The following is a 144,179-nucleotide window of genomic DNA, read 5'->3' as shown; positions in this document are numbered from 1 at the left end:
TTCACTGAGGCCTTCTCATTGTGACTTCCACCTCCCCTGAGTTATAGTAAAACCACTTCCAAATTAGTTGAATGTATGACCTAGTCAGCACATTGAGACCCCATTTATTGTTACGGTTGCTGTGATTTTCTCACAGGCTTTCCAAAAGGGAGACAAATCTTGCAGGCTTTGCAGCTTTGCTATCACTTTTATCTTGGAGTTTCTCAGCGATGCAGGCAAATATTTGCCATTCTGAACTTCCCAGTCACATTAGTACAGTAATAGGCAGTGGAATGGGGGTAGGAGAAAGGGGGTGAACATGCCAATCCAGCAGATGACTGCAGATAGCAGTCATCTGTGAAAATGCATCTGGCAACATTTTATTTGCTTCATTAACCACAGCAGTTACAGTAACAGATGGAGAAAGCTGTGGGCCCACATGTTATTAAAAGCGTGACACTCTCCGTGGCTCCTCCTAGCTGCCCTCTCAAGTATAAAATCCAAGTCAGATTTTCATGCAGGTAAAAATGGTTAATATATGACGATGACGCTGTCCATAGATAAAAGTGTCAAACTTAAAACACAAAGATCTGGTTTGCACACCACAATTACAACAATAACATTAAACCATGGTTCCATAAACCAAAGTTTAATAAACCATAGTTTAGTGTTTGCAAACCCAGCCCAGCACCTTAACTTTGGTTTGTTAGCAAAACTAAATCCATGGTTTATTGTTGCCTTACTGACCTTAGGAATGGTTTCGTGTTACTTGCAAACACAGACAAAGAAAACTACCTTGTGTGAACTTAGCAGCCAGGAAGCATTACTTAGCTTTGGTGGAGGAACAGCTCTGCCATAACACAGCTGACTAAAATGGCCTGCTTCGGGCAGCACCATGAGAAAGGGATAAAGTAAGCAGGAATCGATGCCTGAATGGAACAGCAAGACTTTTTAAAGTGGGGGTGGGGAGCAGGGGCATTTGAATTCTGCATCAGGCAGCAAAAACGCTTTAGGCCAGCCCTGCTTTGGTGTTTGTGTAATTATTTGGGGGTAAAGCCATAGGGATTTTCTCTTATGCAGATTCCCTTAACATAGGCAGGAGGGGGCTTATAACAGGCCACACTGTTTGTTCATTTAGCCCAGGATTGTGTACTCTGACTGGCGGCAGCTCTCCCAGATCTCAGGCAGAGAGAGCTTTTCCCCATCATCTGCTTTCTGAACCTTTTCACTAGAGACACCAGGAACTGAACTTAGGACCTTCTGCAAGCAAAACAGGTGCTCTTCTACCACTGGGCTGCGATCCCCCCCCCAGCTGAATAGGGCTTGGAAATGAACCCAATTGTGCTGTAATCTTCCACTAGTCCCAATTCATTTCAATTAGGCTTGCACAGAATAGAACTGTTATGGAATGCTCATGTTGGGCACAGTCTGAAACAGTGGCCGCTACCGAACAGAGCAGGGAGGCCGCTGCTGCATCTGCAGCACTGCTGTGCACACTGGCCAGGGCAGAAGGGGGGGCAGGCAAACCACTGAGTCTGGTGCAACAATCAGACCCAAACTGGGCCAAATGCTGTCATGTGAGGCTCACTTGGGATCCAATGGGTTGTAAGCCCACTCAACACTTTTTGCTGATTGCCAATGGCGGTGAACCTTCCCGCAGGGCATTTGATGGCACATTGCCTGGTTGCGCTGTGGGGAAATGAAAAATCCACCTGAGGGTCTTTCCCCCTCTCCCCTAGAATCCCTTCCATAGGTCAGTTGACAGCAGATCACTCTGTGGGTGGGCAGGAATTGGGGCAGTCCAGCTGAATCAGCCCCATGGGTGGTGGCCTTTGCCTATCTCCTCCCCACTCCCTCATCTGGAATCAGTCCCATCCACCCTGGTTGCCCCCAACATGCTATGGAAAGCTTTTCCTTGCCATGGGGAATTTCTGCAGTTTCTCTCACCCCTTCCCCACCCAAATCCAACATCCAGATCCTATTAGCAATGCCCATCAGTGTTCCCATCTGCCCTATACATTTAAAGCACTATTATGCTACTTTAGACAGTCATGGCTGTCCCCCCTCCTCCCCAAAGAATCCTGGGAACTGTAGTTTGTTAGGGCCACCGAGAGTTGTTAGGAGATTCCTGTTCCCCTTACAGAGCTACAATTCCCAGAGTTCCCTGGGAAGAAGGACTGACTGATAAACCACTCTGATAACTGTAACTCAGTGAAGGAAACAAGGGTCTCCTAACAAGTTTCAGCACACTTAACAAACTACAGTTCCCAGGATTCTTTGGGGGAGCCATGACTGTTTAAAGTGCTATAATACTGCTTTAAATGTGTGGTGCAGATGGGACCACTTTTCACTGCGCTGTTCTAGAATTCTGTACGTGTAGCAAGTGGTCTTCCCTCATTACCCAACACAACCCCAATAGGAATAAAGAGTGTGTGGCTATCGCATTGCATAGATGCCTGAGAGGCAAACACTTAAATCAAAGAGGCATTCCATCTTGGCCCATTCCCCTTATCTGAAAGCCAATCTAAGGGGAAGGGTATTTTGGAAAGATATTTTGCCCCTCTCTCCAGTTACAGTTTTCCATCTGAGGAATGCCTGATGAGCTTCCTGACAAGGGGTGGGCAATTGTGGCCTCCAACCATTCGCTTCCCTCCCATTCCTTTAGCAGAGGAATGTGATGCTTCATTTGCAAAGCCATCAATAAATGTCTCAGAATGGGAAGGGAATCAGAGATAGGTCCATTTTATTTACACAGTGGATAATAATCAGTGATTTCTTTAAAAAGCTGAAATTGTATAGTTTTTATTTTTTATTTCAAAAATCAAATGTACAGTATTATTATTATTATTACTACTACTACTCCAACATTTATGTCCCACCTTTCCTCCAAGGGCTCAAGGTGGCATACACAGTGCATTTTATCCTCACAAGAACCCTGTGAAGTAAGTTAGGCTGAGAGACAGACACTGGTGCAACATCACCCAGTGAGCTTTGTGGCTGAGTAGGGATTTTAACCCTGGTCTCCCAGGTCATAGTCCAGCGCTCTAACCACTACACCATAAGTCTTCAACCCTGGGTCCCCAGATATCTTTGGACTATATCTCCCATCATCTCTAACCATTGACTAAGCTGACTGGAGCTGATGGGAGTTGTAGTCCAGCAATAGCTGGGGACCCAAGGGTGAAGAACACGGCACTACACCACACTGATATATTTTATTTACATAATTAATATATTGTCCAATAAGAAAGGTTCTCTGGGCAGTTCATGAGTAAACGTTAAAACCTGAAGGCTGCAATCCAAACACCCAATCTGTGTTACTGGAGGCAGTTAGGGATGAATAGACATTCCTCTCCACCGGCCTCCACTCTTGGTGGGACTCCATCCACTATAGAGGCCCCTGGTGCAGCCACAGAAAGTACATCAGAGCTAAGGCCACTGCCAGCTATGTTCCTGCCAGTAGTGATTTGCAGAGGGCCCTGAAATGGGGCATTATAGGATAGAACTGGGCTAGCCATGGATTCACCAGCTCCTAAGCTGGGCCAGCTCTGAGAGAGGGGTTTGGAGCTGGCAGAGCAAAACTTGTGCATAAAACCATCACCTGGCACAAGTAGCAAACCTTCAGTTGCAATGGTGGCTTTGCCATCCATTTCATCCTGCTGTTCCCTGACCAAAGTTAGGATTGCTCCACAAGATATAAAAAATAAAACTTAAGCATGAAATGTAAACGGGAATAAAGCCAGAAACAGAACAAACCAGCAACCAAAAGCATCATCAGTGCAAGGGTTCTGAAAAGCGCAACAAGATTTTAAGACTGAAATGCCTGAGTCAGTATAAAGGTCTTCTCACCTGACACTGAAAAGACCACAACGTATGGCACCTGGCGAGCTTCTCTGAGGTGGGAGTTCCCAAGCAGGGTGACATCACTGAAAATACCCTATTTCTAATAGACACCCAGTGCACCTCATTTGGTGAGGATACCTGGAGAAGGGTCTCAGATCTTAAGATGCGTATAGGTGTATGAAAGAGGAGGTGATAATTCAGTTCACCTGGCCCCAAGCCATTTAGGGCTTTAAAGATTAACATCAGCATTTCAACTGGGCCTGGAAATAGACTGCAAGCCAGTGCAGAATGCAAAGTACTGGAGAAAGATGAACATATTGCCCATTGTCCACTATCTTGCTGCCCTGCTATGGTCTGGCTGAAGTCTCCAGACCATTTTCAAAGGCATCCCCCATATACAATGGGTTGCAGTAATCCAAATTAGAAGTTACCAGAGTGTGAGTAAGGCTATGCTGGTCCGGACAGGGCAACAGTTGGCACATCAGCATAACCTGATAAAAGGCTCACAGAGCCACCAAGGCTACTAGATAGTAAGAACATAAGAAGAGCCCTGCTGGATCAGGCCAAAAGGCCCATCTAGTCCAGCACCCTGTTTTCACAGTGGCCAGTTCCATGTGCATAAACAAAAGCAAAATAAAACCCCAAATCTATTGGTTTTGGGGGATTTCAACGTGCATGCCAAGGCCGCTCTCACTGGAGCCCCTCGGGATTTCATTGAGACCATGACTTCATGGGAACTGCACCTAAGTAATATAGGTCCCACCCATGTAGCCGGCCATACTATTGACCTTGTGTTTGTCTTGGGAGAGAAGGGAAGTGATCTGAAAATGGGGAATGTTTTTTCTAGCCCTGTGTCATGGTCAGATCACTACCTGGTGAATATGGATCTCTCACTGCCGCATACCCTCCGCAGGGGACAAGGACCTACTAGGATGGTCCGCCCCAGACGCCTGATGGAGCCCAAAGGATTCCTGAATGCGCTGGGTGATTTGGAGCTTACTGAAGGACACCCGGTCGAAACCCTGGTGATGGAGTGGAATGAGGAGATCACTAGGGCAATAGACCGGGTGGCACCGAAACGTCCTCTTCCCCTGAACAGAACTCAGACTGCACCCTGGTACACACCACGGTTGCGGGGTCTGAGACAGGAGGTGAGACGACTAGAATGCCGGTGGCGGAAATCTCACGCTGAAGGCGATCGGACACTGGTTAGAGCGGCAATAGCGGCCTACCAGCGGGCAACAAAGGCAGCAAAGAGGCATTTTTTTGCTGCCTCTATTGCGTCAGCAGAGTGCTGTCCCAGGAGGTTGTTCCAAGTGGTCCGAAGCCTGGTTGGTCCAGTTGCGCAGGAACCTATGGAACATTCAAAAGCCTCCTGTGACACATTTGTAAAACACTTTGCCGATAAAGTCGAGCGCCTAAAGGGCAAGATTCCGTACGTCGTGGTTAAAAGTAGTGGTCCAGAGGCGGCCAGTTGCAATCTGGTCTGCTGGGATCGGTTTCAGCTTCTTCTCTCTGATGACGTGGACAAGGTGCTCTCTACTGTGAAACCAACCATTTGCTTGCTTGATCCTTGCCCTTCATGGCTCATTGTAAGCTGTAAAGAGAGACTGGGCAAAGGGATCAGGGCAATGGTAAATGCATCCTTGGAGGAGGGTGCAATGCCATTAGCCCTCAAGGAGGCAGTGATAAGACCTATTTTGAAAAAGCCCTCCTTGGACCCCCAAGATTTAAACAACTTTCGCCCAGTCTCCAATTTACCATTCTTGGGCAAGGTGATTGAGCGTGTGGTGGCTAAACAGTTACAGACACACTTGGAGGAAGCAGATTATTTAGATCCTTTCCAATCGGGCTTCAGGACTGGAGACGGAACTGAAACAGCCTTGGTCGCTCTGGTGGATGATATGAGGAGGGCGTTGGATAGGGGAGAACATACTTTCCTCGTCCTCCTGGATCTCTCAGCGGCTTTCGATACCGTTGACCACGGTATCCTGTTAAATCGCTTGGAGGGATTGGGAATGGGAGGCACTGTTTTACGGTGGTTCCGTTCCTATCTCTCCAACAGATATCAACGAGTAGCGTTGGGGGATGAGGTTTCAGACCCTTGGCCCCTTAATTGTGGTGTGCCACAGGGCTCTATCCTCGCCCCCATGCTATTCAACATTTATATGAAACCGCTGGGAGCTATCATCAGGAGTTTTGGGCTGCAGTGTCACCAGTATGCGGATGACACGCAGCTCTATCTCTCGTTTAAATCCTCACCAGAGTTGGCTGTGGAAACCTTGTCCAATTGCCTGGATTCCGTAAGTGGATGGATGGGAGAGAACAGGCTGAAGCTGAACCCCGACAAGACCGAGGTGTTACTGGTGGGGGATAAGGGAAGGTTGGGAAACTTTGACCTGGTGTTTAATGGGGTGAGATTGCCCCTAAAGGACCAGGTCCGCAGCCTGGGGGTCGTTTTGGACTCTCAATTGTCCATGGAGCCCCAGGTATCTGCAGTAAGTCGGGCAGCCTGGTACCAACTTCATCTGGTACAGAGGCTGCGACCCTACCTTCCTATACATCTGCTTCCACGAGTGATACATGCCCTGGTCTCCTCTCGATTAGACTACTGTAATGCGCTCTACGTGGGGTTACCCTTGAAGACGGTCCGGAAATTGCAGCTGGTACAGAAGGCGGCGGCACGCTTAATAAAGCAAAGCCGTCGCCGGGATCATGTCACCCCAGTGTTGATGGAGCTACACTGGTTGCCAGTTGTATACCGGGCCCAATTCAAGGTGTTGGTATTAACCTTTAAAACCCTAAACGGTTTTGGCCCAGTTTATCTGAAGGAACGCCTCCAGTATCACCAAATATGCCGCCAAACAAGATCGGCCTCACAAGACCTTCTCTCGGTCCCACCGGTGAAAACAGCTAGGCTGGTGCGGACCAGAGAGAGGGCCTTCTCGGTCGTGGCCCCCACCCTCTGGAACTTGCTTTCTTTTGACCTTCGACATGCCTCCTCCCTGATGGCTTTTCGTCGAGCCTTAAAGACCTTGTTATTCAGGCAGGCCGATGGGATTTCTGGGGTGGGTTAGGCTATTATGTTGTATTACTAACGGGTGGTTTAGATGTATTGTTGTTTAATATGGTGACTGTTGTATGAATATGTTTTAAATTGTATTTTATATTGTGTAAGTCGCCCAGAGTGTCTGTTAAGTCAGACAGATGGGCGACTAAGAAATAAAATTTTATTATTATTATTATTATCTTAAAATATTAATCAAACATAAAAGATCAAAAAACTAAAAGCTCATAAAAACACAGGAACCATCAAATAAACAGCCCACAAAGAGCCTGTGCAGCCAAAAGTCTTCCAAAATACATAAGGTACATCGGGCTCAGTAGTTCGTGGTCACCTAGTGGATTCCAAAACCAGATGAATATGTTTTCACCTGCCCATTTTCACCAGAAGGTGAGTCAGAGCATTGTGCATCAGCTATAGCCTCAAAGTAACCTTCAATGGCAGCCCCACATAAAGTGCGTTGTATCAGTCAATCCCAGGGGTGGCAAAAGCATGGGTAATCATGGAAAGATCCATGGGTTGCATTCAACATAGCACTAAGCAGATCTTTGTTAGCGAAAGGATTTGACTTTGCAAAATAGAACATTCTCCCCCTCTCCTCCCCTTGCATGCCCCTAAATATGTTTTGGGTTTTCCGTCAATCCTCCACAGCAGATTTGGAGATGGTGTCAGGGGGAGGAGGGTGGGGGGAAAGTCCCATTGCACTAGTGCTAAATCTTGCGATAGTTCAAGAATTTAGTTGAATACCACAAAAGGGGTTGACCCTGTGCAAAACTGGCTGATAAAAGGCACCTCTGTAGGCCGTCTGTAGAAGTGGCCCCCACATGTTCACTGTGCGCTCTGGCCCCAGCCCAAATATCAGTGTGTACATCAGCTCTGCTGCCCCTGACATCTACACATTTGATGGAAACTTTGAGTGAGAAGCCTATGCGTGTACAACTATGTATGTAAAGAAATCTTCATATTTAAATACCATAATGGGTATTTAATGGGTTAAGAACATAAGAAGGATCCTGCCAAAGGCCCATCCATTCCTGGATCCCTGTTTTCACAGTGGCCAGTCAGATCCCCATGGGAAGCTCGCTTAGCAGGACCCGAGTGCAGGAACACTCATGAAGTCAGCCAAGCTGGTGACCATCTCTTCAGGTGTGTATGCACCATATATTTAAAGGACATTGTTTCCTCCAGAGAATTCTGGGATTTCCTCTAACCCTCTGGAGCAGATTTGGGGATGGTGTGAGGGGGAGGAGGAGAGGGGGGAAAGACCTATTGAATGCTGGGAACAGTAGTTCACCCTTCACAGAGCTACAATTCCCAGCGCTCTTAACAAACTACAGTTCCCAGGATTCTTTGAAGAAAATAATGTGTGTTTAAATGTATGATGTATATGTAGTTGTCTTGTGACAGTGAATTCCATAGTTTAGCTATGTGCTGTTTGTCTGTCCTGAATCTTCCAATATTCAACTTCATTGAACAGTCCTGGCTTCAAGTCTTATGAGGAAAAAAAGGCAGAAAAATGTGACTCTATCAATTTTCTCCACACCATACATCATTTTATACACCTCTACCATTTTCCTTCTTACTTTCTTTTTTATAATAATAATAATAATAAATTAAATTTGTATACTGCCCCATAGCCGAAGCTCTCTGGGTGGTTTACAACAATTAAAAACTTTAAAAACAAATATACAAATATACAAATTTTAAAACACCAGATAGGGGCGTAGCTGGGCCACCAACCGAAGTTCGTAGAAGGCACTCCGTGCCACCGAGGCTACCTGAGCCTCAAGTGACAGAGATGATTCTAGGAGAACCCCCAAACTACGAACCTGCTCCTTCAGGGGGAGTGCAACCCCATCCAGGACAGGTTGAACATCCACCATCCAGTCAGAAGAACCACCCACTAGCAGCATCTCAGTCTTGTCTGGATTGAGCCTCAGTTTATTAGCCCTCATCCAGTCCATTGTCGCAGCCAGGCACTGGTTCAGCACATTGACAGCCTCACCTGAAGAAGATGAAAAGGAGAAATAGACCTGCGTGTCATCAGCATACTGATGGCAATGCACTCCAAAGCTCCGGATGACCACACCCAACGGTTTCATGTAGATGTTGAACAGCATGGGGGACAGAACTGACCCCTGCGGAACCTCATACGGGAGAGTCAAGGGTGCCAAGCAATGCTCCCCAAGCACCACCTTCTGGAGCCAACCCACCAAGTAGGAGCGGAACCACTGCCATGCAGTACCTCCCAGTACCAGTAAAATAAAAGGCCCCTGTGTGTGTGTGACAATGGAAAAATCAAGAATGCCCCCATTATATACCATATTGGTCTGAATAGAAGCTGCCCCCAAATATAGGCTGCATTCCTAAAACGAGATCCCAAATCACAGTTTCTTTACTCTTATAGTGCAATTATAGGCTGCACTTAGGTTTTATACAAGCCAGATTTGGGGAGAAAGTGTTGCCCGTATTCAGACCAATATGGCACATTCCTTAAAAATGCGTCAAAAGAAACAAATACTGACAGGCAAGATTAAAGATTAAAATAAATGCTGACCCCTATGGCACAGAACAGCCTTCTCCATCCTGGTGCCTTCCAGATGTTTTAGACTAAAACTCCCATTAGTCCCAGCCAGCACACCATGGTTTATAACTGTTACAGAATTATTTCTAAAATTATTTCAAAATTGTGATTTATGAGTGCTTTAGCCTAGCCTACCCCAACCTGGTGCCTTCCAGATGTCTGGACTACACTCCTATCAGCCCTAGCCAGGATGGCCAATGGTCAAGCGTCATGGGAATTGTCTACCAACAACATCTGGAGGGCACCTTTTTGGGGAAGGCTGGTCTAAAACGCTTATAAATGCAGTTATATTTAGAAATAATTCTAAAACAATTATGAATCACAATTCACACTGCTGCTATTTCAAGAGATTTCTAAAAGAGGCTGTGTATACATTACTGGCTGAAAATGCAGATAGGTCGATCTTTTTATCAATTCAGATCAAAGCTGGTTTGGGGGAAAACACATCAAAAAGCAGTCTTTCGTAAGAAACAACAGGATAGATATGTATTGTGGCGCTTTCGTTGTGTGTATGCGGCTTCCCAAACCCGTGGTAGCACACTGGAAGCAGAGTAAATGGGAATATACATTCAACCCAAGCCTCCTTGTTCTGTTTTCTCATTTAAAGCAGGAGACTGAAAGAATCCACAGTAGACTTGATCTACAGGCCAGAATATTAAGCATTTAGAAGGTGAAAACTTGCTTAGAAAGCTCTGAGTGCCATTTGAGATATATATTGAAAGGACCTGGCGTTTCTGCGATGGGGGTTTATTTCCTCCCTAGTGAGTGAAGGTCTGACACGCTGGCAACGAAGAGGGCATGAGTGGGAGTGTGGGCCAACTGGCCTTTGTACCTCGAGCTTCAGCATGAAGTGTGCATAAAGGAATTTAATCAACGCTAAGCTTGCTGCTAGTAAATCCTCTGGAGAAAGAATGGGAGAGAGGGCTCTGGCCAGGATTGCTGGGAGCGCCAAAGTTTTCAAGTTAATTATAAGGCTGTGCAGATACCCTCTTTTTCTTTTTAAACAAGCCTGCACCTGATTCTAAACACTAAGACAGCAACTCACATATGCTGTCCATCATATCTGCAAGTTTAGCAAGGTTTTTAAATTGGTTATTGACTGGAGCGATTTGGTTGTTTCTTTAACTGGACTCTCAGGCATTCCCAGGTGAAAATAATAATGGATAAATATTCAGAAATATTACTACAACTACTACTATCACTAAGAATAAGAATAAGAAAAAGAAGAAGGGCAACCAACATTATTGAGGGGATGGATCAATTTTCTTATGAAGAAAGTTTACAACAAATGAGGAAAGGTTACAACATGCATGCTGTGCAGAAACTGGATAGGGAGAAACTTCTCCCTCACAATACTGGGAGAAATCCAGTGAAGCTGAATGTTGGAAGATTCAAATATAGTGCATAGTTTAACTGTGGAATTTGCTCCCACAAGAGGCAGTGATGGCCACCAACTTGGATGGATTTAAAAGAGGATTAGACAAATTCATGGAGGAAAAGGCTATCAATGGCTACTAGCTACGATGGCTATGTTCTAACTTCACTGTTGGAGGCAGTATGCCTTTTAATACCAATTGTTGGGAATCACAAGTGGGGAGAGTGCTGTGGGGTTCAGGTTCTGCCTGTCGGCTTCCTGTGAACATCTGGTGGCCACTGTGAGAACAGAGTGCTGGACCAGATGGGCCGCTGGCAGGGCTCTTCTTGCGTTCTTTTCAGGCCTGGCACCAGCAGACAGCCAGGTTGGGCACTGGCCAAGGACCACTGCAGCTGAGAGGGGCCCCTGCTGCTGGGTCTGGGTGGGTATAGCTCCCTCTCCATGATCTGCCCCACAACCTGATGCTGATGTGGATTGTGGAGCGGAAACCAACCTCTCAGGCAACCCCCCCCCCAGCTGGCTGGTGCAGACCTTTGAACGCAGTGGTAGTGGCAGCAACATACACTGTTAAATGGGCCTGGCTGTGTCGGAGCATTAGTGCACTAACACACTGATGTGGCTGGGCCTATTTAAGTTCTCAGTAGCAGCAGCACCCTGCCACCGCCAAGGCCCTGCAGCAACCCCTAGTTCTTATTCTTTCCCAGTGCATTTGTTATTGGTTAAACAATTTTGCAGCATTCCAGAGCATGTTTTTGACATCAGAAAGGGAGACCTAGTGTTGGATCCTCGGTCTCTGGCACAGCCTCCAATGCCCTGGCTCAACCAACATCAGAACTCAAATGCTGGAAGGGCCTAAAACGAGGCATGTCAGGGGGGATCAGGGGTGTGTTGAGGAAGGACCAGGAAGCTGCTGGGATTCAAAGCATCCAAAGCCTTCCCCATCCCAACACATTATTTCCAATGAAGAAAACACATAATTAAAACACACACACACCAGAAAACAGACAGAGAAACTCAACATTGTTTCTCCACCTGCCCTGCAGGTTTGAGCCTGGAAGGGCTTTGGATATGGTGGTTGAACCACTTTTGGCTTCCACCCCACCTTAGGATTGTGGCCCTTAATTTTATATGTGGCCATTTCTGTTCTAAGGTCACCAGGGTCATACATCCGGGACATCGCTAACAACCTGCTGAGGCTCATTGGGAAACAAGATAGGTACCCCTTTCTCCTCATCCATGTGGGCACGAACGACACGGCCAGAAACACCTTGGAACAGATCAGCTCAGACTATGAGGCTCTGGGTAGGAAGGTCAAGGATTTGGGGGCGCAGGTGGTCTTTTCGTCAATTCTTCCCATGAAGAATAGAGGACTACAAAGGGAAAGGAAGATACTGCAGGTCAACGACTGGTTACACAGATGGTGTCGATGGGAGAGGTTTGGATTCTGGGACCATGGTCTAAGCTTCTTGGAGGGGGGACTGTTGGCAAGAGATGGGCAGCACCTCACGAGGACTGGGAAGAATCTCTTGGGCAGAAGTATGGCAAAACTCGGGTTGTAAACGCAATGATTTGAAGGGTACAGGAGACACTGGGAGAGAGAAAGGGATGCACGGCAAAGCTCACGGTATATTAACGGACGAATCCAATCAGGACAAAAGAGACTTCTGGTGTCTATATACCAATGCGCGGAGCTTGGGAAACAAGCAAGGGGAGCTTGAAGTCTTAGTGCATCAAGGCAAATATGACTTCATAGGGATAACAGAGACTTGGTGGGATGACTCCCATGATTGAAATATAGCCATTCAAGGATATAAACTCTACAGAAAGAATAGAAGCAACAGAAAAGGAGGGGGAGTAGCGTTATACGTCAAAGACAAATACACCTCTATGGAAATCCAACAGAGCAAATAAAGGGGTCCGGTAGAGACCATTTGGGTAGAAATAAATGGAGAAACAAATAAAACCGACATGGTAGTAGGTGTCTACTACAGACCCCCTGGCCAAGAAGAGGTAGTAGACGAGGCCTTTCTCAAACAAATCTCTGAAATCTCAAGGAGGAAAGAAGTAGTAGTGATGGGGGACTTCAACCACCCGGATATCTGCTGGGAGACAAACTCTGCGAAGCACAAAGCCTCCAACAAATTCCTGATGGGCCTTGCTGATAATTTCCTCTTTCAAAAAGTAGAAAGAACAAGGGGATCGGCAATCCTGGACCTGATCTTAACTAACAGGGACGAATTGGTCACGGGAATTAAAGCGGTCGGTACCTTGGGGGAAAGTGACCACGTAATGCTGGAATTTGTGATTCTGGGGAAAGCCAAAGAAGAATATAGTCAAACATGGACCTTGGATTTCAGGAAATCCGATTTTAGCAAGCTCAGGGAAAAGATGGGTAGGATCCCGTGGCTAGATAGACTAAAGAAAAAAGGAGCCCAAGAAGCGTGAGAGTTCATGAAGAACGTATCACAAAAAGCGCAATCGCAAACAATTCCAAAGAGGAAGAAAAACGGAAGACATCAGAAAAAGCCAATGTGGCTACACGGAAGACTGGTGGAGGAGGTAAGAGTACCGACGAGCGGCTCGGGCTTTCAGGAATAGCGTAAGGAAAGCTAAAACCCAGAATGAGCTGAGGCTGGCGAGGGAAGCGAGGAACAACAAAAAGGGGTTTTTCAGATATGGTCGAAGCAAGAGAAAGACCAAGGAAACGGTGGGACTGCTGCTCAATGAAGATGGCAAAATGTTGACAGATAACAAGGAAAAGGCAGAACTGCTCAACACCTATTTTGCCTCCGTTTTCTCCCAAAAAGGGAACAGTGTGCAACCTTGCATCGGTAGCAATCTCAGTAAGGGGTCGGGATTGCAGTTCAAGATTGATAAGGAGATAGTCAGGAAATACCTAGTTAACCTAAATGAGTTCAAATCTCCAGGGCCTGATGAACTGGCCATCATCTTTGAGAAATCCTGGAGAACGGGAGAGGTGCCGGAGGATTGGAGACGGGCAAACGTTGTCCCGCTCTTTAAAAAGGGTAAAAAAGAAGATCCGGGGAATTACAGGCCGTTCAGTCTGACTTCAATACCGGGAAAGATATTAGAACGGATAATAAAAGAGTCCATTGGCAACTATCTAGATGACAATGCTGTGATTAGTAGGAGCCAGCATGGGTTTGTCAAGAAAAAATCCTGTCAAACTAATCTCATCTCTTTTTTTGATCGGGTCACTAGCCTAGTAGATGGTGGAAATGCTGTAGATGTCCTCTATCTAGATTTCAGCAAAGCGTTTGACAAAGTCCCCCACGACCTTTTGATTAGCAAACTGGTCAAATGAGGACCACATGGAAATACTGTCAGGTGGATTCACAACTGGTTGGAAAATTGTACTCAAAGAGTGGTTGTCGGTGGCTCTGCTTTGGACTGGAAGGAGGTTTCGAGTGGAGTGCCACAGGGTTCTGTCCTGGGGCCGATACTCTTCAACATTTTTATCAATGACAGATGATGGGGTGGAGGGAAACCTTATGAAGTTTGCGGATGATACAAAACTGGGAGGGATAGCTAACACAATGGAAGACAGGAATAAAATCCAAAGGGACCTGGATAGACTAGAAAATTGGGCTGAAATTAATAAAATGACATTCAATAAAGACAAATGCAGGATTCTGCATTTAGGCCACAAAAACAAAATGCACGGGTACAGGATGGGAAATACCCGGCTTAGCAGTAGTGCGTGTGAGAAGGACCTTGGAATTGTAGTGGATCGCAAGTTGAACATGACCCAGCAGTGTGATGCTGCGGCAAAAAAGGCAAATGCGGTTTTGGGCTGCATAAACAGAGCTATAGTTTCCAGGTCGAGGGAAGTAATAGTCCCACTATAGTCTGCATTAGTCAGGCCTCATCTGGAATACTGCGTTCAGTTCTGGGTGCCTCATTTTAAGAAAGATATAGACAAGTTGGAGCGGGTTCAGAAGAGGGCGACGAGGATGATAGCCGGTATGGAGAACAAGTCTTATGAGGAAAGGTTGAAGGAACTTGGCATGTTCAGTCTGGTGAAGAGAAGGCTGAGGGGCGACATGATTACACTCTTTAAGTACCTGAAGGGCTGTCACATAGAGGAGGGTACAGATTTGTTCCCTGCTGCCCCAGAGGGTAGGACTAGGTCTAATGGTTTTAAGTTGCAGGAGCGTAGATTCAGATTGGACATTAGAAGGAACTTCTTGACAGTAAGGGCAGTTCGGCAATGGAACCGACTGCCTAGGGAGGTGGTGGGATCCCCTTCGCTGGATGTCTTCAAGCAGAGGCTGGACAGCTATCTGCGGGAGATGCTCTAGCTGTGGATTCCTGCTGTGAGCAGGGGGTTGGACTCGATGGCCTACAAGGCCCCTTCCAACTCTATGATTCTTTGATTCTATACTTAGCAATATCTCTCCAACTTCCAACTCATCAAAGATTTTGTACCTGTGAGTGTGGTCAATTTGAGGACATTGTGCATTATTTATTACGTCGCAAGAGTCCCCAAGGTATAAGCTTCTCACCTATATCCTCCGCAAACAGACCTCCCCTGGAGCAGATATGTACGTTGCTTGCAGGCAGTGATGTACTGATTACCATCCAAGTGGCAAAAATTGTTTTAGCTGCTAGAAAATTAAGAGCCAGGATCAAAAAACCCAAGTGGGCTGAGTGGGATATGTTGTTGCTCTATCATGGCTGTCGCACTGATTCACAGGGAAGGTCAGTGTGTGCCTTTTGGCCCGGAGAGGAAGCCTTATTTTAATTTTGTTGCTGTTGTTCCCTTCTATAGGCTCTTTGATGAAACATGTTAAATTGAGTTGTATTTTATATGTATTATGTATTTTTATATGTACTGAATTATAGCAGCCTATGGCTCTGGGTAATAAAGATTCTCTCTCTTACACACACACATATTTTCAACTGTTGCATTTGTTGAGTTTCATCACATTCTTTGAAGCAGCCAAGAAAAATATTAAAAACAATAACTGGTCTAACAACAAACTAGAGTGTGTTATACTCTTACGGCTTACGCTTAAGCCATATTGTGTCATTTGAGAACAAAACCACCAAATGTGCAAAACACAACAGTCTGCTTGTAAGGGCTGAGCTGAACAGACACTGTCAATATGACTGGTATGACCCAATGATGTAGCATTTGGCTCCTTGTGCCAAGGGCTAAAACCAGGAGTCAACTCAGAACACACCAGAGCCAGGAAGATTGGTGCTACCCCTTGCAGCTAAATCCTACTCAGAGCAGACCCAGTGAATCAGGTCTAGTAATTTCATTGGGTCTACTCTGAGTAGGACTAGCATTGAATACATCCCAGCTTAAACAGGAAGCCTTGTATAGTCCTTTCTGCCTAGGTGTGGCTAACAGCAGCTTTTGTCATCCCCCCACTAAAGGAATCCGCTTCAGAAGATGACCTGGAGCTTCCCAAGGGAAATTTATTATTGTTTGTTGTTGTTGTTATTATTTCCATTTACAGACCGCTTACTATCAAAAAGATCTCAAAGCGGTTTACAATAGAACACACAAGGTACAATAAAAAATATCAAATTAATTTACATAGCAAAATACATAAACATCCACATACATAAACACGTTAAAAAATAATTTCAATTTAACGTAGAATTCCTTGCTTTAACCATATTTTCTTCTTAGGCTGCAATTCAATGGTTCTATATCACAGATGTGTAGATATATAATAATATACACAATATTTACAACGTAAAATTTATTTATTTTCAAAATGTGTTGGCTGATATTTACAAAGTACATTACACTGGGTTGTATTCATTGTAGTGCTAAGTTAAAGTCACTGAGCAGTACACTTGTCCCACCGGTAAAATGTTTTGTAGAATGTTGTTGCGCAGCAGAATGTAGAAGCAAGTTGCTGGTCACTGTATTGCACGATGGACTGCACAATGTGGCGCATGACGAGTTTCCAGTAGCGGAACTGTTGTGCTGGACTCCTCCATTCTGCAACATTAAGACTCACGGTGGCCTATAGGCCAGAGGTTTTCCACTCCTTCCCTAGCGCAACAAATCCACTTAAAAAAAGAGGACTTCCTAACTGTTAGAGCAGCATGACAATGGAACCAATGACCTAGGGAAGTGGTGGGCTCTCCAACACTGCATGCCTTCAAGAGGCAGCTGGACAGCCACCCATTGGGTATGCCTTAAGTCAGCCTTTCCCAACCAGTGTGCCTCCAGATGGTGTTGGACCACAACTCCCATCTTTCCTGACCATTGGCAATGCTGGCTGAGGCTGATGGGAGTTGTGGTCCAACACCATCTGGAGGCACACTGGTTGGGAAAGGCTGCCTTAAGTTGCATTCCTGCATTGAGCAGGGGTTGATGGCCTTATAGGTGCCTTCCGACTCTACTATTTTATGATTCTGACTTTTTGTGATTTGGAAAGCCATAGGCAAATGCATTGAAAAGTGTGGAATGAACAAATGACAAATGGGAAGACATTTAGACTCCCCATTGTTACATAACTGGCCTGTACACAAATCGGAATGAATGCTCAACAATGGCTCGACATAGTCGAACCTCTGCATAAGCTTTGTGCAAACAAATCAGGATGAATGCTCAATAAGCAGGTCATCTGGAGGAGCTGTGTAATGGGATGCTGCCACAGTCATGTTCTCCCAGGCTTTTGGAGAAAATTAGTACTCCACTAATTTTCCAAATTAGTACTCCAAATTAGTATCTCTCTTTGGTTTTATTGTTCTTATGCTGTTGCTCTACTATGGCTTATTTTTATTAATCGAGTTGTTTTAATAATTTTTATATTTTATATATTATTGCCGTTTGTGCACTGTTGGACACTGCCCTGGGATCATGTTGACATCATGAAATTTGGAGCAATGGCAAATTGGAGAAATGGGAATAACTAACCAAACAAATAGAAACTTCCATGCAGATCAAAAGGGATAGAGCTGATCTTTTAGCCTTCTCTTGTTAGTCCCATCACAGGCGTATTATCCTGTTTATCGGTGGCCAAGTGGGACAATCTGCAGAAGTTGTAGTCAGCTGCTCCACTGACTCCCCCCACCCACCACATAAGGCCTCAGATCAGGATTTGCACCCTGATTGCATGTGAAACAGTAGTGATAAGAAAGTTATTTGGATCCGGCAGATGAGCTGTTCCATTAGTTGAGATAAGCAGAGCCTTTGTGTGAATAATGTACAGGACCCCTGATTCTAATCCCTTGTTCTGAAGCCTGGTTATAAATATGATGGATGGAATGTAAACTCTGTAAAGATTAGCAAGAGCCAGAGAGAATGGAAAAATCTGGGTCCAAACTGGGTGGCTTTTCTGCATTCCTGAGGAACATTGCATCAGCTCTGCTTCCCTCAGTATCCCTAGCTGGTTTCTGGTCCCAATTTAACATGATGGTTTCAAACTCTGAAAGGGCTTCTAGCTCAGTGGTAGAACACATCCTTTGCATACATAAGGTACCAAGTCTTAAGGTCCCTCTCCTTCTTCTATATTAGGGACAGGGGACTTGTAGCCCTCCAGATACTGTTAGACTCTAACTCCTGTAACCCCTGACCATTGGGCATGCTGGCTGGGTCTGGCAGGAGCTGGAGTCCAACAACATCTATATGAAAGTATTTTTTCCTGCCCACTGCCTAGAATTGTGGAGGCCACAGATATTCACACAAGACTCTTGATTTTTAAAGCTGTCCTTTCCTGTATCTGGATGTTTCCATTTCTTGGTGTTATCTTGAGGAGGGACATTTATTTATTTGTTTGTTTGTTTGTTTATTATTTGATTTATATCCTGCCCTTCCTCCCAGCAGGAGCCCAGGGCTGCAAACAAAAGCACTAAAAACACTTTAAAACATCATAAAAACAGACATTAAAATACATTAAAACATTAAAATTTAATACATTAAATACATTCTCCCATTCTGTCCACCCACCCACAGTGTCTTTTTCACCAGTGGCTGCCTTGGCCACTAAGTGTCAGAGGGCCAGATTTTGCCCTCTTTGTAAAAGCGGGTTGCATCCAGTGATACCTTTCTACTTGTGGAAGGGCCAGGAACAGTTTTAGCCTCCATTATGATTGTGTCCCCATTAGGGTGCAGGCTTCAACATCTCCAGGTAGAGCTACAAAAAAATCCCTGTCTGAAACCTTGGAGAGCCATTGCCCATTAGACAACAGTTAGCTAAATAGGACAAATATCTGATTTAGTATACGGCAGCTTTCTGTGTTCCACGCTGTAGGCATCTGTGGAAAAATCTGACCACGCGGACCCATAAAAAAACCTCTAGACTGGGTATTTGAAATAATATGGAATGGGAGATATCCTAAGAAATCACTACAACTAATTCAAGTCATTTCCACCACATATATTGCCACTGCCGTAGTACTGGGAACAAAAGACACTGCTGCCACATAACCTACTCCTTTTTGGTGCAGTTTATTTCCTTCCTTATTGTCTCTGCCTTCCAGGCATGTTTTTGCGATAAAAGTCTGTAAAGAGACTTTGCTTTTCCCACTTAATTTATGCCAGGGAAGACTATTGGATCTGCAAGCAATGCATCATGTACAGGTTATAGGCGTTAGGAGTGGAAGAATCTGTAAATTTAGAGTTTCTCATTTTTTCAGTCCTAAATTCAGATCTCCATATTTCTGCAACAATTAGCTATATCTATCTATCTATCTATCTATCTGTCTGTCTGTCTATCTATCTATCTATCTATCTATCTATCTATCTATCTATCTATCTATCTATCTATCTATCTATCTATCTATTATATATATAATTCTTCACCATTTTAGTGTGAATGTCTCCCAATAAATACATTTTGTATGCAGTTTTGACTAATGTGCAAGCATTTTCTCCAACTATAATACATTTTGCATGTTATTTTCCTGAACACATTCATATATGCATTTTTGTAAACATTGGTTGGAGAACTGCATCACAAAATTCAAATAAGTGTGAATTTCGAAGGACGGCTGCATTTCAGTTTTAATATTTTTTCGGAAAGTGTGAATTTGATAAATCCAGCTTTACATGCGAACCAAATCAAATTTCTTCCCCATCCCTACGAGGCATCCTGGGAACAGTAGTTTACCCCTCACAGAACTACAATTCCCAGCACCCTTAACACACTACAGTTCCCAGGATTCTTGGGGGGGGGATGTACTTTAAGTACATGCTGTGTATGCAGCCTTGATTCCTCAGGAGACAGGAGGATGTACTGATAAATGGAATGCCTCTTTAGGGATGGCAAATTCTTTGCCTTGGAGGCAAACAGGGAGGGTTCCGGCACATATTTCTGCTCTGAAATCACTTTCTTCTGCCTGCCGGCATATCATTTCTGCCTCTCCTTGTTCAGGGTTTCCCCCTCTGTGCAACATATGAAATATCCCAGATAAGAGGAAACTCAGAATGCTGTGAATTAAAAAAAAATCTGTGTCTAGGCTGAGCCTGGCACTTGTCCTAGATCTTTTATAAAAGGTGAAGGTGACAGGTGAAGAGCAGACTGGCATTTCTCTGTGGGATGAAGTTCCTCAGGAATTCATCGCTGCTGGGCCTGTTGCGTGGAAAGCTTTTCTAAGCACGGGGCGGTGGTGAGCAGGCAGGTTTTGCTCCTTAATTTTTTTTTAAAGCCTTACACACAGAAAGGAACAATCTAGCTTGTTGACAATGGGCAGGTATTTTTTTTCTCCTTTGAGGCCTCCCCTGCACTTCATAACCTCAGGGCTGTGGTTTTTGTCAAGGGTTTTCAGGAGACCTCGATGTAAAACATTAGAATATTCCTACTGTATCCCACTTTTACCCTGACAAAAGCACCTTATTCAGACATTTAAAATAAGAATATAAGAACAGCCTTGCTAGAGCATCTCATCCAGCATCCTTTTCTCACAGTGGCCAACCAGATGTCACAGTGGGAAGCCTGCAAGCAGGACCTGAGCGCAAGAGCACTCTCCCCACCTGCAGCTCGGAAAAACTGGTATTCCAAGGTATACTGCCTCTGACTATGGAGGTAGAATACAGCCATTGTGCCTAATAGCCATGAATAGCCTTATCCTCCATAAATTTGTTCACTGTTCTTTTCAAACCATCCAAATCTGTGTATAGTCAATACATGGAGAGAGAAGTATGATATTCTGTTTTAATATATTTTTAAAGATGTTTTGTTTTAATATATTTTAAAGGCTTTTGTTTTTAGGATTTTTTAGAGTGTTTTTGGCGTTTTTGTTTGCCACCCAGGGCTCCTTCTGAGAGGAAGGGTGGGATATAAATTTAAACAACAACAACAACAACAACACAGAGAAGGTGATGAGCTTTTCCAAATTAGAGGGCACCGTTCACCTTCTCCACCTCCCCTGAATCATCACCATTAACCAGTCACTAAGCTGCATGTCCTTTGAAGCAAGGTCTGAACTTTTGAGGAGGGGGATGTGCTGTGCCTTGATAGCAAGTTGTCAACTGCAGCTATCAATGTACAGCATATTCCCCTTCTCAAAATTCAGGAACTTGCCTCAAAGGACTTGCAGGTCTTCCAAACTGGAGGCTCACTACTCTGGGACAGTCCAATTAACTAGTTATAATCCCTCTTCTTCATACTCCTTTCGACATCTTTTTTTCTCATTTATTCTGCTACGCTCCACTCCCTCCTTCACTCCTCCTTCCCAGGGGAGTTGTTGATATACAGGGAGGCCAAACCCTGGATCCTTTGCTCCAGACCCCAGATCTACAGCTCCTTTCCCTCCTTTATTTTTTTGAAGCCCCCCCTTTTACATTCAGGGTGGCTGGGTAAACTGCAACACAGCTTTAAGGCCACAGCAATCCATAATCTTAATTTGCCTGGAGGCATCTGTACATTAAATTGGCATATGCAAACTTTGCATAAATTTGCACCATGGGCTGGTGTCCTCTAAGTCCTTTAACTACCTAGCAATGCCTCTGTCCATTCCCCCCTGCCCTGTCCCCCCCATCTCCCACTTCTCTGGACCTGCTGCCTATTCTTTTGCTAAGACCACTTGCTTCTTCAGCTCATCCTTCCTTAAATCTTTATACCCTAATGCACCTTTTCCCTTAGGCTTCATCCTCCACATTCCACCTACCCTTTTCATTAGAGTTCCCTGTTTCCTGGGCCACTCCTTCCTCCCACAGCTTTGCTTCCTGGCTTTCTGTCCCTAAACTCCATCTGTTGCTCCCTTTGTCTGTGACATCATGAATGCACAGTCTGGGTGACACCATCAGGTTCAGAGGAAGGCAACAAGGATGATCAGTCCTATGAGGAGAGACTGAAAGAACTGAGCATATTTAGCCTTGAGAAGAGAAGACGGAGGGGAGATATGATAGCACTCTTCAAGTTCTTGACAGGTTGTCACACAGAGGAGGGACAGGATCTCTTTTTGATCGTTCCACAGTGCAGGACATGGAATAATGGGCTCAATTTACAGGAAGCCAGATGTCAACTGAACAAGGTGGCTTCTGCCACCAAACATACCTGAAGTGGGGCTCCCTGTAGCCTAAGCTGGGGGCGGGGGTGTTCTTGGCTACGATGGCTAACTAGTAGGTTCTGAGTTTTTGGGACAGGAGGGGGGGTAGCAGAAAATCTATATTTGAGTTGTATTGTGTGTTGCGATTTTTATCGTATTAGATTGAGTTTTGCTTGGTATGCTTTTGTACTGTTATCTTTATTCTGTATATGTTTTTGGGGTATTTCTTTTCTTTTTTGTAAGTCGCTTTGGGTTTCATTTTTGGGGAAAAGCAACTAATAAGTAAATAAATAAAAAAATAAATAAGGAAAAACTTCCTAACTGTTAGAGCCACATGACAATGGGACCAATGACCTAGGAAGGCGGTGGGCTCTCCAACACTGGAGACATTCAAGAGGCAGCTGGTCAGCCACCTGTCGGGTATGCTTTAATTTGAATTCCTGCATTGAGCAGGACTCGATGGCCTTATAGGCCCCTTCAGACTCTAGTATTCTATGATTCTATAATAACTATTCAGTGCCCGTGAAATCACTACTGCTCAGCCTCAAAATCCCCCAGTGCATTAAAACTGAAGATCAAAACTTACATTAGTGTTTTTGGAGATGGAAAAACATGCAGAGCATAACAACAAAATGGGCCTGCCTAGGGAAGGACAGGGGAGGGAGTCTCCTTCCAGGCTTGTGAAGGAAATGTTTTGGGCTCCCCTCTCAGCAGACTGCTTTGATCCATTTAACCAGCAGTTGCTTTGCAGGTATGTTTGAAGATTAGGTTCTGTGTGTTTTTAAGACTGGGTGACGATTAGGCAGGACGCTGTTAGAATTACTTAACTCAGATGACTGACTCGTCTGGGCAAAACCAGAAGCTGATCACTGAAGAAGTTCAGATGAGCTGTCTGTTGTGCACAATGGTATATTTCACACACAAAAAGTTCAGCACTAGAGTTCCCATCATATTGCTACAATTCTTGCTACTGATTTTCTGAGGTCTCTTGAAGACTTTTTTATGTTGACAGGCCTATGTTTATTGTTTAAAGTTGGTTTTCAAGATAAGTCATTCATTTTTATGATTATTCTGTATTGCTTTGATGGAGTTTTGTTTTATTGTACTTGCACATTTTCTTGTAATCCCTTGATATTTTATATGAGGGAGCAGTCTAGAAATATTTTTTTATAAATACACAGATAAATCCAGGCACATTGACCCCTGTGATCAAAGCTTCTCTCTAGAACCCTAAAACTTTTTACCTCTAATTTTTCTCTAAGGCATCTATCTGACACATCCCCTCTCCCCAACTAGAAAGTTCCCTACATCTAAGGATGGGCAAATCTGTCAATTTCAGTTTCTCTCCATTTCGCATCTTTCCAGTCTTAAATTCAGTCCTCCAGATTTCCACACCAGGGTGCAATGGGGGGGGGGGGAACTCATCATAAACATTCAGCATTTTAGTATGAATTTCTCCTAATATACACATTTTTGTATAAAATTTCTCCGAATGTACACATTTTTGCAAAGCAATTTCCCCTAGTATAATGCATTCATTTATTTATTACTAGTATTTATTAGTCGCTTTTTTTCGACAATAGAACTCAAAGCGACTTACAAAAAGGAAGAACACAATAACTGAAATAGCTTGCAACAAAAGCAAACAATTACAAAGCTATTTCAAGCAAAATAATACAACCATAATAGAAAAAATAACAAATAGCAAATATTACATGTCTAATCAATATTACAAGAGTAAAAGAAAATTAAAGCAGTTTCAATTTAGCTACTAGAGCACTCCAACCATGATGTTATACACAGCCTCATTCTTTCTAACAACAGAAAGTCCCTTTAGTCTCTGCCAGTCTCCATCAGCCGCCACTCTAGCTCTTCCTGGCATTTATGTATGTTATTTTCACTAATATAAACATTTTATGCACACTTAACCATAGTATATGCATTTTTGCACATATTACATGGCTGGAGAACAGCATTACAACATTTGGAGAAGTGCAAATTTGGACTGATGGCTGTGATTCAGTTCTTGTACTGTTTGGAAAAGTACAAACTAGGTAGGTTTGCCTTTTAAGTGCTAACAGAATCAAATCTCTCCCCCATCCCTACCTACAGCCTTTCTGAATTGTCTGAACATGCCCCCCCAAGCCCAAAAGATCAACTTGTCAAATAGTTTTATCATTTTGTAGTTGGAAAAAAATCACATATTTTAGTCTGTTCTTGTTCCTGCAATGAGCAACATAGAAATGCATCCCTACTTGCTTCCAGACACAACTAGAATTCATGTTCTTTTTCATTACTGAATCGAGTTTTATGATGTGAAAGAAGTCACCAGCTGAAAAGAAGAAACATGAAATGAATTCATGTTCTTTTTCATTACTGAATAGAGTTTTATGATGTGAAAGAAGTCACCAGCTGCTTGAAGATGTGAATGAATAAATGACTGGCTGAATGAATGAAAATATCAACTGAAGGTATGGATGTCTCAGATGCAGAAGAAACAACAAAGAATGAATGTGCTGCATTCAAGAAGTTCATTCATAGCAACAAGAAAACGTTGTAAATATAGCTAGCTTTAATTAAAACTTAAATCTGATGTTTTATTGTGGTGCTGTAGAGCCTGAGCCTACATTTCCCAAGGGCGCAAGGTCTCACTCCATTCCCTTGTCTGAAAATTCACACACTCATCTCATTTTAATTCCTGGGGACAGCACTTTCACAACCACTGATGTGGCCTTTCGCACATTATAAGGAACCCTGTTTTTCAGACTCAGATTTTATCTGAAGATGTTAACAGCCTTCAGGCTTGCTGGATGCTGGGTTGGTCAGGAAAAAAGTCTCATGCTTGAAGCATTCAGGCATTTTATTTCCATCATAATCTGGACATTCGGAACATTTGCAAAAAACAGCCCTGGAAACTGTAATGGGTGAGTTGGACTTAGACATGGAACTTTACAGCAAAGGGATGGAATCCAGAGAACTAAACAGTAGTTCATGCCTACCCTCATGCCGCTCTTTTTATCTGCATCTTTCCCAAGGGACAACTGAGATGGCTGGAGATAATGGTTAAAAATGATATTATTGGCGGCCTTAGAGTTATTTCTGTGAATGTGCGCCAGTTCAGTGACATGTGCAGAGGCCATCTGAATGGGAACAAAGTGGGTGGATTTATGATTTTATCTGACACCAGGATGAGTAAACAACTCCTTCCGTTTAAAGCACAAGGGCTCTGGCCCAATTTGTTCTCAGTATTGGCTGCAACATAAGAGTTGCTGTAGGAGACATTTTAAAAGTTGTTCTTAACTCATTGTTACACTTACCCCAGAATGCAGATTTAGGAAATATCCCAAGACTTGAATGGGACAATTTAACTATCGCTTTCCATATTAAGTTTCCCCGCCCCTTATTGGCAAGTGGAAGCTACTGATCAAACTGAAGATGAGAATTATAGATTTGCAGAAAGAAGACTAGCAACTGCTAAAGAGATTAATAGGGTAGGGATCAAAGCCTCATCAAAATTCACAATTCACCCTTGGGTACAAAATAATAATAATAGAAATAATAATAATAATACCCAAATAGCATAGACATCTTGCATTACACACAGCAGTAGCCAGAGCTTGGAAAAGTTACTTTTTTGAACTACATCTCCCATCAGCCCAATCCAGTGGCCATGCTGGCTGGGGCTGATGGGAGTTGTAGTTCAAAAAAGTAACTTTTCCAAGCTCTGGCAGTAGCAATCAGGGAAGGATCAGGCCCCTTCTCTGTTTATTACAGGGAAAGGTGATCATACACCATTTACAACTGACATGAAGCAAAATTTAGGTTGCTAGGTAGGATGCTGAAAGCCAGGACCTCCAAGGTGGCTTTCTCTGAAATGCTACCAGTTCCACGCGCAGGACCAGCCAGACAGGCCCAGCTTTGCAGTCTCAATGCGTGGATGAGACGATGGTGTCGGGTGGAAGGGTTCGGATTTGTTAGGCACTGGGGAACATTCTGGGACAAGCCAGGCCTGTACAAAAGGGACGGGCTCCACTTGAACCAGAATGGAACCAGACTGCTGGCACTTAAAATTAAAAAGGTGGCAGAGCAGCTTTTAAACTGACTGAGGGGGGAAACCCGACAGGAGCTGAGGAAGGTCCGGTTCGGAATAAACCTCCCCCCTGGGATAAAGACCAAAGAAATGATTAAATTTTAAAAGGAGTAGGCCTAGAAGTAGGCATTGTGAGAGCAGGGGCACAGGATATCAATTCAGAAGGGCAAAATTACCACAGGCCAAACCAAAAGTGCCAAAGACACTTGAAGAGAGACACTGCTTACAAGTGTCTGTACACTTGTAATGCTAGGAGCCTCCAAACCAAGATGGGAGAACTGGAGTGCTTGGTCTAAGAGGAGAGCATTGATATAGTGAGCATAATGGAGACCTGGTGGAATGGAGAAAACCAGTGAGATACGGTTATCCCTGGATATAAACTATATTGGAAGGATAGGGAAGGACGTATTGGTGGCGGAGTCGCTCTATACGTGAAAGAAGGCATTGAATCCAGCAAGCTCGAAACCCCAAAAGAGGCAGACTCCTCCACAGAATCGTTGTGGGTGGTGACACCATGCCCCAGGAGTGCTTTAATACTGGAAACGATCTATCGTCCCCCTGATCAAAATGCTCAGGGAGACCTTGAGATAAGATATGAAATTGAGGAAGCATCCAAACTAGGAAATGTGGTAGTAATGGGTGACTTCAACTACCCAGACATAGACTGGCCGCATATGTGTTCCAGTCATGACAAAGAAGCAAAATTTCTAGATATTCTAAATGACTATGCCCTAGACCAGTTGGTCATGGAACCGACCAGAGGGACGGCAACCCTGGACTTAATCCTCAGTGGGGACCGGGACCTGGTGCGAGATGTAAGTGTTGTCAGACCGATTGGGAGCAGTGACCATAGTGCTATTAAATTAAACATACATGTAACTGGCCAATTGCCAAGAAAATCCAACACGGTCACATTTGACTTCAAAAGAGGAAACTTCACAAAAATGAGGGGATTGGTAAAAAGAAAGCTGAAAAACAAAGTCCAGAGGGTCACATCACTCGAAAATGCTTGAAAGTTGTTTAAAAACACTATATTAGAAGCTCAACTGGAGAGCATACCGCAGATCAGAAAAGGTACCGCCAGGGCCAAGAAGATGCCAGCATGGTTAACGAGCAAAGTCAAGGAAGCTCTTAGAGGCAAAAAGTCTTCGTTCAGAAAATGGAAGTCTTGTCCGAATGAAGAAAATAAAAAGGAACACAAACTCTGGCAAAAGAAATGCAAGAAGACAATAAGGGATGCTAAAAAAGAATTTGAGGAGCACATTGCTAAGAACATAAAAACCAACAACAAAAAATTCTATAAATACATTCAAAGCAGGAGACCATCTAGGGAGGCGATTGGACCCTTGGATGATAAGGGGGTCAAAGGTGTACTAAAGAACGATAAGGAGATTGCAGAGAGGCTAAATGAATTTTTTGCATCTGTCTTCACAGTGGAAGATATAGGGCAGATCCCTGAACCTGAACTAACATTTGCAGGAAGGGATTTTGAGGAACTGAGACAAATAGTAGTAACAAGAGAGGAAGTTCTAGGCTTAATAGACAATATAAAAACTGACAAATTACCGGTCCCGGATGGCATCCACCCGAGAGTTCTCAAAGAATTCAAATGTGAAATTGCTGATCTGCTAACTAAAATATGTAACTTGTCCCTCAGGTCCTCCTCTGTGCCTGAGGACTGGAAAGTGGCAAATGTAAAGCCAATCTTCAAAAAGGGATCCGGGGGGAACCCGGAAATTACAGGTCAGTTAGCTTAACTTCTGTCCCTGGAAAACTGGTAGAAAGTATTATTAAAGCTAGATTAACTAAGCACATAGAAGAACAAGCCTTGCTGAAGCAGAGCCAGCATGGCTTCTGCAAGGGAAAGTCCTGTCTCAGTAACCTATTAGAATTCTTTGAGAGTGTCAACAAGCATATAGATAGAGGTGATCCAGTGGACATAGTGTACTTAGACTTTCAAAAAGCGTTTGACAAGGTACCTCACCAAAGACTTCTGAGGAAGCTCAGCAGTCATGGAATAAGAGGAGAGGTCCTCTTGTGGATAAGGAATTGGTTAAGAAGCAGAAAGCAGAGAGTAGGAATCAACGGACAGTTCTCCCAATGGAGGGCTGTAGAAAGTGGAGTCCCTCAAGGATCGGTATTGGGACCTGTACTTTTCAACTTGTTCATTAATGACCTAGAATTAGGAGTGAGCAGTGAAGTGGCCAAGTTTGCTGACGACACTAAATTGTTCAGGGTTGTTAAAACAAAAAGGGATTGCGAAGAGCTCCAAAAAGACCTCTCCAAACTGAGTGAATGGGCAGAAAAATGGCAAATGCAATTCAATATAAACAAGTGTAAAATTATGCATATTGGAGCAAAAAATCTTAATTTCACATATACGCTCATGGGGTCTGAACTGGCGGTGACCAACCAGGAGAGAGACCTCGGGGTTGTAGTGGACAGCACGATGAAAATGTCGACCCAGTGTGCGGCAGCTGTGAAAAAGGCAAATTCCATGCTAGCAATAATTAGGAAAGGTATTGAAAATAAAACAGCCGATATCATCATGCCTTGTATAAATCTATGGTGCGGCCGCATTTGGAATACTGTGTACAGTTCTGGTCACCTCATCTCAAAAAGGATATTATAGAGTTGGAAAAGGTTCAGAAGAGGGCAACCAGAATGATCAAGGGGATGGAGCGACTCCCTTACGAGGAAAGGTTGCAGCATTTGGGGCTTTTTAGTTTAGAGAAAAGGCGGGTCAGAGGAGACATGATAGAAGTGTATAAAATTATGCACAGCATTGAGAAAGTGGATAGAGAAAAGTTTTTCTCCCTCTCTCATAATATTAGAACTCGTGGACGTTCAAAGAAGCTGGATGTTGGAAGATTCAGGACAGACAAAAGGAAGTACTTCTTTACTCAGTGCATAGTTAAACTATGGAATTTGCTCCCACAAGATGCAGTAATGGCCACCAGCTTGGATGGCTTTAAAAGAAGATTAGACAAATTCATGGAGGACAGGGCTATCAATGGCTACTAGCTGTGATGGCTGTGCTCTGCCACCCTAGTCAGAGGCAGCATGCTTCTGAAAACCAGTTGCCGGAAGCCTCAGGAGGGGAGAGTGTTCTTGCACTCAGGTCCTGCTTGCGGGCTTCCCCCAGGCACCTGATTGGCCACTGTGAGAACAGGATGCTGGACTAGATGGGCCACTGGCCTGATCCAGCAGGCTGTTCTTATGTTCTTATGAAAGCAGACATATAGGCACAGGTCACAAGCAATGCTAAGCGAAACCATGGCTTAGCGCAAATACACAAATATGTGGACTCCTGGAGAGATCATAGCATTTGTTCCTCGTCCGGTCCTCCTGTTACTCTGAGCTAAGCCATGGTTTGGCTTAAGATGTCTTCCAAACCAAGGCTGTGGTTTGTCTCCTCCAGACAACCTATGAACTACACAGAGAATAAACCTTGGTTACAAGAACAGCTCATAGTTCATCTGGAGCAAGACAAACCATGATCCTGTGTCTAAATTTATTTATTTATTTATTACATTTATATACCGCCCCATAGCCAAAGCTCTCTGGGCGGTTTACAGCAATTAAATATATATATATATATACAAATTTTAAAAACACAAAAAACAATTTAAAAAAATTAAAAACAATTTAAAAACACATGCTAAAATGCCTGGCAGAAGAGGAAAGTCTTGACCTGGCACCGAAAAGATAACAGTGTTGGCATCAGGCGCACCTCATCAGAAATATCATTCCATAATTTGGGGGCCACCACTGAGAAGACCCTCTTCCTTGTTGCCAGCTTCCCAGCTTCCCTTGGAGTAGCCATCCGGAGGAGGGCCTTTGATGTTGAGCATAGTGCACGTGTGGGTTCGTCTCAGGAGAGGCATTCCATCAGGTATTGTGGTCCTAAGCCGTGTAAGGTTTTATAGGTCAAAACCAGCACCTTGAATCGAGCTCGGAAACATACAGGCAGCCAATGCAAGCGGGCCAGAATCAGTTTTATATGTTCAAACTGTCTGGTCCCTGTTACCAATCTGGCCGCTGCATTTTGCACAAGCTGCAGCTTCCGAACCATCTTCAAAGGCAGCCCCACGTAGACCGCATTGCAGTAATCTAACTTGGAGGTTACCAGACCATGGACAACTGAAGCCAGGTTTTCACTGTCCAGATAGGGGCATAGCTGGGCCACCAACCGGAGTTGGTAGAAGGCACCCTGTGCCACCGAGGCTACCTGAGCCTCAAGTGACAGAGATGGTTCTAGAAGAACCCCCAAGCTACAAACCTGCTCGTTAAGGGGGAGTGCAACTCCATCCAGGACAGGTTGGACATCCACCATCCAGTCAGAAGAATCACCCACTAGCAGCATCTCAGTCTTGTCTGGATTGAGCCTCAGTTTATTAGCCCTCATCCAGTCCATTGTCGCAGCCAGGCACTGGTTCAGCACATCGACAGCCTCACCTGAAGAAGATGAAAAGGAGAAATAGAGCTGCGTGTCATCAGCATACTGATGGCAGCGCACTCCAAAGCTCTGGATGACCGCACCCAACGGTTTCATGTAGATGTTGAACAGCATGGGGGACAGAACTGTATGCGGAACCCCATACTGGAGAGTCCAGGGTGCCAAGCAATGTTCCCCAAGCACCACCTTCTGGAGCCGACCCGCCAAGTAGGAGCAGAACGACCGCCATGCAGTCCCTCCCACTCCCAATTCAGCCAGTCTTCCCAGGATACCATGGTCAATGGTATCGAAAGCCGCTGAGGGATCAAGGAGAATCAACAGAGTCACACTCCCCCTGTCTGTCTCCCAACAGAGGTCATCATACAGGGTGACCAAGGCTGTTTCCATGCCAAAACCAGGCCTGAAACCTGACTGAAATGGATCCAGATAATCGGTCTCATCCAAGAGTGTCTGGAGCTGGCCTGCCACCACTCGTTTAAGGACCTTGCCCAGGAATGGAACATTTGCTACTGGCCTATAGATTTTCTGGGTCCAGGGAGGGCCTCTTCAGGAGTGTTTTCACTACTGCCTCTTTCAGACAGCTAGGGACCACTCCCTCTCGCAGAGAGGCATTAATCACTTCCCTGGCCCAGCCAGCTGTTCCATCCCTGCTAGCTTTTATTAGCCAAGAAGGGCAAGGATCCAGCACAGAAGTGGTTGCATGAACCTGTCCAAGCACCTTGTCAATGTCCTCAGGCTGTACCAACTGAAACTCATCCAAGAAATCAGGACAAGGCTGTGCTCTGGATACCTGCAAGACGTGAAAATGATCATTAGTTTAGATGGCATTAAAAGGGGATAAGACCATGCCCTACTTGTGGCCTTTCTGAAACCATCTAGCTTAAAATAGATGGATTTTTGCTCTGATCCAGCAGATATTTTGTTGTTATGGTCTTATGATCCCAGAAACAAGGCAATTAAAAAATCTGGCGTATATTTAATGCGTGCCTTTATTTGATTTACTTTGCCCTTCTTCAAAGCTCAGGGTCAGATTCCTTCTGAACACAAACATGCCATAAAAATACATTAAAATCCTTAAGTCTTTTAAAAACATAAGATTAAATTCTTCAAAACACAAAATGCAAAACTGAGACATTTAGAAGAAGCATCTGCAGTTGAAATCAGCATGACATACGTACAAGTAACTTGGATTAGGAGAACTGAGATGTATGGAAACAACTTGGGCTCCTAAAAAAAAAAAACTTTCCTGTTAGATCGAATGAGTTGTACCCTCACTCAATGTGCAGCAGGGATGAGCTACATTGGCTCTTGGCAAACCCACTTTTAAGGTCCAAAATTAACAGTAAGGTCATGGTGGGAGCGACAGATTGGCTCCATGTTCCACCAGTACATTTGCACCATGTCACTTCACTCCACCCCCTCTCCCTCCCTGTAAACTGCAGCGACAACTAATGGTGGGAGGTCAAGTAAGTGCTGCTGCCCCATCCCGCTGGCTGCTGCTGCTCGTTGAACGTAAGATGTGAACATCCCTCTTGATATTTCAGTTTGCACAGGGTTTTTTTCTGGCTTCTCATGAAGCCTCCACAACAGTTTGGTGCAGGATTCACAGGGCTTCTGAGCAATTCCTTATGAATAACTTTTTGTTCATTTTTGTAGCAGATGCCTCCCCTCCCCTCCAAAAAATAAATTCAGATTCATTTAGATTTAACTGGAGGCTTCTTGGCTGCTGTTCAGCATACAGTGAGCAATTTTGCCACCACCTATATATCCCCTGCCCGGTTTTCTTTTCCCTCAGGGCTATGACAATTTTCTAATCCCAGACTGATTAAAAGGGTGGGGGATTCTTTCAAGTTGATACATTTGTTCTGTGTGTGCTTTAAGGGTCCGGAAGGAAGTTTAAAAATTGTTGCAGATTTTCAGCAGGGGTTGCAAAGTGACGTAGCATTACTGAAAATCATTTGCATGGTGAGGTGTGCAGATCAAGAGTTGCCCAAATGGCAATCCAGAAAGGAAACACTTTTTGCTGCAAGTGGGTGATTTTCCTGTTGAAGAATTAGGTGAATGACCTGTTCTGGGAGGGGCTGCATTTCTCCTAAAGGAGCAGGTATGTAGTCTGGATTTAAATCTAATGCTGGAGGCACAAGCATTTTTATTAGCAAGAAGCGCTTATGCCAAGCTCTGGCTCGTTTGCCAGCTACTACTATTCCTGGACTGGCATAGTCTGGCCTAATCCATGCTCTAGTGACTATTGCAGTGTGCTTTAATTGGGACTTCTCTTGAAGGTGTTCTGGCAGCTGCAACGAGTGCAGGATGTGGCCATCAGCTTGCTGAGTGGGGAAGCATGGTGGGATCATGTGTCACCTGTCTTAAATACTGTGGTACTAGTGTAAAAATCCCCAAATAGCTGAGGTCCCAAATACTTAGGAAAGTGCCTCCCCAAATATGGACCATCCCAGGCCATGCTGCTGGAGCCGCTAATGGGTGTTACTTCAGTGGGGGACAGTGTCTCACAGCAGGATTTTCTCTGTGGCGATGCCCCAATTATGGAACTGTCCCTGCTGAGATTCATTTCTTCCTGTCTTTATCAATGTTCAGATGGAATTTGAAGATGCTGCTCTTCATGCAAACATTCGGTATTGAATAATAATCGGTTCTAGCAGCTTAGAGGTTTGTGCTTTGATATATTGTGTTCAACTGTATTTTTAAGTGTCTTAAAATTCTATGTTTTAATTATATGATTATATGGCCACCCTGAGTTAGACATCTAATGCATCATCATCATCATCATCATCATCAATTTGGCCAGTGTATGAGGGGCAGAAAATCTCAGTTTCCATTTTGAATTTGAGGGTGACAATGCATGTTTTAGTAAGAATAAAACCAGAATTAGCTAAAACTGGGATGTAGGCATTGGGACTGGGAAGGCTCCGGGATTTGATACAAGATTAGCTGTTGTGTTGCCTGCTTTTGGAGTCTGCTTACATCCAATTATGCTCTGCTTGTATATGGAGTTGGGTGTCATTCTTGAATCATCTTCACTGTGTCTGTCCTTAGCAGGGGAAACAGTATAAACAACTGCAATCCTATGTACATATTCATAGGAGTAAATCCCACTGAGAACAATGGGACATTTCCAACCCTGCATAGGGTTATGCTGTAAGCTACTGGTGATCACATACAATCCTTACTCTTAACGAGGCACATCCAGTCACATTTCTAGCCGCTAATCAGTGATAAATTCCATGTAAATGAAGCCTAGAATATGTCATGGTGATCATGGTAAGCGTTGATCTCCCACCTTTCCGCCCAATTTTTGCATCACAAGGCCATTACCAACCAGTATCTTGATGGTCACCTATCATGTAGCAGTGGATTTCCTGCATTGGTAGGGGGCTGACTAGATTATATTTGAGGTACCTTCCAACTCTATGATTCTATGAAGATATCACACCACCATCAATAACAACCATCACTAACACCAAACAAACCTATTTTTAAATATACAGACAAAAACCCTGAAAATGACATATCATGCCTTCCCCCAAAGATTCCTGGGAACTGTAGCTTGTTAAGGGTGCTGAGAGTTGCTGGGAGACCCCTGTTCCCCTCACAGTTCTCAGAGTTCCCTGGGAAGCGGTATTGGCTTTTAAAACACTCTGAGCATTGTAGCTCTGTGAGGGGAATAGGGTGTTTCCTAACAACTCTCAGCATTCTTCACAAAGTACAGTTCCCAGGATTAATTGTGGGGAGTCATGGCTGCTTAAAGTGGTATAAAAGTACTTTAAGTCAGAGCTTGGAAAAGTTACTTTTTTTGAACTACAACTCCCATCAGCCCAATCCAGTGGCCATGCTGGCTGGGGCTGATGGGAGTTGTAGTTCAAAAAAGTAACTTTCCCAAGCTCTGCTTTTAAGTATATGGTATCTGGGTAGCCAGCCAGATGAGCGACTAAGAAATCGAATAAATAAATAAATAAATAAATAAATAAATCTGATGACACAATAGAGCCTCTCTCTCCTTTCTGGTCAGAAGGGAGCCAACAGTATATAGACTTCCTGTCAGAGCATTGTGCAAGATGTCCTCATAAAATGACTCCGGCCTTTGTGGATGCCAGCCTCATTTCAGCCAAAGAAGTCACCTACCCAATAATCTAAGTGTCAAAAGGCAATTCATATGGGAGAGGACATTCTCCAAGATAAGTTAGTCCCAAAGTGTGAAATACTTTAGCAGCTTTATAACTCTTGTAATGTCGGAGAGTCGCGATGCTGGGAACGGAGAGTACTGAGCAAGCCTATGTGTGTGTTTGAATCCTTGCTAAAGATTATACCTTCCCTGCAAATTAGTCAGACAGACACTTTAAGCTTCAAAATAAGAAATAACTACTTTATTCTGGAAGTACATACTTGATAGGAAAGAGTCCTATTTCTAGCTAAATAGCTAAGTTGGAGAAGCAAACACAGAGCCCAGTGCTTGCTCTCATGCTTGGAGGAGAGGGAGAGACAAAGGAATATGTCTGCTCCCCTCTCAAGAGAAAGAAGAAGACTGGGAAGGAGGGAAGGAACTGGGATCAACATCCTCTGCATATCAATGTAGCAGGACAGAAGAGACAGCAGGAGATCAAAGGACAGGTATAGCCTAGCAACCAAGAGGTCTCCTCTCTAGCTACCCTTTTTAACCCCATGCTCTACTGTCCATCCTTTGAGGATGAATTCCATACGTTAGTTACGTGTTCTTTTTATTTTAAAAGTGCTTCTTTTGTTGTTTGCCCTGAAGCTGACTGGCAGTAAGGGTCAGAACAGGAAATACCTCTTCACACATAACTCAGTTAGGGCATTCACTACCCCAAGATGTGTCCAAGGCTATTAATCTAGAGGATTTACAAGGGTCTATCAATGGTAATTAGTCTTGATAGGTAACTAGTAGAACATCCATGCAGGTGGTGTATCTCTGAATTGCAAGGGATTCTGAATGCATGGAAATGGACTGCCTTCAAGTCGATTCCGACTTATGGCAACCCTATGAATAGGGTTTTCATGGTAAGCGGTATTCGGGGGGGGGGTTACCATTGCCTTCCTCTGAGAGGCAGTGACTGGCAAAAACTTCCCAGGAACTTCTGGTTGGGCTACATGGATCTTGGTCTTATCTAGCAAGGAAACTGTCACCATCATGATAGTAAACAGTTCCAATAGTACACATCAACATTGGGGTCATGCCACCAATGTTAAAAGCGATACCAAAAATGACTGCATATGTGAAACTCATCAAGCCATGACTTCACAGCAGAATGCAGGAAATGCTATCTTCAAGGATGCAGCTGCGGTTCTCTGATGGATTGAGCAGCTAAATCAGACACAGATCCGGATGGATGCTGCTGAAGCCTGACATTTTGTTTAAAACGTGTGCAGATTTATGGGGATCTCGGATCAACATTTTATCTCCAATCAGTTACCACCCTCTGGGTTGGATGGAATTTCCCTTGCTTTATTCATGACTGTTCCCAGGACATTTGCTTCTGGATAGCTTAACTGGAAAGCTTTTGTTATGGTGTTTTTTTGCAAAGTTGGATGAAGACAGAGATCTTAAAGAGTTTAGCTGTTATCTTCTTTGTTTGCACTTCAGAGGCCATTGAACTGGGGAGAGAGAATCGGCAAACCTTAGTCCCCTTTCACAAGAGATGTTCAGTTGGAGTCTGCATTTTCCACTTTCTGTAATTCACATATAATAAATCAGGTTCAATTCCCAGCATCTCCACGCAGGCCTGGGGAGACTCCCTGCCTGAAATCCTGGAGAGCCGCTTCCAGTCAGTGACAATACTGAGCTAGATGGATCAAATTGTCTGACTTAGTACATGGCAGCTTTGTATGAATCCTATGAATCAATGATCTTATGAAAACATACAGAGGGCCACAGGATCCACATCCCTGGACCATGGTGCCAGGTCAGGGTTTCACTATAGCCAAAAGCAAAAGGATGCCATGCTGTTTTCTGCAGGCAGAGCCTTTTAACTGTGATGGTCAAGTATCCATAATGTGCATACGAAAGGGCCCTACACCCCTCTGTGTCATCATTTTGTTTTGTCAGTCTCTGCCACACAGGTACCACCTGCTTATTTTAAAAGGAAGGATGGAAAGATACAAACAGTCCCACAGCACAGCCCTCCCTTACTATAATTTCATTCCGTTAAGGGATTCCTAAAATAGCACAATCATTATTTCCTCTCTCTGTGCATCATTGCACCAGAATACCAGAGCAGGAGCTGGTAGACCAGGGTTCAAATCTCTGCTTGGCTACGAAGCTTACTTTATGACCTTAGCGCCTAACCTTCCTTGCAGGGTTGTTGTGAGGATACCGTAGAAAGGAGGAGAGTTATGAATGTGGCCTTCAGTTCCTCGAAGGAAAGGTGGGATATAAATGCAATAATAAATAATTAAAAACTGGGGGAGGCTTTTTGGTGGTAAACACACTCACAGCTCAGTCCTAACCAAGTTTGCTTGGAAGTCCCGTTCATCTGAAAAACGAAAAAAGTACTTAAGGACGGTTACCTTGACTTTGTAATGTTGACTGTGTTTTTATCTATTTGTTGAAAACTGATTTTTTAAAAAAGACACACTATATAAGTCATGCTTTTGCTACCTGCTTTGAAGAAAACATAGCAAAACACTGAAAAAATGAATGCAAATATTCAGAAAGTCGGGGTGGGGGGGAACAGCTGATGACATTCATTTTCAATTGGAGTGGAAAAAGGAAACCGAGGTTTGGCATAACCTACCGCAAGATCTATATAGGCCTGGCCACGGTTGCAGTCTTGTTACGTATGGACTTTTGTAAGCTTTTGGGAAGAACCAAAACACAGGTATGCCCATTGCCCACACAGACCTCACCTGTTTTACAGGTGGAATGATGCAGACAGCTCTCTGGAGCCACACAGTGGCCAAGAGGAGTAATGCAAAGCTGAGAAAGGGAAGCCAAGCTAGCACTGTAGGCTGACTTGTTTCTCTTCAGCACAGGGACACTTCTCATTGCTTAAGGAGTGATAGACAACCATTGGCCCATCTGGCTCAGTGTTGCCTACACTGGCTGGCAGCAGCTCTCCAGGGTTTCAGCCCTACCTGGGAATGCTGGGGATTGAACCTGGGACCTTCTGCATGCAAAGTAGATGCTGTACCACTGAGCTAGGGCCCTTGCCCCACACAGTGAAGTGAAAACCTCTCTATTTACAAAAGCTTCACAGGGGACATTCTCAGCCCTACCTTGAGATGTCAAGAATTAAACCTGAGATCTTCTGGATCTAAAGAAGATGCTCTGCAGTGGAGCTACGGTCAAGTGAGCCTGGAAAGGAACAGGGAGCCAATGCAGTTAGCGAAGCAGAGTTGCAATGTTGTTGTTAGCTGCTTTTTAGGGAACTACCCCAGTATAACTATTAAGTTCCCATAAAATACAATAATTTTAAACACACAGTTTAAAAACCTCTCAGAGTCCAGACTACACGAAATAAAGCATGAGAAAAATAAGAGGAAAACCCTGGCACTGTGAACCCAAGATCTTAGCTAACACACCTCAGGTAAAAAAGTAGTTTAACGCAAATGGATCTTTTAAGTCCATTTAAAACCTAGAATTGATGGGTCCAGCCATTCGTATCCCATGGGAGTGAGTTCAGCCAATAAGGGGCCATCACTGAGAAGGTCCTGTTCCCTAGTGCCCACAATATGATTGCAGCATCCAGCCCCGATCATATCTAGTAGGGGGGGAAAGCTTACAGGCAGGAATGTAGTTGCCCAGGGTCTGAGGGGGTCTTAGACCCCTTACTTTTTTCGAAGCAGGGTCCCAGCAGAGTCCCTAATTCTCCAGCATCCTGCAAGTCAATCAACATGAAAGGGGAGTGAGAAGAATATTCTAACATGCTTCCTTATCCTTTCCTGCTGATTGGAGCTAATCAGAGTGAAAGGAGGTGAGTCAGACACTGAGAAGACACTTTTTAGTAGCTCTCCCATTTCATAATTATTGGCTCCTAAGAACATAAGAACATAAGAACATAAGAAGAGCCTGCTGGATCAGGCCAGTGGCCCATCTAGTCCAGCATCCTGTTCTCACAGTGGCCAACCAGGTGCCTGGGGGAAGCCCGCAAGCAGGACCCAAGTGCAAGAACACTCTCCCCTCCTGAGGCTTCCGGCAACTGGTTTTCAGAAGCATGCTGCCTCTGACTAGGGTGGCAGAGCACAGCCATCATGGCTAGTAGCCATTGATAGCCCTGTCCTCCATGAATTTGTCTAATCTTCTTTTAAAGCCGTCCAAGCTGGTGGCCATTACTGCATCTTGTGGGAGCAAATTCCATAGTTTAACTATGCGCTGAGTAAAGAAGTACTTCCTTTTGTCTGTCCTGAATCTTCCAACATTCAGCTTCTTTGAATGTCCACGAGTTCTAGTATTATGAGAGAGGGAGAAAAACTTTTCTCTATCCACTTTCTCAATGCCATGCATAATTTTATACACTTCTATCATGTCTCCTCTGACCCGCCTTTTCTCTAAACTAAAAAGCCCCAAATGCTGCAACCTTTCGTCGTAAGGGAGTCGCTCCATCCGCTTGATCATTCTGGTTGCCCTCTTCTGAACCTTTTCCAACTCTATAATATCCTTTTTGAGATGAGGTGACCAGAACTGTACACAGTATTCCAAATGCGGCCGCACCATAGATTTATACAATGGCATGATGATATCGGCTGTTTTATTTTCAATACCTTTCCTAATTATCGCTAGCATGGAATTTGCCTTTTTCACAGCTGCCGCACACTGGGTCGACATTTTCATCGTGCTGTCCACTACAACCCCGAGGTCTCTCTCCTGGTCGGTCACCGCCAGTTCAGACCCCATGAGCGTATATGTGAAATTCAGATTTTTTGCTCCAATATGCATAATTTTACACTTGTTTATATTGAATTGCATTTGCCATTTTTCTGCCCATTCACTCAGTTTGGAGAGGTCTTTTTGGAGCTCTTCGCAACCCCTTTTTGTTTTAACAACCCTGAACAATTTAGTGTCATCAGCAAACTTGGCCACTTCACTGCTCACTCCTAATTCTAGGTCATTAATGAACAAGTTGAAAAGTACAGGTCCCAATACCGATCCTTGAGGGACTCCACTTTCTACAGCCCTCCATTGGGAGAACTGTCCGTTTATTCCTATTCTCTGCTTTCTGCTTCTTAACCAATTTCTTATCCACAAGAGGACCTCTCCTCTTATTCCATGACTGCTAAGCTTCCTCAGAAGCCTTTGGTGAGGTACCTTGTCAAACGCTTTTTGAAAGTCTAAGTACACTATGTCCACTGGATCACCTCTATCTGTATGCTTGTTGACACTCTCAAAGAATTCTAATAGGTTACTGAGACAGGACTTTCCCTTGCAGAAGCCATGCTGGCTCTGCTTCAGCAAGGCTTGTTCTTCTATGTGCTTAGTTAATCTAGCTTTAATAATACTTTCTACCAGTTTTCCAGGGACAGAAGTTAAGCTAACTGGCCTGTAATTTCCGGGATCCCCTCTGGATCCCTTTTTGAAGATTGGCGTTACATTTGCCACTTTCCAGTCCTCAGGCACGGAGGAGGACCCAAGGGACAAGTTACATATTTTAGTTAGCAGATCAGCAATTTCACCTTTGAGTTCTTTGAGAACTCTCGGGTGGATGCCATCCGGGCCCGGTGATTTGTCAGTTTTTATATTGTCCATTAAGCTTAGTACTTCCTCTCTCGTTACCACTATTTGTCTCAGTTCCTCAGAATCCCTTCCTGCAAATGTTAGTTCAGGTTCAGGGATCTGCCCTATATCTTCCACTGTGAAGACAGATGCAAAGAATTCATTTAGCTTCTCTGCAATCTCCTTATCGTTCTTTAGTACACCTTTGACTCCCTTATCATCCAAGCGTCCAATTGTCTCCCTAGATGGTCTCCTGCTTTGAATGTATTTATAGAATTTTTTGTTGTTGGTTTTTATGTTCTTAGCAATGTGCTCCTCAAATTCTTTTTTAGCATCCCTTATTGTCTTCTTGCATTTCTTTTGCCAGAGTTTATGTTCTTTTTTATTTTCTTCATTTGGACAAGACTTCCATTTTCTGAAGGAAGACTTTTTGCCTCTAAGAGCTTCCTTGACTTTGCTCGTTAACCATGCTGGCATCTTTTTGGCCCTGGCGGTACCTTTTCTGATCTGCGGTATGCACTCCAGTTGAGCTTCTAATATAGTGTTTTTAAACAACTTCCAAGCATTTTCGAGTGATGTGACCCTCTGGACTTTGTTTTTCAGCTTTCTTTTTACCAATCCCCTCATTTTTGTGAAGTTTCCTCTTTTGAAGTCAAATGTGACCGTGTTGGATTTTCTTGGCAATTGGCCAGTTACATGTATGTTTAATTTAATAGCACTGTGGTCACTGCTCCCAATTGGTTCAACAACACTTACATCTTGCACCAGGTCCCGGTCCCCACTGAGGATTAAGTCCAGGGTTGCCGTCCCTCTGGTCGGTTCCATGACCAACTGGTCTAGGGAATAGTCATTTAGAATATCTAGAAACTTTGCTTCTTTGTCATGACTGGAACACATATGCAGCCAGTCTATGTCCGGGTAGTTGAAGTCACCCATTACTACCACATTTCCTAGTTTGGATGCTTCCTCAATTTCATATCTCATCTCAAGGTCTCCCTGAGCATTTTGATCAGGGGGACGATAGATCGTTCCCAGTATTAAGTCCCTCCTGGGGCATGGTATCACCACCCACAACGATTCTGTGGAGGAGTCTGCCTCTTTTGGGGTTTCGAGCTTGCTGGATTCAATGCCTTCTTTCACGTATAGAGCGACTCCGCCACCAATACGTCCTTCCCTGTCCTTCCGATATAGTTTATATCCAGGGATAACCGTATCCCACTGGTTTTCTCCATTCCACCAGGTCTCCGTTATGCTCACTATATCAATGCTCTCCTCTAAGACCAAGCACTCCAGTTCTCCCATCTTGGTTCGCAGGCTCCTAGCATTAGCGTACAGGCACTTGTAAGCAGTGTCTCTCTTCAAGTGTCTTTGGCACTTGTGGTTAGGCCTGTGGTAATTTTGCTCTTCTGAATTTATATCCTATATTTATATTTATATCCTAGGGGCATCTGTTGTTGGAGAACGCATTAACAAGGATCGCATTCTCAACCCAGCCGTAAAAATGGTGTGTGTGGGGTGCGGCTGTGACTATCATGAAGGGACCCTCATAGAATCATAGAATAGTAGAGTTGGAAGAGGCCTACAAGGCCATCGAGTCCAACCCCCTGCTCAATGCAGGAATCCAAATCACAGCATTCCCAACAGATGGCTGTCCAGCTGCCTCTTGAATGCCTCCAGTGTCGGAGAGCCCACTACCTCTCTAGGTAATTGATTCCATTGTCGTATGGCACTAACAGTTAGGAAGATTTTCCTGATGTCGAGTCGAAATCTGGCTTCCTGTAACTTGAGCCCATTATTCTGTGTCCTGCACTCTGGGACGATCGAGAAGAGATTCCAGCCCTCCTCTGTGTGACAACCTGTCATGTACTTGAAGAGTGCTATCATATCTCCCCTCCATCTTCTCTTCTCCAGGCTAGACATACCCAGTTCTTTCAGTCTCTCCTCATAGGGCTTTGTTTCCAGTCCCCTGATCATCCTTGTTGCCCTTCTCTGAACCTGTTCCAGTTTGTCTGCATCCTTCTTGAAGTGCAGAGACCAGACCTATTCAAGATGAGGCCAACTGTGGATCCACTTGATAGTTGTTCCATTCAGCCTATATTTAGCTGGCTTGCTAATCAGAATATCACGGGGCACTTTGTCAAGAGCTTTGCTGAAGTCGAGATGTATTATGTCTACAGCATTCCCACAGTCAACATGGGAGGTTACCCAATCAAAAAATTAGATAAGATTAGTTTGGCAGGATTTGTTCTTCATAAATCCATGTTGGCTGCTAGTAATCACCTCATTGTTTTCCAGGTGCTTATAGATTGACTGCTTTATAATCTCCTCCAGAGTTTTTCCAGGGATTGATGTTTGGCTGACCAGTCTGTAGTTCTCCGGTTCCTCCTTTTTGAAGATAGGGACAACATTAGCTCTCCTCCAGCATTCGGCACTTCACCAGTCCTCCACGAATTTGCAAAGATAATAGACTGCACTTCTGAATTTTCCACTACACTCCTGCTTACAGGACTTCAGATTGTGTAGAAAGAAAATTGGATGAATATCTGGTTGTACAGATTTAGTCATGAAAAGGGGAAAAGGATAATATGTTACCTGGCTATGGACAGGCAGTGTGTGTGTCTGTGTATGCATTCCCAGTGAGGTTTAAAGATCCACACTTGGATACATTGTGCAAAATCAGTGATTAAAATAATATTGTGATTAACCTGTTTCAACCATTATCAACAGAAAGCAGCCACCTTTTTCTTTTACAGCAAAGGGATTTGTGTCTTTGGCATACATGAAAATGGAAATGGACTGCCTTCAAGTCGATCCTGACTGATGGTGACCCTCTGAATAGGGTGTTCATGGTAAGCAGTATTCAGAGGGGGTTTACCATTGCCTCCCTCTGAGGCTAGTCCTCCCCAGCTGGCTAGGGCCTGCTCAGCTTGCCACAGCTGCACAAGCCAGCCCCTTCCTTGTCTGCAACTGCCAGCTGGGGGCAACTGGGCTCCTTGGGACTATGCAGCTTGCCCACAGCTGCACAGGTGGCAGGGCATGTAACCCCTGAGTGGGGGTGGTCTTTAGCCAGCCCTTGACACCCAGGAGACACAAGCTGGGATTTGAACTCACAGACTCTGGACTCCCAGCCAGGCTTTCCTCTCCACTGTGCTATACCACTGTGCATACATAGGCTCACATACTTAGTAACAGTTATTTAGCGTGTATAACAGGGGTGCCCAACCTTTTTTGGCTCAAGAGTACATTTGGAAATCTAAGACACTGCTGTGGGAACCACAAAATATCAATTTCACAGAAGAAAAACTGATAATGCTCAGAATCTCCTACCCCAAGGAGACAAAACACCAACAATCACCCGAAAACAAACAGGAAAAAGGCAGACAACCCTCCAAACAGTAAAAATCATAGTCGGAGGCAGCTTGCTTCCGAAAACCAGTTGCTGGAAACCACAGGAGGGGAGAGTGCTGTTGCGCTCAGGTCCTGCTTGCAGGCTTCTCATGGGCATCTGGATGACTACTGTGGGAAGAGGATGCTGGACTAGATTGGCCACTGGCTTGATCCAGTAGCCTGCTCATATGTTCTTGTGTTAAAATAACTCTCAATTAAAAAAAAACATTAAGAGTGGCAAGGGGCCTTGTGGGTGTCTGAGGGCACCACGGTGCCCATGGACAACAGTTAGGGACCCCAGGTGTAGAACAAGGAAATTGCTAAGACGTACTGTCTGGGTAAAAATTTAATTCTGCTGGTCAGTTTTTTTTGTTTTGCTGTTATTGGGATTATGCTTCTGTATTTTATTGTTGGATCTGATTAGGAATTATAAGTGTGTATCAATTTATTGTTTGTTTCCTAAGATGTTTTTGTTAACTTATTGACTATTTGAATTTACTTTCTAACAGTGAATTGTGTAACTTTTTTTCCATGTTGTGAGCCGCCTTGAGCATAGATTGCTGTGGAAAGGCGGCATACAAATAAACAGTGGTGGTGGTGGTGGTACTACTGACGGCTAGATACTGAGGAATAACTGCGTGCAGTCTGGCACATAGTGGTGATGTGGAAAATAGGTTCCCCTCCCTGAATAATGTCTCCATAGATTTGTGAAAGGAATTTGAAATTTCCAGAACATTTCTGTACCCTCCGAAAATGAGATTCTGTCCTCAACCTGCCTGGCCTTTGAACTCTCCCTATTGGTCACTGATTTAAAATAGAAAAGCAGACCTTTTTTATAATCAAATAGGAATCTGTCCAGAGCTTACACCAGCAAGTTAACCCAGTTGTGTGGATTTAGTTCCAATTTGAGGGTTGCATCAAGTGGAACTCCTGCCAGCTGTTGAACAATAGTACACTTCCTGGTTGGAAAAAGTTTTTAATTGGCTTTCTGTTGTTTACTTCAGGCTGATTAATCCCACAGATTATAGTAGAAGTGGGAAATTGTTAAAGACACGGCCGTTTCCATCACAAGTTCCAGATTCCGCAACCCAACTTAAATTATGAAGGATGCATATTACAGATTAAAAAGAAACATTCTGCTAGGCTGTGGACAAGATAGAAACTGAAACACATGCAACTAGAAATGATTGCTGTATTTTGCAGCTCACTTAAACCACGTTTGCCTGTAGTGAGTCCCCACCTTTTGAAGGCCAACTCCTGTTGAGTGGTATGGCATATTTGGGTATTGTGCAGTTAGTGGTTTTGTCCAAGCGTTTTCACCCAAGAGGCCCTTGGGGGAACTGTACTCCCCCAAGATTAAGAGGGCTCACCTGGTTTCCTAGCTACCAAAAGAACCCAAACTTCTGTCACCATCAGCCACATAAGAATGTAACTTTATTCTGGAATGACATGGGAACACCAGTAACTCAGGCACCTCCTAGAGCTGCACACAAAAGGAAAATTGTACACCAAGATGGCTGAACCCAGCTCTCAGTAATGTTAGTTTTCTGTGGGCAGATTTTTTTCACATCGGAGGAGCGTTCAGACATGTAGTTCCCCAATATGCAGCCTGAAGCCCTAGAGATCAGGAAAGAGATGTACCATGGTAGGGTATAGACTTGGCTAGACTTACTTTGTGTCCATTTTTACATCCACCTGTCTCGACCTTACTCCATCCACACTACTGATTCTCCATTCCTGATCACTTACCCCCTCCAACATCCACCTTGTTTTGTAACATAGATTTGAAACCTTCAAGCCATCTGGAACCCAAATATCTGTGAGAACACCTCATTCTGTACAGTCAGCAAATGAGGCCCTTTTGGTGGTCCCTAGACAGGATGAAGTAGGTCAATTGCCTATTCTGGACAGGGTTGCACACACCCTGAAGGAGCAGGTATGCAGTCTGGGAGTCTTCTTTGATCCATCTCTGTCACTAGAGGCCCAAGTGACCTCTGTAGCTAGGAGTGCTGCTTTTTACTAGTTCTGGCTGGTGTGGCAGCTGTGACTGTTCCTGGACTGTGATAGTCTAAACCCCAATGGTCCATGCATTGGTAACCTCAAGTCTTGATTACTGTAGCACACTTTATGAGGGGCTGCCCTTGTATATGCTTGTAAAAGCTGCAACTAGTGCAGAATGCGGTGGCCAGAGTGTTCACAGGAGCAGATTACTGGCAACATGTTACTCCACTGCTGAGAGAATTTAACAGGTTGCCAATTTGCTACCAGGCCAAGTTCAAGATACTTGTGTTAATTCACAAAGCCCTAAACAACTTGGGCCCAAAGAAGGGTTGATATGGGGTGGTATACAAATACAATAACTAAATAAATAAATAAAAAACCAGGGTTTTTAAAAATTTAAATCAGATTTCAAAATGTTCTTAAAACAATTAGTAAGAAAGGAACCTAGATCAAAGATATCATCATGAATATTGATTATACAACTTCTAATTATATTATATGAATATGTTAACAACAGTTTATGGAGGTGGGAGATAACGTGATCAGTCCTGTGTTCTGCAGGTGGTGTACATGAAGTGCTCGCTCGCTTTCTCTAGGTGCAAAGATAGAGAAGGTCAATGAATAGAGAATTTGGGGAGATGGAGTAGATCTGAACAAGGAGGAGACCACTGAAGTGGTAATCCAGCTTTTAACAACAGTAGCCTCATCTGCAGGTGTACAGAGAATATTTTTTTCCGTTGGACTAATTTATTATAAATTGAGAGATAAGTTGGGAACTGAAAAAGGAAGGGCTTTTTCAGTGACAGCTCCTCCCATGTGGCAGCCTCTGCCTACTGATGAAAACCTGGCCACAACTCTGTATTGTTCACACTTATAAATGGATTAGTTGCTAGTGCAACTGTTAGTAAATTGCTCTTTAGTGACTTGTTACGTTTTTTAAATAATGTGTTGTTGAATGAACTTTATGTATTTTATCTTAATTTGAAGTTGTTGTAAGCTACCTTGTTTTTGCAAATGGAGGCATCTAAATAATCAGATAGGGACAGCACCTAGCCATAGCTGGGATGAGGCAGGGGACTCCTAACTGTGGTCCACAGACCACTTCGTTCAGGTGGTCCACAGTATGTATACATTAAATATTCATTGGTTTTACTTGCATTTTTATTATTTATTTATTTATTAAATTTATATTCCACCCTTCCTCCCAGAAGGAGCCCAAGGTAGCAAACAAAACACTAAAAACACTCCAAAACATCTTAAAAACAGACTTTAAAATATATTAAACCAAAACATCTTTTAAAAAAAGCTTCAATAACATCTTCAGAAGTAATTCCAACCCAGATGCAGACTGGGATAAAGTCTCACTCTCTACTTAAAAGGCTTGTTGAAAGAGGAAGGTCTTCAGTAGGCACCAAAAAGATAACAGAGATGGTCCCTGTCCAATATTGAAGGGGAGGGAATTCCAAAGGGTAGCTGCCACTACACTAAAGGTCCGCTTCCTATGTTGTGCGGAACAGATCTCCCGATAAGATGCATCTACAGCACGCCCTCACCTGCAGAGCTCAGTGATCCACTAGGTATATAAGGGATAAGATGATCTTTCAGGTATCCTGGTCCCAAGCTGTATAGGGCTTTGTACACCAAAACCAGAACCTTGAACTTGGCCCGGTAGCTAATGAGCAGCCAATGCAATTGTTTCAGCAACAGGGTGACATGTTGGCAATACCCTGCCCCAGTGAGAAGTCACACCACCACATTTTGCACCACCTGCAGCTTCTGGACCAACCTCACACAGAGCGCATTACAGCAATCCAGCCTGGAAGTTACCAGTGCATGGACAACTGTGGTCAGGGTATCCCAGTCCAGAAATGGCTGCAGCTGTCTGAAGCTGGTAAAAGGCACTCCTAACCACTGAGGTCACTACAGCCTCTAGTGACAAAGATGGATCCAGGAACACCCCCAGGCTACGGACCTGCTCTTTCAGAGGGAGCATGACCCCATCCGAAGCAGGCAACTGACCAATTATCTGAACTCGGGAACCACCAACCCACAGTGTCTCCATCTTGATAGGATTCAGACTCAGTTTATTGGCTCTCATCCAGCCCACCACTGAATCCAGGCAGTGGTCCAGGGCTTGCACGGCCTCTCTCAATTCAGATGTTACAGGGAAATAGAGCTGGGTATTGTCAGTGTACTGCTGACAGCTTGCCCCAAATCTCCTGATAAGCACTCCCAAATGCCTCATATAGATGTTAAACAGCATGGGGGACAAAACGATACCCTGCGGCACCCCACAGCACAACTGCCAGGGGGATAAAAGACAATTACCCAATGCTATTCTCTGAACATAAACTTGGAGATAGGATCGGAACCACTGTAAAACAGTGCCTCCAATACACATCTCACCAAGTCCAGCTCAGAAGGATACAATGGTCAATGGTATCAAAACCTGCTGAGAGATCAAGTAAGAGTAACAGGGTCGCACTCCTACTGTCCTTCTCCCGATAAAGGTCATCCACCAGGGTGACCAAGGCAGATTCAGTCCCATAACCAGGCATGAACCCAGACTGGAATGGGTCAAGATAATCTGTTATCCAAGAGTACTTGCAATTGCTGCACCACAACGCTCTCAATCATCTTCCCTAAGAAGGGGGAATTTGCAACTGGGTGGTAATTGTCACAGACCAGTGAGTCCAGGATGGGCTTTTTCAGGAGCGGTCAGATCACTGCCTCTTTCAGGGCAGCTGGAACAACTCTGTCCCACAAAGACACATTGACTATACCCTGGATCCGCTCTGTCAAACCCCCTCAGCAAGCTTTAATAATCCAAGAAGGGCAAGGGTCGAGAAGAGACGTTGCTGGCCGCGTCATCACAAGCACCTTGTCTATGTCATCAGGCTACATCAACTGAAACCGTTCCCAAAAAGTTGCAGCAGACATTGCACTGGACACCTCATTGGGGACCACAGTAGATGTGGATGGGGCATTTAGATTGCTATGGAGGCGAGCAACTTTACCCTCAAAGTGCCTTGCAAATAATTCACAGTAGGCCTTTGAAGGGTCTAAAACTCCATTTCCTGGAGTTGATGTCAACAGACTCCTGATAATATAGAAAAGCTCCATTGGACGGCTACTTGAGGATGCGATGGAGGCAGAGAAGCAGGCCTTTTTTGCCATCCTTAGCGCCACACAGTAGGCATGGTTATGATCGCCTGATCACCCTCACAGCATGTCTTTACCACTTGTGCTCTAGCCGTTGTCCAGCCTGTTTCATTGTCCTTAGCTCACTGGTGTATCAAGGGGCAAACCGGGCTCCACAATGCCAGAGAGGGTGCTCAGGGGCAACTGTGTCAAGAGCCCGATGCGCCTTGCTGTTCCACAAGCGTGATAAGGGCTTCAACAGGGTCACCTGCTCTATCTACTGGGAACTCCAGGGCATTCAGGAATCCAGTGGATTCCATTAGTCTCCAGGGGTGGACCATCTTAATATGTCCACCACCCTGTGGGGGAGGATTGGAGCCGTAAGTCTAAACTTCACCAGGAAGTGGTCTGACTATGATAATGGGGTGACATCCACACCCCATCTCCAGATCACCCCTTCCTCCATCTGAAGCAAAAGCCAAGTCGAGGGTGTGCACTGCCCTATGCGTCGGGCCGGTGACAACTTGAGACAGCCCCATGGTTAGCGTGGAGGCCATGAAGTCCAGAGCTGGAACACTAGAGGCAGCCTCAGCATAGACATTGAAATCACCCAGGACTATTGTTCTGGGCTCCTCCAATATCACAGCTGAGATGGCCTCTGCCAGCTCAGTCAGAGAAGCTGCTGGGCAGCAGAGTGGACAGTACACCAGCAGCAACCCTAGTTTACTATCTCTTTGGCATGACACCATGTGCAGGCTCTCACAGCCAGCTCCAAGACAAAGTGGTTTCCTGGTGACAGAGATGGAAGTTCTGTAGACCACAGCAACTCCTCCCCCCCCCATCCCTGCAGCCTGTGCTGGTGTTGCACCGAGTATCCAGGTGGGCAAAGCTGGGTCAGATCAACTCCTCCCAGCTCAGTATTGCAATTTGCATTCCACAGAATTCAAATTGTAATACAATATAAAAAACAAAAGGTGAAAGAAATACAGTTTAAAAATCATACAGCATCTAGCGCGGCACATTACACTGGCTACAACAGGCAAAACAATAATTAAGTGGTCCATTGAGACCATCAGCAATTTTCAGAAAAAAGTTTGGGAATCACTGATATAAGGTAAATAGCAAAAGGGGCTGCAAAACAACAAACAGGCACTTATGCCAACACTAGCTCATTCTGAAACAGGAAGTTTGTACTCATATGCAATCTTCATGAAGGATTGTCTCCCCACTTCTTTAAGGTGCCCTTTGCCCACAACGAAAGAGAAGCACAAAAGGCTCCATTAAGCAACAGGATTCTGTTCCAAAAGAGTAATTCCTAGCCTGCTATAAACTCAGCCAGGCAATGTGAAGTTTTCACTGAAATAGGCCAAACCAATACAGACATCCTGCCAATGGCCAGTGTGTGTAAGCAGCAGATGAGAATTTCACAAGCTGGTGTAATGTAACCATATAAGGGCAATGGGGCACCACTTGTACAGTCAAACTCTAGTTCATTCCCTTTCATGGCTCTTTTGAGAGCTGAACTATTCTTGTCTGAGAACCACACTGGGTATTATACTGGACACTGGAAAGAGTATAAAAAAATACATCTAGAAAAGTTCTGTAGGCTGGTCATACTGTTTTAGCTGGGTAAGCAAACAGGAGTTTAGAGACCCTGATGAAAGCACAAATATTATTGCTAGAAGAAGAAGAAAAAGGCAAATATAATCATATCCAGGTTGGAATGCATTTTCAATAATCAGATGTAGATGGAAATCCAGGAAGCTGTTACACTAATATAGATAATGACGTGAATAGATAACAGGCTCTTGGGAACAGATTAAACAGCCACGAGAGTGGCTGTATACTATAGCCAGCATGGATTTTTTGCATTCCGCAATGTTAAATTGAAAACACCCCCATGCCATTCTGATGCTTCCATTAGCTCACTTCAAAACAAAACCTTACAAAACGTATAGTCCTCAACTCAGAAACGCTTGCTTAACAACCCTCTAAATTTTCATGGCGATACACAAAACAGTCAGAGAGAATCGACAGTTCAAAGTGTCACAAGAGAGGAACAGCTGCAGTACTAAAGGGACTGAAGAAGACCTGCCCTGGGAATGAGTATCTGAGCATCTAGGTGCTTGCTGCTTGCTCCTTTGGGTTGCTGCCTCTCGAGGCAGCTGCAGTCCTTGGTAAGTGCTGCAAGGACTGGGACCCCCTGTCTGACCCTTGCTCCAGAGAGAGGCTGCAGTTAATCTTGCAGCCTCTTGTATCAGCTCCTGGCTGGGTCAGGAGGAATAAAAGCCCAGCTGCCCTTGGGGAGTCCTGTGAGCGTTACCCTCATCTATTTCTTTGTTTTTAACCAATCTAGAGGAGATTGGTAGTGGGGAGGGTGTGTGGTGCATGTGCAGTTCCTGCGCAGTTCCTGCGCAGGGTGAGAGCCTGTGCAGTGAACTGCATGATAGGAGGAAGTCGCCAGATGCCTTCAGAGTGAGAGTCTGCAACTGGCAGAAGGCTGGCCCTCCCTGGGTGTGAAACAGAGGGGGAGTAGAAGTGCCCTGTGTGAAAGATATTGAGTGGGTCTGACTGTTCCCAATTCTCTCAGAGGCCTACTAGGATAACTGGTTCAGGTAGGTTTTGTTGGTGGGCTCTTGTTGGGTCCATATCAGATGTTTAGGAGGAGTCTTAGTAAGGAGGAACATGGGTGATGCCACCCCAATTTCAGTGATCACAGGTAGAGGGAAATATAGCTATGGGGATGTGGTGAATTACCATAGAAGATGAGGGCAAGGCTATCTACATGTTGTTCCTCGTTCCCACTCTTTTAATGGATGGGTCCTCGTTGCTTATCTGCTGTGCCCACTGGCCTGTGTGTGTTGTTGTTTGACGCCGGATTGGTACACAATAAGACCACACTTATCCATGATTTGATTGTGGATGAAGGTACTGATTTGGTGTGCATTACTGAGACCTGGGTAGATGAGCTGGGAGACAGCTGCAGCCATTTCTGAACCGGCATAGCCTGACCATGGTTGTCCATGGATTGGTAACCTCCAGGCTGGATTACTGTAATGTGCTGAATGTGGGGCTGCCCTTGAGGTTGGTCCAGAAGCTGCAGCTGGTGCAAAATGTGGCAGCGAGACTGCTCACTGGGACAGGGTATCGCCAACATGTCACCCCGCTGCTGAAAGAATTGCACTGGCTACCCATTTGCTACCAGGCCAAGTTCAAGGTTCTGGTTTTGGTGTACAAAGCCCTATACAGCTTGGGACCAGGATACCTGAAAGACCGCCTTATTCCTTATATACCCAGTGGATCTGTAGATACCATCTTATCAGAGGGTCCGTTCCGCACAACATAGGAATGGACCTTTAGTGTGGCAGCACCTACCCTTTGGAATTCCCTCCCCTTCAATATTAGACGAGGTGTGCCTGGCGCCAACCCTGTTATCTTTTCGGCGCCAGATCAAGACTTTCCTCTTCTCCCAGGCATTTTAGCATGTGTTTTAAATTGTTTTTATTTTGTTTTAAATTTTAAAATTGTGTTTTAAATTGTTTTTAAAATATGTGTTTTAAATTGTATATTTGTTTTAATGTTTTTGATTGCTGTAAACCGCCCAGACAGCTTCAGCTATGGGGCGGTATACAAGTGCAATAAATAAATAAATAAACAGACAGGCTCCATTTCTGTCATCTTTTTGGCGCCTACTGAAGACTTTCAACAAGCCTTTTAAGTAGAGACATTATCCCAGTCTGCACCTGGGTTGAAATTCCTTTTTAATATGTTTTTAAACCTTTTTTTTAAAAAAAGGCGTTTTTAAAGACGTGGTTGTAATATGTTTTAAAGTTTGGTTTTATGATGTTTTAAAGTGTTTTAATTGCTTTTGTTTGCTGCTCTGGGCTCCTACGGGGGGGAAGGGAGGGATATAAACCAAATAATAAATACATAAATAAATAAATAAGATAAAAAACCAGACCTGTTGGACTTTTTCTGTTAGTGTTCTCATAATTTGTTGAAATTAATTAAAAATCAGCCATGTTCACAGAGGACCTATAATCCTATTACTGACCTTGCCCCATACTCTGACCTTCATCTTCTCAAGATTAAAAGTTAAAATAATGCTGATTTTTAATTAATTTAAGAAATTTAACATTAAAGTCAATGATAGGCCTGGGCATACTCAGTAAGAACCAACTGTCAGTGTTCTAAAAGCCAAACTCACAGCTGCTGGGCATGGCTAATCAAGGGCCACGCCCAGGCCAGACCTTGATTTCACTTTAGACAGTCATGGCTTCCCCCAAAGAATCCTGGGAAGTGTAGTTTGTGAAGGATGCTGAGAGGAGAGTCCTATTCCCCAGACAGAGTGGCCAGAGTAGTTTAAGAGATAGCCACTCTGATTAAAGCTCTGAGAGGGGAACAGGGCGTCTCCTAGCAACTCTCAGCACCCTTCACTAACTACACTTCCCAGGATTCTTTGGGAGAAGCCATGACTGCCTAAAGTGAAATAACAGTCTGGTGTGGGGACAGCTTTGGTTTAAATTTGGGTGGGATACTACATGTGCCTGCTGTAGAATAAAAAGGTGGCGAAAACACTGAAAAAGAATGATACTGTTGACAATGTTTTCCTTTTGGGAAGGAAAGGGCTTCCCCTCTGCCCAGTGCCCACCTAATCTCTTTCCCTGCCCCTCCCCTCCCTGCCCCTGCCCCAGGTCAGTTTCACCTATCCTAAGCATGCTTGCACAGGAGTAAATCCTACTGAACTCAATAAGCATGCAAATGATCAAACCTGCCCTCCCCTCCTCCTCCCTCCTATCCACTCTCTCTTGCCCCTTCCCTCTCCCTTCCTTTGCCCCTCCCCCTACCCTTCCAATCCCCTTCTTTCCCCTCCTCAACCTTCCCCTGCCCTCTCCCCTCTCCTTCCCTTTCCCCCATGGTCATTTACCTATCTTAAGCATGATTGTATGAGGGTAAATTCCATTGAACTCAATATTTTATTTATTTATTTGATTTATATCCCACCCTTCCTCCCAGTAGGAGCCCAGGGCAGCAAACAAAAGCACTAAAAACACTTTAAAACATCATAAAAACAGACTTTAAAATATATTAAAATCTTTAAAAACATATTTAAAAAGGTTTAAAAACATCTTTAAAAAAAGGTTTAAAAACATATTAAAAAGCAATTCCAACAGAGGCAGACTTATTTGCAATAAGCATGCAAATGATCAGTCCTACCTTTCCCCTCCTTCCCTTCTCCTCTTCCTTCCTTCTCCCCTCCCCCTTTCCTTCTTCCTCCTCCTCCACCCACTCCAGCCCTCCCTCTTCTCCTCCCCCCCCTGGTCAGTTTTACCTATCGTAAGCATGATTGCAGGGGAGTAAATCCCACTGAACTCAATAAGCATGCAAATGATCAATACATTCTCAGCAAACTTGCACAGGATCCCATTTCTTACCTCCTAGATTAAAAATCAGAGAAATTCACTAACAGGCAAAAAACCTTGCAGTTTAAGAACATACCTATAGCCAACAGATATTTCTATCAAACTTTAAAAAGCAGGGAAAATAGGCAGCTATAGTGAATACACGAGGGGAGCAGAAGACTTGACCTCCTCTCTGAGATATAGTACTGCCCTACAAATTTGCCAAAATGCAAACACAATTTGGGTTGGTCTTTCACAGTCCAATCCATTTCCTGTGTAGCTTGGAAAAATTTGGTAACGTGCCTCTGAGCATATGGTGAGTGGTGGCAACACCTGCAATCAGCCCAAATAACAGAAACGAGATGTGCTGTGCTGATCTTGTTTTAGCAGGGAGAAGGCAACAATATTAAAACAGTTGATATAGTTCAGATAGTAACTTTAAATATGATTGAGTTACTTTGCAATTTTAGTGAAGTTTCCTATAGTAAATCATTTTCTTTTGCTTGTTTCTGTGAATATGTGAAGTACAACACTTTGCAACACTAAAAAAACCTCCAAAAACAATTGTGGAATAATGGCACTGACTATTCTGTAGAACAGTTTCCGATGGACATGAGGAGTGTCTCAGTTTGCACAAGATAAAACAGTGGGGGGTGAAATATATTCTAGCAAATATCTAGGTGTGCTCTATGGTTTTAATTGATCATGCTCACCTTTCCTTAAGTTGAGTGGTTTAAGCATAGTAGGCTGAAAACATGCATCTTGGGCAGGCCAAGTTTGTTTTTCCAACAGCTAGTCATTGCTTAAGTAGCAACATATTGTAATCAGTCTAATTTTATATCAAACTGCAGTTTCAGATTCAACTGTTAATGCACCCACATTAGAGCTAGAACATAATTTCCAGTTTGAAATACAAAAGGCTGTCTTCACCATCATATGACATTGACCAATGAAAAGGCTTTGAAATTAATAAAAATAAATTTGACATAGGTTTCTAGGATGAATAATGAGAGAAATATAATTTTCTAGGTTACATTCTCTGTAGAAACAGTAGTAAGACAGGAAAGAGCAAAGTACGAACACCAACATACACAAATGTAATTCTCCATCTTTGGAGATGGCAGTGTTACCAACACTCACCATATGCTCAGAGGCACATGTTACCAAATTCTTCCAAGCTACACAGGAAATGGATTGGACTGTGAAAGACCAACCCAAATTGTGTTCGCATTTTGACAAATTTGTAGGGCAGTCCGGTATCTCAGAGAGGTCAGGTCTCCTGCTCCCGTCTCATTCATTATAGCTGCCCAATTTCCCTGCTTTTTAAAGTTTGATAGAAATATATGTGGGCTATAAGTACATTCTTAAACTGCAAGGGTTTTCTTTGCCTATTATTGAATATACATTATTGGAAGCTCTTGGGCTGAGTCTTGGATTATGTAATGGCTTGAATTGCTGCAGATAAAGCTGCCTTGGAAGGGCTTTACCCTGAAACGCAGCAGAGAAGTATTTGAAATAATAAATCACATTTTAAAAAATCTTATCAGCCTTATTAGGACTGTTTCCAAAGAGCGAATTTAAGGTGCTATAGATTACTTCTTTACCTTCTCCCGAATGAGATTATTCAGATAGTGAATTGAATACATAGAGTATACATAAGATTTCATGGAAACACTTGTAAGGATAGTTCCAGAATGCCTCTCTATGGGCCCTGATATTCAAGGTGGTGCCTTTTTAGGAGGCAGTGATGTAGTGTTAAATTCTATACTGAGGGCTTCCATAGCCATCTGCTGTCCCAGAGAGCCCCAATTGATTAGGACTAGCTGCCATAGAATAGTAAACTGGCCAGAGGCTGGTGCATTGACTAGCATGTTGGACTTTGGCTAGGGAGACCTGGGTTCACATCCCTGCTCAGCCATGAAGTTCACTGGGTGATCTTGGGCCTGTGAATCAAAGGGCTTATGCACAAGGCCAGACCTGCACTCTAATCTCCACAAGCTAACAACGCTAGGAAATATCACTCCAGCAGGTGCTCTTGCTGTAAATGTACCGGAGCTGCTGTGCTCCCTTGCATTTGTCCTCTACTCCTCGTCACTGAACTTGGCACACAGATGAATTCTCAAGCTGATTGCTGATATTGTAAAAAAATACAGGCTGCACCCCCATGTCCCCCAGTAGCTTTCAAAAAATTTGTTAAATTCAGCAGCTAATGCAAATTACGATGGAATTCAATCACAGGTCAAGTAAAAACATTAGCTCAAATAAATGTTTTGGTGTAGCAGAATTATGTACATCTATATACACTTTCTGCCTAATGTTATGGTCAGCTTGATAGACAGCAATTTTGAACAAATGACGTGACAGTTCAGTATTCGAGATCCCACAAGACTTTGGCCTAAATGAAGCATTTCGTATTTTATATAGAACTATCTATGGACATTGACCCTTAGGGTTTGTGCAAAAGATGTTTTGCATTTAATATCTATTGCTAGATACAGTAACAAAATGCTGTTGATTTTTGCTATCTGAATTAATTTTTCTAAATATTTAACATTCGTTTATGGCTTGAATGCCTAGGAATTGTTCAAAATGTCTCTTAATATAATTCTTAACCAGCTGCTTGGAGCACCAAAAGCCAAGCAGTAGCTTGGAAAGCTATTTTCAAAGTTTTTTTTTTTTTAAATCTAGTTTAAAAGTATGCAGTTCTTACCTGTGATTTAGTAGTCATGCGGGGAGAGATGCTATTTCAGCTGTACTTTACATATGATGGAAAGCTTAAAAAAGCCAGTTGTGCCTTTCAGAACATTTCCCCCCTTGCTCCTTCAGGTGGTTGTTTTCCCTACTGATACAGCTATATCAAACCAGATGCCTTCTGTTCAGCTCCTCCGTGTCAAATGAGTCACTGATCTGAGAAGCCACTGCTGTGTACATAACCAACTAAATATAAGAACATAAGAACATAAGAAGAGCCTGCTGGATCAGGCCAGTGGCCCATCTAGTCCAGCATCCTGTTCTCACAGTGGCCAACCAGGTGCCTGGGGGAAGCCCGCAAGCAGGACCCGAGTGCAAGAACACTCTCTCCTCCTGAGGCTTCCGGCAACTGGTTTTCAGAAGCATGCTGCCTCTGACTAGGGTGGCAGAGCACAGCCATCATGGCTAGTAGCCATTGATAGCCCTGTCCTCCATGAATTTGTCTAATCTTCTTTTAAAGCCATCCAAGCTGGTGGCCATTACTGCATCTTGTGGGAGCAAATTCCATAGTTTAACTATGCGCTGAGTAAAGAAGTACTTTCTTTTGTCTGTCCTGAATCTTCCAACATTCAGCTTCTTTGAATGTCCACGAGTTCTAGTATTATGAGAGAGGGAGAAGACCTTTTCTCTATCCACTTTCTCAATGCCATGCATAATTTTATACACTTCTATCATGTCTCCTCTGACCCGCCTTTTCTCTAAACTAAAAAGCCCCAAATGCTGCAACCTTTCCTCGTAAGGGAGTCGCTCCATCCCCTTGATCATTCTGGTTGCCCTCTTCTGAACCTTTTCCAACTCTAGAATATCCTTTCTGAGATGAGGCGACCAGAACTGTACACAGTATTCCAAATGTGGCCACACCACAGATTTCTACGATGGCATGATGATATCGGCTGTTTTATTTTCAATACCTTTCCTAATTATTGCTAATATGGAATTTGCCTTTTTCACAGCTGCCGCACACTGGGTCGACATTTTCATCGTGCTGTCTACCACAACCCTGAGGTCTCTCTCCTGGTCGGTCACCGCCAGTTCAGACCCCATGAGCGTATATGTGAAATTCAGATTTTTTGCTCCAATATGCATAATTTTACACTTGTTTATATTGAATTGCATTTGCCATTTTTCCGCCCATTCACTCAGTTTGGAGAGATCTTTTTGGAGCTCTTCGCAATCCCTTTTTGTTTTAACAACCCTGAACAATTTAGTGTCATCAGCAAACTTGGCCACTTCACTGCTCACTCCTAATTCTAGGTCATTAATGAACAAGTTGAAAAGTACAGGTCCCAATACCGATCCTTGAGGGACTCCACTTTCTACAGCCCTCCATTGGGAGAACTGTCTGTTTATTCCTACTCACTGCTTTCTGCTTCTTAACCAATTCCTTATCCACAAGAGGACCTCTCCTCTTATTCCATGACTGCTAAGCTTCCTCAGAAGCCTAAACTTCCTTCCTATTGCAGCAAAATATGCAGTTAAATAAGACTGCCATGTACTTCTACCAGTGTGGTGTAATGGTCAGGGTGTTGGGTTATGACCTGGGAGGCCAGGGTTTGAATCCCCACTTAGCCATGAAGCTTACTGAGTGACCTTGGGCCAGTCACTACCTCTCAGCCTAACCTATTTCACAGGGTTGTTGTGTGTGAGGATAAAATGGAGAGGGAAGGACCAAGCTCTTTGGAAGAAAGGTGGGGTATAAATGTAATAAGTAAATAAAATAAATATTATTCAGAGATTCAACCAAAACCTTGTTACTCCACCATAAGCCTCCAGAATACAGCTGGATATAAAATGAATTTTCATCCTGTATGAAAATGTTACTGATGCTTTAGGTTTGTTAATGTACCCTGGTTACCGCTATCTAAGTTTTAAAATAAGCTTTTGCAAACTAAAAGCAAGAACAGCCGCACACAGGTCAAAAGTGCAGCATAGTGGATGTTCGCTAGAATAAGGAGTGACAGATAACAAACGCAGTGTCAGCATATGCCTGTCTTCTCAATCTGTTCACGCTATGGTTCTCCCAGGGCTGATAGGCAGATAGTAGAAGATAAACCTTTTTACCTGCTGCAAAGTTAATAGGCCATTACAATTAGTTTGCTCAGCTGCTGGATGAAACAGGTTTATATACTATGGAATAATGATATGTATCAGAGGATATCAACATCCTGCATTTCCCCCTATTTCAGATCTTAACAAGCAAAGGGAAATTCTTAACTGATTTCTTACAGTTAATATAGTGAAAACCTGCTAAAAATACACAATTTTTTTCTTTGACATGGGAGAATATTAAGAATGAGAACATTAGAGACAAACTAATTAGATTAAGCCACATATAAAATACACCTGCATCTTTATAGTCCGTTAGTTGTGACCTCTGCACACCACATAAGAATAAAGAAGGCATGTCAAAAGATGTCTTTTTTTAATGGGCTGGACCTGAACTGGATCTTTTTTTGTCAGGTTGGGAGAGGAAATACTTGGCAAACTGTCCCAAGAATGGACTAGACTGGACCTTTTTTATTTATTTAATGTGTCTGAAAATTTGATATGGGTTTGTTCAAGATAATTAATCCCCATAGGAATAAGAGCAAGAACTTACTATAATTATTTTAATTAAAACAAAAAGCTAGGACTACTTTGAAGAAGACCAATGTTTATTTTCTTTCTGAACCCAGGATTGTGTTTTTCATGATGAGGGCTGGGGGAGAAGAGAGCAGGAGAGTTGTTGATTACAGATATCCTGGGATTGGTAATCAAATTAGCAGGGCATGTGTGGGGTTGTGGCACACTTTCAGCCCCAATTTCACTTTGAGTGGAGAGGTGGAACTGTGTAAATGTGGTTGATCGAAAGGAGAAGGAATTTCAAGTTAAGCAAATATTTGATTCTATAAAAACCAAGAGACTTAAATATACTTTGTGTGAATGTCTGACTCCCCACACCAGTGGAATACTGGAGGAATCTGTGGAACATCCTGCTACAGTATTCAGAACTAATTATACGGTGTGAAAGACTCCTTTCGCCCCACATTTTGGCTCCTTATCGTTCCCCACCTTCCATATCTTTTTCTCTGAGTGATAGGAACTTACAGTTTACAGGATTGGTTTTATTTTATTTTATTTACAAAGAAACTCTGGAGATCTTTAGGCTGTAACTATTATCCATTAATACTGCTGTGACAGCAGCCAGAATCCCTTCTGAACCAAAGCAAGACACTTTAGTTATTTAGGTGTTATATGCAAAACTGGAATGCTTAAGTATCCACAGGATGTTTGCAAGAGAGGAGGATGAGGGAGAAAACCAAAATTTGGCCACTTCCCCATGACCTCATTGGTGCAATCCCATAGCAGCCCTATCAGGTCTACCAGCCACCAACAACTCCCATCAGCTCTAGCTAGAATGACAAAGGTTAGTTATAATGAGAATTGTAGTCCAAGAATATGTGAAGGGCCACAGGTCCCCATCTCTGTTCTTAAATGGTTTTGAGCTGAGGTACAAACACTATCTTATATAAAAGTTTGTCAGTACCTAAATACATTTAACTTGTTATATATGATCCATATTAACAATGGTGCAATCTTCACAATTAGCTGCTTTAACACATTTGCCTGTTATAAGCTGAAATGACACACTGTGCTTCAGATGTTTTCCAACACTTTTTATTTTATAACAAATTTTGTATCATGGCGCCTCTTCACTTAGAAGTTCCTAGAAAAAGAAAAGAAACACAGTTACAAATGTATACTCTTCTGTCAGTTTAAGGAGCAAATCATCACAAGAAGCAGGCAAACCTAGAATGCACCGCTGCATTACGCCTTAAAAAGAGATGAGATTCCACTGCAAGGAGGAAGGTACCTCCCCCACAGCTTCCTAGTCTTGTGTACACAACTTACTTGGAAACAATACCATCATTCTTTGCAAGGCGCAGAATAGAGTCATCAGATTCCCCCTGAAATACAGATAATAAGTTTCGTTAAATTATCTAAACATTATCTAAAAATGCATGGAATTTCACTCTCAAAAAGCCTTTGAATTTGTTATGTGCAAACAGCTGGTACAGCACAGTGGGGAGGACAGCCTGTCTGAGAGTCCAGAGTCTGTGAGTTCAAATCCCTGCTCGTGTCTCCTGGGTGTCAAGGGCCAGCTAAAGATCACCACCACAGAGAGTGGCTCAGGGGTGACGTGCCCTGCCACCTGTGCAGCCGTGGGCAAGCTGCATAGTCCCAAGGTGCCCAGTTGCCTCCCAGCTGGCAGTTGCGGACAAGGAAGGGGCTGGCTTGTGCAGCTGTGGCAAGCTGAGCAGACCCTAGCCAGCTGGGGAGGACTAGCCTCAGAGAGAGGCAATGGAAAACCCCTCTGAATACTGCTTACCAAGTCAGGATCGACTTGAAGGCAGTCCATTTCCATTTCCATGTTTACAAAAGTATCCTGGTTAACAAAATGTTAATGGCTCTTCACATCAGATTCTTGTGTTGCTTTCTAATGTGGTTTAGTCACCAAGGTTTACCCTAAGATAGCAACGATCAGTTCTCAAGCCCATTGTTCACCTCCTGGTGAATTTATCACACCATAGAGTGATGTGAAAATTGGACCTTCTTACTGATATTGAAATGTTGCTACTGTTTGCGATGATTTCAAATTAAGGTTCATTCTACTTGTTCCAGAATGACTGTCTGTAATATATAGGGATGATTACTTCTTTCAGAACTATTTATGGTTTGTTGTTGTTATTACGTGCCTCCAAGTCGACTACGATGTATGGCGACCCTATGAATCAGTGACCTCCAAAAGCATCTGTCATGAACCACCCTGTTCAGATCTTGTAACTTCAGGGCCTTGGCTTCCTTTATGGAATCAATCCATCTCTTGTTTGGCCTTCCTCTTTTTCTACTCTCTTCTGTTTTTCCTAGCATTATTGTCTTTTCTAGTGAATCATGTCTTCCCATTATGTGTCCAAAGTATGATAACCTCAGTTTCATCATTTTAGCTTCTAGTGATAGTTCTGGTTTAATTTGTTCTAGCACCCAATTATTTGTCTTTTTCGCAGTCCATGGTATCCGCAAAGCTCTCCTCCAACACCACATTTCAAATGAGTTGATTTTTCTCTTATCTGCTTTTTTCACTGTCCAACTTTCACATCCATAGAGATTGGAGATACCATGGTCTGAGTGATCCGGACTTTAGTGTTCAGTGGTACATCTTTGCATTTGAGGACCTTTTCTAGTTCTCTCATAGCAGCCCTCCCCAGTCCTAGCCTTCTTCTGATTTCTTGACTATTGTCTCCATTTTGGTTAATGGCTGTGCCAAGGTATTGATAATCCTTGACAAGTTCAATGTCCTCATTGTCAACTTTAAAGTTACATAAATCCTGTTGTCATTACTTTAGTCTTTTTGACGTTCAGCTGTAGCCCTGCTTTTGTGCTTTTCTCTTTAACTTTCATCAGCATTCGTTTTAAATCATTACTGGTTTCTGCTAGTAGTATGGTATCGTCTGCATATCTTAATTATTGATATTTCTCCCTCCAATTTTCACACCTCCTTCATCTTGATCCAATCCTGCTTTCCATGTGATATGTTCTGTTTATAGATTATATAAATAGGGTGATAAAATACACCCCTATCTCACACCCTTTTCGATTAGGAACCAATCGGTTTCTCCATATTCTGTTCTTACAGTAGCCTCTTGTGCAGAGTATAGGTTGCACATCAGGACAATCAGATCACCCCCATTTCTTTTAAAGCATGCCAGTTTTTCATCATCTACACAGTCAAAGGCTTTGCTGTAATCTATAAAGCACAGGGTGATTTTCTTCTGAAATTCCTTGCTCCGTTCCATTATCCAACGTATGCTTGCGATACGATCTCTGGTGCCTCTTCCCTTTCTAAATCCAGCTTGGACGTCTGGCATTTCTCGCTCCATATATGGTAAGCGCCTTTGTTGTAGAATCTTGAGCATTACTTTATTTATGGTAGATTAAATGACATGAGTGCAATCACAGGGGACTTGCAATAGTGCACGCACACAGCAGAGAACTCTTGAAGGCCACTCTAATTCATCAGCAATCTTTGGAGAAAGTTGAAGAACTTCAGAACAGTCCACAGAGAACGTACCTCGTAATCTCTGCAATGGTATCCAATTCTGTTCATCTTTATTTATATTAATGCAGCAGAAGTTAATAGACAAAGTTGATACCTCTTTCAAATCTGTTTTCCATACATGCCTCGTACAAGGCTCACGAGTTAAAGATGAAAGACTTAAAGTCCAATCATAAAGACATTTACTGATTTCTATGAGTTACTTCCCAGTAAACGTGCCTAGGATTGCAGACCAAGTGAGCTAGCAATGGAAAATCTTCAGGAAGAGGATATGTTTAAATGCTACTAGTTTAGAGTTCCCTCTACATTCATTTCACAACCCAGAGAATGGCAAGAATTTCCTTGTCAAAACAGGATCCTAGTCTCTTAACTTTAAAGGAGTTGCTAGTAAGAAGTTATTTGTCACTTTATATTGCAAACTGGAATTTATATAAATGTAGAAACCCTAACATGTAGCTTGACTGCCTTCCATGACTGCTGAGCACCCAGAAGTGGGAAGGCAACAAATGTTATATCCCTAGAAAAAACGTTTTAAGTAAATACTTACCATCCTACGAATTGCTCCACAAATTGCGTATGTTTTGAATTGGCCATTGACTCTGCCTGTGACTTTATCAACCTAAAATTGGAATTAAGATTGCATTTTCAAAATGTAAACTATTGTGCAATCACACCTGGAAAAACATACACTGCATAGAAGTTATCAGTTATCTTTGGGACGCCTTTACAAATCCAACCAGATAGCTTATTGACAGTAAATCAATAGTTTAACTGCTTGGATGGAAAATGCATTGGCCCAGATTTACAGGAGTACTCAAGTCTACGGCAAAAGTCAGTTGTGTCTCATGTATAGAAAAGGATTTCTTTTTCATTTCTACTAATCCACAAAACATCCAAACAAAAGTAGGAATTTGTTTAAGTACCAAAGGGAAGCAGCAGAACAGACTATATTAACCATAAGAATAAAAACAAAAAGCATGCAGGAAAATTAAAGTCAGCCCTGTCTCGATTACAAAGGGATTGGTTTCCCTTCCTTAATAATAAAATTATAATAATAATAATAATGTAATTTATGTGTCGCCTATCTGGCCAACGGCCACTCTAGGCGACGTACAAATCAGTTGCAGTAAATGCAGCACAATAAAATACACATAAAATACAATATAACAAGGAAACTATAAATAGGAATGATAACAGTTCAGAGTAATAGGCAGTTAGTCCTGAAAATTAACCCTCCCCGGAAGTGCCGAAGGCCTGTCTGAAAAGCCAGGTCTTCAAGGCTTTGCGGAATACATTCAGGGAAGGGGCATGCTGAAGATCGTACGGGAGGGAGTTCCAGAGAGTGGGGGCCGCCACTGAAAATGCCCTCTCTCTAGTCCCCACCAACCTAGCTGTTTTCGTTGGTGGGACTGAGAGAAGGCCCTGAGTGGCTGATCTAGTCGGGCGGCATAATTGGTGACGCTGGAGGCGCTCCATCAGGTAAACTGGTCCGAAACCGTGTAGGGATTTAAAGGTTAGTACCAACACCTTGAATTGAGCCCGGAAAATAACTGGAAGCCAGTGTAGATCGAATAACACTGGAGTGATGTGTTCCCGGCGGCGACAATTTGTAAGCAGTCGAGCCGCAGCATTTTGTATAAGTTGTAATTTCCGGACCGTTTTCAAGGGTAACCCCACGTAGAGCGCATTGCAGTAGTCTAAACGAGAGGTGACCAGGGCATGTACTACCAGTGGGAGCTGATGAACAGGGAGGTAGGGTTGCAGCCTACGAATGAGGTGTAATTGATACCAGGCTGCCCGGCTCACTGCCGAAATCTGAGCCTCCATGGACAGCCTTTGCTTTCATTACATTCAGTCCCCCTTGTTCCCTGCCATGTGCTTGCTTTGAACCCTGGATGCTGTTGGGCCAACAGCGCTTGCTGCAGCAATTAAGTCCCTGTACTTGATTTTTCCTTAGAGCAGGAAGCCTAGCACAGGGAATCAATCTGCATCCCCACATGCTCTGGACCCAGGAGTCCAAGAGAAGCAACAGCGATTACTGTCATGCTGCTGCTGTAAGTAGCAATACTCAGGGCTCTACAGGTTTTGCCTTAAAAGGCCAGTGACCTGAAAGGTAGAAAGGAGTTAGAGACAACTGCACACTATGCAAGGCACAGCATACTGTAACCAGCAATAGTTCTCCTTGTGACTGCAGTCAACTTGGTGCTACCTTGTGTTAGATCACTGCTTAGCCAACGATTTATACTTTGGCTTCTCCCTATTGTATCCACAGGGAGTGCATTCTGTGAATCAGTCTTCCCAACAGTTGGGTCCCCAGATGCTGTTGGACTGCACTTCCCATCATTCCTGACCATTGGTCATGTTGGCTGGGGCCAATGGGAGCTGTAGTCCAACATCACCTGGGGACCCAAAGGCTGGGAAAGGTTGCTGTATATGAAGTCGCCACAGCACTGTACAGTCTGCCATTTGGGTGTAACTGCTGGTCAACTCAGGCAAGTAGCAAATTACACGTCTCATTAAAATGAGATTCAGTACTCAAAACACTTTTCTGGTAATATTTACTCCTTCGAGGAGGAAGGGTGAGTTATACATTTAATAAATACTAAACAATAATAAACTAAAATATTATAATTTATTATATTTTACTCACCTCAGAAATATTTATTTGGATGGAAGCATGGTCTTTAGCACCAATTATCCGGTTACTAGCAGAGCTGAAGGGAAGAAGAGAACCGCAAGGATATATAAAACAAAGCACAGAGCAAAATAAAGGTCTCTTGCACAGAAGATGACCACCACTGTCTTATAGCTCCACCCACACATGACATGCCTGGGAAACCTCCCTGCACTCTTGGGAGACGTGGAACTAAAGCTTTAGGCATAACTCTTTCCAGACACCTCAGTTTCTGTATCTTAAATGCTGCTTGTAACTACATTACCTTTTCTATCTATACACCCATCCTGTTTTCTGCTGTAGCTGTCAGATGGCTTAATTTAACAAAAACAAAACAACCCAATGCTAATCTAGCAACTCATAGAAATCTAATGCCCAATTATAAAATTACATCATATTTTGAATATTGTAAAGCTACTTTCCAAAGAAAGGAACCAATTAACTGCATTGCTACTTCTAATGAGGGGGAGAAATGAGAATTTCACCACACTGTTTGCTGTTGGCTTTTGTAGACTGTGGACATTAAATGGTTTCAGTATCTGACATGGGCTAGAAGAAACTCAATCACCTGTTTCTGTAGAAATTTGACCTTGGTGTCACCTAATTTTGAAGCTGTTTTTTGAACAGTCTGTGCAGGATTAACACCTGATGTGGCCTCCTAAATTCTGGAACTGTCTCCACCAATGCATGGAACTTAACTTACAACAGTTAAGTCCTAGTTTGGCATTATAACAATGAACCGCAGTGAGTCTTGGGCTCATGCACTCCTTCCTGCTGCATGGATGCAAGACGTTTGGAAGCTTTAGCTTCTGTTTTAAATTAACTGCAGCTTGCTATGTTATCCAAATTTGGACAAGCTATGGATAGACATCTTCAAGCTACAGTTTCTCAAGTTAGCTTGCTTCAAACATCCATACTTAAGATTAACTAGTTTGTCTGGGGTTGGAAGCTTCTGCTCTCCTCCTCTGGTCATGCCAATGGGAAGTGAGGTGGAGAGCACTGGAGCCTGAGGCTTGTGCTCATAATGGCGAATCATGCTTTAGCATTATGTCCTAGTGCACCCATGGTGTTCTTCAAACTACTCAAAACAGGCTGGCAATTTCCATGGAGAAATTAATACTCACCATTTACGAGGAACGTACAGATCCACAAATTCCCCAGCATCGTTCTGCATCGTGTTTTTCTAGGATCTTGCCACAAATGCCGTGCAACAGGAAATTCCTGCCAAGATATGTTAAGGGATCAGTGCCTAGCAGATGCTGAATTGAATGCAAAGTACGTTAAGTATCCCATCCCCAGCAGTCTCTGAGAGCTATCAGCCTCCTTATGGAAATCTTCCAGCTTCATCCCATATTGTTATGTGCATATTTAAAATGACATCTTAGATATTAATTTAACCAAGCAGGAAGATTGATCTTCAAGCATTTATATTTGTATAAAGCAACAGTTATAAGCAAAAATACTTCACAATAGTGAGATTAAGCGATAACAAAATCTTTCAACTTCTAAAGTTGTCTGATATCCATATGACATTCCTGAGGCTGTAATGATTGATGTCCTAATGTTATAATTTTAATTAGAGTTTTTTCAGCAGCAATTCTATTAAATCTGATAATTTAGTCTACTTTCCAACCAGTCTGGAAAATGCACAGATCTGACACAAATCCAAGCAGCAGATAGAAGGTACAATGATAATTTTTACAACTCTTTTAATCTTCAATGTTTATTTATTTTGAAGATTAAAAGATTTATTTGCCAACCTGGGCTCCTGCTTGGGAGGAAGGGCGGGATATAAATCAAATAATAAATAAATAATAAAATATATAAACAATAATTGTGCCCTTCACCTCCTGTTCGGGATTCTATCAGATCTGTGCATTTTTCCAGGTTAGCTGGGATGTAGAAGTGAACATTTCCAGGTCTACAGTCTGCCTCCAGTCAATTACAAAAAATGTTTGGTAAAAGGTGCAACATTGGAAGTACTTGTAATACAACATATGGCAAGAGACAAGAAATTTGTAGCTGCCTATTAGCGGAACTCAAATGCACATATTTTACACAAAGCAGTTCACACCCTCTCAGACTTTGTTAAACTATTATTATAATTAAATTATATACGGTAAATGATACTATATAAAATTTCTTAAAGTGTTTTCAACTCTCTGCCAGGTTTACCAGATAGAGAATCATAGCACAAAATTCATTGTAGCCAAGACTATTTTTAAGGAAGCATCATCAAATACATTTTACAGTATCACATTTTTATATGCAAGAGGTAGAATACCAAGGATCTTCCAGCAATCTTAGCCTCCACATCTCTGAGGACTATAAGGGCTTATCAATGGTTCCTTCTCAAAGTGTGGGGAGAGAATGAGTAGGGAACTGCAGGGCTCAGTCCTGGGCCAAATGGTCCTCAACATATTTATTAATGACTTGGATGAGAAGGTGTGGGGAATGCTTATCAAATTTGCAGATGATACAAAATTAGGAGGGATACCTAATACGCTGGAGGACAGAAACAAAATTCACTGATATTGATAGGCTGGCTGGAGCATTGGGGTGAAAACAACAGAATGAAATTTAACAGAAAAAGAAACCAACTACACGGTTATAAGATGGGGGATGCTTGGCTCAGCAATATTATATGAGAAGGATCTTGGAATTGTTGTTGATCAAAAGCTGAGTATGAGCCAATAGTGCAACGTGGTTGCAAAAAAGGCAAATGCTATTTTAGGCTGCATTACCAGAAGCATAGATTCCAAACTGCCTGGAGTACTAGTTCCCCTCCACCTCATCTTGAGTACTGTGTGCAATTCTGGATGCTGCACTTTAAGGAGGATGCAAACAAACTGGAACAGGTTCGGAGGAGTGCAACAAGGATGATCAGGGGACTGGAAACAAAGCCCTATGAGGACAGACTGAAAGAACTGGGCATGTTTAACCTTAAGAAGGGAAGACTGAGGGGAGATATGATAGTGCTCTTCAAGTGCTTGAAAGGTTGTGACGCACAGGAGGGCCAGGATCTCTTCTTGATCATCCCAGAGTGCAGGGCCCAGAATAATGGGCTCAAGTTACAAGGCGGCAGATTTTGACTGAACATCAGGAAAAATGTCCTAACAGTACAGTACAACAATGGAACAAATTACCTAGAGAGGTGGTGGGCTGTCCAACACTGGAAGCATTCAGGAGGCAGCTGTACAGTATGCTTTAAGTTGTATTCCTGCACTGAGCAGCAGGTTGGACTTGATGGTCTTATAGGCCCCCTCCAACTCTACCATTCTATGACTCTTGATGGTACATGACTGCACAGAACATTTTGTGTAAGGGAAGAAGCTACACTATGTGCAGAATTTAGTGCATATATAATAATCTTGAAGAATGGACTGGCAAGTAAAAGCTAGAGTCCTTGAACTATAAAAAAGGGAGGAAAAACGCTATATGGGGTGTTTTTATTGAACAGACTTGAATAAATCCATACAAGCTTTTGAATTCTGTCATGTTCCAATGAACCACTGAGTGGGTTTCAACAGCGTAACCTTTTATTTTTAGAATTTGTTTGTAGGCTGCCCTCAACTATTCAGAGACAAGATAAAACACCTGCTCACCACCTTTACAGCCAGAGAATTGTATCTAACATTAATCAAGAATTGACCCTTAGAAATTAATGGGCATAACTAAGTTAGGTTCATCAATTTCAACGGGTCTACTCTGAGTTAAACTTAGTTAGATATAAACCAGAGTACTCAAGGTGACATACACAATATGTAAGTGGGCAGTCCATGAATAATAAAATGCACATCCACTCCATACTGTACAACAGCCCAGACCAAAGTTTCTTGTGGTTTGGTGTCCATGAGGTTTGTTCAAGTGGTCTGTGGATTTGTGGTTGAAGATGGGAGATGACCCATCCATCCCATTACGTATTTGTATTGATTTTAAATGTATTTTAATTGCTTCTTTGTTTCTTATATTGGATTTTATTGTATTACTATTTGAGTTCCATTAAATACAATAAAACACAACATAAAAGAGATAAAAGCAGCAATAAAAATACAATTAAAAATCATACAGCACCTAGTACAGAACATCCCAATTGCTACAACAGGCAGAAAAATCATTAAGTGGTCCGCCAAGACTCTCAGCAATTTTCAAGTGGTCTGTGTGGGAAAAAGTTTGGAAACCACTGACCTAGACTCATCTAAACACATCCTCCCCCCTGGATTCCAGTATAATCTCATTCTTCTCAATTTGAGGGCTGGAATGAGGCACCAATCCATTCTTCACACTGAAAAAGTAATCCGTAACCTCCAACAATTCACATATAAGCAGATACATTTCTATATGTATTACACTTCCATTACATAGAAGGTCAATGCATGAGGAGCCCATCCATACGGCAAAACGAGAAGCTACCTTATACAGTACTAATTCTGGAACAGGGTGTTCGCAAATTGACCATGACAGGCTTTTAGGCGGCAATCCTATACGTCTACTCAGAAGTAAGCTCCATTGGGTTCAATAGGACTTACTCCGAAGTAAGTTTGTGTTGGATAGCAACCTTAATTGCTCTTTAAACAAAAATGCTCCATTTCAAAATGGACCAGGCTGTGCTCCTTAGGGGAGAGCTACAATTCTCCAACCACTCCCTTACTTTCTGGATAGGTAATGTTATGAGGGTGAAGTTAGAAAGGGGTGAAGAAAAGCACTGTACATGTATGCTGAGAAATATTTTTTAAAATACTCTCCCCTCTGCCCCCCCCCGGACAAAAGGGTGCCCAAACACGAGGAAACAGGCGCTGCCCGGTGGAGAGCTGGAGCGTGTGGCGGAATTAGCTTAACCAACTACGCCGCCACCCGAATTTCAATCAGCCTCACGGTGGGGGACAAGGGGTAAGAGACGCCACCGCAACCCAGAGCAGGCCTCGCCTCACCTCCTCACACGCCGCGAGCCCAGGCCGGAAAGGAAAGGCCACGTCACTCACCAGCGACGAGAAAGCCCGCAGCGGCAACCGAAGGAGGAAGACGAAAGAACAGGGCGCAGACGAGATGAGATATGCGCTGTGACGTCAAACGGAAAGGCTGAAGGTGGGGCGGAGGGTGGGGCGTCGACTTAAAGAAGGCGGGGCGGGAGGAGAGGGGAAAGAGCCCGACTGTTAGCCACGCCTATTTACTATCTCGGCGTCAGAGCGAGACTGGCGGTCTTGCATGTTTCGTTGCTCGGCACAAAAGGCGGGAATTTAGAGAGGCAGCGCACGCTTTGCTGTTGGAGGAGGGAAAAGATAAGCTGAAGGGAAGGAAGGAAGGAGAGTGCAAATTATCTCTGTCAGTGGGCTGTTCATTGTAAATACATCATACCACGCACCAGTGGGAAAACGTTGACACAAGAGTTCAACTGAAAGTGTTCACGTGTGGATGAAGATGCACAAAAGAGCTCATGAAAAAATCAAATCTCTACGACCTACCAGCATATTGTCATTGTTGGGGTTAAATTGAAATCCCCAGTGCTTGTAAAACTATAGTTCACTTGTCCTATCTAAACCAGCTTGGGCTTTATGGGAAATAGAACCAAAGTGGCCTTTATTTGACTTTTGATATAAAATGTCGGTTTATTTCCTGGTGACCTGACCCTTACCTACATTCCAGTGGCTCGCATAATAAAAGCCGGTTTAAGCTGGACACGTCCCTACTATGCATTTCTGTATCACATTTATGCTTATAACCTTGCTTATTGTTACTAATGTGCCTTGCATAGGAATGTCAAACGCTGTTCCAATGTCCCACAAACCTTGACTTGTAAAACTCCTTTGATATGTAAGCAAAGTAATATCATGTCTGTCTCCAGTTTAGGGGGCGCCCGGTTGCAGCTGGGCCTCCCCTCAATAGTTGCCTTTGTCTGCTCCTGCATAGTGCTTATCTCAAGGACATGTGAAATATGCACACATAGAGTCTAAGAGATAGTCTTGATGTTTCCACTTTGTCCTTCCCCCTGTACCCCTTTACCTCCTTACATATGCCCCAAAGCTATGACAGTTAGCAATTGCTTCTTTTGTATTTTATGACGTGAACCCGATATTGTAAACTTCGGGGTAAGCCTATATAAACCCTTGAACACCAATAAACGAGGTTCCCATGCTGGCCTGCTTCGGCTTGTAAGTATTGGGTCCCCTTTGCAAAGGTTTTTGTCTCGTGTTACTTGATCTCTGATAGTGGGTTCATTTGCACTCAACTCTGCACTCTTCCCGGGTGTAATAAGCGAGTTGGGGTTGACAGGGCGACTTGCGTGTTGGGTTTGGACCTAACATCATTCTATGGCCCTATTTACACTATACTGCTTAAAGCGCTCTTGCACAAATTTAAAGTCATGGCTTCCCCCAAAGAATCATGGGAAGTGCAGTTTGTTGAGGGTCCTGAGAGTTGTTAGGAGATCCCCGTTCCCCTCACAGAGCTACAGTTCTCAAGATTTCCCTGCAAAGAGAGATTGTTAAACCACTCAGAGAATTGCTGCTCTGTGAGGGGAATAGGGAGTCTCCTAATAATTCTTATCAAACTACAGCTCCCAGGATTCTTTGGGGGGTCAGACATGACGGTCTAAAATGGTCTAATACTGCTTTAGATGCATAGCCCAGAAGGACCCTTGGCCACTGGCCTCAACTGCCATTACCATGTACTCGTGGCAGAAGGCTGTCATGTGACTACAGCATGACACCTTACAAAAATATAGGAAGAATTTGAAAACCCACACACACCTTCAGTATGTCCAGTTGGGTAATGTGATTTTATGTTGAGGATTCGCACCTCCTCTACCCTCCACCCTCATTACATTATCAGTGGATCAGGGAAATCCACATTAAATGGAGGGGGAGTGCGGACTGCCACTTGTGTGTGGATGATGTGAGAAACATGCATCAATCTACTTTGAATTGCTGTGCGCTCACATACATAGTACGGAACAGCCTTCCCCAACCTGAAGCCCTCAGATATTTGGGGCTACAACTACCAGCTGGCTAGAGCGGATGGGAGTTGTAGCTCAAGCTGCTCTGGAGATTATGGCCTTTTTGACACCACCTTTCCCATTCCTGTCTGAGGGAGAAACCAAGCTGAAAAATTTCCCTCAGGCATAAAGTTCTTTGACTGACAATGAACCTGTCACACTTTTTCTAGTCCAGGGTAGAGATGTAAAACTTCTGGCAATTTTAAAGGCATGGGAAAGAACTGTACACCTCCCCTCCCCATTTGAAAAAACTAACAAATTAATTTTGGGACAACTGAAAAAAATATGCAGATCAAAAGTCACTTTGTTATTTTAGGAACAGAAAATGTGTTATGTATAACTTGGTCTGCCATTCAATTATCATGTTTGGTATATTAAAAGTTGTTTATTTAGAGAATAATTACAAATTACATTTACTCTTTTAAATTTTTGTTACAAATAGAGCTATGAACTGCTGAACTGTAAAGAACGTAGCATCTCTTGTTTGCCAGTACATGAGGAGCAGGCAACAACAATAAAAAGAGGAGAAACTGTCAACGTTACAGTAAAAAAATGTATTATACATTCTGAAAATTATGTCTTCTCCAGTCCTCCACAGTGTCAAGCAGACATAAGCACTCATTTCCATAAAAACAGCTAAGAAAAAGGGGGTGGGGGAATCAAGACTCAGTGAATGCTACATGAAATTTAATCAGTCTCATTTTCTGAGCTGTCACTATCAGTTTCTGCTTCTTCTGATCTGTCCTCATATCTATCATGGACTTCTAGAAACTGGTTTGCCTAGATTGAAACAAGGTTCTATACCCTATCACATTATAGTCCAATTTTTTCCCCAATTTTTCAGAAAAGAAACAAAGAAAAGACTGAGGGGAGACTTGATAGCACTCTTCAAGTACTTGAGAGATTGTCACACAGAGGAGGACCAGGATCTCTTCTTGATCATCCCAGAATGCAGGACACGGAACAACGGGCTCAAGTTACAGGAAGCCAGATTTTGACTGAACATCAGGAAAAACTTCGTAATTGTTAGAGCAGTACAACAGTGGAAGCAATTTCCTAGGGAGGTGGTGGGCTCTCCAGTACTGGAGGCTTTCAAGAGGAAGCTGGACAGCCACCTGTCAAGTACGCTGGATTCATGCATCAAGCAGGGGGTTGGACTCGACGGCCATATAGGCCCCTTCCATCTGTACTATTTTATGATTCTATGAACAGAAGGCTTTTTTGGGGGGGGAAGTGTTTCTGGTTTTTCCCTGGACCTTCACATCTCTAGTCTAGGGGCCCCACAGATGTTGCTAGACTCCATCAACCCCAGCTAGCTTGATCCATGAAAGTTGCACGGAAGTCTGGAGTCGCAGGTTCTCTACCCCTGCTTTCTTCCATTGTTACATGCAAATTAGTAAGAAAAGCCACCAAGAGACCAACTTCTACCATTGTTTTCGTGAAGTCACCACCTTCCCTTTAATCTCTAATTAGGTTTGTCTGACTATGAATATTATCATTATTGGTTCAGGTCAAATGCCCTATTTAGCTCTGAGAAAGTCAGTTCCCTGGCTATGAAGCGATGTGAGGATCATATGACAGTGTAATGAAAATTGTCCCCATCTGCCTAGTGAATTCAATTCATATTAAAGTTTGCACAACAATAGCGTTATCTGAATGCCTCAAACAGTATTCCACCCACAATGAAGGTATGCAAGGGAAGGAAATTAACTACCTACTGAAAATTATTCGGCTTGTGTAATGGTACTCTCAGGCCTACTTCACAGACAACTACAAACAGATTTGCTATTTTATATATATATAATTAGTATGATATGCCCCACACAGTTAGTTGCAATGCACATGGAATCCTATGCAGCTACATAGGGTCAATTATCTTTTTTTTTTCTTTTGGAACAAAAAAATTATGAACATAATCTTGCCTCTTGAATGGAATGGCAACATCTAGCATATAGCATTCTTGGACAGTTACTGGGAGTTATTGGCTCCCTGTCCGAGTAAGGCCCACTAGAGCTGACACTTGTCCTGGAACCTCCATACTGGGTGGCTACACTTTAAATTTGTCAGAGTGCATGAACTAGATGCTTTGTTGGAGGTGTTGTGGCTTGCAGGAATCCATCGCTGGTGAATATTAAACTGAAAGGTTTTTTGTCAATTGATTAAAAATAATGGATGTAGTGCTTCACGGCATAACCCTGGATCCCGACACTATATCCTTAATTTTTCATGTGAACCCCAACATTATTTACTTATTACTCCAGAAAAAAGCAATAGTACAAGAACCCCACTCAGGATTACTACAGGCAAATCCCAGTAATCCACCTTCTACTTGCATGCAAAATTCAGGATTACTGAAAAGGCAAGCACTTCAAGGAAGGCATGTAATAAGGGTTGAATTTTTGATGCTTGAGGAAAGCATACACTGGTTGCCAGTTGTATACCGGGCCCAATTCAAGGTGTTGGTTTTAACCTTTGAAACTCTATACGGTTCCGGCCCAGTTTATCTGAAGGAGCGCCTCCAGTATCACCAAATATGCCGCCAAACAAGATCAGCCTCACAGGACCTTCTCTCGGTCCCACCGACTAAGACAGCTAGGTTGGTGCAGACCAGGGAGAGGGCTTTTTCGATCGTGGCCCCCACCCTCTGGAACTTACTTCCCTTTGATCTTCGGCATGCCCCCTCCCTGTTGACTTTTCGCCAAGCCTTGAAGACCTGGCTCTTCAGGCAGGCCTATGGGATCTCTGGGGTGGGTTAGGTTTTACACTGTATTAATGTAAGATGGTCTTCAGATGAGATGTTATGATATTAATAATGTGATGATTATGTATATGAGCAGATTGTATTTTATATTGTACGTCGCCCAGAGTGTCCGTTCAGTCGGACAGATGGGCGTCTGCTAAATAAAATTTTATTATTATTTTATTATTAAAGCATTAACTACCAGCCTACTAAAGGGCAACATTCACACCATGAATTTTTTCCACTTTAAACAGCCATGGCTTCCTCCAAAGAATCCTGGGAAGGGTAGTTTTGAAGGGTGCTCAGAGTTGTTACAAGACTCCTTTTCTCCTCACAGGGCTACTATTTCCAGAGTGGTTTCTCAGTCTGTCTTCTCAAGGAACTCTGGGAATTGTAGCTCTGAGGGGCATGGAGCGTCTCCTAATCACCGTTAATGTCCTTAAACTACAGTTGGTAGTTTGACTATTTAAAGTGGAATAATAGTGAAATAAATGTATGGTGTGAATGTGGTCAAGATTATACTGAAGCTGGTTGATTCTGCAGCCTTATTTTGATTTGGGCAACTCAGCTCTGGCCACTTTAATATCTAAATATATTGTTGATCAACTGGCATAAAAAAGACAGGCACTGAAAGAGATGCCCTGCTTGTATTTATAATTGGAACAGTCATAACAAGCTATTTGTAGATTTTTTTTCCATTTATGCACTGTGGAAAAAAAGTCAACTTGCCATCCTCTGAGGACAGAAAGATGGAACTAATTCATCATTCATACATACATGAGCTAAGTAGTGGCCTGTTTTCTTCCTGCTCATCAGAATTGAACTTTAGGAATCTGTTTCAAACAGCTGTTGCAAAATCATTGCTGTTATATAGATTAGTTTTACATCTACATCACACTGCTAAAAAAATCAAGTAATAAGGGCAGGATTGAATGGCATTTTGCTTCGGGGAAATAGGTTTGTCTCAAAATCAGTAGAACATTGTCAGTATCATACTTAATTAACTTCTGGGTTTTTTTAGCTAAGTAATGGCACAGATCTTGGCAATGGTGGCACTTACTGACCATTAAAGTGTCACAGAGCACAATGGTATTCTATTCCAGACATACGCAGGGGTAGCCAATGTGAACTACAACTCCCATCACACCCAGTAGAGTGGCCAATAGCCAGGGATGAGGTGGTGTAGTCCAAAACATCTGGAGGGAACGACGGTGGGTAATCTTATGCTACAGTCTAGTTTACGACTAGGGTGTCAACTTCCATCATTGTTAAATCTAGAATAGCGGAAGGTATATTTTATAGTGGTGGATTTTTAAGTGTAAAAATATTTATTTCACAAAATTATGGAAAATGCTTAAAAATACAATTTTGAAAACTTCTATCCTCAAGGTAGGGTATAATTCTAGTTTCACAAAAAAAACCCCACATATTAAAATGGAAGAAAAAAATGTGAATGTTTCCTACAGCCTTATTTTGCTTACTTATTTCAATGTTTTAACCACAAATTATATTAATCAAAATCTTTTCAATCCCTGTAAAAAACTGAGAAGTGTATGGTATTTGACAGCTCTGTCCTCAGTTGGATATTTAGAATTCTGGGGGTTGTATCCAAAGTAGCACTAAGTCATGGTCCTGTCAACACAAGGATCACTGTTAGCACAGTGGGACTCTCTTCCCCCCATAGACCCCCTAAATCTGTTCTAGGTGATCTCCCAACTTTTCAGAGCAGATTTGGGGATGGCATGAGATAAGGAGAGGGGGATGTCCTGCTGTGCTAGTTGTAATCCTTGCAGTGGTGGGACAAGTTACCCAAGGTACTCCACCCCAATGCCACAAATCTGCGCATCTGGTATTTGTTCTAAAATCTAGCCATTTTTTCCAGAAAAGCCTTTGCATGGGGAGGGGGATAGAAGGGAAAAAAAGCATCTAACTTTTTTTTTAAAGGAGTATTTATGACACCAAACTGAAGCATCTTCAGATGTGCTTGGTTATAAAATGGGTATCAAAACATTCAATTACACAGCATCTTATTAACATATTCATTCATTTCATTGGAAGAACAGAATAAGACATTTTACAAAGCAGGAACTTAAAATTTACGATAGCACAAAAATATTATTTACATAAATATACAAACTTCAATCCAGAGTGTTTTCTTGGACTGAAGGTAGACAAGCACCATTATTTACATAAGATTACATAATTTAAACCTCAAGTGTTAAAGAGAATAGTATCTCCCTCTAACAAATGCAATCTGGGATTTTACAGGGGATCTAGGTTTGGTTGTAATAATAATGTTTACCACACAGTGGCAACTTTTGCATAAAAAAGGAATACAATGAGGCTTAGCCGATTGAAAATAGGAACCAAAAATATAAGGTAAGAAAATGCAAATAGTGCCACCCCCCCAATATTCACAACAGTAATCAAGAGCTGAATGTTTCTATACCAGTTAGTCACAGGAATAATATATTCAACATACAAGTCAAATTGCAGAGTTAAAAAGTGGAAACTGCAGAGTTAAAAAATGTCAAATTTGATACTCAATTTCTCATCTTCAGGACTCCTGAAGCAACATTTCTCTTCATTATGTTATGCAGGACCTAGAACATCTTTGAAGAGTTAATACAAAACACACCCTACATATAATAAAAAAAGCTGAAGTCCTTTGCCCTACACGAGGACCAACTCTAGATCTGCAGGAGTCCAAATTCTTGACTGGAGGCTAGATTCTTCATCTTAAAACTCATTTTTACCCTACTATGAAGAATTATAAATCCAATTCACTAACTGAAGATACATCCATTCAATTGCCCTTGTGCATTCAAAACAATGAACATGTTGAGTGAGGTCAAGTCTTAAAAACATTTTAAGTAATCTATTTTTGCTCCATGGTCTGAATATTGTGAAATTTAAAATTTAAAATAATACATTATCCAAAAGACAAAACTGATGTACTTCATATTGAAAATTTACAGCTCCACCAGCTCAAATAGTCCTAAGCAGGAATCAATTCACTCGTCAACCCATCACTCCCATTTTTGCTTGGACAAAGTAATGACTACTTCAGCTGGAAAGTTTTAAGTTGGCAACTATTTCAACTTGAACACAGTGCATGAATACAAGCCAACTGTGTTTATGATACAAGACTGACAGGTAGGTAAAAAAGCAGCCTCTCTTGGTTTTGGGTGAAGGATTGTTTCAACACCTTATGAAACGGTTTCTAAATTTTATCTTGGGAAAAGTTAGGATGTTGTCCTGCATTGTCAAAGTTTACTTGGAAATAAGCATACTACATTTAACATTTTGAACAGCACTAGTTAGTAAGATACATATCTCCCTGTACTACGTTATATAAAAAGGTGCTATAATTATGACTTGACTGGTATTATTATAGCTAGATGTCTAACGTTCAAGCCTTGGTTAGATAGGCATTCTTAACTATGTTTGCTGCAATTTCAGTGACGTCAAATTGACCTTATCTGAACCATTTATCCAAATGGTTTTATATTCATGCATAGGTGCTAGAGACATAGCAACCAAAAAGCCAAGGCCTCCTCATGTAATCGTATCTGGAATAGGGCACTGAACATTGCACTGTCTTTCAAATGTTTCTAGCGCCACTTTGCAATTCTCCTCTCTCCACCTCTCCCATCTATTTAGTGGCTACTCAACTTATACACCCAAGTTAAAATGTATGGCATTCTGGGTACCAGAAGTCATATAGCCACATTTAGTTTACTATTTCTAAGAGTTGATCTACAGGCTGAGATGTAGAATTCTGGACTGTACCACTTCAGACTGCAGCTGTGTGTGGAAAAATTCCCTGCATGTACTAAAATAGTGTATCAGGGAGAATGGGTTACATAAGCCTTTTCACCAGTATGCTGGTTTACTACAAGTTGGGGTTGGATGTGTGCTTGAAAATATAATCCCACTCCTGCATTGGTACAGTCCACAGTTCTGCCACCTCATTCTGCATGATGTATAGAAGTGACCAAAGTCACAGTTAATGAAAACAATCAAATGAGTTATGAACATACCAAGTCACAACACCCAAGAATACTAATTTTGTTCCCTGGCAAGTATCAGATCCACCCACACACACACCTTGACTTGTATCACAATATTGCTTAGAAAAGAAACTCAACAGCCACCAACTTTTCTGCTACAGGCTCAAGAAGTTATACTGCTCATCTTCAACATCTGGATGATTAAGCCAAAAATATCTGGCTAGCAGTGGTAGAAACTGTATCATTTGTTTCACCACCACCATGCTGGACATTAACCTCTATGAGTTTGGCTGTCTGAATGTGCAATGGAAAGTCAGGTTCATGAGGATCATCACAGTGGCAAAAAGCTTGGAAGAACCCATTTTCTTTTTTCTAAAAAAAGGATTATTGAAGTCAGACATGCTTAGTTTCATTGGCTTAATTTAGAAAACGACAGCTGTACTGGCTGAGACGGACGCGTGTCAAGATCACACAAGAAAGACAATACATGAAATACATTGTTTATAAATAAAACAGTTCATCATTCCAGCTTTCAGTGACAAAATAAGATGTCAGCTCTGGGAGCTACAAGACCAAATTACCACCATAAAAATCAAACGGCCTTCAGTCATTGTCTGAAGGACAAGTGAAAATGGGAATTGTTTTGCTATAGCTGCCTTGATCAACAAGTGCAATTTTTGAGAAATGTTTCAATTTAAAAAAGAAAAGTTTTTATTTGTGAACCAAGTAGAATATTGTTTTTAAATATACATCTCTTCTGGAAATAATAGTGCACATAAAATGGAATTGTTTCCCTTATAGCACAAGGTAAACAAAGGCAAAAGGATAAATTGCTATTTAAGTTCAAAAATTGCCAAAAAGCAACAAAAAAGAAAAAAGAAAACAAAAAAGAGAGACCAATTGGTACCAGCCCAGTTCAGTCTTAGGCACATCTTTTTTTCCACACACCTGAACCTGCAAAGTAATACACGTTTCCACAGTTTAAGATGTAAAAATTCTCAATAATACTATTTGAAGCATATGATATTTCGGAATGGAACTGATGCACTTTTAGATTCAAGGAAGAGAGAGAGAAAAAAAAAGAATGATAAAAGTGTAAGGAAATGAAAAAGTAGCAATACTTGGTGGGAAGAACAGATTATTTCCAAGAAAAAAACTGGGAGGAAAAAAGGTAAATAAGGTATGACCAGCAGCATTGGTGGCAACTGGTTGCAAACCTTTTGTGCTTTAGTGTCCAAAGCTCAACACATCACTTCTGAGACTTCTCACACATAGAATCTGTGTTGTTCACACCATCTTGCTAACTCCATAAAATCCCACTACAGTCTTCACATCAGGTATATTCAAAACATTGTTCATTATTGTGGCACAGGAAAGGACCAGAGGCCAACAACAAATTTCAGCATCTGAGTACTGGCATTTTTGCTAAAATGTAGCTTTGGCTAGGATTGCTGTGTAAGACGCCGGAAGTGAGGTAACACTTGGTTGTCAGGAAGGTAAAGGGCTAGTTCCAAAGCCACAAGTACAGTAAATTCAAACCCAATGAGATCTCTTCTGTTGAATCTGAATCTTTCTTCTAGCTTCTGTAAGGACAGAAAACAAAAAGGAAAAGAGAACATGACTAAGTTGCTAAATTGTTTTTTAAAAATGCGTTTTTAAATTTGTATTTTTGTTTTTAATGTTTTAATTGTTGTAAACCACCCAGAGAGCTTTGGCTATGGGGCGGCATACAAATGTAGTTAGTTAGTTAGTAAATAAATAAATAAACAAATAACTCAGAGACATTATCAGGGAAGAATGCAAAAAGACAGTACCTCTAATTAAAAAGAGAGGAAGACCTCAATGAATGACTGAAGAAACTCTTAAAATGGTTAACGAGAGAAGGAAAGCAAGCAAAAGCAAAAGGAGAAAGAAATACGGTCACAACCCTAAATGCAACAATACAGTGACTAGTACGTAGGGACAAAGAGAACTATTACTATAGTTATTGTATAGAAATAGAAGAGGGAAAGGGAAGAAGAGGAGCCCTATTCCGAAAGATTAGAGAAATGAAAGGGACATTTAAACCAAGGGTAGGGATGTTGAATAATCAACAGGGGAACACACTGACTGACCGAGATGAAATAAAAGGAAGATGGAAGCAATACACTGAAGAACTCTATAAAAGGAGATTGCAGAGAAGCTAAATGAATTCTTTGCATCTGTCTTCACAGTGGAAGATATAGGGCAGATCCCTGAACCTGAACTAACATTTGCAGGAAGGGATTCTGAGGAACTAAGACAAATAGTGGTAACGAGAGAGGAAGTTCTAAGCTTAATGGACAATATAAAAACTGACAAATCACCGGGCCCGGATGGCATCCACCCGAGAGTTCTCAAAGAACTCAAAGGTGAAATTGCTGATCTGCTAACTAAAATATGTAACTTGTCCGTCAGGTCCTCCTCCGTGCCTGAGGACTGGAAAGTGGCAAATGTAACGCCAATCTTCAAAAAGGGATCCAGAGGGGATCCCGGAAATTACAGGCCAGTTAGCTTAACTTCTGTCCCTGGAAAACTGGTAGAAAGTATGATTAAAGCTAGATTAACTAAGCACATAGAAGAACAAGCCTTGCTGAAGCAGAGCCAGCATGGCTTCTGCAAAGGAAAGTCCTGTCTCAGTAACCTATTAGAATTCTTTGAGAGTGTCAACAAGCATATAGATAGAGGTGATCCAGTGGACATAGTGTACTTAGACTTTCAAAAAGCGTTTGACAAGGTACCTCACCAAAGGCTTCTGAGGAAGCTTAGCAGTCATGGAATAAGAGGAGAGGTCCTCTTGTGGATAAGGAATTGGTTAAGAAGCAGAAAGCAGAGAGTAGGAATAAACAGACAGTTCTCCCAGTGGAGGGCTGTAGAAAGTGGAGTCCCTCAAGGATCGGTATTGGGACCTGTACTTTTCAACTTGTTCATTAATGACCTAGAATTAGGAGTGAGCAGTGAAGTGGCCAAGTTTGCTGATGACACTAAATTGTTCAGGGTTGTTAAAACAAAAAGGGATTGCGAAGAGCTCCAAAAAGATCTCTCCAAACTGAGTGAATGGGCAGAAAAATGGCAAATGCAATTCAATATAAACAAGTGTAAAATTATGCATATTGGAGCAAAAAATCTTAATTTCACATATACGCTCATGGGGTCTGAACTGGCGGTGACCGACCAGGAGAGAGACCTCGGGGTTGTAGTGGACAGCACGATGAAAATGTCGACCCAGTGTGCGGCAGCTGTGAAAAAGGCAAATTCCATGCTAGCGATAATTAGGAAAGGTATTGAAAATAAAACAGCCGATATCATAATGCCGTTGTATAAATCTATGGTGTGGCCGCATTTGGAATACTGTGTACAGTTCTGGTCGCCTCATCTCAAAAAGGATATTATAGAGTTGGAAAAGGTTCAGAAGAGGGCAACCAGAATGATCAAGGGGATGGAGCGACTCCCTTACGAGGAAAGGTTGCAGCATTTGGGGCTTTTTAGTTTAGAGAAAAGGCGGGTCAGAGGAGACATGATAGAAGTGTATAAAATTATGTATGGCATTGAGAAAGTGGATAGAGAAAAGTTCTTCTCCCTCTCTCATAATACTAGAACTCGTGGACATTCAAAGAAGCTGAATGTTGGAAGATTCAGGACAGACAAAAGGAAGTACTTCTTTACTCAGCGCATAGTTAAACTATGGAATTTGCTCCCACAAGATGCAGTAATGGCCACCAGCTTGGACGGCTTTAAAAGAAGATTAGACAAATTCATGGAGGACAGGGCTATCAATGGCTACTAGCCATGATGGCTGTGCTCTGCCACCCTAGTCAGAGGCAGCATGCTTCTGAAAACCAGTTGCCGGAAGCCTCAGGAGGGGAGAGTGTTCTTGCACTCGGGTCCTGCTTGTGGGCTTCCCCCAGGCACCTGGTTGACCACTGTGAGAACAGGATGCTGGACTAGATGGGCCACTGGCCTGATCCAGCAGGCTCTTCTTATGTTCTTATGTTCTTATTAAGAGATGCCAGGATGACAGATTCATTCATGGAGGAACTGTATGATGAAGAACCAGAAATTTTAGAATGTGAGGTGAAAGCTGCTCTTAAAATTCTTGGAAGAAACAAATCACCAGGAACAGATGGCATACCAATACAAACTTTTAGAAAAGAAAAAAGGCACATTTTCCCTTTGTGTGTGTGGTCAAATACAGTAACCCATCTATAGTTCCTAAGGACACAGCATATTATTTTTTTAGCTCTGCAGCCTTGAGGTTCTTGCCACTCACAGCATTGCTGTCCCTGGGTGAAGTGGGGACTGAAGCAAGCAAGCATGCATCACATAACATGGATTGTTGGCTTCTCTGGAAAAGACCATGTAGGCAAGAATGGGAAAGGTAATGAGCACGTTGCACTCTTGGCAGAAAGGCAACATTTATTTCTTTACTTTATTTCTTTCCCATTTATACAGGGCTGGCCCTGCCATTAAGCAACATGAGGTGACCTCCTCAGGCAGCAGAAGCTGGGAGGCAGTAGTGGCAGCCTCTCAGATCTGTTGCTCCTGGGATCCCTGACCATACCATGTGGCTCGCCCTACACCTCTTAACTATCCTGCTGCCCTTAGGCATGGTGAAGAACTTAAGGAGGTAAGAAGAGCCTGCTGGATCAGGCCATCTAGTCCAGCATCCTGTTCTCACACTGGCCAACTGGCCGCCTATGGGAAGCTTGCAAGCAGGACCTGGGTGCAAGAGCACTCTCCTTTCCTGCTGTTCACAGCAACTGGTATCCAGAAGCATACTGCTTCTGACTGTGGAGGCAGAGCATAGCCATCTTGGCTAGTAGCCACTGATAGCCTTATCCTCCATGTATTTGTCTGATCCTCTTTTAAAGCCATCCAAATTGGTAACCATCACTGCTACCTGTGGGAGTGAATGCTTCTGACAGTGGAGGTAGACAATGTTTTGTTGCTATTTATTTATTTTTTATGTAACAACATTTATATCCTGCCTACTCAGAGCTCGTCCATATGACTTTACACATACCATGGACAGCGAAAAAGACAAATAATTGGGTGTTAGAACAAATTAAACCAGAACTATCACTAGAAGCTAAAATGATGAAACTGAGGTTATTATACTTTGGACACATCATGAGAAGACATGATTCACTAGAAAAGACAATAATGCTGGAGAAAACAGAACAGAGTAGAAAAAGCAAACAGGAGATGGATTGATTCCATAAAGGAAGCCACAGACCTGAACTTACAAGATCTGAACAGGGTGGTTCATGACAGATGCTATTGGAGGTTGCTGATTCATAGGGTTGCCCTAAGTCATAATCGACTTGAAGGCACATAACAACAAAAGTTATAAAAAATAAATTTGAAAAAGACCGAAAACCTTTGTTTTAAAAACAGTCAGAACAATTTACAGTCAAGAGGATAGGCATTTCTAGGGGTCTGGGTGCTCTTGGAAGTTATTCTGGCTATACTTACATCAATAAGGTGTTTGACTTCGTGTTTCCTGAGATCACTACTAATCTTGGCTGCAAGCAGCACGCAAGCACCGGCGCACAGTTTTCGGTTCTGTTTGTTGAGCTTGCCTTGGAGGACAAGCTTTTCAAAGTAAACATAAGCCATGGACACAGTTACCGGCTCCAGGTTGCATTCCATACTCAGGTTCCGCATCTCTCTCTTTAAACTGCCCAGTGGGGGTGGGAGGTAGAGGAGGAAAGGGAGAGAGAGAGAGAGGAAGAAAGCTTATTTTGTTTTATTTAAGAGGAGATTGCCAGAACTCAGGAAACACACTGTTAATTCCTGAATTCTCATTTCTGTTTTTTGTCAGATGGCCTCCGTGCTGTAGAAGCTGGTTGCTGTCAGTATACTTACAAGGAGGAAGAAGAGGACATGTTTTTAAACTTTAAACTTTTACACACATCCATTATGATGGGGACCCAGTAACGTAATAGGAGTTTGGGTGCGAGTGATATGTAAACACATGACTCTGTTCTTTTCAATGGCTGCTCTTACTTTATTTGTCTAATGTCAGGAGAAAGCAGAACTCTAATCTAGGGTAGGGAATGGGGGAGGACATGGGTAAATAGCTAGTGCAGTGAGAGGTTGCTTGGGACTGTGGTGTCTGTTCTTAGAAGAGTGGTTGACCTTTTGGAGTCTTCAGGGGTGGGGAAAGAGCCTGCAGGGCTCTATATGATCAGTGAGAAGGGATGTGGCTAAGCAGCAATCCTCAGGTGCTCAAATGAGCGCAGCCCAAGTGGGAAGAGGAAGGAAACCAAAAAACCCCCCACTTCCTTCCAGCGCAGGGGTGAGAAATCTTTTACAGCCTGCAGGCCACATTCCCTTCTGAGCAAACTTCCGAGGTCCACATGCCAGTGGTGGGTGGGGCTGGAGGCAAAAGTGGATGAAGTAACGAATGTAAATGTTACCTTTGTATAGTAGGCGAGTTTCTATACACACCCTCACACACACCTCTAAAACATTCTCAGTTCAGCCAAGCAAGAGACATTATCAGATGTAGAATCATAGAATAGTAGAGTTGGAATGGGCCTATAAGGCCACCAAGTCCAACCCCCTGCTCAATGCACGAATCTAAATCAAAGCATTCCCGACAGATGGCTGTCCAGCTGCCTCTTGAATGCCTCCAGTGTCAGAGAGCCCACTACCTCTCTAGGTAATTGGTTCCATTGTCGTATAGCTCTAACAGTTAGAAAGTTTTTCCTGATGTCGAGTCGAAATCTGGCTTCCTGCAACTTGAGCCCATTATTCCATGTCCTGCACTCTGGGATGATTGAGAAGAGATCCCGGCCCTCCTCTGTGTGACAACCTTTCATGTACTTGAAGAGTGCTACCATAGACTTCAAGGATGTGAGATTCCAGTCAGGCAAAACAAACAAACCTTAAAGAGACTCTGAAGCAGAGCAGGTAAGGGGCACGGGAGAGAGTTTCAAGGGTCAGACAGAGGCCTGGCAGGCCACATTTGTCCCCCACACCTGAGGTTTCCCACCCCAATTTAAATGGTTACTTGGCTATGAGCTGCTATCGACTATGGAACCAGTAATGCACATCCCTGCATCTTGCATTGCTTTCTAATAAGGTCATGAGAAGTTCTGGTGCAAGACATCAAGCCAAGTTTATAAGAAGTCAAGGTTGTAATCCTATGCATGCTTACCTGGGAGTAAGTCCCACTGAACTTATTAGGATATACCCAAGTAAACCTGAATAAAATTAGGCTTCAAGTATCTGATTTGGATTTGCTTTGATGCTTTGATTTGGATTCCTGCATTGAGCAGGGGGTTGGACTTGATGGTCTTATAGGCCCCTTCCAACTCTACTATTCTATGATTTTATTTAATCATGTACTATTCTATCTACATAATTACTGTTTGGGAGGAAAAAGGCATGTTCCAAGGTGGTTTACAATCACAGTGATGTTTTATCTTTACCATCTGTTTCCTTACCTTCTGATTTTGCTCAGTGTCAGCTTGATGTGAGGAAACTTCTCTTTAAATGTTTCATTCATATCCTTCTTAAGGTCTGAGGGTTTTACGTATTCTATTACTGTGGTCTAAGATAAAAAAAAAAGGAACAGAGTTTGTTTGTTTACAGATCTTTACACTGCCTTTACTGAAAAAGAGTATGATGGAAGCTCCAAAATGTCTCCACAAGAAACTAATCCACATTAAGAGGCAAAATAGATGTTATGAGGCCCTGTTGGTGATGGTGTCACCTGGTTGGCACTGGCCCAAGGCGACAGGACCTTCTTGCTGATGGTTCCCTGTTTGTGAAATGCTGCTCCTAGTCTTCTTCATTAACAACATTCGGGAGGAATTTAAAAACATTCCTGTTTCCCCAGGCATTGGAAATTATTTTTCAGTCACTTTATACAATTAAAAAGACCCAAAGCGACAAAGTAAAAACACACACATAAGAACAATTTAAATCCAGAAAAGAATTTAAAACAATGAGCATACAAAATTCATGAAATGCTCATCCAGCAATATATTAATAAAGACCAGGTCCTTATTATTACCTGTCAGGATATGTGAGAATATTTTTAAAATGTTCTAAATGTTTTTACTTATTCTATTTATGACTTTGTTGTTTGCCACCCTGGGCTCCTTTGGGAGGAAAGGCAGGATAGAAATGTAATGCTACTACTACTGGATGAATGATAACAAAGCTGCTGATATCATAATGTCATTATACAAATCAATGGTGCAACCATGACTGCGCTGTGTACAGTTCTGGTTGCCTCACTTCAAAAAGGATATTGCAGAGTTGGATGAGATATAGAAAAGGACAACCAAAATGAGAAGGTCATGAAGGCCAACCTCCTGCTCGATGCAGGAATCTAGATTAAAGCATATCCCTATGGGGAAAGGTTACATTTTGGGCTTTTTCGTTTAGAGAAAAGGTAAAAGAGAGGAGACATGATAGAGGTGTATAAAATTATGCATGGCATGGAGAAAGTGGATACAGAAAATTTTCTCTCTCATATAATATAATTATATATGTCAGGAAGGCTAAAGCTGAGAATCAGCTGTGGTTAGCAAGGGATGCTAAAAGCAACAAAAAAGCTTTTTTCAGGTACGTCCATAGTAAAAGACAGAAAGGAAATGGTGGCACAGCTACTCAGTGAGGATGGCAAAATGACCGAACCCTGTGGTACCCCACTCATTACTTCCGCCCAGTTTGAGAAGGATCCATTGATAAGCACTCTTTGAGTACGATTCTGGAGCCAACTGTGGATCCCCCTGATAGTTGTTCCATCCAGCCCACATTTAGCTTGCTTGCTAATCAGAATATCATGGGGCACTTTGTCAAAAGCTTTGCTGAAGCTGAGATATATTATGTCCACAGCATTCCCACAGTCTACAAGGGAGGTTACCCGATCAAAAAATGAGATGAGATTAGTTTGGCAGGATTTGTTCTTCATAAATCCATGTTGGCTTCTAGTAATCACTCCATTGCTTTCAAGGTGCTTACAGACTGACTGCTTTATAATCTGCTCCAGAGTTTTTCCAGGGATTGATGTTAGGCTGACTGGTCTGTAGTTACCTGGTTCCTCCTTCTTGCTCTTTTTGAAGATAGGGACAACATTAGCTCTCCTCCAGTCATCCGGCACTTCACTGGTCCTCCATGATTTTGCAAAGATAATAGACAGCAGTTCTGAGAGTTCTTCAGCCAGTTCCTTCAATACTCTAGGATGCAGTTTATCGGGCCTGCCGATTTGAACTCATTCAAAGTGATTAGGTATTCCTTGACCATTTATCTATCAATCTCAAGGTCCAATCCTGCCCCTTCTACTTCATGTTTCCCGGGAGGGTCATAGGCCCTTTTTTGGGAGAAGACTGAGCCAAAGTAGGAATTGAGCACTTCTGCCTTTTCTTTGTCATCTGTTATCATTTTGCAATCCTCATTGAGTAGCTGTGTCACCATTTCTGTTCTCTGTCTTCTACTATGGACATACCTGAAGAAAGCTTTTTTGTTGCTTTTAGCATCTCTCGCTAGCCTCAGCTCATACTCAGCTTTAGCCTTCCTGACACCATCCCGGCAATTCCGTGATACCTGCCTGTACTCTTCCTTTGTGGCCTGGCCTTCTTTCCACTTCCTGTATGTGTCCTTTTTTTGTTTTCAGGTCATCTCTAAGCTTTTTGTGAAGCCACATTGGCTTCTTCTGCTGTTTCCCCCCTTTTTTCCTTGTTGGAATTGCTTGCCATTGCGCTTTTAGAATTTCCTTTTTTAGAAACTCCCACCCATCTTCGACTCCCTTTCTCATTAGGGTGGCTTGCCATGGAACTGTACTTACAATTGTTCTGAGTTTATTAAAATCAGCTTTCCTGAAGTCCAGGGTGCACATATGGCTACTCTCAGCTTTCGCTTCTGTTAAAATCAAGAATTCAAGTATGGTGTGGTCACTTTCCCCCAGGGTTCCCTTAACTGCCACTTCATCCACCAAATCGTCTCTATTGGTTAGAATCAAATCCAGGATAGCTGATCCTCTGGTTGCTTCCTCCACTTTCTGTAGGAGGAAGTTTTTTCCAACACAAGTCAGAAATTTCTTGGAGGGGCCGTGTTTGGCAGAATTTGTCTCCCAACAGATATCGGGATAATTGAAATCCCCCATTACTACTACATCATGCCTCCTCGAAATATTGGGAATTTGGTTTTCAAAAGTTATATTCTCATCTTCTCCTTGATTGGTGGTCGGTAGTAGACTCCAAGCACCACATTCCTTTTGTTACTTGCCCCATTAATTTTAATCCAGATACTCTCAGTGGAACCACCAAGCTCATCTTCCTGTATTTCTGTGCAGGGATATATTTTTTTAACATATAGCACAACTCCACCTCCCCGAGTGGAGAAGGACAGAGCACAATGTCATCACGTTGCATGCCACCACACAGTCTCCCTAAAAGTCTATTTTGGTCCAACTCCTACTTGAAACATGCAACATGGCGCATTTCCCAACCCTTCTCATTTGTTCTCCTCTCATGTTTTTAACTTTTTATCTAATTCTATGGTGGTTTGTCAGGTTCTTCCACTAGGTTCCACTAATCTTTTACTTGCTCTCAAGAAACAGAAGTACACATTGCTTCTTGGGTGGACAAAGCAAGCTGCAAGTCTGAGGTATTCATAGGACATACATATCAAATTCCATCTTCTAAAGTCAGTACCAATGGACACTAAGAGTCAAAGTTTCATTATGACTTGTTTGGAGAACTTCTGATTTTCCAACCACACATGAATGTCCAAACAGTACAGAGATTATTCTGTACACATTTTTCACTTCTGATTTTAGTAATTAGTAATATTATTAGTGATAGACCATCAGCTAACTACAGATCATCCAAGAGGAAATCACTCTTTTGTTTTTAAACAGTCAGTTTAGTTTACCATGCACATATCAACAGTAAGTAGAGAGTAACAAGGAAAGTTCTATCACCTAGATCAGTTCCCAAATTCCATGCCCCTCCCAGACCACTTGAAAATTGCTGAGGGTCTTGATGGACCATTATTTTTCTGCCTGTTTAGCAATTGTAATGCACCGTGCTGCTGTTGTTGTTATGTGCCTCCAAGTCGATTACGACTTATGGCGACCCTATGAATCAGCGACCTCCAAGAGCACCTGTCATGAACCACCCTGTTCAGGTCGTAAGTTCAGGTCTGTGGCTTCCTTTATGGAATCAATCCATCTCTTGTTTGGCCTTCCTCTTTTTCTACTCCCTGCTGTTTTTCCCAGCATTATTTGCTAGATGCTTAAAATTATATGGAATACAATTGTTAATACAATAAAATTAGAAATCTTTTCTTTGTTTCCATGTATTGACTGTCCACTTGTCAGCCTTTTCTCCCCACTTGGGATCTTCTCCTGCCTTCCCACCAGCTGTGGCTTTACTCCTCTCTCCATCACTTCTGGTCCATCCTGCACACCTTCTGGGCAGACCACTGGGTTTTAATGACAACAGAGCAGCCACTGCGTCTGCTGTTCTTCATACATACATAGCTAAACCACTTTACAGAACTGCCACCGCAGACCACCTGAATAAAGCCCATGGATCACTGGTGGTCCACAGAGCACCCTTTCAGAATCCTTGACCTAGGTATCCTGGTTAGTGTGACAATGCTTTGTACCCTTTCCCAATATTTCCAAGGTGTCTCTCTCTCACACAGCTGTTTAACACTGGAGGTATTCAACTCATACAGTAGCTTCTGTTTGCATATTTGAGCTTCCTGAGATTTTGCCCATCCATTACAGCTGGTAATGTTGATCAGAACGAAGAAGAGGAATTGTTGCCTAAAATATTTTGCTGAACAGCTGATGGGAAGCAGTATGGGAGAGACTGGGTAGAGGTCATATCTTTCACAGCCACAATGTTCTGCCCTTACTAAATTCCTACTAGGGTTTCCTATCTTTGCTTTATGGGTAATCCAAAGATACTTCTCCATGAGCCTTCAAATCCACCTCAGAATGGTGCTGCATAACAAGGCAACCTACCATCAGGCATCCTGGACCGTGCACATTATCATCCTTCTTCAGTCAGGCCCACCCACAGATTGCTGTTGGAACAGACAGTATCAGCCACCTCTATGGAGGAATAGAAGGTTGAATTCAGGGTCTCCTCCCACCTCTCTTGTCTCCAACTAGCTCTATTACAGCCCACAGTGCTGACCATCTTTCCAGCAAGAATTTCAAATGGGCAGTCTTCGTCTGTGAGCAAGAGCTGATCAGTCTGGATTTTGGCTGTTAGCATCAGTCTTGTCAATCACAGTGCAAGTATGTTTTCATACATTTCTTGGCTGAACTACAAATTCTCTCAGCAGAGTCCAAAGCTTAGTTTCAGCCACACCATTGTTAAGGCATCTTCACAGCATGATGGCCTTAGAAGGTATCATGCTATACTAAGTTTCTGCGATTAACTATCATTTGCCCTTGTACAGGATTACAGTCAATTCCTCCTGTATCTAGGCCATCACTGTAGATTCCTATATGAAAAAAGTTTAATCTCCAAGGACAGAAGGTTTTCAAAGCTCTTTGGTAATCTCTTAATCCTGTAATACTTGGCATTTCAAGTACAGTACAGAACTGGGAACGTGCATAGATTTGCTTCATGGCAACATATCCTAGACTATCAGCAAATTCCCCAAGAAGTGTAGAAGGTGTAATGTTAAAGGTAGATGGAGAGTGAAGGAAGGTGGCAAGACATTTCTTGACCTTTGGATGCAGTGAAGCAACAGTTTGCTTGGGGCCAGTATAATTGGCAAGTTGAAATGTGGGACTTTAACCGTAGTTCATTAGGATTTCCTTGCTAGATTAGACCAGAGCTCCTTCTAGTCCATCACCTGATTTCCAATAGTGGACAGTAGGTGCCTCTGGAAAGATCGTAAGTCATGTATGACTAGTCATCCTCCAGTGTTTGTTTCTAGAAGCTGGAAATACTTAGTTTTGTTTACTTTCTATACTCAAAGCACTTCATGTACATACTCAGTACTCTGTACAACCACCCTATGAAGTAGGCCACTATTATCCCTATATTGCAGGCTGGGGTTGGAGAGGAAGGCTGAGAAATGGTGGCTTACCCAAAGCACTTAGTGAATTCATGACCAAGGTGGCATTTGAACCAAGACTTCATGGTTCATGTTTCAAGTCAGTGGCTGAGACTTGCTTTCAGTAGCATACAAAAAGTATACTGTTTCTGCATATGGAAGCTCCATTCTTAAGCTACATACAGATATACAGAGCCTGAGCAGTGAGCCTGGCGCCCATCCATATTCATCACTTTTGGTACAAGTTTGTAAATGGAACAGAGCTCAGGAGCAACTGGTTCATCCTGTTTCCAGGAGCAGCTGCCTGTGCAGAGCCTCTGCTGACAGTGAGAGAGCCACTCTCACACTTCCCCATTCGGATGTGCAGAGTGCAGACTGGCTGGCTCTTGTGGCAGTCGCCTTACCTCTATGCTTAGAGCAGTGTTTTTAAGTCTGAAAAGCTTTTAAAATGGTGCTGGATAAACAGTTACATGGAATGGATAAGCATGTCAAGCACCTGATAGGGAACAAGGGGCTAAATGCTGCCAAAAGCCTTTCCAAAGAATAGTGGGGGCCCAAAAATCTGCACTGGAATTGGAAGTCAGGTTCATGGAAGGAGACCTAGAAGCAGTACTCAGCCTGAAGCAGAAAAACCAAAAACCCGCCGAAAGGCCTCAGCTATTATAGCTAATAGCCACAGGTAGATCTACCCTCCATCTAATCCTTTGAAAAAACATCTAATTTAGTGACCCTCGCCAAATCTTGTGGTAATTCATTCTGCAGAATACTTATGCATTGCACAAAGTCTCATCTCAGGGTGAAATTACACTTCTTTGGTAAAATGCAATCATCAGTCATGGGGCAGTGACCCCAATTGTTATCGGGGCAGGATAAGGATTAGAAAGCAGAAATTTGGATCAGGCCTGCAACACCCAGGGAGGTGGGATTTAACCCCCCTTTTCCATGCACAAGCTCCCAGACTGAAAATTGCCTCCACCAAGCTTCTGCTGGGGGAGTGGGGAATTTTAAGTTGGGAAAAATGGAATGGGGAGAGGTTAACAGCCCCCTTCTTCCTCTATTACTGCAGTTCCAATCAAAATGAAGGAAGGATTCTTGAGGGGGGGAAAGCTATCACAGGAGACTCCCTGTTGTATGTCGAGTTTGACAGCTAAAACTAGCCATTCAATTAGGGGGTGGGGAGAGATAGATCGATGATAGATTGTACTTTTAACCTTGTTTGCAAGCTGTGCAAGGAATATTTATTGATGGATGACTATAAATTCAAATAGTAATAGCAGCAGCTATACAATCAAATAATAATAATGGTTATATTGAAGGTAGGACTAACAAGATCATTCTGTCAGTGCAACCATTTCTGCTTGCCTGACAGAACAATCTCTCCTCTCCTCCCTCTGCACACTGTCCTGGGGGTTCTCCCAATCCTCTGGAACAGATGTGGGATGGGGCACATGGGGAGAAGAGGAGGGGAAGTCCTATGGAACTAGCAGGAATCCTTGCGCTGCCTTCTGCTACTGCAACAAGTTAGTTGAATATGGCCCAACATATATATAAAAAACAACTTTTGAGAATTGTGGCCTATTTTGTTCTGGAATTATGATGATGATACGGAACGAAATAGGACACTATCCTCCAAAGATAAGATTTAAATGAAACATGGAATTTAGAAAGAAAGAGAGACATGTTTTTCTTTGCATAGGGAAATGTAAAGCCAGAACTAAAGGTTTGTACTACACTAGAGCTACAGTGTGTAATTTGCTTAGGAGTAGCATACAGTAGGGCCCCACACATATGGCAGGTTACGTTCCAGGCCCCCGCTGAAAAGCAAAAACCGCCAGAAAGTGGGGCCCTACTGCATTCTAGCTGCTGCACTCCAGCTGACAGCTATCAGCTGTAGCGCGCAAGCTCCCTGCACTACAGCTCATTGTGCACCTGACAGCGATCAGCTGTAGCGCGGCGGCTGGAGCTCCCCGTGCTACAGCTGATCGCCTCACTGGTGCTGCCGTATTAGCGGAATGCTGAAAAGTGGGGCCCTGCTGTATACGAACAACTTACCATGTATGATGCAAAGATGAGAACACGCTTGTGCTTCCCACATGGCCACTGAGGATCATCAAGGAGATTGGGATTATACTCTGCTAACTCACCAACTTCATTTCCTGGAAGTAAAAAAAAAAGCAACAAGGTGTTCTAGGAGCTCATTAGCAGAGTAAAGGTTTTTAAGAAAAAGCACCTCAGAAAACCCTTTTAAGGGGTCTTTACTACATCTTGTGGGGGCAAACTCCATAGTTTAATTTTTCATTGTACAAAGAAGTATTTTCTGTGACGAAGTGGTTCTGGGAGGATTCAGATTAAAAGTTTTTTTTTATGTAGCATAATATTCACAGATAAAAAGTTTTAAAGAATCAATACATTAGCATTCGAGAAGACCTCATCCACGCAGATATATGAAACCATTTATATGAGTAGATCACATTCAGCTAGATGGAGCAATCACCAGCTGTACAAGTAGGATTCTTACAAGTCCAGCTGGTTACTGCACCATAATAATAAGCTCTCTATATTTAGAAGCTCTGATGCAAAGAACAAACATAAAAAATGCATAGTTGCATGGCAGCATTACTGCTGATTCCACACAGCCCAGGAAAATAGGTATTTGTTTTGTGATGCAAACCTCAAGCCAGCAGGTCTACCAAGTTCATTGGCATCATCATATTATATACTAATAATAGACTCATTCTCTGAGCATGTAGATCTTTACATAGCCAAAACAGCACCACCCATCACAAGAGGGAGGTGTATCAGCAGTCTTGGAGGAGTCTCAAGGTTTGCAGAAGTATAAAAACACCTTTAGAAAAAATCCAGGGTGGTTGTGGTGAACTGTCCAATGAAGACTGAGCACACTTAATAGGACACAGAATGCTGATTGACTACTGGGGGGAGGGGAAACAGCACACCAGGGGGAACGGAATGGAGTATCCTGAAAGAGGGCATGGTTGCTTAGAACTCTGACCAGAAACACCACACTACATCATTTTCTTGCAGGTCCCATTCATTTTTTACGTAATTGTCTTTATAGCATAAGGAGAACTTGGCTTCTTGGTTTCAAATTCAAAAGGTTGCATTTAGAAATTAAGACCCTTGACAGAGCTTGCCAAGCTCAAACTTTGGCTAGATATGATATTTATTAAATACCAGCTCAGTGCTATTACTGTGAAGTTGTTGGCATGTTGCCCAGATTCTTACAAGAACTTCCTTACATGTTTTAGGTGTTGACCTAATTTTAAAAAAATGCCGTCTGTATCCTTTGCCTACTTATGGTTACAAGGCCCAAACAAAGAGTTCTTTTTTTAGATGCTCCTGATCAGTGCTGAAATTAAGCAATATTTAGGACAGAAACCTTCCACTCAATTGCAAGGAAATATGGTTCAACTGGCTGCATTTAAAGAGATGCTTGTGTATAATTCTGCATGTCTGACATTTTGCTGCAGGAGTGTGGAAGCTGGTATCTTTTATCTGGGCAGAGTTTTTCTTCTGAAAGTCTTACCTTTTGATTATAAAAAAGCAAGTCTGTAGCTCTTACAGATGGACAAAAAAGCTTACCACCCTGGGGACTCCTCGGAGATAAAGATGCTGGATATACATTTATTAAATGAATAGTTAAAAATTAAACAAGATGTGTTTAGTACCTTGTCTAAGTCTGAAAAGGTGGAGGAAAGAGCATAAATTGTAGTTGAAAGGGAAGTAATTGTCTGGCTTCAATGCATTGTAATTCCCTATTCCAAAGCCAGAAGGCTAGAAAGTGGAATATTTCAGAATATGTTCCGCCTGTACTGGGTTCAGAGAGAACAATTCCTGCCCTGAAGAACAAGGAAGGAAGGAAGGATCCAGGGCCAGGAGAGCCGCAGAGGAAGACCTGCTGCAGAGCTGGCATGAAGTGAATCTGGGAAAGGTTGTCCAGCTCACTCAGTTGACCCTTTCAAACTCTGACCTCCTGCCAGTAGAGTGAGTAGGTGAAGACAATCCACACTACTTCTCTACTTCCTACAGGAAACAAAGTAGGTATATGTAGATGTGCACATATATGCTATCAACTTTAGAGGAATTTAGATACATTTAGCCAAGACGACACATTTTTCAGTCTTACTTGGAGCAAAACTGTAGCTGTCTGTTCTTCCTTAACAGCAACACAATGTGCATGAACCTGGCAAGTGAGATGGGCAGAAAACTAGCCCGGATAGGCAAACTGCAAGTGTGGACTGGAAAATTAGACACTTATTCTTCAGTGCAGGCACCTGCATTTTTTTGTGCTTGTTATTCTAAAGTATTATGTACACCACAGGTGTTCTATTACTGCTACTGCTACTGCTAATAATAATGAAGGGCCTCAAACCCTTGGAAATTACTATAAATGGAATGTAAATTCTGATTCTTAATCCCATATCTTCGAGCAAAATCTGTTGCTGGAAATATTTCATCATCTCAACAGCATTTGCTTTTGACTTTTTAAAACCAATATTAAGACAGAAGGACAATGCAAGGGCAGATAGCAGTTATATGGAGCTTACCAATATCTGTTGTGGAAGATATTGTTTTGGCTGTTGCAGTTTTGTATCTTGATCCACCAGCACTCCTCAGAGCAGAGGCTCGACACACAGGAACAGCACCATGAGCATCATTTTTGCGGCCAACAAGAGCATTAGTTGGATATAAGAACTTTGCATAAGACACCACCTGCAAGACAGCCAGTTCCCATTAACATTAGCATAACTGCATGTTTAAAACTTCTTTTCTTGGGATATGAAGCACATTAGCAACAACTCTGAAGGCACAGAGTCCATTTCTCAGATTAACTGCTATGCCTTAAAAGCTACCAGTAGTTTTGGGAGAACTGGAAAGCTGTTTTGAAAAGAAATAATTCCACAGCTGCCATTTCCCTAGATATCAGCCGGATCTCACCTTTCTGGGTTTATAGCTTGAATAAATCAGATGAATTGTTCTGTAAAAAATGTGAATTTGCTATAAAAAAGCTAATAGCTTTTATACAAAATTTTAAAAGCAAGGGGGGAAAGGGAGGCATAAAAAGGGTTTACGTTAAAGTACAGTTTTAGTTTTAGGTTGATCTGGTGCTAGTATATTTCAGGCATGAATATCAAAATGATCTACTCAGAATCTAATGCAAGAAAGTGTAATAACTGCACTGGACAAATATCATGTTCACTTTGTTCTGGTGGTCAAAAGAGACTACCCTGTAAGCTTGGCTTCTGTTTTAACTACTAGCCAGAGGTGCTTCCTCAGTGGGCTCCAGTTAAATGAACATTAATGGATGCTATCTATTAGGCACTGAATACTGCTGTGCTGGCTAGGGCTGATGAAAGTTGTCGTTCAAAACATCTGGAGTACACCAGGTTGGCAGTTTTGTGATATTTAGACTTCTTCACTGGCTACATTCAGTAAACTCGCAAGGAGGAGCCTTGTGAGTTTTAAGCCACATGCTATTTGCTTTGTGAAAAAGTGATGTTGCTTTGAAAGAACAGGATTCCTGCCTGCTTCCTCATGCTCAAGCTGCATATTGTACTTGTTCCTCACATGTAGACTGATAATACAAAAGACTTCCAATCACAGAAAAGTGGAGAGCATAAGACCATCTTGTCCATACCAAATATGACCAAAAGAACATCTAGACCAGAGGTAGTCAACCTAATGCCTTCCAGATGTTGCTGGACCATCACCGTGAACCACTGGGTGTGCTGGCTGGGGCTGATGGGAGTTGGATTCCAACACCCCCTGCAGGGCACCACAGTGGCTACCACTGGTCTAAACAATATTAGAAGAAGTGAAAAGCATACATATGAATTGTCTCGAAGGAGAATACCAGAAAGAACTGAACAGTCCATGGCAGGATATACAGCCAACAATGAATTGCAGAAATGTATTTAAATAACCAGGCTTGCTTTCAGTTTGTACTGAAAATGAGCAGGCTCCACAACTTCCAAGAATAAGCATAGAGAACCGAAGTTCAAACGATGGGCTCCTTACCTTGCCATCAGCTCCCAGCTCGACTCCTTCCATTCCTAGCACCATCTCCGAAGAGACTGAAACTCCACCAGAAGGATGCCTCTGTTTCTGCCCCTCTATTCTCAGCTCACTGTTAAGGGCAGAATGGGCAAGACAAGAATTAAAGCTGTTTCTTCTCATCCTAGCCGAAACCATCTCCGTGGTAAAAAAAAAAAAAACCAACAAAAACAAACCCCTCACACAGCTAGAGATTAAAAGGGCAATTCCCATGTCTTCTCTGCTTCCAAACGCATTTGTTTTTTAAAAACTCAAGAAATAAAAACTCAGTGGACCAGCAAAGAGGAGGTAACCAACCGGCCAGAGTTCTTCCTATTTTTAAATCAATGTAACTTGAGGATAATTCATACTTTATTTACATACACAAAGCTCAGCTCTGCAAGCAATTTTCATGATTAGATGCAAAATTCTGAGCATGTTATTGCTGGTTTCTGATGCAATCCTTGAACTACAATTGGGGGGGGCATGGGATTCTTAGAGTGTATTCAATGCTAATCCTACTCAGAGTAGTCCCACTGAAGTTAACAGACATGACTAACTTAAGTTCATTAATTTCAGCGGATCTACTCTGAGTAGGATTTAGTTGAATACAACTCTTCAGAAGACGACTGTGAACTCCAACTATTGGAGAACACACACGGATGTATATCCAGCTAGAACCCATTTGCAAGAACATGTCTACTCTGTCCTTGATCTTTTTCCTCTAAACCACATAAAGGAAGTTTTTGTTGTGCTTGTTGATCCGTAGAGGTTCTCTAAATCCAAATTTCAGGGCTAAGATCCATTCAAGCCCAGGATTTGAAGAGATACCAAAATACATTGCTTATATAATCTTAATCCACACATGTAAACATATAGAGCCAAAGTGTGTGTGTGCATGTGTATAAGTCTTACTAGCCTGATATATACAATATACAGAACAATGCATCCCTCCCCCAAATGATTCATCAGTAGCTGGCTGAGCACACATTTTACACAAGTCATCTGGATTCTAGCAGAGGTCATTGTTCATATCAACACTATCTAGTACCTCTCCCTGTTTCAAATCCATGCCCCCCAAAACGCAATGCTCTTTTGAGTGACCTTGCTGCTTTCCCATCGAGCTAGAAAGTTTCCCATAGTCTATTTATAGAAGGCACATCTGTATGTGGAGTTCTGTCATAAAAATATCCGTTTCCTTCTTCAGTGTGCTACGCAGAAGAGCTTGAGTGACACCAGAAATCATGTTCTGTTGGGCTTGTATCCAATGCTAGTCCTACTCAGAGTAGACCCATTGAAATTAATGAACATGACTAACTTAGTTTCATTAATTTTAATGTGTCTACTGAGTAAAACCTACTTGGATACAACAAGCCTTTGTTTTGATTTTGGCCAAGGCGGATTAAGTGCTATATGTGTGCAGAGGGGAACTGGAATGTCTTCACTGGTTTAAGTAGGAGATATCATAAGGAGCTAGAAAATGAATGTCTGTTTATCCATCTCCCTTTAATTTTTTTTTTTAAAAAACACAAGTGTAACCACATGTACAATTTTTGATTTGTTTTTAATAATGTATTTTGTATTGTTGTGACCGGCCCGGCAACCTAGTGCAGGGTAGTAGTAGCAGCAGCAGCAGCAGCAGCACCAGTAGTAACAACAACAACATTTAAAGCAGTGGTTCCCAAACTTTTCCCCCCATGGACCACTTGAAAATTGTTGGAGGTCTTGGTGGACCGCTTAATGATTTTTCTGCCTGTTGCGGCAATTATAAGATGCTGTGTCAGATGTGGTATGATTTTCAGTTGTATCTATATTGCTTCTTTTATTTCTTATATTGTATTACAATTTCCACAGAGTTCTACAAAATTCAAATCATGTTCTTCATAGATATGCTACGGACCACCTGAATGAAGCCCACAGACAACCGGTGGTCCATAGACCACAGGCTGGGAATTTAAGGTATTTATACACCAGTTTTTAGGCAGACCTCAGAAAATAGTTTACATGAAATAAATAGAAAAAATAAATGGGACTCATGAAATAAATGGTGATGTTTATTCTGTTTATGTGTTGGTATTTTATTTTGTTTAATTTCAGTTATTTAATTAGGCTAGCTTATTCATATTATTTTATATAATGTTGCATGGACATCTCTTGTTTTTGAATTGCTTTACTTATTGTTCATTTGATATGCTGCGAACCACTTTGGGCACAATTTTGTGGACAAATGGCATACAGATAAATAAATAATGTTGATAAAGCATCAATAAAAATGATAACAAAACAGAAAAGACAAAAGGGAGACCAGGGCTCTGATGTCCACTCAGCCATGAAGCTTGCTGGTTGATCTTGGGCCAGCCACTCTCAGTCTTCTTTACTTCAGTCTGCTCTAAGTAGTGACAGCTGGTGGCTCCATGTCAGTGGGGCAGTGAAATCTGCTCTGTTCAGACTAAAGCCCGGAGTGGACTCCACTGCCCCACTGACACGGAGCAACCAGCTGCCACTGGCTTGGAGTAGAACTAATGTTGGATGTATCACCCTAAGAACCCTGCGGCACAGGCTTCTGTAGGAAAGTTAAAATTACTCCATAGACTAGCATAAATATCAGGGTCAGACTGAGTCCAATCATTTGACAGTTTCCTACGTTCAGGTGATCTTCTTTGACACTTGATCTTTTTTTTTTATTAAAAAAGAATTGTTACTGAGTGGAAATGAGGAAGGGGAATAACCATTTCCCAAGAGTTTCCTCAATTCACCCTCCAGATGGAACAGTTGAGTAAGAGGTCTGGTGCACAATTATGTTTCACTAAATTGCATCTGAAAAATGCCTTGGGCACTAGAACTCCCCATCCAAAACAGGCCCTGTCTTTGGATTGTACGATAGAAACACTATGGAGAGTATAATGTGAATAGCTTTTATTTTCTTTTTTAAAGGCAACATTAAAGACATCCAATCTCCCACTAGGGGTGGACAGATTACTTCTGGTCCGTGTCAGTTTTACATGTGTTTATTCATAAATCTGTTCAGTTTCTGCACTTTTTTTAAAAAAAAATACACATTAGACAGCCACTGACCATACTGGTCTTTCAGTGCATGTTGAAAACGTTTTTATTTAGACAAGTCTTCCAAATCTCAGCCATACTTCTTGATACTTCTAGATATATAATTTATACTGTTTTTATTGTTGTTGACTGAAAGACTTTTTGCCTATCATTTCAAGTGTTTGGATATAAAGTGAAATTATATAAAAACACATACATATATATATGAGTGTTTTATCTCAATGTATTGCTAAATATATTTTATCTTATAATTTGCATCTATGCACATATTTTGGTCCTTTTTTTAGCTGACAACTTTATTGCAAAATTCGGAGAAGTATAACCTCAGAAAGATAATTATCTTCCAAATAATTTAGGTCAGTTTGTTTTAAAATGTGAGCCAAATAAAAATTCTCCTCCATCCCTATCTCCCACTTAGATAAGGCAACAATGTGAACCCCCCCTCCAACTACTAAATATTGTATTCCCTTCCAAGTATCATGGGAACCTAGTATTTATAGCTATACTTACGTAAATTAGTTAAATCTGCATATTTTAGTGACTTTACTTAGCCAAGTTTTTCAGCAAGGTAAGCATTTTTTTGTGCATGCAAAGGTTAGGATGGCAAAGGAACACAGAACAGAGTGGCAAGGAGTGGAGTGGAAAGACAGACACACACAGAGACGCATGAATCTTGCATGTCAGTGCACTGGAGTCCCACCCCACCGGTAAGACTCACTGGTAACTGAAGCACTGCTGAGCCCCCTTTTCTAAGTCAATCACACACTACCCCACATTTCCTTCCTGCACAATCAGTCAGACTAGAAATTTAATGTTTACATGATGACAAGAAAAATTGAGGCTTAAGTGTTGGCAAGTAAAAAGTTCCTAAGAGTATTTTTCCATGGCAGAGTTACAAGGCCAAGTAGCTCACAAGGCTGGAGTGGACATGCACTCCTCAAGGACACGTTGCCAGGACAACCAGCTGTCTTATCAGTATATAGCTGGAAACTGAAACTGGCAGAGTGTGGGGGTCAAGGAGTTTGGTTGTACAGAGAGAGAGCTTGTAATGTATTCTATACCTCTATTGTCAGTAAAGTGACTCTTAAAACTTATTACTTGTCTGGCTCATTGCTTCAACTGGGATCTAGCCTGTCACTATTCTGTTCTACATCCTGGGCATCTGCTTGTGCCCGAACCAACATCCAACAAGTGGTAGCAGAGAATGGTTTCGATGCGCAGACGGATGTCCGAAGAAAAGCCAAAAGAGGAGTAAAGAGGACAAGCGTGTGAAAAGACGGCGAAACCGAAAGCTGAGCTGAAAGCTGTGAGAGAGCCGTGGGAATAACTGACTGAAGGACGGAGGTGAGAAGCTCTAATTACAAAGGCGGTGAACTGTGAAAAGTGAAAGTATGTCTGTTACGTTATCAGCCGGGATTCCCTTGGAAAGGCTGACACGGAAAAATTATGGCAGTTGGAAACAGAGAATGCAGGCTTTTCTAGTGAAAGAAGGAGTTTGGAATGTAATCGCAGAAGACCCACCCGCCGTAGTGCCAATTCCAGCAGATTGGAGAAGGCTGGATGAGAGGGCAAAGGTGTTAATTGTTCTTGCTATTGATGATTCTCAATTACTGTACGTGCGTGACGCAGTAACAGCAAAGGAAACCTGGGAAACTTTGAAAAATATTCATGTGAAAAAGACTGCTAGTTCTAAAATATATCTTGCCAGAAGATTATATCAGATGCGCTTATCTGGAGATACAACAATGTCAGAGCACTTATTGGAGATGAATAGACTATTTGTTGACTTAACAGAATGTGACGTGGAACATTCTCAAATGCAAAAAGTTTATATTGTGTTATCAAGTCTGGATTCAAGTTATGATGCTCTGGTGAGTTCTATGGAAGCGATGAATGACGCAAACCTAACCATGGATTATATTGAAGGAAAACTATTACAAGAATTTCAAACAAGGCAAGAAATGGCAAAGCAGGAAAGGACTGAGTCTAAACACAACTTGGGAAAGCTGAACAACAAAGCAGCGGAGGAGAGACTGTATGGACAAAAGGTGTGTTATTTTTGTGGTTCCAGGCAACATCTTCAAAGGAATTGTGAAGCAAGAAGAAGAGAAAGAGGAAGAAAACCACGTGTACAGGTGATATGTGCTAGCCGAAACATGCAAAGTAAAGCTAATAACAATAAATGTGATGATGTATGGGCTCTTGACAGTGGGGCTACAAATAGCATAATCAAAGATAAATCAATGTTTCATACATATTGTGACGTAGAGGATTATGTGATAATGGCTGATGGATCTAAGAAACTGATCAAAAGTAGGGGTACAGTGAAATTAGCAGGTTTTAATACGATTATGACAGATGTGCTGTTTATTCCAGACACTGAAAATAACATAATGTCAGTTTCTAAACTTAATGGAATGGGGTTCAATGTGTTGTTTCAAAGGGGCTCATGTCAAGTCATGAAAGGGAACAAAATATTCATGAAAGGAATAGTAAGGAACTCATTGTTCTTCTTACACTTGAAACAAACAAATCATGTACTCATGTGTGCTAATGAGAAACCCCACAATGATTGTGTACATTGATGGCACAGAAAATTGGGACATATAGGATATGAAAATGTGGTGAAAACAACTGAGAACAGTAATGATATTACATTGAGAAACTGTGGTAAATATGTAGACTGCAATGCTTGTCATCGAACCAAGGCAATTGTAGCAGCAAGGAACACTAAAGCCAAGCCTAGTACAAATGCACCCACAGTACATGACAGAGAAACAGGGGTAAAAGAATACCTTGGTAAAAGTGACAAGCAAATGTTGAGACGTTCTGGAAGGGCAAATGTGAGTGTGCTAACTGACAGATTTAGGATTGCCACAATAAAGGGGAATGAAGCACAAACACACAGGGAAATGGATGCTGACACATTATACTTGGAGTGTGTAAAACCCAAAGAGATAAACTGATGTTTGTAAAACCTCTGTAAAATAAAGGAACAAAGAAATGTAGATGTACACTGAACTGAACATGTAAACTGAAAAATGTATCATGTGGAGAAATGTGATTTAAGTGAATACAAGAAATGTAAATGTAAATGTAATGACAAATGGAAGCAAAAATGTAAACAAATGTAAAAGGTGCTGCTTATGGAAAAATAGGTGGGGGGTGTTGGCAAGTAAAAAGTTCCTAAGAGTATTTTTCCATGGCAGAGTTACAAGGCCAAGTAGCTCACAAGGCTGGAGTGGACGTGCACTCCTCAAGGACACGTTGCCAGGACAACCAGCTGTCTTATCAGTATATAGCTGGAAACTGAAACTGGCAGAGTGTGGGGGTCAAGGAGTTTGGTTGTACAGAGAGAGAGCTTGTAATGTATTCTATACCTCTATTGTCAGTAAAGTGACTCTTAAAACTTATTACTTGTCTGGCTCATTGCTTCAACTGGGATCTAGCCTGTCACTATTCTGTTCTACATCCTGGGCATCTGCTTGTGTCCGAACCAACATCCAACATTAAGACCCTCAGGATACAATTCTGCTCAAGTTATCAGATCAAGCGCTTATACAGTACACCTACCCAGTCCTGAAATTAGGTCCTCTAAGAAAAGTCTGCCATTTTGAGAATGCTGCTGTGTACCCTGGAACTGATCTAAAGTTATCAGTCTAACCAAGACAGGAACTACTCACCTGATCCGCAAATTCTCCCCATATGGCATGATAGAAAAAGCCACACACAAAGTTCGCTTAGCACAAATTAATACAATCCTAAAAAGAGATACAGAAAGTACATGGTGAATCATCAGAAGTATCTTGTATTCACATCCAACCTCCCTAATAAATATTCTCCAATACATTTTTCTATAAACTTAGAAGGGCTCTCTGTGAGCAGTGGGCATCTATCTTTGGACACACATACACATGGAACTCAGCCATTTGTGCTTCTTTTGGATGCAAGACTTGGGCCGGTCCTCCCACAACCTGGATGTTTTCCATACACCAACCACCTAGGCTGAATTGCTTTCACTGAGGAAGGCCAATAGCTCAGGGCAAGGTTGGGGAACCTTTTTCGGTCACATTCCCTTCTGGACAACCTTCCCAGAGCCACATGCCAGAGGTGGGAGGGGCCAGAAGCAAAAGCGAGCAGAACAACCAATGCAAGGTTTATCCTTTGTACAGTAGTGTAGCTTCTACACAGATTCACACACCTCTCTCTATCCTCCATCCAAGCAAGGCTAGGAGCATGATCAGAGTTCAAGCACATATTCCAGCCAGGCAAACACACTTGAGATTCAAAGCAGGACCAGTGAGGGATATGGTCTTGGGAAAGTTCCAAGGGCCAGACAGAGAGGCCTGGAGGGCTGCATTTGGCTCCTGGGCCTGATGTTCCTGACCCCTGCCTTATGATTTGTAGACAGAAAGCCCCACATTCAGTTCCAGGCATCCCCAATTATAAAAGGCTTCTCAGGAACAAGAGCTAGGCAAGATCTTTGCCCAAGACCTTGGACAGCCATTGAGTCGAGAGTACACCACAGTAGGCTGAACGGACCAATGTTTTGGCTTAGTACCATGCAACTTCGTATGTTCGATGACCACTGCAAGCACTCTAATAAAGAGGCTCAAAAACACTGGCCCATTCCAATTTATTTAGGAATAGTTGCCTTTGGGAGTTTTGTAGCCAGCACAGTCATGTCATTAATCTGCTTTAAACTGTTCTTAATAATTTATTTTATATTGTTGTGACCCACCCTGAGACCTACCAATGAAGGGCAGGCAATAAATTTAGTAGTAGTAGTAGTAATCATCATCATGTCAAACACATGCACTTCAGAACAGCCTTCCCCAGTGTAGTGCTTTCCAGATGTTTTGGACTACAACTCTGGAGTTTGTCCAAAACACCTTGAAGGCACCAGGTTGGGGAGGGCTCATTTGAAGTAAGAGTGTGTCCCTTCTGCATATCGATTATCCCTGTAAAATAATAAAATCATCTTGGAAACTATCCTGAGAACTGGGAGGATGCCAAGTGTATTTTAAGCTGACTTTCCTATTAGTCATGGGTAATATTTTCCCTTTCTCTCCTGCAGTCCCTAGAGTATGTGCTCCGATAGTGCATAACAATATTTATCAGAGATGAGAAAGAAGTGAGGGCACCAAATTTAGCATCAGTGAGTCACTAACTAGCCAAACCCCATTGGCAATGTGGTGTTGTCATCACACTGCCTACACAACCTCCAGTTAGCAAAGTTTCCCCCTCAAGATATTTTGAGCCAAAACAATGGTCACTCATGAATATACAGAATCGGAGTGAGGAACCTTTGGCCCTTCAGATGTTACTGAACTAAACCTCCCATCAACCCTAGCAAGCATGGCCAATGGCCAGTGATGATGGGAGTTGTAGTTCAGCAACATCTGGAGGGCCAAAAGTTCCCCATACACGATACAGACCATTGCTAGTGTAGAGTCGGTTTGCCATAATGAATTGCAAGGCTGATAGGAAATCTTTCAGTTAAAAGGAACGTTTACCTGCTGTTCCTTGTGTCATATTGCCGCATGTTCTTGATGAAGTGCATCTTCTTCAAGCCTTTGTGCCTTGGAGATCCAGAAACGTGCTTGGTTCTACAATGCAAGAGAAAAATGCCAGTAAGACCTGGGCAAAATATAAACAAACAGATAATATAAAGGATGCAGATGTTACAGTCGGAATGAGTACACATGCAGGACCTCAGGTGTTTGGCTTGGAAGAGGGTGCAGGGAAAAAGGATTTGCAAAGCATGCAACGAGAGAAGGTTAATGCTGCTTTTGAACAAGTACCTTCGAACACTGGCACATTCCACTATGTCTTCTAAAAACTCTAGAGAGCAGCGCTGGGAGATAAAACGCCTTCTGCAAAAATGCACAACACCACGAAGAGCGAACAATATTAGTTCATGGCCTTCGAGATCAGCAAGCCGTCTTAAGCCCTACATGCTTAAGATCTGCTTCCCCCACAAGCTTTCTAGAGCTGTAGTTTTCAACTTTCAGGGAACACCTTTCATACAGGTTTGCCTCTACTGAGGAATTTCTAAGTGTCTGTCATAGACGCGCCAATTATTTTAGAACATTACGAGTTTTTTTTTAAATAAGGCATAAAACCAAGAAAGCGTTCAGCTTGCACATTCCTACACCAATCAGATATTGATTCAATATATCCCTTTGCATGGCCTTGCAGGGCAACTATTTTCAGCAGAAAACTCAGCGTTCCATTTGCTATCTGCTCTTTGCCATTCTACCCCTCTTCACTCCTTTAAGACAGTTATGATAAGGCTACAGTCAGGACCGGCTCTACCATTAGGCAGAGGTGAAGGGGCTGCTTCAGGAAGCAACAGCTGCATCTGCCACATGGCAGAGCATACTGACTCAGCCCAGTTGCTGAAGTGAGATTCAACCGCTAGTGTGGTCAGCTTCTGTGTGGCAGCAGCGGCGGGTGTGAGTGTGCGTACACAATCTTCTCGTTCACCTCAGGCAGCAAAATGCCTTGACTGGGTCCTGGCCTCAATGCTCTTTCTGCCAGGGTCTGCTCTGGGAAGCTACTGACCCCCTCTTCGCACACAAGCAAGAGTGGCTTATAGGACCCCCAACTTTAGCTATACTAATATGGTTTATTCTGAGGCCACATGTGCACTATATCTTTAAAGTGGCATGCTGCTGCTTTAAACAGGCATGGCTTCCCCCAAACAGTCCTGGGAAATGTAGTGTGTTAAGGGTGCCGAAAGTGGTTAGGAGGCCCCTGTTCTCCTCACAGAGCTACAATTCCCAGAATTCCCTGGGATGAAAGACCGACTGTTAAACCACTCTGGGAATTGTAGCTCTGTGAGGGGAACGGGGTAACTCCTCAGCACCCATAACAAACTCTAGTTCCCAGGATTCTTTGGAGGAAGTTATGTCTGTTTAAAGTAACATAATACTACTTTAAATATATAGTGCAGATACAGGCCTGGGTCTGCATTAGCCTGTATGTGTGGGTTGGCGGCTCATATGCACAAGCAATTCTGGTCTAAAGACAAGAATGAGATGGGTGTTCAAATGTTCTATTCCTTTTTTAAAGTCTTGCCTGCAAGTAAAGCCTGATACAGAGGCTGAAACATATCTCCCTTATATGCTAGGTTTTTTAAAAAAAAACTCTCTCCATGTTAAAAAAAAATCCCTGCATATAATAAACTAGCAAATTATGGGGAGCGCTATTCTAAGCCTCTCTCTGTTAATTGGCTTATTAAAAGTTTGAGCATTCAACGGGGGGGGGGGGGGCTCCCACCTGCAGCCTAAAATGCAGCTGCATTTTTCTACCACCTGATGCTGTGTAATGTGAAGATCGCCTCTACTATGACATCCTGATATACAAGAGGTTTAAATAAAAAGGGCAGGCACTTTGTATGTTCTGGGAACTCCCAGATAACTAAACCCATTGCAAAACATCTCAGTTAGCTGGGACCATCTCCTCTGTGGCTCATTCAAGATGTCAGTTAATTCAGCCTTTCCATTATCAGTTAATCTCAAGAAGATCAGGTTTTCACCATCATGTGGTGGACTGGTCTTATGATAACAATCTTGGGAAACAGGTGTCAAGAGAGTATATTTAAGGATAGTCATTTTAAAACAGTGAATTGCAATATAGTGGCAAATCCAAATTGCAAACCCTCTGCCTCACATGCCCAGGACAATTGTTTCCCAAACGAAGGTATAATTCATGCCCATTTTCTCCTCTATAGAATTCACAGCACTAAATAACGGTTGTAAACAACCATCCACATCCATCTATCCAGGAAATGTTTCATTATAAATCCAATCCTGTCTCGTATTGGGAGTGACAGCCTCTGAATTAGCATGTGAAATTACATAAAAACTGCTCTCTGGAACAAAAGCTGTAAAAGAGCTATTTCCACAATCAGTGCCACACATCCATTTGCTGTGTTCAAGCTATTAAAATCCCATGTAACGATACTTGAAAACCATCTCTTTTGGAAAAACCACAATTATACTCCTTTCTAACATTGTCCTCTTAAGAACAAGCCACACAACCCAAGACTAGCTAACCTGCGGTGGATCATTCTGTTCTTTAGCAGTAAAATGGCAAAGAGAAGACACGAGCTTAACAAGGTTTCCGGGAATTTGCAAAGGGATCTTCCTCTGGTGTGGATCTTGTTGGATTTTATTTTCTGGCGAAAATGTCTACTTCTAATCTCATTCCAGTAGGACAGGGATAGAAAACCTTAGGCCTGGGGACTGAATGCAGCCCTCCAGGTCTCTCTATGCGGTCCTCGGGATGTTGCCTGAGTTTCAGTCTCTGAACCATCTTCAAGGGTAGATCCACACAAAACAAGTTGCAGCAGTCCAAGCGGGAGGTTACTAGAGCATGGGTGATTGTGGCCTGGCTATCCCTGTTTAGCTGGTGAATTGGCTGGAGCTGGAACACACTCCATGTGACTGAGGCTACTTGCGCCTCAAGTGACAGTAAAATCCAGGAGTGTTCCTAGGTTACAGGCCTAGTGTTTTAGTGGGAGTGCCACCCCATCTAGCACATGCCACTTTCCTAATTCCCTGTCCTGGGAACCACTGAGCCACAACATCTTCTCAGGATTCCACTTCCGCGTGTTGACCCTCATTTAATCTATTATCACCTCCAGACACTGATCTAGCACCTGCACAGCATCACCTGATGCAGATGGCAAGGAAAAACAGAGTTTCAGCCGGGAAGCTGCAGCTAGTGCAGAATCCAGCTGCATGATGGGACCATGCATTACACTGCACTGCCTGCCAATGAAGTGCTAGAGCAAATTCAAGTTTTGTTACTAGAGTATAAAGTTCTAAATGGCTCAGGACCTAAGCACTTAAAGGACTGCCTTCCCCAATACCTGCCAACCTGTGTGTTGAGGCCTGCAGGGAAAGCCACACTGGTGGTGCTACCAATGGTTATGGTCCATAGGTTAGGGACCCATGACCGGGCCTTGTCCGTAGTGCTGCCTCATTTATGGAGCTTCCTCCTTGGGGAGGTGCATGTCCCCTCTGTGTGATGGCTTTTAGGCACCAATGAAACATAAATGTTCATCTGGGCCTTTGAGATGTTGAAAGTTGACTGATATTTCAGCAGAGTGAAGTTTAAATATATTTTTGGATTCCTTTATTGCATTGATTCAATTTTTATGCTGTTCACTGACCTGGGCTCCCACTGGAGGAAGGGGGGCATGGAAATGAAATAATAAAATAATAATCTGCACATTGATGACATCTCACCCCACATCTCCTGCTCCCTAATGGCTTCATATAGATGTTAATCAGCATGGGCTCCAAGATAGTACCTGTGGGATCCAACAGCTCAACTGTCATGGGGCTGAATAAGAGCCCCTGCCCCGTCCTAGGTCTGCCTTTTTCCTCCCTACACATGGAGAAGTATGCAGGGCAATGAGGACACTCAGGCTTCAGCCCCCTCACCAGGTTGTTGTTATGTGCCTCCAAGTCGATTACGACTTATGGTGACCCTATGAATCAGCGACCTCCAAGAGCATCTGTCATGAACCACCCTGTTCAGATCTTGTAAGTTCAGGTCTGTGGCTTTGTTTCATTTTGGATACTCAGTTCATAGGGTTTTAATGGTAAGAGGCATTCAGAGGTGGTTTACAATTGCCTTCCTCTGAGTTTGGATGCATCTTAGTCTGCTGTCTCAGCTTTGACCATTCTGCCTTGGGTGCTCCTGCTAGTAGCCTCTTGGTCTAGACTCCTGACGGCATTGCTCTCAGCTTCTTCAGCACTCTCAACCACGTTAAGGTGTGCATCCTAGAGGGGGGGGGGTATTGCCAAGTATTGCCCAAATATTTTGGATTCTGAAAGAAAGCAAGAAAGCTGCTAGTCTTAGAATGCTCAGATCTCGCCCAACGTCAGTTTCTTCTTGTAATACACAGAGCCCTGAATACAACCATCAAGCATGGTCAACACCAGAACAAGAATGAAAAATGCCGGGGTGGGTGGTGATCTGGCATCCCGTTTGAAGGCTAGAACAGCTCGTGGGAATTTGATACATTTGCTATGCAACAACAGCAATGAGCTCATTCAAAGATCAGAATTCTGCATGGCTGCCCATCAATCCGCTCTAGGCAGACGGGTAAAACGTACAGATTAGCTTCCACAGGGAAGGTTTTTGAGCTCACTTTGACTACAGAGAACGGATGCCACTGTACTCACACCCACACAGACCCTGGCATACACAGTTGGCTAAAATTAGGTTTCAGTGCTCTGTGAAAAATATATAAAACATTAGTTTTAAGCACTACTTGTGAGAGATTTTTTTAAAAAAAGGCAAAAGAAGCAGTTTTTGAATAGAGACTGTATGTAATCTAGAACAATACCAAATGCCACAGGCCCAGCTTTATACAGGAATTTGCCAAGGTCAACACTTCAGGAATAGACCCAGGAATTCCACAGGACTGCTGCGATATGAAATGCAACCCAGCTACCATTGTCTGTCAGGCTGTATTATTATTAATTAAAGGCCTGTCAACAGGAACAGGGCAGAGTCAAAGAAACAGGATTGCAGCCAATGTTAGTCCTGCATAAAGTAGACCCACTGAAATTAATGAGCATGATTAACTTAGGTTTATTAATTTCAGTGAGTCTACTCTGAGCAAAACTTAGCTGGATGCAACTAGTGGTCGCTGTTTGCATATTGTAGAGAGAGGGGGAGGGAGAGGGGGGGAGGGAGAGGGAGGGAGGGAGGGAGGGAGAGGGAGGGAGAGGGAGGGAGAGGGAGGGAGAGGGCTGGTTCATTAGGGCAAGTGGAGCAGTGCCCCATCAACTTCAATCTGCCTCCACATAGCCCCTCCTGTCTGCCTTATTTCTCACAACCACATCGGGGGTGGTAGCGCCACCTGTCAGCTTCCTCTTCCTTAGTCTTAGTGTTGCCCTGGTAGAATGCAGCAGAGAGGAGGAGGGGGACAAAACTAGAATGAGTTGGCAGCACCCATCATTGGCTCTGGCTCCACCTACTGTTCGGGCTCCCTGCATTCCCCTCCACCAGTGTGGCAGTAGCACTAGCTACTGTAGGATGCAACCCTTATTCAGGAATCTGACAAACAGGAGTAAGGCGACTGGGGAAATGGGGAACTGCAACACGGAAAGAGGCGTGAACTGGGGAAGGCAAAAATGGAAGTCCTACAAGGAAGCTTTGCAAGCTTAAGATGGGAACCAAGGGCACAGGAAACAAAATACTCAGGTAGATACAAATAAGGGGGTTGTATATCCAACGCTACCATTCCACTTGGGCAACAGAACTTTGCCTTCCTCTCCTAATTAAAATTACCAGTAAAATCAGATGTGAAAGATTAGTTTGCTTAATTGCCCCCCCCCAAAATAAAATCAGCAGGTTGAAAAGTATGCATGATAAAATAAAATTGCATATTGAAATGCATGCCAAATTTACATGTCTGCATTTACATGTCTACAATTTACATTACTGCATGTTGCCTTAGTTTCAGTCTCTGAACCATCTTCAAGGGTAGATCCACACAGAGCAAGTTGCAGCAGTCCAAGCAATTGGCTTAAACAAAAAAGTTTTGAGCAGGTGCCAAAAACAATACAATGAAGGTGTCTGCCTAATATCAATGAGCAGGGAGTTCCAAAGTGTTGGGGCTGTCACACTGAAGGATCGACTCCTTGCAAGTGTGGAACCTAATGTAAGGGAGATAGAGACTGACTTTATTTCATTTGAAAATCTGTCTTCTCTTTTCCTTCCTCTCTACTTCTCTCAAACAGACAGGTTTTTATACTAAGAAATTTGGCTTCATTGAATTTTAAACTAACTAAAACCTTTTCCATGTGCTAGGTAGCATGGGTGTTTAAGCTACATCCCTGTCTTTTAAGGCTACCTCACAAGGTTTTGTTAAGTTTTGCATCCACTGGGTTTTGGAACAATAAATCCAAAGTTTCTCTCACAATTTATGGCCACTCGCTGGAGCTGAGCTGAACGGACAGGTCCTGAACTTTAAACAGGCCTTTAAAAACTCCACATGCAGCTGGACAGGGCAGGAGGTTTCAGGAGGGTCATCACAGAATCATAGAACAGTAGAATTGGAAGGGGCTTATAAGGCCATCAAGTCCAACCCCCTGCTCAATGCAGGAACCCACTTAAAGCATATCTGGCAGGTGGCTGTCCAGCTGCCTCTTGAATCCTTGGACAACACTGTATAGTAGTTATTGGGGGGGTTCTTATACAAAAGGGGGTCAGCCAGTAAGCAACCCCTCAACCCATCACAGTGCCCTATAGACACTGTAAATTAAATAATACCATCCCGCTTTATTTTTTCCTAGGTTGCATTAAAAGGAGACAATGTAAAAGAGTGAATGAGGTTTCAAGCATGCATCCTACTTAGCTCAAGCTAATAACTCCCTTTTCTGTTTGCGCTGTGCTCTGCTACGGCAGGTTGGCATATTGCAGAAAGCAAGATTTGAGAGACACAGTGCCTTGTTAGCATGTGAAATCGGAGACTTCCTCCAACTGTGGCATGTCCAGCAGATCAGATAACCTATTTGACATCGGCGCCATGTGCTCAGCTGGTGAAGTCTCATGTGTCGGGATCTTGAAATTAACATTGCATTCATAAACTCAGTGAAACTGGGGTTTGTGTGGTCTGAAAAAAAACCTGGCACCTCTTGTTACAGTAAGGGATTTGCCAAGACACACACACCCATCAATACCAAAGATTGCTAATCTCCTTCTGCCTTTTTCAGAATTTTTTTTGGGGGGGGAGAGTGGAGTGGGGGAAATGAAAAAAAACCCCACACAAAACAGAAGTACAGAGAATAGTGAACATCCTTATTTTAAGAAGCATGACAATGTCCGGACTTGGCTATATGCAGGATACTCTGCTTATACAGAGGCGCCCAAACTGTGGTCCATGGACCAGTAGTTGGACATCAGTTTAATCCTTTATTAAAACTGACCAAGTACACAAACAAGTTAACAGATCTGAAGAGTGACTTTGGACAGTTAGCAATTATTTTCCACTCAACTCCTCTTTACATTACATTAATGCTAGCCTCTTTCCCTGGTGTACATACAAGAAACAGAAAGCCAAGCATCCAGCGATTTAACGCACAACAAGTAAATCTTCTAAAAGGAATTCATAGCATGGAATCTCAAGATTTAACGGGGCTGGGCCTTTGGGATTCTGCCAGGCACATCATAATGCGACCCACCATGGCAAGTGAGCTTCATTCAGGTGACCTGCTGCATGTCCACTTTAAATAGTCATGTTAATTTTTAATTGTATTTTATTGCTTCTTTTATTTCTTATAATGCATTTTATTGTATTACAAGCTGAATTCTGTGGAATGCCAATTGGGATGCAATAAAATACAATATGAAAAATAAAAGCAGCAATAAAAATACAATTAAAAATAATACAGCATTGAGCACAGCGCATTGCAATTGCTACAACAGGCAGAAAAATCATTAAGTGCTCTATCAAGACCATCAGCAATTTTTAAGTGTTCCGTGGGGGAAAATGTTTGGGAGCCACTGACTTACACCATACATATTTAGTTCCCCAAGATGTGCATCAATGCCACAAGGGAAATATGTGAACTCTGAACTTCCTGTGTAATGTTAAGGCAGGGATGCAATGTCATTGTGGGAGGGTTTTGCTTGAGTTCCCAATGACCACCAATGCCCTTCTCCAAATGACATGGGGCAGTTTAATTCCACACATACATCCTGCCCTAGCAAGCTGGCCTCCAGGTCTGGAAGTGAGCCAATAAGGGTAAAAATATTCTGTGTGTCTATAGTGAGAGACTTCAACACCCCTTCTTCCTGCTGATACTCTCCTATAAGTGCCCCCTTCACTCCCAGATTTTCATTATTTCAGTAAATGTGGAGTTTGTCAGGTCACAGAGGGCTGACAGCATCTATTTTGCCCCCAATTAAAAATTAATGTTGGTATTGGAGAGATAGAGGGGGGGGGAACCCCAACCAAACGTAAAACAGAGGAACTAGAGGTTTGGGTGTCGTAGCCCAAATTCTGCAAACAGAACCCCAGTTGGGGCAAATCATGCAAAACGTACATGTTTGTTTATACCGTCTCCAACCAGGACAAAATGCATTTGCAGCAATTGCACCTGGTGTGTGACAAACCACTATGTCAGAATTCAAAAAGGTTCACAAATGTGATCATAGTGAACAGAACTGGGAAAGTCTCAGATACCTAAAATTGAATGCCAGCCATGTAGTAATTTGAAAATTCCCCCTTTAGCATTGCCAACAAGTCTCTTTGCAGAAGCTCGTCCATGGCAAATCAATTCCAACATACATCTGTCAAAAGGTCTATTTTGTGCACCAAATACCTTAAAAACCCACCTATATTGTGCAATAATTTAAGATATGCAAACAATACCATACTACTAGCAGAAACCAATAATGATTTGAAATGAATGCTGATGAAAGTTAAAGAGGAAAGCACAAAAGCAGGACTACAGCTGAATGTCAGGAAGACTAAAGTAATGACAACAGAAGATTTATATAACTTTACAGTTGACAATGAGGACATTGAAGTTGTCAAGGATTAGCAATATCTTGGCACAATCATTAACCAAAATAGAGACAATAGTCAAGAAATCAGAAGAAGGCTAGGACTGGGGAGGGCAGCTGTGAGAGAACCAGAAAAGGTCCTGAAATGCAAAGATGTATCACTGAACACCAAAGTCAGGATCATTCAGACCATAGTATTCCCAATCTCTATGTATGGATGTGAAAGCTGGACAGTGAAAAAAGCGGGTAAGAGAAAAATCAATTCATTTGAATGTGATGTTGGAGGAGAGCTTTGCACAGTCCATGGTGTGTGCAAAAGACAAATAATTGGGTGTTAGAATAAATTAAACCAGAACTATCACTAGAGGCTAAAATGATGAAACTCATACTTTGGACACATAATGAGATGACATGATTCACTAGAAAAGACAATAATGCTGGGAAAAACAGAAGGGAGTAGAAAAAGAGGAAGGCCAAACAAGATATGGATTGATTCCATAAAGTAAGCCATAGACCTGAACTTACAAGATCTGAATAGGGTGGTTCATGACAGATGCTCTTGGAGGTCACTGATTCATAGGGTCTCCATAAGTTGTAGTTGACTTGAAGGCACATAATAACAACAACAAACTAGCACTAATATCTAAAAACAGAATGTAAGTGGAGTTTATATGAATTACTGACAGACAGAAAATAGAAACTGTAGGAGAGACCTTTGATCATCAATCTAGAACAGTAGTCTTTAGTCTCTTAAGACTATAATCCAAAAAACAGAAATCTACATATGTTAAACTTTCTCTTCTCTTTCCTTTAAAATATATTGAAAAGGTGTGATGTTGTTAATGCAATTTATCTAAAGACTGGAATGTCATGCCGCCCTGGGCTTCTTCTGGAAGGAAGGGCAGGATATAAATTTTGTAAATAAATAAATAAAACTAAATTCAGTGGCTGTGCTCCAACAGCTGAAGAAAACAGTGGTTTTCAAACTATGGTTCCTAGGAACACTGAAATTCTAACAGGATCAGTATTGGCAAAGGTAACCTTGGCCTGCAGAATCGTCTATTGCAATAGTGGGGTAGTGTTGGATATATTGAAGCATTGTCTTTTATACTTGTTTTATGAATTTAATTTTATTGTTGATTTTATGCTGTTGTTCACCACCAGGATGTTTTTCTCCTTCACATTGGCAGTGCAGACATCTTTGCAAATACATAAAGGCCGACAAATCCACCTGCCTATGCAAGAATGGTGAGTTATAGCTCTCCTTCCAAGCTGGGAGCTAGAAAGGGGGCAGAAAAGCATCCTTGCTGCATTTCTGAAACACTCTGAGCACCTCAGGAACACAGAATGGCACTACAGAGCTCCTTCCTCCCACACTTGAGGTTTTTTTGAGGGAGGAGAAAGAATCTCCAAGGCTTCTGTGCTGCGGAGGCACTTTGAAAGCCTCCAAAGATTAACATGATGTCTACAAACAAGACCCTTAAGGGTTCAAGCAACTTCAACTTTTGGGTAGTTACCTAGGTCAAACTTGCTGGCAGGGCTGTGGAGTCAGAGTCGTGGAGTCGGAAGCAATTTTGGGTGGAGTCGGTAGAAATGTACCGACTCCGACTTAAAAATAAATTTTGATTGACAAATTTTTTAAAATATAAATTCAAAATGTCAAAGAAGCTTCCCATGAAGTCAGCTGTAGTTGAGCATTTCACCATAACTCAAGATGGAAAACATTTTGTGTGTCAGTGTGACACAGGACCCAGATGAAGACAAATGTTGTGATGCCAAGATCAGCGCATATTCAGGCAGAGATAAAAATGCTCCTATGAGAGCTTCCAATTTAAAAAGACACTTACAGCCCTTTCCAGGGCTGTGGAGTTGGAAGCAATTTTGGGTGGAGTCAGGGTCAGACAGTAGAAAATAGAGGAGTCGGAGTCGAAGGTTTGGCGTACCGACTCCACAGCCATGCTTGCTGGAGACACAGTGTGTGTGTGTCTCGTGCGGACAGACAGTAGGACCTAGAGAACATCTGAGCATCTTCTGAGATACCTGGGAATTGATTTACTTTTATTTTTCATTTAACAATTTATTATATACTGCTTAAATACATAAATCTCCATGAGGTTTACATAAAATAGCATAAAATCATAGTTAAAAATAGCGAGAAGAACCAGACTTAGTAGGCATAATAAAATAATCAAAGTACAGATAAAAATCAATGTTTTTTTAAAAAAAGATATACATACTAAAATAACATATCTGTGTACACTTGCCTAAACAAAAAGGTTCTGAGCATGTGTTGGAAACAGTCATTCGTTTTATTACATTTCACTGGCGATCACTCGTGGCTGAGTAAGATTGTCTTCCAAGATAAGGTCTTTAACATTTAACTGCGTGATATTAATTGGTAGGGAGGTTCAGAGTATAGGTGCTGCAGATCTTTCAGATGTGGAATGGACATTATGTAAAAGTGCCAGTGGGCACTTATGGGATGAGATGATCCAGTAAACAAACTGGTCCCAAGCAGTTGAGGGCTTTATATACTAACAGCAACACCTTGAACTTGGCCCAGTAACAAATTGCAGCCAGTGCAAATGTTTGAGCAGAGGTGGAAATGCTAACAGAATCTCATTTCTGTTAGTAATTGTCATGGGCCCCAAGGAAAACCTTTGGTAAGATTGGGAGGATGAAGAGCAGGTTACAGATGTCACAGAGGGGGCTGTGGAAAACACGGGAGAAATGTTTTCAGAAGCCTCTAGTAGTTCTGAGTGCCCTCATCTCTGACAATTGTCCCCTCACTGGCACCCAGTCCACACCTAACTGTTGAACAGATAACACTTAATGAACAACCTGGAGTCTTCCAGAGAGAGGAAAGCTAAAGTAGTCTGTCAGAATTGAAGATTACGATTTCGCCAAGATCATGGGGATTAGAAAAGAGACAGCTTCAGAAAATGTTCTCTGCTTCTAGAAGAAGCTCTTGCCTTGCACCAAAACCAGACAGTACTAGAGAATGCTTGGACTAGTCAGGTGCCCGCCCTTCTCCCTTATATTTAGGATGGGTGGATGAGATTAAAGTGTTGCAACAACAGTCTGCCATTGCTTCCACATCCCTAGTTTGTATCCTGAGATATGTAGTCTGCTTTTGCTTCTATCTGCCTAGTTTGTATCCTGAATTATGCCTAGCTTGTTTCTGAGAGATGACTAGCCTGTTTCTGAGATATGTCTAGTCTGCTCCTGTTCTGTATCTTGACTCATGCCTAGAATGCCTGATGGTGTGTTTCTGTACTGACTTCTGGAATAAAGCTTTGTTTAAAACCCAGCCACTGAATTCTGAGTCTGTTTCTCTGGTTGGAGCCGGGACAGCAATCGTGCTGCAGCATTCTATGCTAACTACAGTTTCTGGATGAATTGTAAGGGAGGCTTCCCACAGAGTACTTTGCAATAGTCCAGTCTTGAGGTTACCAATGCCTGGACAACTGTGGTTAAGCTATCCTGTTCCTGTTCCACGGCAGGTACACAGAATCCTCTTAAACTGATGTTAAGAGGCCTCCATGAGATTGATGTTTTTTGTTCAAGAGCACCTTGGGTAGCTATGAATAAAACCCTGCACACCTCTCTGATTAATGGCAGGCTGTCTGAAGCTTCATTTGCCCTAATGATGTCAGCAAAAGGAATTACACCACAAGTGACATTTAAAAAAAATTTTTAGGAGCTGTGGTATCTGATATAAAACAATATCCATTATATTTAATAACAGCTAATATATATCGCAAAAGTGCATGTGCACCCCCCCATACCCCCCATGACATTCTGCAATCCTAAGAGTTGCCAGTGGCAAGAGATCCCCATTTGCAACAGGACAAAAGTCTGGTATATTGTTATAATAACATGGCCCATCTAGTCTTTACAAGCACATACCAGAGGGCTGGGGCGGGAAGTAGAAGGACAGATGGAAAGCAGAGTATAATATATATTAAATACCAGGCGATGGTGCTATTATATCACGTTTATGGCTCTGCAGTTCTGGGAAGTGAAACATTAAAAACCAACAGCAATTTTTATTTCAAGACACGGAAACCCATATCTCTAACGAAGCCTTCGCTCATCAAGTTTAATGGCATATTGTACATTACATATAAATGTCAGACTTCATGAAGATAAGACTTCAGCAGGAGATGAATATCAGTAGGAGTTAACTGGCCCACAGGCACTTATAATCAAAGAAGGCACCTTCAGGCTTTTTTATAAGAAACTTCATCTATTCTTGAGCCTTTTATCGCTGGGACTGCCAAGACGAAAACTACAAAAAACGAACCCTGTCTGCTAATCTCAGTTTTAACCACAGCAGAAAGACTAGCATGCATGGATGAATCCCAGCAGTAAAAGGAATAGTTAAATAAAGTCTGTGACACAGCTGAAGCATTGAAACTCACAAAAGAAGAATTTAATAAACTTAAGGATGGTTGGCCAAACACAAACTTTTAGAAGTAGGTGACAGCCATTTATTTTGGGAGTTGAAATAATACACATTTAACTGTGTATGGTTATTTTTGCGTGTTAAAAGATACTGTATACTGGAATATATTGTATATTTCCCCCTTTTCTGTTCTGGGAACACAGGAGGCCTCGTATACCCACTTTCCCTTGCAGGTAGGAGCACACAGATCAGGATCTCCAATGATGATCCCAACAACTTTGAAAGATTGGCACAGAGACAGATCTCAATGCCTGCCTGCGTGTCTCTCTTACGCCATGTTGTTTCTTATGATCCCAGTGAAGTAGGCCACGGCTAAATCCAATTTAAGGGGTGTGTGTAGCAGGACCGGCTGCATTTGTACTGTGGACTGCATTAGAATGCTACTTTCATATTGGATTTGGATTTGTTGGGCAGACTTCAGAAAAGGAAGACTTTTGCTACTACGGATCTACTTTAATCACAGAAAGAATAAACCTCTTTAAGTAGCTGCTTAGGAGTAAGCCAAACATCATGAAGGACATACAACAGCTGCAGAGAACAAAGCACCCACCTTACCCCGGTAAGACCCTAGTAAAGCAGTAGTCTTTAGCCTTCTCACACCTGGGACCCACCTTAACCCAAAAACATGCATCTGAAGATGAACTTCTTATTTTTGTTTATCCAATATCTGCATGTTGGCACTGCTGCTGTTGTGACACATATTAGGTAGCTCTGCCATCCAGTAGTACAGCCTTCCCCAACCTATGGTGCCCTCCAGATGCTTTGGACTACAACTCCCATCACCCCCCAAACATTTGCCCAGCTTGCTAGGGCTGATGGAACTTATAGTCCGGCAACAGGTGAAGAACCACTCCAGTATCAATGGAAGATACTTAACACATCAGCGGGCTCAGATTTTCTCTGCTCCCTTTTATTGGCTGCCATTAGTCAGGTAAAGGGAAACTCAGAGTACGCCTTATCTTTTCCTTTACTAGATATTACTGAGCTGGTGGAGGGACGTAAATGCAGCCACAGGTCCCTAAGTCTGATTTGACCCTAAAGACAATAACCTATCAGGATACAGAGTGCTGATCAGATGACTAGATAAGATGGGTGCGAAAGGGCTATTAAAGGGTTATTACAATGTGTAGTGGTGGCCACCAAGTTGGATAGCTTTAAAAGAGGATTAAGACAAATCCATGGAGGATAAGGCTATCAATGGCTACTAGCCATGATGGCTATGTTTATTATTTATTAATTAAATTTATATTCCTCCCTTCCTCCCAAAAAGAAGCCAAGGGCAGCAAACAACCAATGATAAACACTATCTCCATGAGGTGCGTCTGCCTTCATCACTATTAACTTTCAACGGGAATTTTAAAACATTCCTGTTTATCCAGGCATTTGATGGCTGTTCCTGGCAACCTTCAAGACCACAGAAAGAAATACAAGTTTTTAAGCTGTGTTTTGGAATGTTTTTAATTGCAACTGTGTTTTGGAACATTTCCCACTGTTTTTCTTTTTCTTGTTAAATTGTTTTGTTTATGTTTGCTGCCCTGAGCTCCTGCAATGGGGAGGGCGAGATATAAATCCCATAAACAAATTATATAAAAATATATTGTAAAAAACCTTTTAAAACATGTTCTGTGCTCCTCCTCCATTGTAGGAAGCAGTATGCCTCTGAATACCAGTTGCTGGGAATCACAAGTGGAGACAGTGCTGCTGTTGCACTCAGGTCTTGGTTTCAGGCTTCCCAGAGGCATCTGGCTGGCCAGTGTGAGAACAGGATGCTGGACTAGATGGGCCTTGGGCCTGATCCAGCATGACTCTTGTATTGTAAAGGCATGCCTATATTCTGGATAAGCATTTTCAGTTTTTTATCCAGGAAACTAAAAAATGGTAGCGTCTGTCCCTGCCAGGGTCATGAGAACCTTGTGGCTAGAATGTTAGAGAAAGAGGACAAGTGAAGAAACCCAGAAGGTTACGGAAAGGCTTGACTCCATAGACTGGAACAGGCAGTTCTTTCTCAAGGACACAAGCCCTTTCGTGACATCATCCCTCCCTCTCCATTCCAAAATGGATAGTTCCAGCCAATAAACTATGCTTTTCTTGCAGGCATCTTTACCACCCCCCATTTTATTTTTAAGTCTTGCTCTCTGCTATAACAATCTCCGACCTAGGTTGACGACACCTATCCAACAATTTGAGCACCTAGGCCCTAGAAGGAACATAGCACGCTGCCTTCTCCCGAGTCAGACGGCTGGTCCCTCTCGTTCAGTATGGCTTACACCAGGGGTGGGGAACCTTTGGCTCTCCACAAGGTGCTGAACGACAACAACTCCCATCAGCCCCGGCAAGCATGGCCAATGGACAAGGATGAGTTGTAGTTCAGCAATGTCTGGAGGGCTAAAGGTTCACCACCCTTGACCTACGCTGTCTGGCATTGCTCTCCAGGTTTTCACATGGGTGGGGGGCCCTACCTGGACATGCCAGAGATTGAACCTGGGAGTTTTCTGCGTGCAAAGCAGATGCTCAGCCCCTAGGAAATTATGCTACACAGCACTGCTGGTGAGGTGGGGGCAGACTTCAATCGTGCATTGCCTGCAATCCTCCAGTGTGTTCCCAATGAGCAAAAACACACATTCAGTTTAAAACTAAGGCGTAACTAATCTGTGTGGAGGAGGAAGGAGAATACACTTCTGCTCATGACTGTGTGAAATGCCTGGCAGGATCAGATCTGCCATCTACCTAGTCCAGAATTCTTGGCAAGAATCCCAGCAATCAACAGGCATTACTAGATGGTCCATCTGAAGCAGCCAACCATTGTCTAATCTACCCACTCCTGTTATGAAAGCTGTGGCACATGTCAGAATCCAGCCTCACTGAAACACACCTGCAAAGCTAGAGACAGAGTAATCTCCTCCTCCCTGCAATATATCGGCCAGTTTGAACCAATCAGCAAGGAGTCCACAACCCACTTTAAAACTGCTGCTTTTGATCTTGTAAACTTTACACAGCAACAGATGCACATAGCCTCCCTTCTCAAAACTTCCTTGATAGCTGAGTCACCGTACCAATGTCACCACCCAATTAAAACAGAAGTTATTTTTATCTCTGCTCTGCCTTATTCCAGATTACTGTCAGATTTCCTCCCTATTACGTACTATGCGACTGCAGGGCTATGATTTAGGACTTGATGCCTTGGCTGAGCACCAAAGAGCTGTCAAGGCTTGTGTTTAGGGGCTTGGACCAGCCCAGTGGGATGTTTAATTTTTCTCTTTGAATAGCTGGCCCACCAAAATCACAGCACTTCGTATTTACATAGTGCTTTAGAGCATTGGTTTTCCTCTGGTGGAGCAGGACCCACTATCGGATCACAGCCTGATCCAAGGTGGATTGCAACAGCTGCACTACCATGAATACAAATACATGGGGGAAAATTAAGAATTTTTCCCCAATTGGTTAAAGATGGGTCTGAGGCTGGGACTGCTGAGAAGACTGAGGACTGCAGCTTTAGAGTGCACAAAGAGCTTCACATACCACAAGCTCATGAAAGATTTACAGCTGCCATCTGGTGAATTAGGGTAGCATTACTATAGCCATATGGACATAAAATCTTGGCTGTGTACACACCATACATTTAAAGCACATGCCTTCCCTCAAAGAAGCCTAGGAACTGCAGTTAAAGGGTGCTGGGAATTGCAGCTCTGTGAGGTCAAAAGTACAGTTCCCAGGATTTTGTGGGCAAAGTAATGTGCATTAAATGTATTGTGTGTACGTACTATCTCATTGAGAGATCCATTCCATATGATGTAGGAATGGGGCCTGCCATCTCTGTTGTCTTTCCAGCGTCTACTGAAGACCTTCCTTTCCCAACAATCCCTTTGTCTGTATCGGATTTGCAATTGTTTTTATTTATGCAATTGTTTTATATATGTTTTTATTGCCGATGAGCCAGTGTGGTGTAGTGGTTAAGGTGTTGGACTACGACCTGGGAGACCAAGGTTCGAATCCCCACATAGCCATGAAGCTCACTGGGTGACCTTGGGCCGGTCACTGCCTCTCAGCCTCATGAAAACCCTATTCATAGGGTCGCCATAAGTCAGAATCGACTTGAAGGCAGTACATTTACATTTTTTATTGTCAATGTTTTATTGTTAATCCACATCACGTGCCACCTAATCCTTTTTAGTTGGAGATGCCAGGGATTGAATTTGGGACCTGGTGTGTGCAAAGCACAGGGCAATATCACTGGCCTACAATCCTTCTCCAGGTGACATTCGAAGGCTCTTTCTTATGCATAGCTCACCTCTCTACACAGATGGGGAAGGGCTGCAGCTCAGTGGGAGAGCATCTGTTTTGAATGCAGAAGGCCCCAGGTTTAATCCCCAGAATCTCCAGGCAAGGGCTGGGAAGGACCCCTGTCTGAAAGCCTGGAAGAGAGCAGCTGCCAGTCAGTGCAGATGACGCCGCGTGAGATGTCTGACTCAGTATAAGACCATTTCCGATGTTACATTTCAACTTCTCTCGCTAGGCTATAACTTACACCTATGCTTTTGAAAAACTCCATTCTTGAATTATTAGGTGTAAGAATGGTGAAAACCACATAATCCCTCCATAACCATGGCCTGGCTTAAACAAGCTTTGAGACCTGGAGAGAGACAAAATGCCAGTTATTTCAGTTGGATCAAATATTGCTGTTGTGTCTCTCAGCACTTCTTTGCAAATCATGACTGCTAAAGACGTTTCTCTGATTTCACATGGTGATATGTGACATCCCATGAGGCAGTGAACTGCAAAGAAGCCCAGAAGCTGCATTTTTAAACCCATCTCTAGTCTGAGAAATGAAACCACATTCACAGCCATCCTCGATATGCTTCCTACTCATTTGAAAGGGGGAAGGAGTGGATTTGTGGTCCTCAGACAATAGCAAACACACACATGACTTATGAGGCATTATAATTTTACCTCTGACTTAAGAGCGAGAGGGCACTCATAATACAATTGTGGTGACCCTGGAAGTGAATGTCCGGACCATGTTATTTTTTTAAACAGGTGGTATACTGCTGGTTAAGTGACCAAACCAAGTGCCAACAGTAATTTAGAGTGAAAACAATTGCTTTTGTATATAGCAGGGGTTCCCAAACTGTGGCCCGCAGACCACCTGTAGCCCATGAGCTTAATCCAGGTGGTCTGCAGCATATCTGTGGATTTGTGGTTGAAGACAGCACACTCATATTAAATATTCATATTGATTTTTAATTGTATTTCAATTGCTTCATTTATTGTTTATATTGTATTGTATTAATTCAGATTGTAATTCACAATCTGAATTCTATACAATAGATTAAATGCAATATTTAAGAAATAAAAGAAGCAATAAAATGATAATTAAAAATCATACAGCACTTAGCAAAGCACATTAGAATTGCTACAACAGGCACATCAGTCATTAAGCGGTCTGCCAAGACCCTCAGCAAATTTCAAGTGGTCCATGGAGAAAAAAGTTTGGAAACCACTGGTATATATAAGAAGCTACCTTAAGCAGAGTCAATCCATCCAGCTCAGTACTGTCTACACTGACAATGGATTTCCGAGGTTTCAGACAAGACTCTTTCCCAACACTGCCTAAAGAAGCTGGGGATCGAATCTTCTGCACGCAAAGCATGTGTTTCACCACTTAGTTACAGTCCAGATAGCTTTGAACTGGATGCAATTGGCTCCTTTACAGAATGCACAAAGCAGAACTTGGTCCTCTGCCAGTTTAAAGTCAAGGAGCAGCAACCCCAAAGATTTACAGAGTTCAAGAGAGAGAGAGAGAGAAAGACACATACTGCTTGTTTAATTTCTAACACACCCAATTCCCAAATTTTAAAACACAAAAACAACTGAAAAACACAATTTAATTTTTTTTAAAAAAAAATAAAAACACAATTTAAAAGCCTTTACTGCTGCACTGGCCAACCTCCAACCTGTGGGCCTAATGAGGCCTGGCAGGGGTCTGAATTTGGCCCTCGAGGCCTTTTTCCCCAAGCCATGCCCTCTTGCCCTCCTCCTGATGTCAGGTGTGGAGCAGTTAAAGATGTGGCTCCCTGCTGAAAGCTTTTATATTAAAACATTATAAAGAAAAAGAAAAGCATAATGCCAATTTGATTTCCACCTTAGGCACCAGTTGTCTTATTTGGCCTTGCATGCAATTTTGACAGATGCTTTAATGCAGGATTAGGCAGACTCCTTAAAAAAAAAGAGCCCATGGTCCACCAGCCAGAGTCCTTTGCAAAATAGCAGCTGCGTCAATTCACACTTACAATTAAAGAACACCGTGCCTCCAAGCTGCAAACATTTGTTTGGTTTTTAGTATCAGAACTCAGCTCAGTTCTTTCATCCAAACATCTGCCCTCCCCTACAAAGCTCTCTTCATTTCAGCATCCTAAACATTTCATTTCAGCATCCCAGCAGGTTGGTGGTGGAAAGCTTTTTGCTCCTATTCAACAACTGTGAGTCAGAAACTTGTGCAAATCTGCTGCAGCTCTTCAACAGCACAGGATCTGCCTTCCACCCACCATCCTCTCTAATGAGTCCTCCCCATTTCCCATCTAGAGGAAGAGTACCCCAGACTCAGGAAGCAGAAACCCCATAAACAATCCAGCAGCTTCAAGCGTACTAAGTGGCAATGCTTTTCTAGCAGTAATCTGAAATACGTGGTGTTATTTTCAAAAGCGAGGGCCAGATCTGCCACTGATTTGTCTACCTTGCACAGATGTATCTCTCCCACATGGTATCTGCTCACCACCCGCTCTCCCTTCCCTGCAAGGGGTGCATTGGGACTTCATAAGGACATAATCAAAACCTGCATCAGGCAGACGCCTCTGCTTTCCTCTCACCTTTCCAGGCTTTCATAACCTGTCAAGTTTTCAAAGCTTTGAGCTATCTCGGATGCCACAGAGAAAATACTGCCTTTTTCAGGCTCAGGTGCAGAAATTTGTTAAAATCTAGCCCGGCCACAGAGGAACCCCCCCCCCTTCCTCTCCTTTTGTGAGCTTTATTCTTTGAGAGAACAAAGGGTCCAGAATAAGGAGGGAAAGGCAGAGGGACCACAACCTAAATGGGAGGAAGAGGTTAGAAAGGAGTGGGGAAGTGTGGGAGGGGAAAAAAAGAGCACTCAGGGTTTTTAATTTAGCAATTTATAGCAGCTCATTGCCTACGAAAAGCTGTGCAAAGACAAGTCCTGCGGTTTTTATTTTCCACTGGGAGTGCTTAAGAACATAAGAACAGCCTGATAGATCAGGCCAGTGGCCCATCTAATTCAGCATCCTGGTCTCGCATTAGCCAACCAGATGCCTCTGGGAAGCCCACAAGCAGGACCTGAGTGCAAGAGCACTCTGCCCTCCTGCTGCTCCCGGCAACTGGTTTTCAGAAGCATGCTGCCTCTGAATATGGTGGCAGAGCACAGCCATCATGGCTTAAAAGGGGTGGCTTTTTTTTTTTAAATTAGTGCTGAAAACCATGGCCCCATCTGCACTAAATATTTAAAAGCAGTATCATACCACTTTAAGCAGTCAGGGCTTCACCCAAAGAATCCCGGGAACTGTAGTTTGTTAAGGATGCTTAGAGTTGTTAGGAGACTCCTATTCCCCTCCCAGAGCTACAATTCCCAGAACAGTTTAACAATCAATCCCTCTTCCCAGAGTTCCCTGGGAACTGTAACTCAGTGAAGGGAATAGGGGTCTCCTAACAACTCACAGCACCCCTGACAAACTACAGTGCCCAGAATTCTTAGGGGGAAGCCATGACTGTTTCAAGTGGTATGATTCAGTGGGAAATATTGCTGAATGACAAGTCCAGTAATGTGTGACTACAGCCTATGCTGGCTGGGGCTGATGGAGTTATATTAATCAACATCAGGAAGGCCGGCATCAGCCACCTCCGATTTAAATGGTTCATCTATGGCCATACTACTCTGAACATGCCCAATCTCGTCTGATCTCAGAAGCTAAGCTGGGTCAGGCCTGGTTAGTACTTGGATGGGAGACCACCTGGGAATAATGGGTGCCGTAGGCTTTTCCTCCTTGTCAAGAAGAGGCGTCGCTCAGTGGCAGAACATCTGCCTTGCAGACAGACCCTCTGTCTGAAACCCTGAAGAGCCACTGCCAGACAGTGTAACAATACTGAGCTAGATGGACCAATGATCTGACTTGAGATAAGGCAGCTTCCTATGTGGGTCTGGTTTAAGGTTATATGTAAAGCCTTAATGGAAATGGACTGCCTTCAAGTCGATCCTGACTTATGGTGACCCTATGAATAGGGTTTTCATGGTAAATGGTATTCAGAGGGGGTTTACCATTGCCTTCCTCTGAGGCTAAGAGGCAGTGACTGGCCCAAGGTCATCCAGTGAGCTTCATGGCTGTGTGGGGATTCGAACCCTGGTCTCCCAGGTCATAGTCCAACACCTTACGCTGGCTCTCAAAGCGTTTATAGAGCTCACTTAACATGGTGTATTATAGAGTAGCAAAGCAGGGCACAAGTCTCTGCCCTGAGGAGGTTACAATATAAACATATTAATCCCTGAGATCACCTGAATGACTGCTGTTAGTTATCCCCTGTGTTACAGAGGCTTGACTGGCCTCAACCAGAAGTCAGCCATTTAGTTTTGCCAGTCCCCATGCTGTGGAACACTCTTCTAGCAGAGATATGGCAGGCATCCCCACTTTTGACTTTTGGGTGTCTCTTGTAGACTTTTTAATACCAACAGGCCTATGCAGTTGTTTAAAATGCAGGAGGTCATTTTTAACTATTGTTTTGTATTGCTTTTAAAGGTTTTTAATGTTGTTGTACACCACCCTAGTGTTCCTAGGTTTCAGCAATTAGAACGGATGCCCTAGTTACAATCTCCCATTTTCTGTTCCTTCTGTCCTCTTTCATTTGCAGCAGCACCTCTTTTTCTAACCAGATAAAGGTATCCCATCTCTCAAAAACGCTAAAAATATTACTGTTGCCTTTTTGGTCGCTGCTACAATTGTGCTCCAAAAAATAGCTGTCAAGCAAACACTAAAGTCGACTGATCTTGCTCTCCATTGGAGAATGGCTTTTAGATTCTGTTTCAAAAGTGAAATTCCTAATTATGGCTTTGCCGTACCCTTTTATAAATGTGTAATTGATTATCTTAAAATGTCAACATGCCATTTGAGTTCTGAATATTTGTTCTCAAAAGACAAATAAACACTACATAAAGCTACCCTGACCTCTTATGTAAGAACAGCCCGTTAATAACCATGTCAACCCTGCAAGTCATTAATTCTGAAGCCTGCCGGGACAAGATTTTAATGTGCTTTTCTTGATTTGATGCTGAGCTGAGATATCCGCTAGTTCCTCTCCCCCAAAGGGGCTCAGATATAAATGATATGCTCTTTTGGAAGTTTCCCACGTTTGCTTGTAGTCTGCAGTCCTATGGACACTCATCAGCAACACAAAGTCAGCAACAGCACTGTAGAAGTTCATGTGCCCCAAAGACCTTAGAACCTAAATTTGGCTGGTTTGTTCAGTTTACCTGAGAGGGGCACAACTACCTCCTAGCCTCCGCTGAAATCTTTATTGCTTGGGGGAGTAATCACCTCCTGTATCCTTGCTGCCAGCAACTCATTAATGTGGTTCAAACTAACCACCGCTATCCTTCAACACATCTCTGTCAAGCCCATGGAAATCTGCACCCCACTTCAACCCTCCTGGATCGTTCAGTTGGAATTATGGTCTGCTGTACATTGGAATGCAGGGATCCAGTCAGCAACTAGGCTTTCCAGGACCAAATCAAGGCACAGGCAGTGGGTTGACAGGCTTTCCCCTTCTTCCACATTCCTCATGCCCATTTTTCATCCTGTGATGTTTAGAGTGCGTGGGAGAAAAGCTCTTACAGATTTTCCTTGGTGGTGGTGGGGCATGGCTCAGGGGTGGAGCATCTGCTTTGCATGCCTCAAGTTCTAGGTTCAAGCCCCGGCATCTCCAGGTAGGGTTGGGAGAGACCCCCTGCCTGAAATCCCAGAGAGCTGCTGCCAGTCAGTGTAGACAATGCTGAGCTAGATGGACCAATGGTCTGATCAGGTATAAGGCAGCTTCCTATGGTTTCTTCTTCTCTTCCCTGTCACTGCATCCACGCAGAAATGGAGGACAATAAGGAATGCTTACCTCGCCATGCCACTTCCACAGGATGGAGAGGTTGTAAGGAAAGTATGTCAATATATACAAGGCCTCCTGCAATACTATTCCAGGTTCCTGACGAAGACAGTCATGGCTCGGTTTATGGCACAGTGCCAGCCAGGCCACACTGTGACTTTTTTTTCCAGCCTTCATACCCTGCTGTTTAGCTAAGATAGGCTCCCAGAAGAGCTTACAAGAATTAGTTCCAAGAAAGTCCCTGCCCCCAGGCTCAAGATCTAAAAAAGAGATGGCACACGAGGACAAAAGAATGGGAGGGAGGAGGTAAGAACAAGCTCAAGCACAAGTTCTTCCAAGTGACAGCCAACATGACTCTACACTGTATTTAACAGTGGCCATTTCACTCTGGATAACAAGCAGGCCCTCTCCTGAAGCACTGTTCTGCCTCAGAATAGATCTGGGACTAGAGCTGTTGACAACATCCCGACCAAAAGGACAAGGCAGCTCCAGACACATGGTTCTTCCCTCAGACAGTTGACTCGATGGCGGTTGAGGGAGAAGTATGAAAGAAGGGGCAGTTGGCCCTATTTGGGGCACAGAGGCAGGGCAAAAAAGCCACTTATCCTCAGGGCGTATGTTTGCTTTAGGACCTCACTCCTCAGAAAAACAAGAGAGGTCAGGGTGCCAGGGTGATGGTAATTTCAGCTGGCCACTCCTACAGCAGTAACCTTTCCCAAAATGGCACCCTCCAAATGTTGGTGGACTTCAGCTCCCATCAACCACAGCCAGCACAGCCAGTGGTCAGGGTTGATAGGAGTTGTCATCCAAAAAAATATGGAGGGCACCATGTTGGGTAACCTAGATTGCAGCACATCTGAAGGTATATAGGTGGGTCAGTGATTGACAACACTTAGGGTATGTGACTATGGCCCCATCCGTGCTATACATTTAGAGCAGTATCATACCACTTTTAACAGTCACAGCTTCCTCCACAGAAACCTGGCAACTGTCCTTTGTTAACGGCGCTGAGAGTTGTTAGGAGACCCCTATTCCCCTCATGGAGCTACAGGTCCCAAAGTTCCTTGAGAAGAGAGATTTGACTGTTAAACCACTCTGGATATTGTAGCTCTGTGAGGAGAACAGGGGTCTCCTAACCGCTCTCAGCACCCTTCACAAACCTCAGTTCCCAGGTTTCTGTGGGGGAAGCCATGACTGTTTAAAGTGGTATGATGATGCTTTAAAAGTATTATTTATTTATTTATTTTTATTTATATCCCGGCCTTCCTCCCAGCTGGAGCCCAGGGTGGCAAACAAAAGCACTAAAATCGCTTTAAACATCATAAAAACGCACTTTAAAATACATTGAAACAAAACATCTTTAAAAATGTTTTTTTTAAAAGCTTTCAAGACTTTTTTTAAAAAAAGGTTAATTAAAAAAAGTTTTAAAAACATATTAAAAAGCAAAGTATAGTGCGGATGGGACCACAGCTCTGTGGTAGAGCCCATATTTTGCACGCAGAAGGCCCCAGGCTTCAATCTCCAGCTAGAAAGGAGAAGCTGGATGGGGGTGATGGGAAAACGACTCTCTGAAAAAGCCACTGGCAGTTGAGAGCAGGCAATCCAAGACTAAATGAACAAATAGTCCTATCTCGGTAGAAGACAGTTCCCTATGTTTCTGCTTAATGTTTAAGGGCTGCATCTTGTTGCTTAAACAATACCAGAACAGCGCATGGCGCAATACGGACAGGAGACACGCCTGCTGCCATTACCTGACAAGCTTCTCGTTTTGAACTGTCTACCAGTTAGCTATGCCTGACAAGAGAGTCCTGACAAGAAAAAGAACCTCGATTCAAAGGGCCATGAGTAGAACATTGTGTAACAATGATGTTGTGACAGCTCTTTCTGAATGGGGCTTAGTACAAAGAGAGGGCTGGATTATAATTTATTTGATGCAGGCAGAGATTAGATGCTGTTGCAACCTTAGAATTCAAGATGGAGTTATTCTAGACTTGCAAAAGGTTTGCCAAAGTGCCTGGCTTGCTTATACAACCTGTGCCAAAGGGTTGCTTTGAGGTTTTGGGCTCATTCGCAGACACAGAGGGCTGAAGCAATGTCACAAAGGGAAGCCTGGAACTTTTATCCTGTTTATGTCAGTGCCGAAAGGGGATTGGCGGAAGAGGTCACAGAGCAAAAAAAAGGTTTAGTTAAGTAAAAGGGCAGACAGCTGTACCCTCAAGGGCAGAACACTAACTGCACCTTTAGTGCAATGCCACAACACATAATATCACCACTTTTGCACACATGCAACTTTAGCAGTGCTAAAAAAATCCCTTAAAGCTCCCTACCCAGGCTGTCCAAAATTATATACAAATTATCTTAACAGAACCCTTTCCCACATAATGCAAGGTAGGATTCCATGGGTGGTATTCAGTGATAGTCCTACTCAGAGTAGACCCACTGAAGTTAATAGACATGCCTAACTTAACTTCATTCATTTCAGTGGGTCTCCTCTGAATAGGACTTAGCTGAATACAACCTCATGGCTAGATTACAGGGAAAAGAGCCAAAGATAAGTGGGAGTCCCTGAAGGAGGAATGGTCAATGGCACGGTCACAAATCATTCCAACAAGAGAGCAAACAAACAAACAAGGGGCAGTTAAACAAGCCATGTGGCTGCATCAGATCTAATGCAGTGGTTCTTAACCTTTTCTGGGTCATGGACCCCTTTGAAAATCTGATGAAAACTATGGACCTCCGTAAATAAATAAATAATTTTTTTGCGCCTGGTTCATGGACCCTCTGAAGACCAACTATAGACCACAGGTTAAGAACCCTCGATTGAATGGGTTTAAACAGATTTCAGTTGAACACTAGAGAAAAGCTTCTTATGCTTAAGAAGTATTCAACAATCCGCCCAATTACCCATGTAATGGGGGGGGGGAGCAGGCATCTCCTGCACTCGAGGTTTTGAAGCACAGGCTGGACAGATCTCTGTTGAGCAGAGGGCTTGACTAGGAGTTGGACAAGTGCCCTCCCCAGCAATTCTGTGATTCATTCCATTGCTTTTCGCTTGCTTAATTTACTCTGCTTGCCAAGGAGCAGAGCTGAGAGCCATGCAGGGCATTGATGAACACTCCTCCTCAAACTCTGAAAACGTTATTCGGCCGTCTCTCTAGCCACCGAGGTTGAAAGAATCACTGCCCACACACTTCTAAGGCATATCACTGCAGCCGTGAGAAGCCTGCTCTTTGTACAATGAAAGTTGGAATCCTCGGGAAGTTAAATTCCACACCCAGCAGTTTGTTCTGTTCCCTCTCAGTGCCAACAAGAATTGTGACACACGCACAATCCTGCTTACACCAATTCAGAACAACTTGTGCCATCTACGAGTATGAGAAGAGCCCTGCTAGACTGGGCAAAAGGCCCATCTAGTCCAGCGTCCTGATCTCACAGATGCCTATGGAAAGCCCGCAAGCACAACCTGAGCACAAGAGCACTCTCCCACCACAAGTTCCCAGCAACTAGGATTCAGAGGTATAGCTGCTGCCAGCAGTGGAGTGCTAGTACACTATGGTACTAACCCTGCCACACAGGCCCCAGCCAGATGCCCAGGAGCCCTTTTCTTCCACTGCGGTTCAGACAACAAGCAGTTGGAAGCAGGATCACCACCAATGGAACACAGGAAGCTGACCTTTATACAGAATCAGACCATTGATCTATCTAGCTCAGTACTGTCAACACTGACTGGCAACAACTCTTCCGGGTTTCAGATTGGAGTCTTTTCTCAGCCCTTCTGGAGATGCCAGAGATTGGACCTTGGACCTTTTGCATGCAAAGCATGTACTCACCACTGAACTACAGGCTTTCCCACTGATCTCTCAGCCAACCTCAACATGTTGGACAGAACCAAAGTGCACCTGGTTGCATATGTAACATTCTACCCAATGCACAGAGGTCAGGGAGGCAAGGAATGCGGCTACACTAAGATCTAGGGTGGGACTCACGACCATGATTCCACTCCTCTCCAAGCACTGATTGAATGTATAGAGTTGGTTGTGAGAAGAGGGCTAGGATTTTAGGCAAAAGATTCCCCTCCCCGCCCAGCCTGGTATCCCACATTATAATTGGCAACATGGGGAATGGGGCAGACTCCACACATGCAAAACATACTCTCTACCACTGAGCTACAGCTCTCTCCAATTATTTCATGTCTGTACTAAAGGCATATGCACCAGCACATAATGATTTTTTAAAAAATCGATTGAGGTGCCAGTGGAGACGTTAGTCAGTACAGTAGGGCCCCACTCATATGGAGGGTTACGTTCCAGACCCCTGCCAAAAAGTGGAACTCTGTCAATAAAATGGCACCCGACGCCCGAAAAACAGGGCTGTGGAGTCAGAGTCGGAAGCAATTTTGGGTGGAGTCGAAAGAAATGTACCGACTCCAACTTCCAAATAAATTTTGATTGACAAAATGCAATTTTGGGTGGAGTCAGACAGTAGAAAAATAGAGGAGTCGGAGTCGAAGGTTTGGCGTACCGACTCCACAGCCCTGCCGAAAAAAGCCGAACAAGTGCCGCATGAGTGGGGCCTTACTCTAATTGAAAGCCGCTGTATTACTGGGCCGCCGAAAAGCGGGGCCCTACTGTAACATCATTTCGGCAAGCAGAACAAGAACACTGGGGTTTTTTGGGGAAACAAGCTTTGGGATGCCACAGACTCAGCTGAAAATCCTCATTTCTGAAACTGACAGCCTGACTTTCATTAAAAACAGTAATTCTTATTTCTTCCTTGAAAAACATTTTGTGTTCCTTTTCTCTGAAGGCTCACCCTCAAAGCCCGATAGCACACAACAAGCCTATTATAACTAAGGCTCTTGAAGAGCCAGGGCAGAAAACAAAAACAGATCAGCTAAGCAATACAAACATATGGGAAATAGTTTTTGTCTGGACAGGATGAGTTACAGGCACTTTGAACAGCATATCTACTGTCCAAAATTTTTAAAAAGCACAATAAAAGACATTTGTCTGCTCTTCCAGGGCTACAGTTGGATAGATTAATCTACCCCCTTCATAAAAACCCAATTGGTCAATTAACGAGTCAAATATGTTAAGCACTAATTTAAACAGTTAACACTAAACCTAGAGAGAATCATAGGCTGGTATTTAGCTAACGTGTCCCATCAGCCCAAGGATTTCCACTTGCACAACAGGACTTTCCTGCTCTCTTCCCCCCCAAATCTGTTCTGGAGGGTTGAGGGAACCTCTAGAACAGATTTTGGGAGAGTATTTGGGGAAAGATCCCATTGCACAAGTGGAAATCCTTGCGCTGATGGAGACATGACAGCACTACTCCAGATACAACCCATACTAATGACGAAAGTGATTATCTTTAGAAGACTCTAGAATGCAGGCACTCCCAGAAACACGATGCAAGGGACAGGGAACCTATGTCCCTCTTGGACTCCACCAGCCCCAAGAAACATGATCAGGGACTACGGGAGTTGGAGTCCAACAGCATCTGGGAACCACAGGTTCCTCATCCCTGCTTCATGGAGCACCACACCTGGACTCATGGATGTGCACACAGAAAAGGCAATATCCTCAAGTTCTACTTTCTGACACTCTCCAACCAGGTTTATTTAAACATTTGTATATCGCTATTTTGTTAAAAACATCAAAGCGGCTTACAACATATTAAAAAACACACACCATAGAATAAAACATTAAAAATACAATAACAAAGGTCAACTGTTGCAAAAAAGCGTCTTAATTGCCTGCATAAGCCTGACAGAACAGAAAGGTTTTCAGCAGGCGCTTAAAAGTTAAAACAGAAGGCACCTGCAGAATGCCACTAATATGACCAATTGCACATGTTTGTTTCATGTTTCCTTCTGAACCCTGTGTCCTGTTGAGAGACGCCTCCAGTTACACTAGGAGAGACAAGGCCATGCAACTTATATTGGGTGCAGAGCACCCTAGACAGAGTTTCAGGGATTGCCTACTTTTAAATGAGAGGTGCATTCATGCGCCACCCTAAGGCATGCAGGACCAGGCATTTAAGGGCCCCTCACACATTCCATCGTTCCACGATGACACCACGATATACAGATACTTATCATAAAGCATGTTCTTGATTATATGCAATGTCTGGTAATATTTGCCCATCACTTTATAAGCCTGTATTTACTTTTCCTCCCCCAATGAAGGAATGTGAAGGAAAAGCTCCCTTCTCAACTCTTGGGTATTTCCTGCCATTTTAGAAGTTGGACAGCAAAAAGAGATGGGGTGACCCCAGACAACAATGGCCTAGCTCACACATAAAGTTAAACCATGGTTAAAGCTGAGGTGTCTTAAACCTCGCTTGATTACATCATAGAATAGTTAAAAGCACCAGCAGGAGCAGCCAAGCCGTGCGTGTCGCCCGTGATTAGTGGCTTGATTAGTGGCTGTGCAATTTTGGGACAGTGATGGCTCCTCAGCCATAGATAAAAAGGAGGTCTGAGTTTGCATGTGATACTAAGCTATAGTTAATGTTAATGTTAACTAAGGCTTATAAACCAACAAACCTCGGTTAACGAGTATCCTTTGACCATAGTTAATAAACCACAGTTAAACTGGTGGCCTGTGTTCACACAACACTAAGCCATGGTTTCATAACTGCCGCCCAGGGCTCCTGCCAGGAGGAAGGGCGGGATATAAATCAAATAATAAAAACAAACAAATAAACAAAGCTTGCTTTAGCATTATGTGTGAACCAGGGTAATGTCTGGGAAACCATGCTAGGCCTGAAGCACATCCTGTGTGGTCCAAAAGAAAATGCTACAAACAGGGTATGGAAGGTTTGATTTTATCCATTTGATCCAAGGAGCTGAGGGCAAAGTACTTGGGGTTACCTAAATAATCCCTTTGGGCAGGTCACTCTCTAATTAAGGCTGGCAACGGTCTTCATGGATTTAAAGCCAGGGATTCTCCCCAGAGTTATAAATACTAAAAATGAAAGATTTCTGTGGTAAACAAACAGTCCCATTCTACATGGCCTTCTGATAATGCTCAATATCTGTTACTATTAATATTGCAAGTATTCCTAGTTTTATCTTCAGGGTTTTTCTAAGTGTTCTTTGGCATTTATTTACGCTGATCACTTGTTCGCCCTGAACTCTTATAATGGGGTGGTGGTGATGATGAGAGAACCCTTTGTTCTTCTAGTTGTGGTCAGGTTTCTAGCCCCTAAGAGTTAGACAGTGGGTTGGAGAGTTCCCTTTACTCCACTTTGCCCCTCTTTATGTTAGGATTTTGTTGTCTTACATTGTTCTGCTAGCTGATTGATTTATGGCATTTTATTGTACTCTACTGTACATTTTGTTGTTTTTAATACGCTGTTCACCGCTTTGGGGGCCTTTGGGCCAAAAAGTAGTGTATAATTAAACTGTAGTAATAGCAACATCATCATCATCAACATACTTTCTTCATGTGTTGCTTCTTACAGAGACACTGCTCTAGATTTTTTCACTGTTGTCTAAGGGCCTTCAGTGGCCTCTTCAGGCAACTATGAATGACTGCTGGTGTAGGGTGGATGTTCCAGTGTAATTATACAACACACTGAGAAAATAGGAGGTGGGAGGGGGTCCAAAAGAAAGTTGGGCTTCTGGAGGAGTGTGTGTCAGAGAGAATACTCCTGAATCCAGAGGTGGTTGGTGGCTCCATGTCAGTGGATTTGCCTTTATCAGATCCCAATACAACGGTGGAGAACCTCTAGCCCACAGGCTTTGCACCTTGGATACCTCTTTGAAAGTTCGAACTAAAATCCGGAGCAGATTCCATTTGCCCACTGACATGGAGCCATCAGCCACCACTCCTGAATCTTGCAAAAAGATCACCATAAATTTAAAGAGAATGGAAACCACTTGATTAATCTCTATGCACAACAGAGGACTTGTATCATCACTGCACACCATTCCTTGCACACGCTGCTTGCTCAAATCTGCCTTGCAACAGACACACAATAATTTTAAGGCTTCTCAAGCAGGTGATTAACATGAACACCAAATTAAAAAACAATTGCTAGTAGCCTAATGGAACAGAAAGACACATCACATGTCATGAAACCTTCTGTTAAATCCCCAAAGGCCAACACAGAACTTGAGTTCCACTGGTGGAATTCTCAAGAGCATCCTCAAAGCACCGCAAAGTTAAAGACTGCCAGGGCAAGGAGAAGTTATTGAGACTCTCATAATAATAAAAAAGGGAAAATACGAAAAAAGATGGGTGTTAATTTGACCTTGGACTCATCACCAAGGTTCTCCAGAGGGCACCATGAGGCCCATAAGTAAAGGGGGAGAAATTATCTAGGGTCTGGGGAAAGCAAAGTTCAGCTCCCAGCAATGAAAAAGTTTCATAAAAAGAGCCCTCAAAAGAGATCATAAGAAAACAAGAATGTAAGGTTAAGATTATAAGACATAAACACATTATAGGGAATACCCATTGTAAACTTATAAGAACATAAATCATAAACCTCTGTAGGTGCTTCCCAGGTTTGACTCAGATTTTCTTTTATTTAGGGGTAGGGGAAGAGCCCAGGGAAGATATTGTGTTTTAAACTGTTTTTAAAAGATGTGTTTTAAATTCGTATGTTTGCTTTTGATGTTTTTAGCTGCTGTAAACCGCCCAGAGAGCTTCGGCTATGGGGCGATATACAAATACAATAAATAAATAAATAAATAAAATTTTCTTATCTTTTCCACCCCTTCTGGGACAAAGATGCACAGACTTAATAGAGTAATCCCATAATCCTGTGCATGCGCACTTGCTTGGGAGTAAGCACCAGTTCCAATTCAACTTTTTGAGTGTTTACACAGAAGTACATTCCCCAGCGTTCATTGGGGCTAACTCCCCCCAAACGCCTGTGTTGGGGACAGGGCTGTGACTCAGTTGTAAGAGTATCTGCTTTGTGTGCTGAAAGTTCCAGGTTCAATCCCTGGCATCTCTAGATAGGGCTGGGAGAGACCCCTGCCTGAGGAACTGGTGCCAGTTAATGTAGTCAATACTGAACTAAATTGACTAAGTCTGCCTCGGTATAAAACAGCTTTCCATGGTTCTATAGGGTTGCAGCCCTAAGCAGGCCTTTGTTCCATATAGAAATTGACCATACACATGCATGTAGAGCCTTTAACCCCTTCCTGTGCGTTTGTTTATTATAGGGCTTAAATGTCACCGCTTTGCTGGTTTGGGAGCTTTTGGCAATAAAGCGGGATATGCACATTTAGAAAAAAAAACCAACAGGCACAAAGCAGGATTTCAAGGCAGCAAATTGGGACAGAGTTGTCAGCCCAGCAATCAAATAAAACATACGGGTGGGCGTGAAGAATAAGGAAGAAGTCGGTGGAAAAGCAATAGGTTATCCTTCGAGATAAAAACCGAGATAAAGGAAAGCCATTGGCACAGTGCAAGAGAGAAATCATAACAGACACATACTTAGAAAACTGGTTAACTGGCAATAGCTGGCTATCCTTCCCCGCCCCCTTGCCCAAATGGGACCCAGAACCTCGGGAAGCCCCCCCCACGCCCTCCCTCGCAGGCCCCCCCACGCCCTCCCTCGCAGGCCCCCCCACGCCCTCCCTCGCAGGCCCCCCCACGCCCTCCCTCGCAGGCCCCTCACCTTTGCCTCTGGACTTCCAAGGGGAACCCTCCTCCAGCAGCGACGCTCTGGGTGGGACTCAGCAGCCCTTGCGGGGCGATGCCGGGCTTGGCGGCCCCTACCAGCACCCCTGCCAGGCCAGCCGAGGCGACTGCAGGGACGGGCGCCGCGGGGACCGGGCACAGCGGGCTGCCCAGCAGCAGCTGGGGCAAGAGGGCGGCGGCGGCGGCGGCTCCCAGGCCTCGGGACGGGTCCAGCTCGGCAGCAGCAGCCACGGTGGGCAGGAGAAGCCCAGACGGGGCGCCGGGGGGGGGCAGCAGGAGGCGGGGACCAGGATCCGCCGCGGCTGCCGCCGTTGTGACTGACACATCTTCCTTCGGCCGCTGCTCCCCCGGGGCCGCGGAGGAGGAAGAGGAAGGGGGCCGCGGCGGAGGCGGCTGCTGCTGCAATTGCGCCTTTCCCGGGGCCAGGCAGGGCGGCCGCCCGTCCAAGGAGATGTTATTGAGGAAGAAAAGGGCGGCCTGCCTCCGCCGCGAATCTCCCCCCCGCTTCCTCGCAGGAGGAGCCGGCAGGGGCAGGGGCGGCGGCGCTTGCTCCCGCGGCGGGGGCTCCTGCTGGGGTTCCTGGGGCGGCCGACTCGTGGGGGAGCCGCACGCAGCCGCAGCCATTCTCTCAATGAGCAGCCACCGCTGCGCGCTGCTAGCAGCCGCGGCAGGGCAGCCGTCGCGGCCGTCCGCCCCCAGCTCGGGCCGGGTGGAGCTGGCTCCCCCCCCCCGCTCTCTCTTTACCGCTCCAGCAGGGGCTCGCTAGCTATTGGGCGTGCCGCGCCGGTATGCAAATACCAAAACGCCCTGCACCGGTTCTCATTGGCTGGCGTGCGCTCCCATTGTCTGTCTGTGCCGTCCTGCTGACTCCGCCCCACGCCCCTCCGCAAGCGTTTAATAGGGCCTTTTCTTCCTTCCTTTCTCTTCGAGCGTTTTCACTGGGTCCTAAAGTTCGCGGGGTTTTATCGCGGTCTGAAGGACTCGCAGAGGCACAAAGAAAGCCACAAAGAGGGCGCAGAATGAGGTTTGTCTTACGACCGCTCACTTTTTTTGCCTTCCTGATCGTTGGTGGCCTTCCAGATGTTGTTGCGCTCCCGTCACTCCCAGTCAGCATGGCCAATTTTTTTTTTTGGGGGGGGAGCAGATGTTCCCCACACGGATCTTAAAGGGGAAAAAAGAAATCCTTTCCAATCTCAGAGATAAATTTCTAAACAGAAAGGTGCCAGGGCTGAAATGTACCTGGACCCGAAGCTACAGCTTCTGACTTGAAAGGGCCTGACCCTAATCGTTATATGGCTACTCAGCAGTAGTGTAGTGTCAAATTCAGAAATGCAGGGTCCCTTCATGATAGTCACAGCCACACCCTCGCTCTTTTTTTTTTTTTTTTACTGATGGTTGAGAATAAGATCTTTATTAATGTCTTCTCCCAAAACAACAGACATCCCTAGGAGCCAATAAGCACGAAAGAGGAGAGTGTTAGCTCCTGAGAGGAGTCTTCTCGGTGGCTGACTCTTCACTTTGATTGTCTCCAATAAGCAGGAAAGGACAAGGAGGCATTCTAGAAGACTCTTCTCAGTGGCTACCACACTCCTTGTTCATGCTGATTGGCTAATAGGTGCTGGAGACATAGGGACCCTGCTGGGACTCTGCTCCCAAAAAAGTAAGGACCCCCGGAGACCCTGGATGGCTACACCACTCCTACTCAGTGGTAAGGGAAATACACTGCACATTTTTTAAAAAATATTTAACAGCTTTGTATATTGCTTAATGAAGAGGGTTGTTTTCAAGTAGACCCGTTGAAATTAATGAATCTAAGTTGGTCATATCTCCTCAATGGGTCTACTCTGAGTAGGACTAGCACTGAATACCACCCACAATATCAGAGAGATGTACAGGACAATATGAAAACACAATAGCCTATAAAACAATCAGAAAGTATAAAAATTGTGTCAGTAATAAATGTAAATAGCTGGAGTCACATACCAGGGAATGACTGAGGGACAGAAATCTTTTGAGCAAACATTTGGACAGTTGTCATTTTAGATGCTTGCAAACCTGTAGCCAAGGAAGAGCTGGGGAGCTAAAAATTTTCTCCCCTCCCCCTAATTCTTTAAAAAAAAATGCCCATCATTCCTGACCATTGGCCATGCTGGCTGGGGCTAATGGGAGTTGCAGTCCAGCAACATCTGGGGACCCAGAAGTTGGGGAAGGCTGCAATCTAGTCAACAACCTAGCTGCAGCTTTCAGCACCACCTGTAGCTTCTAGCCAACCTTAAGAGGAGTCCCACATGAGAACACTGCAGAAATCCAGTCTGGAGGTTACCAATGTCTGAACCACCATGAACAAGTTATCCCAGTCCAGGAATGGTTGTAGCTGTCATAGCAGCTGAAGCTGGTAAAAGGTGCTCGTAATTACGGTGGTCTCCTGGGCCTCCAGTGACAGAGATGGATCAAAGAATATTCCAGGCTGTGCACCTGTTCCATTGGAAGGAGTGCAACTCCATCCAAAACAGGTAAATTGACTGATCTCTCAGACACCTATAGGGCTGCTGTCCTGCCAGGATTCAAACTCAGTTTACTGGCTCTTATCCAGTTCACCACTGTTTCCAAGCACTGATCCAGGGTTTGCATTAACACACCTGATTAAGAAATTGTTGTGCACACTCCAATCTCTGAGTGGTGAGAGACCTCTAGGGGTTACTGCATTTACTCAGCATTTGGTTTCCTTGGAATGAAGGTCAGCGGAGACTGTGGTGTCTATGATATATATGTTTATTTACACGTACACACAACCTGAGTGTAGGATGGAGGGGTTCACAGCATTAACAGTCCAACAGATCTTGCTTCCCCATCGGGCTTCCAGGGAGACCCCCTAAAAGCCATCACTTGAGCTGCAGACAGCTTCCCAGCTTCCCACTCCATACTAATTCTAACACACACAGGAAAAATACTTCTGTGGGGGTGAGATCATTCTCCTCAAGGAGCATCCCTGGCCATTTGTTCCCATGGCAACTCATATCTTCTTGGCCAAATCCTTACAGATGTTAATGGAGCAGTTGACAGACATGGCCAACCTACTAGCTTGACAAAGAAAGGAACTGGTTTAACAAATTTAGCAGGTCTCTCTAATACAAACTATTTTACAGGCACAGGATTATAGGCTGGGAAGGGACTCATAGGCATCATCCATCTCAACCCCCCAATCGTATAACACTATAATGGAGAAACAGGTGAATGTCATCAGTGTTCCAAATCCCCTAATGACCACTCCCAGCACCTTCATACAGATGCTAAATAGCACTGGGGACAAAATAGTGCCCTGTGGCACCCCATGGCAAAAGTGACATGCTCGAACGCACTATTTTCTGAGCCACTTCTTTATTTGTTCAAGGCTAAGCTTCAGCATTCAGAACTGGTTCTGAGACTGAATCCTGT

At 43.1% G+C, this 144,179-nt stretch overlaps 2 protein-coding genes and 1 pseudogene across 2 annotated transcripts; 1 reads left to right on the top strand and 2 right to left on the bottom strand.

Annotated features, from left to right (window-relative positions):
• Positions 1-60,880: 60,880 nt before the first annotated feature.
• Positions 60,881-71,046, bottom strand: RPS21 (ribosomal protein S21). Its single transcript, XM_061631075.1, has 6 exons — positions 70,939-71,046; positions 67,132-67,228; positions 65,984-66,047; positions 63,881-63,952; positions 61,131-61,186; positions 60,881-60,945 (listed from the first exon to the last, which is right to left on the bottom strand). The coding sequence occupies exons 2-6, from the start codon at positions 67,179-67,181 to the stop codon at positions 60,936-60,938; spliced, it is 252 nt and encodes an 83-aa protein (XP_061487059.1). The 5' UTR covers positions 67,182-67,228; positions 70,939-71,046; the 3' UTR covers positions 60,881-60,935.
• Positions 71,047-77,188: 6,142 nt separating this feature from the next.
• On the bottom strand, positions 77,189-141,500 carry CABLES2 (Cdk5 and Abl enzyme substrate 2). The gene is made up of 9 exons (XM_061631074.1): positions 140,722-141,500; positions 107,444-107,536; positions 105,611-105,688; positions 98,850-98,958; positions 97,379-97,544; positions 94,866-94,969; positions 87,224-87,330; positions 85,245-85,449; positions 77,189-81,334 (listed from the first exon to the last, which is right to left on the bottom strand). Exons 1-9 carry the CDS (start codon positions 141,366-141,368, stop codon positions 81,194-81,196), a joined length of 1,650 nt encoding a protein of 549 aa, XP_061487058.1. The 5' UTR covers positions 141,369-141,500; the 3' UTR covers positions 77,189-81,193.
• LOC133388118 (5S ribosomal RNA) lies at positions 128,858-128,976 on the top strand (annotated as a pseudogene).
• Positions 141,501-144,179: the final 2,679 nt, after the last annotated feature.

Source organism: Rhineura floridana, chromosome 6, assembly GCF_030035675.1.
Source record: "Rhineura floridana isolate rRhiFlo1 chromosome 6, rRhiFlo1.hap2, whole genome shotgun sequence".
NCBI lineage: Eukaryota > Metazoa > Chordata > Lepidosauria > Squamata > Rhineuridae > Rhineura > Rhineura floridana.
This window is presented reverse-complemented; position numbering and strand designations above follow the sequence as displayed.

Coding starts and splice junctions, on each gene's coding strand:
- CABLES2 (XM_061631074.1), bottom strand. CDS start 141,368: ATGGCTGCGGCTGCGTGCGGCTCCCCCACGAGTCGGCCGCCCCAGGAA. Junction 97,545..98,849: donor AGCTGGGAGCTGATGGCAAG/GTAAGGAGCCCA, acceptor GCTGTCTTGCAG/GTGGTGTCTTATGCAAAGTT. Junction 81,335..85,244: donor AAGTCAAACACCTTATTGAT/GTAAGTATAGCC, acceptor CTGTCCTTACAG/AAGCTAGAAGAAAGATTCAG.
- RPS21 (XM_061631075.1), bottom strand. CDS start 67,181: ATGCAGAACGATGCTGGGGAATTTGTGGATCTGTACGTTCCTCGTAAA. Junction 66,048..67,131: donor CTGTACGTTCCTCGTAAATG/GTGAGTATTAAT, acceptor TCTTCCCTTCAG/CTCTGCTAGTAACCGGATAA. Junction 61,187..63,880: donor GTGGAGCAATTCGTAGGATG/GTAAGTATTTAC, acceptor TCTGTATTTCAG/GGGGAATCTGATGACTCTAT.